The sequence below is a fragment of the Pinus tabuliformis genome, chromosome 1_2 (genome assembly GCF_031772625.1).
Source record: "Pinus tabuliformis cultivar Carrire ecotype Pingquan chromosome 1_2, CPIR1, whole genome shotgun sequence".
NCBI classification, from domain to species: domain Eukaryota; kingdom Viridiplantae; phylum Streptophyta; class Pinopsida; order Pinales; family Pinaceae; genus Pinus; species Pinus tabuliformis.
Genome location: NC_142298.1, coordinates 1,353,999,464 through 1,354,143,642, shown reverse-complemented (window position 1 = coordinate 1,354,143,642; position 144,179 = coordinate 1,353,999,464).

Genomic DNA, 144,179 nt, shown 5'->3' with positions numbered 1-144,179 from the left:
GTTCCCTAGGATCCCTTTTAGTTTTGTGATCTTTGTTGGAAACAAGTCTCGATATTCATGGAGCAATTCGACGAATTTTTCTACTGTAGCATTGTCCCAATAGTCACCGAGCGTTGCATACTTCAGTTCTTCTTCGGTTCCTATATTGACTTGTTTTTTCAATGGTGCCATCATATCATGATCTTCGATTTCAGGTCCGCTGACCTTGCGGCTTCCCTCTGATTCCGGAATATTGACGTTTTTTAGATCATCCTCATCATCTTATACCTTGACATTATAGCATGCAAGGGCCTAGCTTAGCTACCATGACTAGTCGGGCTGCGTAGGTTCCTCTGGTTCTATTGGCATCTTGAAAATGGTGGCCTTTACCAGCTAGAGTGCTTCATTACAGGATCCATCCATTGATCTTAAAAGAGGAATGTTGCTAAGAACCCTTCGCACAAGATATCCCACTCGCTTGTGTTGTGCCAAAGATCTACTTCAATATACCAATTTCTGGGAATGACATCTAGGGTGTGATAAAATAAGTGTACCCATTCTAGCTGAGGTTCCTCTCCATAGTCTTTGGTCCATCTGGTAAGGTGCATGCATGGGTCATCACATCCATCGTATTTCTCTATTATGCGTACTTCTGGCTTCCCAAATCTGATCTTCATTATATGCCTGCAGGCACACCAATATTTGAACATTCCTTCATGTGTGCCCCACCATCTCACAAGCGTCTCGCACAGTGCCCATTTCATCGCGTCAAACTGTTGGTGCTCCAGTACTGCAATTTCAAATTTGGTCAGAAATTCATATACCATCGTCAACCCATTATACTTTGGCAATTCGTGATCCTTGGCCCTTACATAGTACAGTGATTTCATCACCATGTTGCAATGTAGCGTGATTATTCTATTCAACTGATTGCACCACCGCTTGTCTTCCTCATCTGAATCATCAACATCGGATTCTCCATCCCCTCATGATATTCTAGTATCCTCCAATGTCTTGACCCATCCTTGCCCCTGGGTAGTCATTCTGTAACTACAATCTTCGTCGTCATCGCTGTGCACTGGTTTGAGGTAGCACGGTCCTTTAGCCGGATCTAGCAAAATAATGACATGGAGCACCTTTGCTTCAAATATCATTGTCCTCTTCTTTAGATTAATAACCCCATTCATGTCGGTGGTCCAATCTATTCCTAATAGCACAAGATAGGACGTATTTTCATCCATGAGTTCAATAACTTCAAAATCTGTGCAGGTACTGGCGCCATCAAGGTCTACCATCACCCCTTGCAGCCTTCCCATGGGCAACACTTTCTATTGATTTTCCATCCACAATTAGATAGGGGACCATTGTAGTGTAGGCTTACCCATGCGCTCCCATGTCTGTTTTGGCAATACGTTGGCATTTGATCCCAGATCCAAAATGACTTGCTCCATCTCATAATCGCTGATATATGCTATTAACCGCATTTCCCTTTTGGTCCGCGATGCATGTCTTCCCAACTTTCGAATGACACGAGGCTCATTCCACATTGTGCACCTATTTATCAACTCCTGTAAGCCTTTAACCACCCTATTGTCGCGAAGAAATTTCATACATGTCTCTAAAGAGGTAGTTATCATCGAGTGATCCTTATCCATCTCGGGATAATCCCTATTACCTAGGGTAGAGATCTCTGCGAAGCTCCCCTGAGCTTCTCGATACGTCCCCTTATCGCCTCCTGGGTTCTGTCCATCCACTCCTGTGGTCGTGCCACTCCTCAGCACCATGTTGACCTTGGGATCTTCCTCGCGATTTTCGGACCTCATCATCTACACATTCTAGGTCATTGTTGGTTGCGCTACCCTCTTTTCCCAAATCTGTGCTATCAACGAAGGACAGTCTATCATTTCATGATTGAATTTCTCACAATAGCTACACGAAATTCTAGTTGGGTTGGTACAATCTCACGCATAATGTCATGGTCATCCACAGTTGTAATAGATTAACTGCATGTGACCCCTTCCTGGTCCCATTCCGCCCCGTCCTTGATCGTGCCCTTGGAACCCACCGCGCGCAATCGTCGCAGCTGGATCCTGACTTCGCGCCTCCGTTTGCATTCTATAGGCCAATGACTGATCCATCAGCATTTGATAGCTACAACAATCCCTTTCTTCATGGCCCACTAATCAACAAAAGTTGCAAAAGAGCTACTGGGGGGTCTGGTTGTATTTTGGTAATAGATGACAGTTATCAGTGTTGTGCTTTCCTCCCACCTGACAAATTGTGCACTAGAGCGGGGTGGTTGTGCTCAACCCGACCTGTGCCTCTGGTCGCAATGGTGTTGGTCCCCCTGTTACCACAAACTTCACTGAGACCGGACAGTGATCTTTATCGTGTCCCTAGCTCTTACACCTTACACACCATACTTCTTCCTGGACCTCTGAGGGCAGTGTCTGTTCTTGTTTTAACTTCTGCATTTCAAATCATAAATTTTGGACCTATGCTTGAATTTGTTGAACTCCCAACCCTGGGTATGGTAGCGGGGTTTCATGCAGCCACATTGCTGCCTATAGCACTTCATCTTGGGTTGAGATCTTTTATTGTAACAAGGCTAACTTTAGATATGGTGTTAATGATGCAATGAACCAAGCGCAGTGCTGCTCATCTGTCAGTGTCATGTTGGCCTCGTGGATAGCGGTTTTCAACCTTTGATCCAAATCCCATGGAGTTTCACCCGGCATCATTACAATCTCTTTGAATCCTACGACTGACTGTTTTCCTGACTTCGGCCGACTAAATTCCTTTTTTAATTCGGTTTGGATTTCCGTTACCCCTGCTGTTGGGTTACTGCTTGAATACTTCATGTACCATGTCAGCGCTCGGTCCTATAGTGCGATGACTAAGGTAGCTTTCCTGATATTATCATCCGCGATTTTCTGCACATTCCATACTAATGTTAGCATGAACCAAAATTTCTCCAGGTCTTCGCCTCCTGCTCCCTTGAATACCAGCAACTGAATCGCGCTTGCCATAGTTACCCTTGAACTATTACCATCCCTGATTCATTCAATCCTTCGACACTTTTCTCTCTGCGTTCCATAGTAGACACCCGTTAGGCAGATCCCGGTCCTGGAAATGGAGTTGGCTTATATGGGCCCGACCCAGGTTCAGAAGAATTATTTAGCCAAGCAAATCGCACAGCTACCAGCCCTTTCAGAAATAACCCACAAAGCGCAGACTGAGGTCTCACCTGAGGTAGTAGGGGAGGATGTTGGAACCAGGTTTCTGCACCCTTGGGATGTCTAGATGTGGTTCAAGAGGTTTGTGTGTCATCCTGTAGCCTCATGCTGCACTATATCCGTGCAGATCCAGATAATCTTAGCTTTTTCTTACCGTGCTGATTATAGATCTAATTTATTTGAATAAGTATTATAACCCAGATCTACTTAGAGAGGTCTTTAAGCAAACATATATTACTTTCATTTATTTCACATATTAAGATTAAACCCGATTCTCAAGTACTCAATAAGCATATGTGCACAGATCAAAACAATTTCAGTAACAATAAAAACAGAGTTACAGTAGTTCAGGATTAACACAGAATTCAGAAGAAAATTATCTTTATTTCCACTTGTCACTCTTACATCCAGATCTGCCCCGCGCACTCAGCTATAGGGGTCCTCGCACACAGCTGCGAACTCTTCCAGGTCTCTGCACACACAGCTACAGAGCCTCTATCCTCTACCCAAACCCCTGACTTGGACTTACAGATGCTTTTAAATTGCCCTTCTCAAACACCCATTACATATCCAATCTCCCAAATCATCCCAAAAACTTAGCTACTCTACCTCATAGAAACTTGCTCTATTTATACCTTTCCATGGACCGCGATCCATAAGCGGGCCAACTCAACTTACATTTCTTTACATTATTTTTGGGCAGACTACCCTTTTGACTTTGACTTATTATACATCGTGCTCCACATACTTCAAAGTTTTTACAATAGTTTAATCCTAATTTATAGGCTTTATGTCCCAAAACCGTTACGCGGGACCCCTGCTACCCAACACTCACTTCTTTTGTTTAAGCTTTTGCTTGATTTTGACAATGTATATGTACGTCGTGCTAAGCAAAGAGATGGTCAGGAACACCATCTCATTTTAGATGTACTTGTGTAGGAAGTTGTGATACTTGAGTACCAAATGCTTCTCAGAATCCTTAATACCCAACTTCATTCGAAGGGTATGAAATACATTGGCAAACTCTGACACATCTTAGTCCCTCCCCTGCCGCAATGTGGTCCACTTTATGTATTTATCCTCATATCTCTTGATAGGGTAGTACTCCTCCTTTATGGCATCCCAGAACAAATTATAAGTGGGTGCAGCTAAAAAGAGTGAGGGTGTACTTTCATCCTTTTGCTCACAGTAGGTTTCCCACCAGTCCTTGATGTGGGGTGTGGCTTTGAGAAGAGAAAAAATAATCTTTTCCCAGCTGGAAAAATCATGAACATAAAAATATCCTTCTAGTATATTTACCCACTTATCTACGGTGTCTGCATCTATTTGGCCCTCAAATATGGGAATGTCAAAGTTTACTTGTATCTTAAAAGGAGTGGCAACACCAAAGTGGCTGCTAGATGTGGATGCGCCACTGGTGGGCAACTGTTGAAGGATTTGGGCAAAGTTATCCATCATCACATTCCTTTGTTTCTCAAGGACCTCCTCGAGTAGTGTTTTGATAGGATCTCCTACTACCTCATATTTCTTTTCTTCCTCCATGGGAGGTCGTTGGGATTTGCGAGGCTGGTCTTGTAAAGGTTCGACAAGTTGAAGCCCTAAATCCTTATATCCCGACCTCGTTGGGGAAATGCAAATAAAAACAGAGAAAGAGTAGATCACTCTGATACCACTGATCTGAATTTAAATAGGAACGTAAAAAATTACAGATATAACCATAAATACAGATACGCAGCAAAAATAACACTTCATTTAATTAATATCAAATACTAAAATATTCTTACAAACATAATGGAAATAAGACTAGCTTGGGCGATGATAGCTTGTCTCTGAGAAGAGATGTGGTGGATACATGCCTCTTAACTATGTTACAATGAGGCTTAAAGACTTATTTATTATTGAGAAACGATGGAAAACCGTAAACATCCACAACCCTAACCCTAGGAGATGAAGCACCAAACTATGGGCCCTATTTGGGTAAATTGGTACATCAACTTCTCGATGTTACGATCTCCGTTTGATGCGCATAATACTTTGTTAGAAATATCTATTTGAGGAATACAACTTTCGAGTGCCTAACATCAGTCTTCAACCCATGTTGGCCCCCATTTTGTATGAATTTACGGGGTAAGTTCCTCAAATAGAACACCAAAGGACATCACTCACAAACAGATCATAGATCAATACACCAGTATTCTTGACGTGGTTAAAACCCTCAAAGAGGAAAAGAGTCCATGGCCTGAGACAATGCGGCCACTTCAGGAAATTTATTAATGCAAAAGAAAGAAAATTTACATAACCTTCTCTCATGAACGGTCACCTTACAAATGACCCTCCATGCTCTTTAAATGGAGATCATGGACCAATCAGGTGTTAAGCCACAAATCAAGTTTCAGTAATACCGAGGAGAGAATGAAACTTCAGATCACTTCATGTTCTAAATCTATTGTGACCGTCAGATCACTTCATGTCTAAAAGATATCGTGATTGTCAGATTTTAAGTTACAAAAGTACATAGTAAAGAAACACACTTTACCTAACTCTACACTAGACCAAGTTATACTTAACTATTTCCTATGTGTCAGAACATCCTAACATCCCCCCCTAAGAACAACTTGGGATAGGATTGAAGGATGTACAAATATGACACAATAGGAGAATAAAGGAGGCATTGGGGGCTATCCCCCCTTAGTGAAAATTTCCTCAACTCCAACCATAATTCGAAGTTTAGTAAACTTCACCTCGGTAAGAGCCTTTGTAAAGATGTATACAACTTGATCATCAATTGAACAATATTTCACTTCAAGAACATGGTCATGAATGAGCTTTCCGATGAAGTGCATGTGTAGTTCAATGTGTTTGCTATGTTGATGTTAGACTGGATCTTTTCATAGTTGAATGGCACTTTTATTATCACACCAAAGTGTAGTCAGATGCTGCTGCTGAAATCCAAACTCTGAGAAGATCTGACGAAGCCACAGGGCTTCCTTACTAGCTTCTACGACACCATGATACTTTGCTTCTGCTAAAGAAAGAGAAATGGAACTTTGTTTCTCACAAGCCCATGTAATAAGTCTAGAGCCAAGGGTGAAGACATAACCTGCAGTAGACTTTCGTTGTCAGGGTCACTAGCCCCATTAGAATCAGTGAAACCAACCAACCAATAGAGGAGATTCTTTTGCACTATAATGAATCCCAAAATGAACTATACCCTAAACATAACAAAATATTCTTTTAGCTTCTTTCCAATGAATCTCATGTGGGTTTTGCATAAACCAAGCAATAAGGCCAACAAAAAAGGAAAGGTCAGGACCGGTATGGGTCAGATACAAAAGTTTTCCTACAAGATGGCGATATAAGGTAGCATCAATTTCAGGGGAAGTAAAAGTGATTGAAATTTTGTCTCCAGATTGGAAGGGAGAAGGGGATGGCTTACAATCTTCCATGTGAAAGTGTCGTACATGATCACATGCATACTTGCACTGGGAAAGGGAAATACCTTCCTTGGATTGACTTGAAGACCAAGAAAATAATGCAAGTGTCGTAAGTCTGTCATTTCAAATTGCCTTTTAAGGCTGGGATTCACATGGTTTTAAGGTTGGGATCATTACCAGTAAGGATAAAATCCTCAACATAAAGAACAAGAATGATAAGAGACTTACCCACTTTCTTGGTGTAGATAGTATTGTTAGAATGAAACCTAAAAAATCCAGTATCTAAAAGAAAGCTATCCATTTTGGCATACCAAGCCCGAGGGGCTTGCTTGAGACCATAAAGGGATTTCTTAAGCTGACATACAAGGATGGAGTCTCTTTGTATAAATCTAGGAGGTTGTTCTATATAGATTCTTCATGCAATTCACCATGCAAGAAGGCAGATTTAATATCCATCTAATGGACTTGCCATTTGAAAGACGCAGTAAGGGAAAGAATAAGGCGGATAGAGTTCATTTTGGAAACAAGGGAGAAGGGTTCGGTCCCAATCTGGATGGCCTGAACCTTTTGCAAAGGTGTCAATATCATAATTTGATGAAGCTTGAGCCAGTAAAGGAGAGGCTCTATTGAACTGAGAATGTGTACATCGCTGATCTGTAGGATCACCTGCAAGAGAACTTGCTGCATCCCAAGTAGCACAGACCCATTTTGGAAGCTGAGGGGCTGAAGGAGGATCCTGAGAAGGTGGGGGAGGATTGTCATCCTCGATTTCATCGTCTAAAGAAGAATTATTTTTAGATGTAGAAGGGATAAAGAGAGGTGGAACATCCGTCGAGCTAGGCTCGTAGGCCAACATATTTTCAACAAACTTTACATCTCTTCTAATTATAACATTTTGGATTTAGGTGGAAGAAGTATATATCCTTTGACATCTTAAAAATATCCAAAAAAAATACATTTTTCACTCTTACAATCTAAGGCTTTATGTTTCTCATCTGGAATATGGGCCCATGCTTCACTTCCAAAAACACGAAAGTGACTTACATCTAGTTTAATTGAGCTCCATTCTTCTTCTCGAGTGATATTATTTAAAACCTTAGTAGGAGTGAGATTTACTATGTAATTTACACAGTTAATTTATTCTGCCCAAAAATTAAGACTAAGTCATTCATATTGAAGCATACAATTAGCCATTTCCTTTAAGGTGTGATTCTTCCTTTCAGCTACACCATTTTGTTGTGGAGTATATGGAACAATATGTTGCATTTGAATTCCTTGCTCAATGCAAAAGTTGATGAATTTGTTGTTAACATATTATACACCATTATCAGATCTTAGTTTAATAATTTGATGTCCATATTGTTTCTCAACAAAGGCCTTAAAGGCTAAGAACATGTTAAATACTTCACTCTTGATTTTTAAGAAATATACCCAAGTGCATCTAGAGAAATCATCAATGAAAGTTAAGAAATACTTGTAGCTAGAGAATGAAACAACTGGAAGTGGACCACATAAATCATTATGCACAATTTGTGAAGTGGCTGAGGCATGCCAAGAGGCACATTTTTCAAAAATATCCTGAGGATGTTTTCCGAGTACACATCCAGAACAAACACCATCTCTGCAAGATACCATAGGAAGACCTGTCACCATATTTTCTTTGCATAGATTTTGAAGGGAGCGATAGTTTAAGTGACCAAATTGCTCATGCCAAAGTTTGTTCACTTCATCATTATGAGCAACAAATACCGAGGTAAGAGTTGATGACCCAAAGTTGTTAAACTTATACAACCTTGTAGAATCATCAACAATTCTAGTAGCTAAAATATGTCTAGGATATATTAGGTTCTTAATTACAACATTGTGAGGTAAAAATTCAACATTTTTACCTTCACCTGAAGGTTGTAGGATAAGGTTGAAACACATAATACATCATTAAATTGAACATTGTCTAAATGAATAGTTCCAATCCCTACAACAATAAGAGATCTATCATCACCAACATATATATTTTTGGTGTTACAATCATTTAATGAAGAAAACATGGCTTTTTTTTTCCATGTGATAAGAAGTTTCAGAATCAATGAGCCACTCATGAGAATGAGAAGAAGAAGATACATTTAGTGCATAACCAGACCGAGATGCTTGACAACCACATGCAGAAACTGGTATTCCTGAATATGAAGTTGAAGTTGAAGAGTGCTCCAAGTGGATGTTATGCTTCTTCATTGCTACTTCCAAGGCTTCCATCTTCTTAAAGAATTTGGATTCTAAGTGGCCATCTCGATTACAAAAGTTGCAATGTCTATCAATCTTCTTCCCTTTGTTTTTATTTTCCTTATCATTTTGGCTGAATTGATTTTTCATTTTGAGCTGAAAGTGCTTAGGACTCTTGGTTGGTTTACAACCATTCTGTTTAGGATGCTGCTTCTTAGGATTCTCTGAACTTTGTTGTTGCTAGGCGGCTAAGGCTTTCTTAGAAGAGTTTCCAAGATTAAGAAGACCAATATGTAAGAGTTTTTCTTGTTCTCTTTTTAAAGAATCACAAAAGGAATCAAAAGAGGGGTACTTGTAGTCTTTTCCTTAAGAAATAAATGCTTCTCTAGTAGAATGGAAGGTGGAAACAAACCCAGAGTAAGCTGGTCCCAACTTAGTAAGAACATAATAGATAAGGCTACCATTTTCTTTCTTATCCTTAATAGCCTCCAAGAGAAGTCTAAGGGTTTTGAACTTGGACAAAAAATCTTCAATGGAAGAAAATTTATTGGGGTCCAATGTAAGAAACTCATTTTTGAATTGATGGGCTCTAATTTCATTTTTAATTCCAAAAACTTTATTGAGTTGTTTCATTAATTCGTCAGGGGTATCAAGTTCTACGATATGGAATCTAAGGTATGGAGAAATAGACATCCCTATCAACCCACGTGCTTGATCTTGCCTATTTTCCCATTTGGCTTGCTTATCTTCATCTTTAGGTTTAGATTCTTGGTCTCAGGATATTCTACAAAGACCTTTACTTTTAAGTAAATCCTCCATGTAGGACACCCATTGGAAGGAGTTGGTGCTGTTAAGAATAACTTGGCATGGATTTTCAATTTTAACAGAAACTGAATTTTTAGATACTGAAACTAAGTGTTCCAATGGAAATATCTCAAAACATTAGGCCGATTACAAAAAACGGTTCTGAAAACAGCTTCCAGATGAAGAAGTTAAGGATTTTTGAAGAAAAGTTGTTGAAGATGCCGACAAAGTACGTGAATGTGCGGAAGTGAATAATAATGTTATAATTTAAAAAAAAATCCCCCTTTCCAAACTTAATCTAATTAACTCACTTTTAAAAAAAAATTATGTGACTCACTTTTATAAATAAGTGAAAGTCACATTTACAATGGTACTTTATGAGCTACCCACTAAATTGTAACTTAAATAAAAGATAGAGAGACTTTAGAATTATAAGTGACTCACTTTTTATAATGAGTGAGAACACATTTACATAAAGTAACATTAAAACATAAGTTACATGTGTTTTTTGACAAAGTAACTGAAAAAAAAAAAACTAGACTTGAACCCAAGACCTCTATTCTTATAAAGTAACTTTGGACCAAGTGAGTTAGTTTAAAATGTTAGTAATTTTTAGAAAAGAGGAAAGGTATTTTTTTTTAGTACTAAACCTTTGGAGTGCGTGCTGAATTGAAAAAACCCTTTTTGCCTACAAAAACAAAAAAACCACACAACCCAACACCGACATGCAAAAAAAAGGAAAAAAAACCCAAACCAAACCTTATGGCTTGAAGTTAACTTTCGCCAGAAACTAAATATTTTTCTCAATGTTTCTGATTTTCCAAGATCAAACTAAGGCACGATGGAAAAGAGCATACGCATGAGAAAAATCCTTCCTTTCTATTTCTAGTTTGCCCAGATCACATAGAGTTGCGGGGCAAAGATCATACATAGAAATGAAAGGTATAGATCCAGTAATAAAAAACAGAGAGATAAATAAACCGAAATAATCAGAGAGATAAATAACTAAAATTGAAAATAAATACCCTATACCTCTAGATCTTAAAAATGACGTAGCTAGGGCTAACGTAAACCTTTTCGCATGAAACAAAAGGGGTTCTTCATTGGAACAGATTCTCTTAACACAATAGAGAAATCCTCTTGGCTTGAAAGTGGTAAGAAATAATAGATCTAGGAAACAACAGTCAGATGCAGTTGTACTGGCTTCAAATTTGGATCACTAATGGATGTGGCCCTAAAATAGCTCTGATACGATGTATGAATTTATAGGGTAAGTTCCTCAGATAGAACACCAAAGGACATTGCTCACAAATAGATCACAGATCAATACACCAGTATTCTTGACGTGGTTAAAACCCTGAAGAGGGAAATAGTCCATGGCCCAAGCCAATGCTACCACTTCAGGAAATTTATTAATGTAAAATAAAGAAATTTTACACAAGATTCTCTCATGAACGAACACCTTATAAATGGCTCTCCATGATCTTTAAATTGAGATCATGGACCAATTGGGTGTTAAGCCACAGATCAAGCATTAGTAATATAGAGGAGAGAATGAACTATTGGATCACTTCATGTCTAAAACATATCATGACCATTGGATTGTAAGTTACAAAAGTACATAGTAAAGAAACACATTTTACCTAACTCTACACTAGACCAAGTTATAATTGACTATTTCCTATGTGTCAGAATGTCTTAACACGTTTTTCTAAAAAATGTCATTTAGGGCCTCAAAACAGCTTTGGAAGTTCAAGACCCAAAAAACTACCAAAAATAGTAAATTGTGCTACAAATAAGGAAACTGAAAAACTAAAAGAAACAATGTTGGGAGTTCAAGTGGAATTGTCGGGTGGCCACCAATATACACCTAGATCAACATGACTCCAGATAGACTTCTAACTTGAAATTCCTAAGTTAACTAAGTTAACTTAACTTAGTTTAACTATTACAAGTTGCTATCAGAAAAGAACTACAATTTAATTCTCAATTTAATTCAAGGACAAATTAAATTAGAATTTCTAGATGCTATTTTTAACATTTCTTGTTGCTATTTATAACACTCCCTCTCAACAAGAAAGGAATTCAACTCTGTCCCGATCTTGAACCTTTGGAACGCTTTGCATGCAACACTTCCCTCTATTGTTGTTGCTACAACAACTCTTGATGCATCTTTCACTAAATTCTCTGACTGCTACTAGATTTGCCTCTATCGAATGAAAACTCTGCACCTCTGCTGACTTTGCCTATATGCAATGTTGCCAACTATGCTTTACGCTCTCCAGTATCTAACTGTTTCTAACCTCTATTACTCTGATATATGACTGCATCAACCACCACTGATCCATCCTGCTATTATGTATTGTGGTCTCCCATAGAATGGCATGATCCAAGAGACAAAACCTCTCAATGGACCTTGCCCAACTTTTGCCCTCTTGGGACTATCACTTCACATCGCCCCACCTCTCACCTGGAGGTATAGCTTCATGTACTCCCTTTTTCCACCTGGCTCGAAATTTCCCCCCTACTGGAGGTCTCTACATGAGTGGATACCTCCGCTCAGTCTCCTCTCTGCTTCTCCAATTGTGGCTACTCCACAATTGTCTGGGACAGCTTCTAAGGTTGCTTCTTCTCTGCTTTAGTGGACCACTCTACTCAGTCTCCTCTTTTCTTCTCCAATTGTGGCTGCTCCACAATTGTTTGAGACTATTTTTGAGGCTTCTTGTGGGGTTGCATGTTGAGAGGTAATTGACTCTCCCTCTCAACCACTAAGTCTATAGCCTTTGCCTTGCTCCTCAAGGCTTTGCATGCATCTTGTACCTCAAGAACATACAATTTCTTAACTCGTACACTAATCTATTTCATCTATCTCATGGCCATGTGTCTAAGGAAAACCTTTCCTTTACTAAAAATCACATCATAGCCACAGTCTTCCAATACGCAATGGAGACAAGATTCTTCTTTAGTCCTAGAACATACATCACATATGTGAGTTTGATAGGGGAGTGAGACTCAATCTGAAAGGTAATTGTACCAATACCAGTAGCACTATACCTCCAGTCATCTCCAAACTCTATGTTCTTCTTGAGGTATTTCTCCTCAAAATCACTAAAGAGATCTATGTTCGCATTCATATGGAACAAGGAACCTCTATCAAGATACCACACACCTCCCATTACAGCGTTGGGCATGCATGAAACGAGAGTGAAATAAAGTTTGAATTGTGAAGCTAGAGCTTAATCTATTGCAACTACTACAGGCCCCTTCTTTCTTTTTTCGTCTATGGGAAATTCGTGGCATAGTTTTTGTGCTCATGACAGTGAAAACACTTGACTTTCGACAAGTCCATCTTCTTTCCACCTACCTCACCTTGGGGATTATTTCCCTTGGCTTTCTTTGCCTTACTCACTAAGGAAATGTCCTCTTCCACTTATTTGGATGAGGTCCCATCTCTAGTGTTTTGTCAAAACGTTTCCTGTACCAAATTCAACCACAACTGTTCCTAGTTTGGAAGCTTCTCCCTCCCATTGACAGAGTCCTGATAAATGTTCCAACTTTTGGGAATTCCTAGAAGAGATATGTTCACCATATTTTCTTCAAAAACAGTAATCCCAACACTTCCAAGATCATCGTGACAATGGTTGAACTTGATTAAGTAATTAAGAATTGAGTAGCCCTTCTCCATCTTGATATTTCTAAGTTTGTCCTTTAGTAACAACTTCCTATAGTCACTGCTATTTTGAAACAGTTCTGTTAATTCCTTCCACATTGAGTATGGAGTATCCTTTCCATGGAGACTCGAGACAATGTGATCTTGAACTCCCTCAAGGATAATCCACCTCGCCCTTGTCACACAGTTGCTCCATTCAGCCAAATATTTACCATCCGTTGTTGGAGGCTTAGGAATGTCTTGATCAATGAATTCCTTGAGGCCATTATCTTCCAACACTACTTCCATCCTTTCCTTCCAAGCTATGTAATTCGAGATGTCATCCAAGGCATACTCGAGTATCAAATTGTAGAAAGCCATTTGTCGATCCTGAAGTATGAATTGCAAATTTGAATTTCACCTGTAACCCGAAAATCAAAGTCTCCTCTAGTATATTTTCTTCAGCTCTGAGAGCATCTAGTATTTAGATTCAACATCTCATGTAATCTTCTAAAACACAAGACTCGAATCTACTCTACTCTTAACAGGGGAAACCAATAATGATCGATGAAAACAATAATCAGCAAGAGGAAGAATATCAATCGCACATAACACAATATTTCTCTGGGGAAGCAACTGCTCAGAAACCTGACTATCTATATTACATTAATCAGAAGATCTAAGAAGAAAATACAAAGCTTGTTCTCACTAGAACAATTCCTGTCCAAGTATGATCAACTCTCCACTCACAAGCTAGCTCAAGCCAACAATTAGCCTATTCTACTACTCTCCAAGCTCCTACTTCCTTATGTAATTCCTAGATGAATTAGCCTCTATTTAATGAGGAAATCCTTCTTCCATAACTGCAAAATCCAAACTTAGGTCCTCAACTAATTACATTCACCATCTGTACAACTCAGAAAATTATACAACTGATAGTACATTGTCCCCGCACTGTAGTCTCAACTGGGTCTTCCTCGAAACTGATGTGCATGAGTTATTCTTGAGTGAATCTTCAGTTAGTTGGTGTGGCACTGACAATGCACTAGTGCACCAACCCACTACTAGACCTCTACTAGTTTCGCCAACAGTTATAACTAGTTTAACTGACTATAACATAGTTGAACTGATTTATCTAATTACAACTCAATAAACTCAATTTGGACCCCTAAAGCTTAGGGATCACACTTACATGACTCTATATAGACTTCCAACTAGAAATTCTTAAGTTAACTAAGTCAACTTAACTTAGTTTAACTATTACAAATTGCTATGAGAAAATAATTACAATTTAATTCGAGGAAAAATTAATTAGAATTTCTAGATGTTATTTTTAACATTTCTTGTTTCTATTTTCAACATCAAGTTAGCGCAAAGGCCACCCAATCCTACCATGTCATCCACTACCTCAAAGTTAATTACTTTACATTAAAAAGTGCAATTTTTAAATTAAACATTAATTTATAAATTAAGATATTTTTATTTTTATTAATATTTCATTAATATATGTAAACACTATTATTAATTATTTTCCCAAATTCCAATGGGATAATATTCTTACCATTTTTTCTACTATCCTTTCTATCAACCAACCATGATATTTCCAAAGTGTCGATGGAAAGTTCAAATTTAAAAGTGCCCATGCAATCATCTACCATGGGTGAAATTTATAATTTTACATTTGAAAATTTCATTTATTCTCCACATCAAATATGCATTTATTGTTATTCAACAAAATCTAAAATCTATGTGGTGAAAAAATCATAAATTCTAACAAGATCAACAATAGAGCTAGGAATAAATTGTAGTGAAATTTAGGAGTTGGTTTTTTTTTTTTTTCTTTTTTTCTTTTTTTTTCTATGCTAGAGGAATTTACCATTGGGTGGGTAGGGCTTGTACTTACATTCTTGGAAATATTGAGAGGGGAGTGAATCAATATTTCCTTTCTTTTAAATAATTGGTTATATTATTTTTAAATATTTAGAGCATTAAATCAAACATATGAAACAACATCACATGAAATGATCGGTACATAGTAATTTTGTCTCAACAAAGTGCTTTGCTATGTATGATTTACATACAAATTTAGGAGATAAACTAGAAGGAAGTACAAGACTCCCAAAGGGTTTTACCATCAATGGTGGAAGGAAGCAAATTATATCTGAATGGGTTTGGGATCTCGTACTAGGGAAAATGACGCAACTACATTCTTCTTTGCATCACAAACTGCTTGTTGATGTTGTTCACTTCCGCTACTGTTGCCACTACTACCACTGCTTCCACTGCTGCTACTACTTCCAATACTACCATTATTTCCACTACTGCCCCAAAATTTCCTTTACTACTACTATTTTGTTGACCACCATTCACTCTCACTGCTACTACTGCATCATTTTCAAGAAACAACTTCATAGAGAAGTTGGCACAACACCATTATCATAGAAAATTGTCACATCAAATGTCCCTATCATACCAGGTCACTCTCAACCCTAGCATCACCACACACATCAAAATATTACATCACTGATACATATCTTTTCAATCACTGCATCAAGGTTACAATGTTTGTAGCAACCTTGGTGAAAATCTTAAGTAATGAAAGTTAATAAAGGAAAAATAAGGCCATGGTTAAGGGACACCTATTCTAAGTTGAATGTTGAGCAAAGATATCCTAGTGGGCATCACTGGATGTGTTTTTTGGCTAAGGAAAATTGGCAAAGGCCAACGCAAAGGAATTAAAAGGAAAAAAGGGATTTTGGCACATTTATTTATGAAAATAAAGAAAATTAGGAGAAAAGTAAGGTGAAAGGTCACATGTTGCATGTGAGGAGGAAATTGAAGGAAAATAATAGAAAGTGAAGAAAATAGAGGCCTCACTAATAATAGGGATTTTGAGGATCAGTTGGTGACCTTTTGTCAGTTCAAGTTTGGATCTCTCTCATTATTCTCTCTCTCTCACACTCTTGGTCACTTAGAGTTTTCTTGGAGCACTCTAGCTTTGGATCAAGGAAGGAAACAAAAGAAAATGGAAAGGAAAGGAAAGAAGGATCAAGTAGCTTAAGTAGGAATATTTGCACGTAACCTTTTTCATATGTGATTTCCTAGCTGATTTTTACATGCATGGCTTTGCATGTTGGTGTATGGTTCTCTTGTTGTCGGTGTCATGGTTTTTCCAGGTTATGATAGTGGTTTTCAACCTGGCCTTGTCTTTTTCCAGATGCCATGGTATGTTGGGATGTTTATCTCGGTTTTATGCTTTGGCTTTGCAGATGGATTTTGGAATACAAGGCAGAGATGGTATCAAGTTTCATTACTAAAGGCATAGGAATCCATTGACTATTTTAGTGGGATACACGGTAAAGCCTGAGGGAGAAGACTCGATTTAGGGCCTAGTGATCCGGGTTTGGATTGTGGTAAATCCTAAGAGTCTTGCCTCAATTTAGGGCCAAGTGATTTGGGATTGGTTTATGGTAAAGCCTGAGAGACAAAGAGATGGAAAATTCCTCAAGAATATTGATGGAATTCCAAGTTTGGTTTGGTTGTGATCGAAGCACCGGTTTGGTGTTATCACGGTTTGATGAGGGTGGAGGTGGTATGGATTCCCTTGGTTGTTTTTGTATTCGTTGTTCTACAAGATCCCACATTCATGCTTGAAATATGGCACAGGGGTGACTAGATATAAGAGAGATTTGGTTAAGCCATGTCTATGGTTGGGTGGTAGGTGGAAGTCCCAAACCTAGTCAGATTTTCCTATGATTAATAAAAGCTAAGTTCTCTTACTTTTGCACTGGTTTATAAGTGGATTTAATGGATGTCATATATATGATATTTATATGCTTTTATTCTGGTTATAAGCATGGCTAAATGACTGTTTCATGTCATGGTTATTTCATGTATTTACTTGTAATTATTAAATGGATGGATGCAAGACCTAATTGATGATATAATAGTTAAATGGAGAAGAAGGTGATCCTTAAAGTTATGTTTCATAAGTTATTTCAGTCACTTATGCTCTATCTTATATCCTAGACCTATAGGTTGCGTTGATGCCAAGTGTTTGATAGAATGTCAGTTCCAGTTGGGGATTCTCATGCCTAGTCCTAAGGTTGATTTTTGATTTATCAACATTTTTATCATGTCTTTGATGGATTATGAAGGTTGTAGAAAATTTTGGGCAGAGGCCGGGATCCTGGGTTAGAAAAGTGGCGCAAATCTTGGGGTCGCTAGCATAGGTTAGCTGAGAACAATATTTTGTCATGTTTTGGTTGTCCTAATAAGCTGATTATAGATAGTGCATCATCTTTTAAATGTAAAAAGATGATTGATTTTTGTAATAAATATCAAATTACCTTGGGGCACTCAACTGCATACTATCCATAAGGTAATAGTTTGGTGGAATCCTCGAATAAATCTTTAGTCAAAATTATCAAAAAGTTGCTGGAAACAAACAAGAAAAGTTGGTGCAAGAAATTGGTCAATGCACTATGGGCGGATAGAGTAAGTCAGAAAAAGTCAATAGGCATGTCCCCTTTCGAGATCGTGTATGGTGTGGACACAGTCTTTCCTACATCTCTTGCAGTTCTGGTTGTTAAACTTCTACAGGAAGCTGGTAGTGAGGAAGATCATTTGCAGTGGATGATCAATCAAATGATCCATTTATAGCAGACTAGAGAGGAGGTTTTTCAGAATACCTTCAAGCTGCAAGAGAGAATCAAAAAGATATATGATCGAAAGGCCAACGCAGACAAGTCTCAAATTGAAGACATAGTATTGAAATGGGATGCCCGAAATGAAGACAAAGGGAAACACGACAAGTTTGAGAACTTGTGGAAAGGACATTTCAGAATTGTTGCGTATCGAGGTCAGAATGCTTTCTTGCTAAAAGAAATGGATGGAGAAGATTTTCCAGGTGGGCCGATCAATGGTCGGTTGCTGAAATGGTACCATCTTTTGAAATATCTTTTGTTGTCATATGTATCACTATATATACCGTTTTATTTCCTTCATTGCAAGTGTGTACTGTAATAATTCATTCAGTTTGGGGCCCAAAGTGAAGGCTATAAAACTGCAGGTTTGATTTCAGTTTTGATTTGGATTGTTTGAGTTAAGTTTTCAGTCGATTTCAGTCTTGAAATTGAGTCAGTTTGAGTCGGATTTCAGTCCTGAAATTGAGTCAAGATATTGGTTTTGTTTTGTTGAAGTTATTGAATCCATAGCCCAATGGAAGAAGGCACTGTCTTCTTTCCAGAGGTCTATAGTTCTTGGCACCTCCAAGGAGCCACCATCCCCATTGGAGCCAATGTTAGTGTTAGTATCTTCATCCCTCCATCAATGATCAAATTCTCTTGTTGCATTGCATGTTAGGTGTCTCACTCGATCAGATGCATTCCATTAGGGTCATGGATCATCTAATGGTAGTGGCATATTATAAATTTCCCTCATCTCCTTTACTTATTGGCCCATTTTCATACATCTAGATCACCTGCAGTCATTTTTTGTCTGTAAATCTGCAAAAGTCATTTTTAGGGTTTTAGGTCTCATTAGGTCTAGGGTTTCGTCAATAAGGTCTTGTCAACGCTCAATAATGGTTAGCGGGTGCATGAGGAGGTCAAATAAAGTCTCAACAACAATAATTTCCATTATCACATGCTTAGTGATTGATTTTTCCTCAAAACCATGTTTTGAGGAAAAACAGAGTTTTTTATGTTTCATGTACAAATTTGATGTAATTTCATTTTTTCCATATGTAATAATTTCAGAGGCAGTCCTGGTCACCTTTCCAAGCCCTTGCAACTCCACCACCTGCAAAACAAATAAAAAGTTAAAGCATTCAGTCCATCAAAGGCAAAAATAAAGCAAACTGCCCAAAAACAAAGTTTTAAAAGCAAGTCAAAATCAAACATTAGAGAAGTGGGTTTTCTTGAGTAAAAAATTAAAGCCATTGCAATATAAAGTGTTTTCAATATAAAGAAGGCTCATTTGTGTCCACAAGTGAAGGAGAGCAAGGGTATTTGTGTTTCAAGAGCCAAGAGAGTGATTTTTGTGCCAAAGCAAGGAAAATCGCAGGCACGACACACCTGGGCGTCGGCGTGACACACTCATCCAGCGCGTGCACTGGGCAGAGATTTACAATGTACTTTTATAACGGGCGCAAGGCATTGAGGTAGTGTAGCGCACCTATGTGGTGGCATGGCGCACAGGTTCACAAGGCCTGAATTCACTCACATCTTTCTCCAAAATCAAAAAATCGCTAACTCCTCAATTATCGAAGTAAGTTAACACTCCTTCATGGCCAATGAATGAGTTTGTCTTAGTGTTTATGGTGATTTAATGGGAAAAAAGTGAAACCCTACGTCCTTTCATTGCTTGTTAAAAAACATTGCATATGGTTTACAAACTTGTATTTTTGTTGCTAAATTCCATTCCTATCATTTTCACTCCCTCACTCCCTCACTTCATTTTTTCCCTCCCTTTTCATTCATATTTACCCACTCCCTATTCCCCATATCCCTAAGACTACTTACCCTAATCCCTAATATCATTACACCAAACCCTAATTTCTCTCCTAAACCCTAAATATCATCCCCTAAACCCTTCTATTCCCCAAAAACCTATTAGCTGCATTCCCAAAACCCTCATACACATTCCCTCCACAGTCCCTCATGCATTCATATCTTTGGCAGCAAAAACCTATTGACACCATAAAATCTCTTCATATTCATTTAAGAAAACTCAAACATTGGCAAACATGGAGTCATATTCTTCCTATGACAGAAATGAGGAAACAATCAGTGACTCTTCTAAAGAAATTCATGCACCAAGGAGGCCTCATAAGAGTGGAAAACATAACCGAGAGGAGCCTACTTCACTTGCCGAGCTGTTCGCCTATCCTCTTGCTGTCACATGTTTCCAAAACCAATCTTGTTATCAATTTTGTGAGTTGGTGGAAAGAGTCAAATACCACCACGAGCTAGCTAGACTATTTGTGCTCCATCTTCATGATGGCCAAGTCAATTTAGCAGGTGTGACGTTCACCTTGACACCTGAGACTATTGCTCAAGCAACCGGTATTCGAAATGTATGTGAGTAGTGGAATAAGAGGCAGATAGTAGAAAAAGATCACTATGAGCCTTATATTAAGGTTGGTTTTCAGAGACATGTCAGTAGAGTTTTCCCATTCAAGTACCTACAGGACACATGTGCTCCCTTGATGAAACTCATAATTAAATATTTTAGCTGTGAGGGCATATTTTCTCGTCTGTACACCTATCATATCATATTGTTGATGCACTTTACTAGGGTGAGGATGATGAACCTCCCCTATTTCATTTGCTGGAATATTGAGAAGATGACCACCTTAGTGCAAAGGAAGCCTCCTCATCAACATTATAATAGTATTTATCACTTTGCACTAATCAAAATTGTGGTTTTGCATCAACTTGGTTTACTGAATATCTCATGGGAGTATTTCATTGCACATGAGGTCTTTGCAGGTCCTCAAGTGCCCCCAACAGTTTCTCATGAGGCAGGAGAGCCTTCACATCAACAAGAGGTTCATGAGACACAAACCTCTAGTGTGCCAGTGTTTGTCACATACCAAAAGGGCACTAAGAGATTGTTTGCAGCAGCGAAACGAGTACTATCTCCACCCGGGGTGGAAGGGCTCTCGTTTCCTCCATCAGCAGAGTAGGTATAGGACAAGGGTAAGTAGCCCTTGCATGATGAGGGACCTTCAGGAGGTCAAGAGGTAGATTTCATTCTTATTCAGGATGATGACACTGATTTGGGCTCACAAAGCTCAAAGATCAAAGAGATCATTCGGGAGCAGCAATATGACATTCAACATTTTTCTCTCAATTTGGAAAGAGCGAAGTGGATAATCAATTATCTGGAGCAGAGGAACAAATAGCTAGAGGATCAACAAACCATCATGGAGCTCCAAAACATGAAGGCAAAACGGCAAGCTGCCAAGAGGAGGAAAACCAAGTTGACAACACTTGAACAAGAAATTCAAGCTCATCGTGAATCTTGGCTTGAGAGAAAAAACTTGCACTTGGAGAGGATGCTGGAGAAGGCCAACAATGAGAAAAATATGTTGAGGAACATGGCATACCACTACTTGGCAAGAAACAAGGTGTGCCAAGCGAGAATAAGGATTTTGAAGGCCAAGTTGAAGAAAGCCATGAGGAAGAGAAAAGAGCAAGATAGACTCTAGATCTTGGCTAAGGCTTCCTTAGCCCAATACAACACCTGATGAGGAACACCCAGCCCAAATTTCAAGAAATTTGGGAAACTTTTTGCAAATTTTGAATTTCTGGCATAAAAAATAGGTTTTTCTGCCTAATGCGCCACGCCACTTGGCGCGCGCTTTTACTGGAGACCTCCTTTTGAGTAAAACTCAAAATTTTTGGATTCCTCATGGAAAAATATGAATTCCCTCACATGGCCAAGAAAGTTTGACAGGTTTTGAGCTTCCAAAAGGGTCAAAAACACCTCAAAAATGACCTTTCTACACCTTTTTGGACACATAGGAAGCGGTGTTGGGAGAACTCATTGTTGGAGGGGCAAATGGAGACCAAATTTAGAAATTCCACTTGTTCTAGAATGCAGATAGGTAGATCTTTCCAACAAGCCCACTTGGAGAAAATTTTTTGCACGGGAAGGCCTCAAAAAGTAGCTCCAAAGTAGCACGGCGCATAGGGACAGGAGCGCAGCGCACAGGATGAAATTTGCTCATTTTGGCCAAAAAACTCTGTTTTTCGCCTAGTTTATTCACAGTTTGACTTTTCTCTTTCTAATAGTCAAAATCATGATGTAATTTAATGTGACTTGATGGATTTTGATGTAATTATGCTAAATTTTCACTCATAGAGGTAGATTCATCATGAAAAAGTAGTTTGCAACTGAATGAATAAGTTTCCTAGGTTTTAGAGGCATGTTATTCCACTGCCTACCTTTTAGTTTTTAGTTTAGATCTTGTTGAAATAGCTCCTAAACTCATGAATTCGACCCCTAAATCCTAGCATTAGTTTTTTTTTGCCTATATCTAGTAGTTTTTTAGTCATTTGTAAAGGTTGGACTCGTGTGAATGCTTTGAGCATGATTGTACATTCATTTTCAGTAGTTTGGCAAAGGAATTGACCAGGGTTTGCAACACTTTATGGGATTCTTGTGGCAACTTGATTTGGTATTTTGTTTCCTTCTATAATTGCAAGTTTACATGTGTTTTATGTATGCCATTATCTCTCTCTGTTCAATCTTAACTAAATGAAACAAGGATAAAGGTAGAATTCATTGAGTTGCAGTTCTCTACCTAGGTTTTGTTTAGTTATTTATGTTTTCAGTTGTTTGAAGAGGATCCCTGAGACTTTCATGCCCTCTCCAACTCCTCACCAATCTAAAAGCTCTCCATCTCACTCAATTTGAAGTACTAAACCATTTTCCTACCTTGCCCCATAGAGATCTCTGCAAGACTGTGTCCATTCCCCGGACCCAAATCTGCCTTTCACATTTGAGCCAGAAAACCAACATCAAATTCAATCAAACATCTCTGTACACATACCTAGCCTAAAATCAATCTTTACATCAATCATCTCAAGCTTTATTGGCCATATTTTCCTGAGATTGACAAGGAGAGAGCCCTATCCCGACCTGGTAGGGCTAGCTACCAGGTTAAGCGTGGTTTGATGTTACCCTAGATCCTGCCTTTCTCAGCCTGAGGTAGATTTAGGCAATAACAGGTTATATGTCACTTACATGTTGATTTTATGTCGCTTGAATACATCCTTGTAGGTCAGGTGCATTCTTGGATGTTTTTATTACATATGTCAGTCTTGTATTTTGGTTACAAGTATTGATCACTTATGCTCGACTACATGAATTTATACGTATGTGTAGTTAATTAGGAATTCCTCATGCATGTTGATAGTTGCATGTGGAAATGTGTGAAATGGAGTAATGGTTGTTATCATACATGAGGTCAAAACATGTATTGTTGATATGGCCTTGTATTGATGATTGGACCCTAGCGAGAATGATGTTTATGCATTGATACACTTATTTGATACATGTCTATATGTTGTTATGATTATGTTATACACGTATCACGCTGATTTGATGATCTTGTAGACAAGGTATCCTCCCTGAATTATGCTAAGGTACATTGGTTTATTGTGATTTGGTTTAGTTGACATAGTATTCCTTAGAGGAAAGAGATCAGATGGCTAGCAAGGTGGTAGACTACATAGAATATCCCTATGCATAAGATGGCTAGTGTGGTGTGGGACGTTCTCTTGAATTGGCAGACACATTGAGAATCCTGAAGAAAGAAATAAGGAGTCTCAAAGTAGAAAATGACAAAATCGTGCAGGAACAAGATAAACACGCATATATTAATAAATACTACTTTAAAGTTTGTCACATTTGTAGCGACAGGGACCACTTCAGATCAACCATGGACATGAAGACAGAAGGAATGGGGCATATGGTAGTAGGTCTCCTAGTAGACACATGTTAGATAGATCTGAAACAATCAGATATGGCAGGTTGTTGGACATTCTGAATAGGAGAGGTGATCGACATAGGTATTATTTCGGTTATGGTTCCAATACGCATCATGATCATCATTGTTATCATCCTTATAGGAGGAGTGATAGTGAATACTTTTAAGATGAGTTTAAGAAATTGAATCCACCTAATTTTGATGGAGATATGAAGAAATCACATGATTCAAAGGCATGGTTGTTGGGTATGAAAAAATTCCTCCGATTGCATGATTATTCAGAAAAAATGAAAGAAAAGATAATTGCTTGCAATCTCAAAGGTAAAGAAGATATTTGGTGGGAAGACACAAACAATATTAAAGGTAAACATGAGAAGGATTTGACCTAGCATGCATTTGGAAGGATCCTCAAGAGGAAGTACTTGTCTAAGAGGTACTATGATGACCAAACTAAGTTTTATGAGTTTTAGATGGGTTCTATGACATATGATGAGTATAATAGAAATTTTTTGGAGCTATTAAGATATGTGCCTTACCTCAGGGATGAGAAGGCCAAGGTTGAAAGATTCATCAGTGGATTGCCAGTTGCATAGAGAGACCAAATTCATTTCGATGAGTGTAGATCACTAGAGGAGTCCATTCGAAGGTTGAAACATTGTTATGAGTAGTCGAATCACAAAGTTGAGCCTAAGCATGATGTTGGATCCCGAGGATAGTTTTGGGGCTAAAATCCCATGTTTAAGTCAAGTTTTTGTAATATTATTGTAAAGACTCTGCATTTTGTGGTCACGGAGTGTGAAGGTATTATGTGTCACAAAGGGTAGTCTACCCTTAGTTTTGTAAAGTAAAGTTAGCTGTAAGAGATCTACCCATGGTCCACGGACCATGGGATTGTATGAAAAGAGCTAAGCTCTAAGTAGTTAGAAGCATTGATCATTGGAAGAAGTAAGAGAATCATAGCTTTAGAGAAAGAAATCTAAGACGTGGGTTGTAGTGTAGGTAGAGGCTTTGCTGCTGATTGCGCAGAGGCCTAGGGTAGAAGTCCGCATTTGAGTGCATGGATCCCTGCAGCTGTGTGCATAGGGTGAATAGAGTCTGTAATACTTGGAAGAAATCAATAAAAGGAGTTGTTTGGCAATTTCCATGTATTTGTTATGTTGATGGGTTTGGATATTTTGTGTATGAATTTCCTTTGTTATGCTTCTATGTTGCATGAAAGAATACAGTTACATTAAATAATTAAATGTAATTACCAATATATGATTACACGGTGATAAAATTAAGTTTTCGGAAAAATAAGCTAATCACTTAGGGCAATTAAAGAATATGCATAGTGCATTGCCATAGCAGCATGAAGATACTTGAGTCCCAGGTTAGGGCTGCTTGAAGGTTGATCGTATACTTTCACGAAGGTATTGAAAGCCAGAATAGAGGGTTTGTCTTACAAGCCCTAGAGTGAGATCACCTGCACGAAGGCAGGGATAGAAGAGATCAAATGACATCACAACCATCTTAGGGTGCGGAAACTTGGTTCCAGAATCCCCCCATACTAATTCGGATGAGACTTTGGTCTGCGCTCCACAGGCTGATGCCGAAAGGGTCAGTAGTGTAGGGATTTGTTTGGCTAATTAACACTGAACCTAAGTCAGGCCCCCTCAAACAAAAAAATGGTTCTGTTGCAGGGACTAGAATCTGCATAAGAGATGTCTGATGTTGTATTGCTGGAATCCAACTAAGAAGGAGATTGGAGACTATTTGGATAGAAAGATCCACGAATTCACGGAAAAGAGAACAAAAATCTGCCACTGAGAAAAGCACAGTGGTTGGACCAGTATCTGTATACAGAGATCCACAATATCTTTTTTTGCTCTTTCCCTATTGACATATAAGAATGGATTGCAAAGCTAAAAGATAACCAAGGAAGGTGGAAACTTAACGGTCCTATTGTGTGGACCCTAGAGCTAGTGTGAAGGTTGGAAGCATCGGAGGATACGATCGCGTGTGTTGTCGATCATTGGCTCAATCACGTCATAGGAGGATTTGTGACTGAATTCGCAGTTGACACCTCAATCATCTACAGCGAGGCAGAGTGACACTTTTTCAAAGGGCCGTGATGTAAGCACGTAAAATATTTGAATACTTGGATTAAAATGTTGTTGTGCGAAAAATAGGTTATGCATCTACCTTGATGTTTGGGACTACGCGAAGTAGAAAAACATACAAGAACAAAGGAAAAAAGGGTCCAGAGTATAGCCCCTTGATTTCACCTTCGTGAAGAGAAGAAGAATGGATAGCGAAGGTTTCTCCATGAAGTGCTATTCAGTTAATAAGACAAGGATTCCCATGAATACCACCTCCACCCACACCACGTCTGACTTCACCACCATCACCTTCAGCTTCACCCATACCACCTCCACCTCCACCATGGTTTAGTATGGAAAATACAGTGAATTTGCCTTTGTTTAAAGGCGTGGGAAATGAGGACTCAGACCAATTCTGGTTTGTTGTAAGGGCTGTATGAGAAGCTCAAGGTGTTACAAGTGATCATATAAAGAAGGTGACACTGGTTAGTGCTCTGCAAGATCACCCACTAACCTAGTATATTAAGTACTCTAATGATAACCCGAATGTTGGAGTATCATACATCTAGGCAGCACTAAATAGGGAATTTAACATGCCTAAATTTGAGGCACAGTCGAGTGTGGGACTCAAAGAGATTGCGAGGCAACTAGGTGAGATGCCTTGGGAACTAGATCAGAGGCCGAAATGTACATCCTATGAATCCAACATGAATTTGACAGATGGACAACATCGCGAGTGGTTTGTGGCTTCACTACTACCACACTGAAGGAGTGCACTATCACAGCAGAAGATAACAACTCAGGTAAAGGCCTTGGAGATTTCCATGAGACTACATGAGACTCCGATGCAAGATCCTAATCTAGGAGTTCAATAGATCCATGCACAGCTGAAGAATCTGTTCCTTGAGATGCAACGTCTAAAGCAGGACATGACGGTTTGGCGAGACGTACACAAGGAGGTATGGTGCTTGAAATGCAAGAGTCAGGGTCATGACAAAGACCATTTCCTAGTCTTTTCAAATTACATTGCAAGAGGAGGACCGGTGCCTTTAAGGCTGGAAGCTCAAGCAGGACCTAACACAGGGCCTACATTATGGTGCGCTATCTATCAGGTAGCTAGAAAACATGCCGTGGATAGCTGTCACTTGCTACAGAAGTATGTACAAGCACCATAACAACTGTTCTGCAAATTTTTTAGGTCAGTAGGACATGATGAGCATACTTGCAAGAGCTATGAATTGATGATGGATAGAACTCCCACCTACAGGGTCTAGGTCGAAATGCGGCCCCTTGACTAGAATGCAGGGATGGCGTGGATAGGATTTCAGGGGCGCGGACGAGGCCGAGGTAGAGGAGGACTTAGTAGAGGTCAAGGACAGTTGATTTTCTACAATTGTGGAGGACGAGGATACTATGCCCACAATTGCACTAATCCAACATGTCCGTCATGCAAGTATTGCACGTTGTTGATCATGAAACAAAAGATTGTCCTACGCTGATAGCTAGGATACGTGACAAAGGGGAACTACCACCTCCACCAACTCAGAACCTGCAGATGATGAGATCTGAGCCATGTGAGGAAGATCGAAATGTAAATATAGTGCTCAGGAGTGGAATCACGATAGGAGATGACAAAGGGAAACAACCAGAAGATAGTACATGGGTTCGTAAAGCTCCGACAAAAGAGGATGAGTTCAATTTGGAGCACGCTCATGAAACCTTCATGGAAGCTAAGAAGAGCTTTGCTAAGGCCTCCACCTTAAGAAGCAAGGATAAGCCTAAGCCAGAGATGGACCCCTCTATGCTCACAAATTTCCTGGAAACATGTATGAAGTTACTACGTGACAGTAAGGCTATGAAAGGGCTACAATAACTCATGAATAGATGCATTGTTAACTACGCATGATGAGCCTTGTGTAGTACGAAAGATTGACAAGCATAAAAAAAGGATGGGACAGGAGATGAGACTGACCACACAAATAGGAGAGTATGAAATGGATCGGGTCATTTTGGACCTGGGGTCAGATGCGAATGTCCTACCAAAGTAGAGTTGGGAGCGAATGGGGAGACCTGTGCTGCAATGGTCTCTGATTCAGCTAAGGATGGCAAATCAATAGAAAATCATCCCCATGGGGTGGTTGCAGGGGGTGACTATGAATATTGAGGGAGTGAGCACACTGGCCGATTTTGAAGTAATAGAGATAGTGGATGACAACAATCCCTACCCTGCACTCCTAGGATCTGACTGGGCTACTCATATGAATGGGGTAATCAATATGAAGAAGCGAAATATTAACTTTGAGAAGAAATCAATGCACATAATAATGCCCCTCAATCCTACTGAAGGATCGCACTATACTGAACATGTCCGTTGTTAGAGCCTAGATTTACCTGAGGCTGAAAAGGTAAGATTCTAGGTCCACATCAAACCACGCTCAGCCTCGTAGCTAGCCCTACGAGGACAGGAGAGGGCTCTCTCCAGGTCAATCTCAGCAAAAGATAATCAGATGGGGCTTTAGATGACTGATTTAACAACTAATCTTAGGCTAGGTATGAAGTGCAAGGTTTTGATTTGAGTTTTTGGGGGTTTTTGTTGGAAAAAGGGAAAGGAAAATTTGGGTCCGGGGATGAGGCCAAATTTTTGTAGAGTTCTGGTTGGGGCGAGGTAGGCAGTAGCTTTGATGCTTTAGATTAAATGAATGGATGGAAAATACCACTGAGGAGCTGAAGAGGGCATGAGGGTATCAAGAATCCTCCTCAAATTGAAGAAAACATTGAGAAGCAAACAAAACTACAGGCAAAGCACAACAAACTCATGGATTTTACCATTATCACTTAACTTGTTTAATTCAGAAGTAAAGAGAAGGGAAATGGCATACATAAAACATCAATGAACTTACAATTACATGAAGGAACACACCATCAAAACACAGAGCCACAAGGATCCCAACAAGTGCTGCAAAACCTTGGTCTTTCCTTTGTCAAAATTGCAGAAATGAAATGTACAATAGAGTGCCAAGCAATCCCAAGTATTCCAACCTCTACCAAAATCCAATCCCTACACTATGAAATTCATAAAATATATACATTTTCTCATCCTTGTACTAAGGAATTGAGCTCAACCATTTTCTTCAAAATAGAATTAGTTACATTAAACTTGGGCCAAATTTCTGAAAATAGGTGTTGAAGATGACCTCGTATCTCCTAAACCATAGTACCTGTTACAAAAAAGAAAGCGGTTTTTGTAGATAAGGTCATTATGGATAAAAACCTCTCCCAAATTTGGGAAATTCGTTTCCAATAGCTCGAAATCTATTCCACAAAATCATCTCTAAAACAGAAAATCATTAAAAATTTAAATCTGTGAAATTGAGCTGTAAAGATCTAGTCACATACTCCAATCCATGACACCTATCAATAACCTGAAAGAGGTTTTTTTTATATGGCCATGATTAACAAAAACCTCCTTGGGTTTTGCAAAATTAATTTCCATATATTGTAAAATGGCTCCGCACTAAAATGAGTAAAACAGTAAAAAATATGAAAATTTTGCTTTGTTTTAATGTAGGCTCCAAATATCACTATATATCTCCCACATAGTAGAACCTGTGCATAAAATGAAGGAGGTTTTTACTATTTGGTATGTGATGAAAAAAATTCTCTTTAACTTTTGAAAAATTCCTTACCATTATTTCAGAAACTGATTTTGTACTAAACTTGTCATTGTGTGCAGCAACTGACCTCAAAACATGGGTAACCAAGAATCACTCATTCAGTTCTTCTAATCCAGGAACCGGTTATAGGAGTGTGATATACCATTGGAAATATTTTTCTGAGATTCTTCTGATGGAAACACTTGTGACATGTTTTGTGCTGAACATCATATGCAAAACATCTAACAAAACCAGACATAATAAGAGCTCATGTTGATCCCTGGTGACAGGCTGCGAAGACTGGAACTAACATTCGTGATTATGAGAGTGATGACGAACTAGAATGTGTCTATAACATAACAGCGTAAGACCAATATTGAGTGAATCCCATCGAAGATGGATGGATTACGTGGGATCATGAGAGTTCCTACACTTCGGACTTCGACGAAGAAATAGAACGCTGGTAGAATCGGTTACATGAAGTAACTACACTAAATTGCAGCATGATGACCCGGTCGTTGCATTGTGTGTCGTCAGAGGTAAGAAATCTGCCTATTTATGATGGTATAAATGAAGTAGATATCTTTTTTGATGCCTTTGAAAGGGAGGTACTAGAGAAGCAGTGCTTCCAGGTCTTGGACTAGGCACTGCATTCTACACCTGCAAGATGGTGGGGTATGCACAAGGGAAGCTTTGACAATTAGTGCAAATGTAGGACAATGATGAGAACATGATTTTGGAAGATTAAGATGTGACTGATAGACAAGTACGATGGATATAATGATCCATGTGCACATTTGGGCAAATAGACACAGACTTATGGAGAAAAGCCCAAACCTGAGTGGGTGCACCTATTTTGTCATACCCTGGATGTTATCCCAATGAATTGGTATATAGAAACAAATCTCCTCCATGGGATAGGTGAATGGGATATCCTACGCGAAGGATTCATGATGAAATTTAGTTTTGAGTACAGGTTTGATAATATTGATGAAGCGCTACAAGAGGTGAAAGCAACTATCTTTAGGATACTGCAGGATACTTTAGATCTGATTCAGCCTGAATAGGCTACTTAGTTGAGTCACGCGCTCGAATGTTGTAATATAATTTCTGAAGAAGAGGACGAGGATCTGTGGAAGATTAACATTCCAGAAATAGAAGGCCACTGCGAGGTTAGAGGATAGAAGATTGAGAACCCTGATATAACCACGTCAGTGAAAGCAAAACAAGTGAAAATTCTTATGGAGGCAGAACCCAAATTCATGAAGATTGGAGATTACTAGGATGACGCAATGGTGGATAAGGTCACTCAATTTCTCTACGAATATCGGGACTTATTCCCTACCAAGTTTACGGATTTGAAAGGAATAATCAGAGACCTAGGAGTGATGGAGATCACGTTAAAACCTGACACGAAGCTAGTTAAGCAGAGGCCTTGCCGCCTCAATCCAAAATACAAGGAAAAGGTCTTCTTAGAGCTATACAAGATGATAGTGGCAGGCATCATTGACCCTGTGGAAGAATTTGATTTGGTAAACCCAATGGTGGTGCAAGAGAAGAAGCAGAAGGATGAAATAAGGATATGAATGGATCTTAGAATACTGAATGACGCTTGTGTGAATGATCCTTTCTTGACTCCATTCACAGATGAAGTGTTGGACAGTGTAGGTGTCCAGGAACCATATTCCTTCATTGATGGGTTCTCTGGGTACCACAAAATCAAAATCACGTCGGACGATAGGAGCAAGACAACCTTCGCGACTGAGTGGGGTTGTTTTCAATACATTGTAATGTCGTTTGAATTTAAGAATGTGCCTGCAATCTTTTTTCACGTGGTTGTTGCAGCATTCAAGGAATTTATTCATAAGTTCTTGGAGGTATATTTTGATGATTGGACTGTATTTGGGCTAGTTAAGCACCACGTAGCGAGATTTCGCTTTATGCTGGATGCCTGTCGAAGATACCAGATCACACTGAATCTCAAGAAATGTCTGTTTTTCATTCATTTTGGGAACCTATTAGGGCATGTGGTTTGTAGATAAGGATTGATGGTAGACCCCAGGAATATCACGGTGATACTGAACTTGGAAGTGCCAAGGAGTGTGAAACAGCTACGCGCTACTCTGGGACAAATGGGATATTATAGAAAGTTTATCAAAGGCTATGCCCAGATCACCACGCCGATGGAAAAATTGTTGAAGAAGGATGTCACATTCTACTAGAACATTGACTGTAAGAAAAGCTTGGATACATTGAAAGAAAACATGGTTACCACGCTAATTCTAGTCTTCCCGGACAAGAAGAAAGAGTTTCATGTACATGTCGACGCGTCATATATAGCACTGGGGACAGTACTAACACAGGAGGGTAGAGAAGGATTGGATCATCCTATCGTGTTCACAAGCCGCAGATTATCCAAAGCAGAGAAGAAATATTCTACCACTGAATGCAAGGGGTTAGTTATGGTGTATGCGCTCCAAAAGTACCAACACTACTTGCTAGGAGGCCATTTTAAGATGTATACGAATCACTCCGCGCTGAAGTACCTGGTCAATAAGCTTGTGTTGGGGGGATGAATTTTCAGATGGCTCTTATTGTTCTAAGAGTACGATTTTGACATTGTTGTGAAGCCTGGACAATTGAACGTGGGACCAAAACATCTGTCGCACATCGAAATAAGGGAGGAACCTACTAACTTTGAAGAAGGGTTGCCTGACGCACAGCTATTTGCAGTGAGTATCGTGGATGGTCATTTTGAGGATATAATACACTTCCTATCAACAGGAACTGCACCGAAAGGATATTTTGTCCAGCAAAAGAAGGAATTATTGGTGCGCGTGATAGATTTCTCTGTCATTGTTGGGCATCTATACAAGATGGGGACTGATGAGATATTGCGATGGTATGCAACTAAGTTCAAACGAAGTAGCATCCTTGCAGATGCTCATGGGGGTGCCACAGGAGGAAATTATCTAGGAAAAGCAACTCCGCAGAAGATTCTATGTGCAGGGTTGTGGTGGCCAACCCCTCATCAAGATTCGAAAGCATATTGCAAGGCATGTGATGTATGTCAAAGAACGGGCAAGCCATCGTGGAGGGATAAAATTCCTTTGAATCCACAAATAACGTAGCAACCCTTCAAAAAGTGGGTTATAGATTTTGTAGGACCCATCTAGCCACAAGTTATCATTGCGACAGAGTATTTGACTTGTTGGGCAAAAGCGCAGTAGGTCAAGGATTACATGGGCGCGACGACTGTGAAGTTCCTATTTGAGCATGTACTAACATGATTTGGATGTCCAAGGATCTTTATGAGTGATTGTGGTATGCACTTCCTGAATGAGACGATAAACCCACTAATGGAGGAATTTCAGGTATATCACTAGAAGAGAACACATTATCACCCACAGGCTAATGAGATAGTGGAGGCGTTCAAAAAAATGCTTGAAAATGCGCTGAATAAGGTTTACAATGCTCAATGAAGTGATTGGGACCTACATATACTTGTAGTATTGTGGGTTTATTGAATGACATGCAAGAAGTTGACAAGACAAAACCCTTTTAGGCTTGTCTATGGTGTGAAAGCCGTAATTCCTATGGAATACATCATGCCTAGTGTGCGCATAACGGCGCTCACAAGTATGATGGATCACAAAGCAATGGAAGAGAGGCTCGCATAGCTAGATGAGCTCGAGGAAGAAAGATTTTTGGCTGGATTTCACCAACAGGTCCAAAAGCAATGTGAAAAGGCATGGCATGATCAACACATCAAGATGCACACATTTAAGGTAAATGATCTGGTTTTGTTGTATGATAGTAAGTTTTGATAAATTCCTCAAAAAATTCAAGATGCATTGGTTAGGACCTTATGTTAGTAAAGAGACTACCAATAGAGGAGCGGTACAATTGGTCAAGTTAAATGGAGAAACCTTCCTACGGAAGGTGAATGGAAGTCGCTTGAAGCCATACACCGGTGGTCCAACCATGTGACTAAATGAAAGTAGCACAGTCTTAGCACTCTAGGTAGCTAAAAGGAGGCGCAGGACTATAAAATACACTACCCAAGTTGCGGAGCTGCACGATTGGAAGATGGAGCAAAGCAAGGACATGTCACTGGGTCTGTGACAGTGTGGAGGGAGTTGCGCTACCCAGGGAGAAATCACACAGGTTGGCTGGAAAGTGATCGTTAAAGTCACATATCATGAAAAGATGGCAGAAGTGAGGCCAAATGGAGTGGGCGACCGACATTTAAGACGAAATTTATGGCTTAGATCCTTGAAATCTGGCACCAACCCAGCATTAATGAACTAATTTCGGGGGGAACAGTCGAATTTGAATTCAAATTTCCCTATAAATTACAAGTGGTTGTCCAGTAAGAAATAGTTGGAATTTTATATATTCAGCTATTGAACTCTCAGACGCCTATGGACCCAAAGTTTTTAAAAGCTCTCAAATAGACTCCTACATTTGCAAACTTGCCTGAGACGTCGCGAGTACTGATAGAGAGTGTTATGTCATCACCCCCAGAATTTATCAATACACAACAAGTGGTAGAAGAGCCAGCACAAGAGATGGAGAAATAGGTAGAAGAAGCTACCCCAGAAGTAGCCGAAGTACTGGCGGAGGTCCATAAATCCTCGAGAATGCCGAGACTAAAGCCAAACCCAAACAAGGAGACCATGAAAGATAAAAAGGGATAGCAGCCTACCATCTTGGTGTGTGCATCGCTGAGATGAAACCCAACAAAGTCCACTGCCCAAGAGAAAGGCAAGGCTATAAACCTAGAGGCAGAATAGGAGGACATCGAAGACATCCCCATGGATGATGAGGATGTGGGAGTGGAAATAGAGGACATTGAAGCTCAAGGTGCAGACCCTATTACACGGTTTCCAAAGTATGTCCCTCCATGCAAGCCTAAGTCCAAGGTCCCCAAGGACATTGATGAAAGTAAGACTTCCATTCAAACCCCATTGCTATCAGATGAGATCACTTTTGATAGTTCGTGTTTGGCATGGGTGCCAATTTTGAAGCTCAAAGATTAGGACTTGGTGGGCTATGAGAAGTTCTCGCACCTAATGATTGAACAGTTGATTTTCCGCATCATAGACACAACTATGGGGATGACTGCACTGGAGCCGCGGAAGTGGCTAAGAGGAGTAGAGAAGGCAGGATTACTCAACCTTCTCTGGGTACCGCAATATAACCACACCCCCGTGACAGTTTTACTCATCAAGCAACTACTATGCTTGGTGCATGATGGGTGTCTGTGGCTGGAGGAGTTGATACCCATCATCAATATGTTGATTCACCACATAACACGCCTGCCATATATAGGTGAAAATCTAGCAATGATCTTTGGTGGCAAGGGTGGCGAGCTGGCGCTCACAGAATTAATGAAAGAAAAGTTCAAATTGGTGAAGAAGTCATGTGGGTTTGCAATCTCCAACATCTACGACCCCACTATGAAGGTGGAAATGCAGATCCTTGTAGGGAAGGTGATGCGGAAGTGCCGCATTGATGAGGTGTTAGCTCTTGTCGTTGTGCTCACACAACAATGCGTGGAAGGAGTCTAGTTTAACTAGTCGGACTACCTTTGTGGCGAGTTCCTGGAAAACTACCGCGAGGCACGAGAGAAAATAAAGAAGTTCCACTACATGTGTCTCTTGCTATCGATTGTGCTCATAGAGTGGGAGCTACCCGAAGAAAGCCAATTCCCCTCGGTCATGCCAGACCTTCTTGAAGTAGCGAAGTATGCTTCACTATGGGCAACCAAGGATGCAGAGTGTGTTCGGGATAGAAATATCTTCTGGATCTTGATGGAAATGAACATCAGGATGGCTATCAATCGCAAGCTACGATTTTCACCCACGGTATATGATAACCTGCAGGTCTATGCTAAATTCAAAGCTTATTTCCATTGGATATCAATCAGGGCATGGAAGGACCCTACACAAAAGTGGTAAAAATTGTCATACCTCGCCACAGATGATTCCATTGATGGGTTGCATGATAAATGGCCGTCAGAGTGGCGCACCACCACGGAGTTGGCAGTGGGTGGAAGCAAGTCTGCTGCACAAAAGAAGAAGGATGAGGTCAAGATGAAGATGGCGCAGTTGGTCGAAAAGAGGAAGAAGGAGGCCGCTGAGAAGGTGAAGACAAAACAGATGAGGAAGGAGGCATGAAAACATATAGGTGGCACAGAGTGGGGCTCTGAAAAAGGCACATGATCACCTTCACCTGAAGCTAAAGAAGAGGACACATAGCAGCATGGTGCAAACCCTCAGGAGACGTCTGGCTGCATTAAGAGCCTGAGAGAGTTGGAAAATGGAAGGTCTAGAAAGAAATCAAAAGTGACCAAGACCTCATTGGACCTGATCACACTAATGGATGGAGATTTATATGACATCGGTGACAAAGTCAGAGATGTCACGATAGAGGCCCTATAGAAATTTGAAAAGTAGCAGCAGATCATTCTAGGGGCCATCTAGATTGGACTGCAGGAGTTACAGACACATGCATCACAAGTTGGTATGGTGTCTACCAGCTTGGCTATCGGCACATCAGAGGCTGCTGATATGCTACACACAAAGGCTTCTAGTGCACTAGTGATATCAGATGGAGCACTGACAACATAAAATGTGGCTGACAGACCCACTATTAGCACCTTGAAGGGAGTGGGATTGAACTTGGCAGCGCTCCTATGTGAAGCACTCCACTCCTTGCAGGATGGAGTAATTGCAGAGATGAGGGCCCGTGAGCACCGCGCCCTCCAAGTGATCTGTGAACAAAAAATCAACAATGAGAAGATGGCCCTATAAAGGAATGTTGTTATCGCTACAGAGGCCAAGGTGACCAGCCAGAACAAGAAGATCCTACAAGTCGTGAAGTAGGCATGCAGAATCATCCTAGAATTGGCCATTCCGGAGGAAGAGCCAGTTGAGGTCTGCATCCATAAAGTAGCCACAAGGGTGCACGACACTCAGATGGAGATGGCATGGGTTCAGTTGGAGTTGAACTTGCAGAATACAGAGCTTTAGTTGAGGCCTCAACCTTCAACACCACGAGAGGTAAAGGAACATCAGGTGGCCGCTGTCACAGAAGCAGTCATGGTAGTGGAAAGTGTAGTAGCAGACTGCACCCAGTTGTTTGAACAATCGTTTGAGGTCCTGACCGGCATGTAGGAGGACCCAAACATCCAGAGGCTCAAGATGGAAGCATGTGAACTCCATCAATGCTATGACAAAGTTAAGGGCACAACACGAACCATCGCATTGGCGCAGAGGTTATCGAAGTTGTAGGAAGCCAAGTAGCTGAAGGAACAGGTGGATGTAGTGCTGCACAAGGAATCAATGCTGAAGGCGCGACTACAGCCCTGACTGGACGACGCTTATGTAGTCAATAGAAACATTGAAGGCAAGCTTGCGACTTTGCAAGCCATGCAATAATAGCTTCAGGCTCACAGCACAGGGGCAGTAACTGAGAAGACAATTGAGGATGTGAATCAGGCAGCAGCTCAGTGCATAGCCAAAGTTGCGGTCATCAAGGTTGAGCTGGATAGGCTTCACGCAAAGATATCTACGCCTACTGAGTGACTCGAGGGCGAGTCACAATGTTTGTGTTAGGGGCCTGTTAAGAGTGGGATCCCCCAAGGGTAGTTTTGGGGCTAAAATCCCATGTTTAAGTCAAGCTTTTGTAATATTATTGTAAATACTCTACATTTTGTGGTCACAGAGCATGAAGGTATTATGTGTCACAAAGGGTAGTCCACCCTTAGTTTTTTAAAGTAAAGTCGATTGTAAGAGATCTACCCATGGTCCACAGACCATGGGATTGTATAAAAAGAGCTAAGCTCTAAGCAGTTAGAAGCATCAATCAATGGAAGGAGTAAGAGAGTAGCTTTAGAGCAAGAAATCTAAGTCTTGGGTTGTAGCATAGGTAGAGGCTCAACAGCTGAAGAGGTCTAGGGTAGAGGTTTGCAGCTGAGGACGCAAACCCCTACAACTGTGTGTCCAGGGTGAACAGAGTCTGTAATACTTGGAAGATATCAATAAAAGGAGTTATTTAGCAATTTATGTGTATTTTTTCTGTTGATGGGTTTGGATATTTTGTGTATGAATTTCCTTTGTTATGTTTCTATGTTGTGTGAAAGAATACAGTTACATTGAATAATTAAACGCAATTACGAATATCTGATTACGCGGTGATAAACATAAGTATTCGAAAGAATAAGCTAATCACTTAGGGTAATTAAGGAATTTTCACAGTGCACTGCCATAGCAGCGCGAAGGTACTTGAGTCCTAGGTTAGGGCTACGCGATGGTTGATCGTATACTTTCGTGAAGGTATTGAAAGCCAGAATAGAGGGTTTGTCTTAAAAGCCATAGAGTGAGATAACCTACGTGAAGGTAGTGATAGAAGACATCAAACGACATCACAACCATCTAAGGGTGTGGAAACTTGGTTCCAACATCACCCCATACTGGTTTAGGTGAGACTTTGGTCCGTGCTCCACAGGTTGATGCCGAAAGGGCCAGTAGTGTATGGATTTGTTTAGCTAATTAATGTTGAACCTGGGTCAGGCCCCCTTAAGCCAACACATGACTTGAAAAGAAATGGTAAAGATAAAGTAAAATGGACACCAAAGAGAGGAATACCTCAAGATTCAAGTGAGAAAGAGAATGTAGTTCCTTACAAGAGATTCAATACAGTTGAGAAGGGACATGGAGAGCAGCAAGCTAGAGGTGGTGGTAGGGAACCATTGTAGTGTTGGATATGTGGTAAGGATCATTGGAAGAGGGATTTTCCACAATATCAGAGTGGTGGTAGGCCTCATATCTACAATTCTTAAGAGGCACATACAGTTGGTGATGTTGGTCATAACATTCCTCAAATATATGCAACCGTGGATAATAGGCAGGCAGATCATCAGGAATCAATCATTGAGATGGACAGTAAGCTTTGCGATCAAGTTGCTTCTATTTTGATTGATTCTAGATCTTACTATAGTTATATTAATCCCAACCTGGTGGATAACTGTGGTTTGAGGAAATAAGTGCATGCTGAATCTTGGTTGGTACAATTGGCTACAGGTACAAAGAAGCAAGTTCACCATTAGGTAAGAGCTTGTCCATTTGAACTAAATGGTATACCTACAATAGCACATTTGAATGTTCTACCATTGGGTTTGTATAGTATGATTTTGGGTGTGGATTAGTTATACCTTCATAGAACCAAAGTGGATTTCTTCAACAAGGCCATTGAGTGTGTGAATGATAGTGGGGAAAAGAGGACTTTGCAGGGAAAGAAGAATCCTATATCAGTGAGGATGGTTATCGCTATGTAGGCTAAGCGTAGTTGTAGAAAATGTTTTTTGATGATTGCAGTACACATTTATAGTGACAAGGGTAAGGAGGTTGAGGACACCGATGTGTTGAGTAGGTACCGAGTTTTATAGTAGTTTCAGGATGTATTTCCTGAGGATGTTACAGAGGTTCCACCTCAAAGGGAGGTAGAATTTTCTATTGAGTTGGTGCCAGGGGTAGCCCCAACATCAAAAGAACATTACAGGATGAACACACATGAGTTGGTTGAGTTAAAGTTGCAGCTGAAGGAAATGTTGGACAAGGGGTACATTACGTTGAGTGTATCGCCTTGGGGTGCGCTAGTGTTGTTCATGAAGAAGAAAGATGGTACTCTTACATTATGCATTGATTACAAGAAACTAAACAAGGTAATGATCAAGAACAAGTACCCATTGCCAAGGATTGATGATTTGTTTGATTAGTTGAAGGGACCAACAATGTTCTCTAAGGTCGAATTGAGATCACGATACCTTCAGATGCGCATCAAGGAAGAGGATATATTCAAGACTGCATTTAGGACTAGGTATGGGAATTATGAGTTTGTTGTTATTCCATTCTATTTTACTAATGCTCGAGCTACATTTATGTGTTTGATGAATAGTATGTTGCATCCTTATCTTGACAAGTTTGTTCTTGTATTCATTGATGACATATTGGTATATTCTAAGAATGAGGAAGAACATGCCGAGCATTTAGTAGCAGTGTTGAGATTGCTAAGAGAGAATCAGTTGTATGCTAAAATAATCAAGTGCAGCTTCTTTTAGAATTAGGTACATTATTTGGGGCATGTTCTCTCCAAGGATGACATAACAGTGGATCTAGAGAAGATAAGGGCTATCATGGAGTGGGCAGCGCCTAAGAATGTGTATGAGGTGAGATCATTTACGGTATTGGTAGGTTACTTGAGGAGTTTAATCAGGAACTTCTCATGCATTTCATATCCTATCACATAATTGTGGTGGAAGGGTAAGAATTTCAAATGGATAGAAGAATGCAAGGATAGTTTTGAGTAGCTTAAATAGTTGTTGACACATGCATCAGTGCTAAAGATTGCAGATCTAGAAAAGGAGGTTCTAGTGTATACCAATTCTTGCAAGAGAGGACTTAGAGGAGTTCTAATGTAAGAAGGGTAGATAGTGTGCTATGAGTCACGAAAAATTGAGTGATCATGAGCAGGACTACCTGACGCATGATCTTGAGCTAGCAACAATTATACAATGCAGTGAAGACGTGGAGGCACTATCTTCTTGGTAGGAGGTTTACATTGATGAACGATTACAGTGGGTTGAGGTATTTGTTTGATTTGCTGAATCTAAATGATATTCAAGCTAGATGGTTGGAGGCCATTAGTGAGTTTGACTTCAAGATCATATACATCAAAGGGAAGGAGAATTGGGTTGCAAATTCTCTTAGCAGGAAGATACAAGTAAATCATATAACAACTATGAGCTCTTATGGTACAGAGTTATAGGATAGGATCTTGTAGGCATGAAAATGGGATGACAAATGCATAGAGATTATGAACAGGTTATAGCAGAGCACAAGTATAGGTACAGGTATAGGTGCATGTACATGTACAAGTGATCGGGATGTAGAATATTATCTCAGGATAGATGGTTTGGTTATATTTAGAGACATGATCTATGTGTCGAATTGCAATGAGATCAAGAAGCTTATCTTGAGGGAGTTTCATGCCAAGCCATAATCGAGTCATCTAGGGTATCAGAAGACATTGATAGTGGTAAAGAAGTTCTAAAATTGGCAAAATTTGAAGAAAGAAGTGGTAGAGTTTGTGGCTAGATGTTTAGATTGTCAGCAAGCCAAGGCATATTGTAAGCATCCAACTGGTTTACTATAGCCTATAGTGATTTTGAAATGGAAATGGGAGGTCATTTCCATGGATTTGATTATAGGCCTTCTGAGCACAGTGAGGCAGCATGAATCTATTATGGTCGTGGTTGACAGGTTGAGCAAGGTAGCTCACTTCATTCCAGTGAAGACTACATATTAGCCAATAAGGTAGCATAGGTGTTCATCACAGAGATAATGAGACTAAATGGTGTTCCAAAGAAGATTGTGTCAGAAAGGGATGAAAAGTTCACTTCCAAATTTTGGAATGAGCTATTTGCAGGATTGGGTACAGAGTTGGCCTTCAGTACAACTTCTCACCCACAAATAGATGGACAGACATAGAAGGTCAATAGGATCTTAGAGGATATGTTGAGGATGTACATGATGCACCAACAGAGGAAATGGGAGGAGTATTTTCCATTGGTTGATTTCACATACAACAATGGCTATCAGGAGCCATTGAGGATGAGTCATTTCAAGGCATTGTATGGGTAGAGTTGTAACACTCCCATCAGTTGGAGTGATCTAATGAATAGGGTACTTATTAGACTAGACATGTTGGTAGACATGGAGCAGGAAATGAAAGCTATAAAGAATAATCTAAAGGCAACACATGACAGATAGAAGAGTTATGCAGATTAGCACAGGGCGTTCAAGGAGTTTTATTTTAGGGAGCATGTGTATTTTCTCATCAAGCCCAAGAAAATATCTTTGAGGATTGGTTAACGTGCCAATTTGGCACCACAATATTGTGGGCCTTTCATGATCCTCAAGAGGATTGGACCAGTGGCATATCCAATAGCACTACCTCCAACAGTGAAAGTCCATGATTTTTTCCATATTTCATTTCTTAAGAAGTATATAAAGGATGTTTATCATGTTATTGATTGGTCGATATTGCAGGTGGAGCAAGAAGGAGAGTTCCAACCTGAGCCTTAGTGCATATTGTAGCGAAAACATCTCATGCTCACGAATAGAGCCATAGAGAAAGTTAAAGTGCAGTGGAAGCACTTTGGGCCTGAAAGATACATGGGATATGGCAGATAAGATCCGAGCCTTGTATCCTTCATTATTTTCTAGTTGAGGCAAAGTAGTTTTGGTTTGTGATTGGTATATGTCTTCGTAATGTTTTGGTATATGTATACATATGGATGTAAATACCACCATGAGCTAACTTATAAATATCCAATAAGAGATATGGGTGTCATGTTATTATGGTTGTTATATTTTCATATTGTCATGATGTTTTTATTTTGAGCATGTCTTTCATTTTATATACTGCATCGAGATAAGTTATAATTCTCCATGTGAAGTATGTTTGCTTTTCAACGGTTGTGTTGAGGTCATGGTGTGGTTTAACACCAAGGATCGTGTTCCCCAAGTGGGAGGGTTTTGTAACATCTGTGAAAATTTCATGTAATAAAGGTTAATAAAGGGAAAATGAGACCACGGTTAAGGGACACGTATTCCAAGCTTAATGTTGGGAAAAGATATCCTAGTGGGCATCACTGGATGTGTGTTTTGGCTAAGGAAAATTGGCAAAGGCTAACGCAAAGGCATTAAAAGGAAAAAAGGAATTTTGCCACATTTAATTATGAAAATAAAGGAAATTAGGGCAAAATGAAGGTGAAATGTCACATGTTTCACGTGAGGAGGAAATTGAAGGAAAATAATGGTAAATGAAGAAAATAGAGGCCTCATTAATAAAAAGGCTTCTAAGGATCAGCTAGTAACCTTTTGTCAGTTCACATTTGGATATCTCTCATTATTCTCTCTCTCTCTCTCTCTCTATCACTCTTGGTCACTTAGATTTTTCTTGGAGCACTCTAGCTTTGGATCAAGGAAGGAAAAGAAATCAAAGGGAAATGAAAGGAAAGAAGGATCAAACAACTTCAATAGGAATAATTGTAGGATAACATTTTGCATGTGTGATTTCCTAGCTGGTTTGAACATGCATCTCTTTGCGTGTTGGTGTGTGGTTCTCTTGCTATCGATGGCATGGTTTTGCCAGGTTATGGAAGTGGTTTTTAGCCTAGCCTTACCTTTTTCTGGATGGCATTATATGTTGGGATGTTTATCTCCATTTTGAGATTTGGTTTACTGGATGGATTTAAGAATCTAGGGTGGAGGTGGTCGCAAGTTTGATTCCCAAAGGCCTAGGAATCTCTTAACCAGTTTCGGTGGGATACATGGTAAAGCCTAAGGGATAAGTCTTGGTTTAGGGCTTAGTGATATGGGTTTGGATTATGGTAAATCCTGAGAGACTAGTCTCAGTTTAGGGCCTTGTGATTTGGGATTGGATTGCAGTAAAGCCTGAGAGAGAAGGAAACAGAAAATTCCTCAAGGATAGTGATGGATTCTGGATGGCATTCCAAGTTCAGTTCACTTGTGATTGGAGCACCGATTTTGGTGTTATCATGATTTGGTGAGGGTGGAGGCGATTTAACCCCTGGATTCCCTTGGTTGATTTTGTATTGGTTGTTCTATGAGATCCTACATTCATGCTTGGAATATGGCATGGGGGTGACTGGTTGAAAGAGAGATTTGGTTCAGCTATGTCTATGGTCAGTTGGTACATGGAAGTGTCGAACTTGGTTAGATTTGCCTATGATTAATAAAAGCTAAGTTCTCATAATTTTTCTTTGGTTTATATGTGGATTTGATGGTCTTCATACCTATGATATTTGTATGGTTTCATGCTAGTTATAATGTTGGCTTGTTGGGGCCTATCCCAGGTTCGGAGTTAATGGTCCTTTCAGCAACAGTCCATGGAGTGCGGACTGAGGTCTCACCCAAAGTAGTATGGGGGGAAGCGGGAACCAAGTTTCCGCACCCTTGAGATGTCTGAGAGGTTGAACTCGTCCAACAGTTAGTCCCTTCGTGCATGTTGCTTTGTGCACTTCCCAGGCCTTCGCATCCTGATATACCTACCTTCACATAGCCCTAACTAGGGGTTGTGGAGCTTTCGCACTACTGGAGCAGCGTTCTACACTATTCCCCTAAGTCACAACTAAGATCTTACTTGTCTTCCTACGCTTAGTCAATTATCTTCGCGTAAATGGATGTCTTACGTTATATTTATTTATACAACACATTCATAAGAGTTCACGTAGCAAATAAAAAGTACACTTGCAATTTAAACCCAATCATACATTAAAATAGGGAAAGATGCATAGTAATATGGTAAAATTCTCTTTAATAAGTCTTCCAATGTTTACAGACTCAACCTACCCTGTGCACTCAGCAGCAGACTACTAAGCCTCTGCACACTCAGCTACAGAGACTTATCCTACGCTACGACCCAAAGACACACTTTACACTTCGACTCAGTCTCTTGGACTCATCATGATTTTCATTCTATTCCCTTATGTTATTCCCCCTTTCTACACTTAGAGTAGACAACCTTGTGACTCTATTATGACTTCGCGCACCGCGCCCATAATTCGCGGATATTTTACAAAAGACTTGGTCAAAACTTGGGCTTTAAGCCCAAAAACATGCCTTGGGGGGATTCCATGCCCAATAGGCCCCCAACACAAACATCATGACTCACCCTTGAGTCACTCTGTCAGCAGAGATCTTCGCGCGGAGTCCTTCTAACTCTGTCTGAACTGCTGCAAGGTTGGCTGTGCACTGAGTCGCTTCCTGTTGGATCTCATGTACACGTTTTTTTGAGACCGTTGTGTCGGAACTGCTTCCTTGCATCTATTCCTGTGTTCCCTACATCTGTTCCATCTTTCCTTGAATTACTACTGTGATGGTGAAGGCCTCGTTGATCCAAGGCTGAACACGTGCCTTCAGGACTACTTCTTTGTGCCATGCCGCATCCACCTATTCTTTCAGCGCTTTGGCCTGTTTCATTCACTCGATCCTCTGAGTGAGGGCCACCGTCTGTGCAGTTCCTTTCACGTTTTCATACTACTACTGGAGTTCTCGTGCCTCTATCTCTAAGTGCTAGATGTTGGGGTCCTCCTATAGATTTGTGAGGACCTCAAATGACTCCTCCAACATTATGGTGCAGTCTCTCACTACACTGCTGATCTCATCCAGTCGAGCTATAATAGCACTGGCACACTATTCTCTTACTTCCAGAGGGGTGGACGGCTGCGCCTTCAAGCTCCAAATGAACCTTTGTCATTTCCTCTCGCATCTCGCACACCCATGCTACTAGTCTGTGGATGCGTGCCTCTGCTGGTGTGTCTGCTGGGATGGCTAGCTCAGGGACGCTTTGACAAGCTTCGTCCAGTACCTATACCAGCTGCCGATTCTGTGACACCACTTCATCGCGCTACAAGCTTAACTATTCCATGTTGATTTTCTGCTTGCTTAGTACCTGCAACGCGCAGCTCTCCCTAGCCCGCAGTTCTACAGTAATCCCATCCTACAGAATGTATAATGTCTCCCACAGGAGTGCAACCATGTTGATTCTGATACCCTTCAATGTGCTGATCATAGGCCTGTCGGCCTCATTTGTTGTCACTAGTGCCCCTTCTAGCAGCACTATGGTATTTGTCACCCGAACATGCAACATCTGCTCTGCTGTAGTTGTCCCTACTGTGGGGCTTGTGAAAAGGGTACCAGACTGAGGAGTGCGCACCTGCAACTCCTACAGCTGCGCTCTAAGGGCCCCCAACACAATTTGGTTCTCCTGCATAAAATTTTGGAGGGCCTCGGAAGTGACATCATGCACTATCTCACCGATGTCATGTAGATCACCCTTGGTAAGGGTGATCAGGTCAATAGACAACTTCGACGCCTTGACCTATTTGCGTGGCCCTGTCTGCTTGGTCGGGTGTGGTGCTCCAACTGTGTTGACGCGGTTTGTGGGCCCACCCGTCCCTCTTCTTCCTCTACTTCCTATCCATGTGAAGATGACTTTTGGCCCTCGTGCGCCTTCGTGGCTACCTCCTACGTTGCTGCTGTAGCTGTGGCCTTTATCTCTTCATCTACTATTTGTGTAGCATCCTGTGCCTCCTGCACTTCTACTACCGCTGGCTCCTTCCTTCTCTTTTTTTCCAACTGCACCGTGCGCAGTTTGGCCTACTCTTTCTTCCTTTGCGCCGTAGACTTCTCCATTGTCGGGATGTCTAGAGCACGCCACTCCGACGACCATGTCTCTAGTGCATTAAAGATGACATCGTCCTTGGCTACAAAGGGTAGCTCTCTCCATTGCTTAGTTGGGTCCTTGCATGTTCTGATGTATATGTTGTGGAGGTCCACCTTAAACTCTACAAAAATTTACAGGCTGTTGTAAACAATGGGTGATAACCATGACTTATGGTTGATCCCCATTTTGAGGTTCATCTCCATGAACACCCATAATATCTTATTGTCAAGGATCCTGTTTGCATCCTTTGTGGCCTAAAGCGAAGCGTACTTCGTAGCCTCCTACAGATCCCTGTCAATTATGGGGAATTAACTGTCCTTCGGTAATTCCCCTGCCACGAGCACTATGGACAGCAGAAGCCATGCATAGTGGAACGTTTTTCCTTGTTCCTAAGCTTCGCGGCAATTCCCCAGTAATTCCTTGTAGAGGAAGTCAAACCAGTTAAACTGGACCCCCTCCATGCACTATTGAGCAAGTACTACCACTGGCGCAGGTACCTCATCTGCACGACACTTGCGCATAACCTTACCTGCCAAAATTTGGGTCGCCATTCTTACTACTTTATCATTGATGCTGGATATGGTGTAGCCCCTTTTCTTCTTCTCCAGTTTATACTTCTTCTTCATGGCCTTCACGATGGCCAAGTCACTACTTTTAGCCTCTGAGATATCTGCGGGGTCCTCTCCTTTGCATGGAAGCCAGGTGATGTGGTGAATAAAGTGTTCCATGATGGGGATGGGCTCCTCCAGCCACAGAAACCCACCATTCACCAGGTAGAGCAGCTGCTTGATGATGAAAATTGTTATTGGGGCACGGTGGAAATGCGATAACCAAACGAGGTTTGTAACCCTGCCTTTTCCACTTCGCGCAACCATTTTCACAGTTATAATTCAATAACCCCCACCGTGGTGTTCTTCTTAGGCTTCATGAGCTGCGAGGTCTCTAGGTGAGGGAACTTGTGGTCAGAGAGGTCCCAATCTTCAAATTTTAAGTTAGGCACCCGTCCCAGGTGTGTGCCCTCAAAAATGATGTTGTCTGGGAGGAGCAGGGTTTGGAGAGAGCTCTTTCTCTCATCAATATCCTTGGGCACTTTAGCCTTTCCCTTTCATGGGGGGATATCGGTGGGAAACTTTGTTTGAGGGTGTGCAAGCTCAGTTTCCTCCTCCATGCCTTCATCCTTGTCTTCTTCGATGATCAAGTCCTCCAGGTCTTCCTCCTCCTTGTCGGTTTCTATGTTAATGGCTTTCCCCTTCTCCTCCATTGTTAGCCTGGTGTGCAGCGAGTTTCACAGGGACACAAGTATGGGAACCTGTTGAAGCCCTGAAAATCGAGTCGAGAACAAGGGGGATACCCACCCGGTCCGGACCTTGGTTGGCAGCTCCTTATTCGTTTGGTATAGCGGGTCCGACTGGGGATAATGGGACCAGTTTCCCAATCTAAGGGTGTGTGTGTGTGCAGAGTTGGATGATGCTGATCTAAGAGTTCTAATCTAAGCTACTTTAATCTAATTCTATGCTATTGTAATCTAATGAAAACAACACATCTAATCTATGCTAACCCGGGATGTATTTCTTCTATTATGCGATCTAAAGAGATTTCAAATAATAACTGGTAATAAAGATCATTCAGCTATCATAAGAATGGAAATCAATTAAGATGAACCACTTTGCATAAAAAGTTAGGCAGAACAGTTGTAAACAGGATATCGCATAATAAGTTATTCATATATCAAACATAAATAAATGACTCCACCGTACAAAAGTGCCAAATGGTAACTCAAACATTCATGCAATAACATATAAACAACTAAAAACTGTATATCACTTTAAGAATATAAGCAGGAATGGCCAAGAGATAAAATTACCATTTATGACTGGTCCTACTCATAAGCTTCAAGCAACAATGATTTATCTCTACTTGTTCTAATATCTACTAAGAGTACAGAAGTGCAACATCAGTAGCAGATATCAAACGCAAACATTAATAAATCTTGATCCATTCATTCATCAAAACCTCCTCTGAGGGTGCAGAAGTGCATGTTCTGAGGACAAGTTTTTGACAAATTTCTGGACCCTTTTCTAAATGCCTGAGAAGGGTTTAAATATTGCTAACTAAATAACTTAATTACACAAATTTTGGATACGGTTTAAATGACCGCCCTTTATCTAAGCAAACTTATTTCTAAAAATTGAATCTAATTCTTAACTATTTCTGTATTTGCTCCTTAGTGCTGCGAGCATGTAACATTTGTCTGGGAAGAGTCGGCTGGTCATCTTCTCCTTTTGCTTGGGTTATGAAAATAGAAACGGCAAGCGCTGGCACCACTTTTTAGTAAACTAGAAGATATTTATGGGAATCATCTTTTGGCTGTGCGAATTTACTACGTGTATACTTGGTAACAACCCAAATTCCTCTTAAATTGCCTCTGTTTTTGCTATCTCGGTTTCCGGACTCATGGATGACTAAGCAAGTTAGGGACTTTGCTTTCTAAACAATTTTCTTAGTGCCTCCGTTCTTTGATCCGGGCCTTTCTGGTGCGTTTTCCGCCTTTAGCGCTTTTTCCTTTACCAGGCATAAGATTCAAAATTTTGTAAACATGCTGCTTTTGTGAGCTTTTGACCTTGAGTGTCGAATCACCTATCGATATCAGCATTTGTTCAGTAATACTCTGAAATCTGCATTTTTGTTGCATGCGTATCCGTTTATGAGGGCATCTCTTCTCTGTTCTCCGAGCATTGACGCTTTTCCTTTTTCCTTAGATGTTTCCTGCACATTGCTTCATGTTGTTCCCTGTTTTTTATTCCTGCAGTTCACGCAAAGGAAAAGAGTAACGATAATAAATTTTGAAATGAAAGCTTTAAGCTCTACGAATGTATAAAATCATGACACCCACAGTGAACTAACTCTTCAAAAAAAACACAAAACTGTCCTTCATGAATACCTTGGCGTACATTCATTAATTTTCTTTAAGGCGCGCGCCCAATTTTCGGTTTAGGGACAACTTTTCTTGAATGCTGAGCCGAGGAAAATTTGTGATGGGTGATTTCTATGACTCGCAGATCGCAACATCGCAAGATCGCAGATTGCATTTATCGCAAGATCGCAGATATCGCAAGATCGCAGATCGTAGATATCGCAAGATCGCAGATCGCAAGATCGCAAGATCACAGATTGCAAGATCGTAGATCGCATTTTGTTAAGTTATTTGTGTGCTGCTTATGCGACATTGAGATATGCGGTGTCACATATCGGCCATTGGAGATTTCTTAAGATTTTCATTTATGGGCACTTCTTAATGTATGCGATGCAATTAATTTCGCGCCGCTTCTTCGCAGTTTCTTATTGTGCTCATAAAGAAATGTTTCACTCTTCTCCGTGCGATGTATTTTTGAGGAGTATAATACAAAAAAATTTATAAATTTTTTTTGGATTTTTTTACTAAGGGTCCCCACTTCTTTAGTGTTATTGCTAATACTAAAGAAGGAGGGGGGTTGTTGGTGGTCACAACAATGGCGATTCACTTGGAAGAACCAGTTATCTCTGCTTTTTTATTGAATTCTTTAAACTTCCAAAACAAAAAAAAAATTCATAAATCTAAACTTTGTTATGGACAGATAGAGTACATTATGCCTTATTCTATCAATGATATTTTTTTTCAACCTCTTTCTATTCTAATTGTTTGCTTCCTCGGGCTTGTCCTTGTATCTACATCAGCCATACTTGGTCTTGTAAAGATAAAATAAAGTCTTCTCTGTGCGCTAGCTTTAAAATATGCTCGTTTGTCGTAGGTAGAGCCACTGCTGCCAGCAGGCATCCATAGCCTCGATAGGGTTACCTGTGTACCCAGCAATGATCCTTTATCCTGTTTAAGGTTATCTACAACCCTCAAAGAAAAATCCATATTGACACTTTTTCCTTTTTTTTCTTAAAGAAAAATGTCTTGGTTTGGTAGCCAAATTATGACACAGTCATTCACCTAATTTACACTTTTTCTGAACAAGCTGGCTCGTGATGAGACCCCTTTTCTTTTGATTTCAACAATCTTGAGTCCTTGCGCTGTTTTGATGGACAGTGTTTGGCAAAGTCAGCAAAGTTATAATATCTGTGATCATCATAAGTCGGCTCGTGATGAGACCTCTTATTCTTTGAGATATAGTGTTCCTTGGATTGTCCCTCTGAATGCTGCGATTTTCTTTAACATGGAGGATATCATTGTTTTCCTTAAGAAAGCTCTGGACGACAATAATAGAGTTTGAAAACAGCAGTTTTACAGAGAATCTTTATTTTTTTATTGATACCTTTCATTGTGCTGATATAAAACAATTCCTTCGCTAAAGGTTGCTTTCATCAAATTTTTTGAAGTTGAAACTAGTATCATATCTAGGCTAAATTTTTTAACTGTATCTGTCAATAATAAAGATTAGATTTTCAAAAAATTTCTATTTATACAAGCGAAAAGCTCAAAATCTGAAAGAGAATTGGTGTCTTTTCGCGAATACCGATGGTAACCATTAACAACTAGTTTTATTATGAAAAATAAAAGAAAAACAAAACTATTCTACAAAACAGAAGAATAATCTTCTATGGAAAATATATTTTGAGGATTTGACCATTAACAGGGAAAGAATCCCTTCTACCTGCTAGATCCTATAAGACAAATGTTGATGGACCTATGACTTCAACAATCTGAAAAGGACCAAGCCACATCTTTTGAAATTTTGTATGTTTTCCCTTTTCTTCATGAGCCTTATCCCATTTTAAAACTAAATCTCCAATCTGAAAAAAATTTCTGGTCATTATGTTTGAATCAAAAGAGGATTTTATTAGCGTTTGATGATGAGCATGGGTTCTCTTAGATTGTTCTCGTTGCTCTTCTAATTTGATTATTTCCATTTGTCTTAGTTGTATGGAGGAAGTAGGTACTTCATCAATGTATTGTATTAGAGACAAAGAGGGAATGACTAAGTGAGTTGGAAGAACCACTTCTTTCCCATCAAATAAATTAAAGGGGGAAGTGTCGATTGAAGCTTTTTTTGTTATTCTAACTGCCCATAAAGCATTTACCAAAGCTTTATGTCAATTCTTTTGGTTCTGGTCAACTGTTCTTTTAATAATCCTAATTAGGTTTTTATTTGTTGACTCAGCTAACCCATTACCTTGCGAATAGTAATTGGCCGAACATTTTAGTTTGAACCCTCTTTTAAGTGTGAACTCAGTCATTGCATTTCCAGAAAAGTATGATGCATTATCAAACATTAAAGCTGTTGGCAATCCAAACCTAGTGATTATAAATTAATCTATGAATTCGATAATATTTTCAGAATTAGCTGTTTTGAGAGGAACTGCCTCTACCCATTTAGTAAAATAATCTGTTGCCATGAGGATGTATCTATGCTGCTTAGAAGAGTGAGGAACGATCTCACCTATTATGTCCAAGCCCCACTGGCTAAATGGTTGCTCGATGTTTACCGGTTGTAGTGGCAGGGACGACTTCTTTTGTCTTCCAGCAGTAGTTTGGCAGACTTGACATTTCCTCACGTAACTGTGTGAATCTTTGAACAGCGTAGGCCAGTAATATCCTGCACGTAAAATTTTATGTGCAGTAGCATCTCCAGCATAGTGTCCACCTGCTGGTCCATCGTGGAGTTCCTGTAAAACTTTTTCAGCTTCAGTTTTTTCAAGACATCTAAGAAGCACAGAATCATAATTCTTTCTAAAAAGAATATCATTTATGAGATGATATTGTTTAGCTTTCAATCTCAGAGCTCTTTTCTTAGTGTGATCCAGGTGTGATGGAGCATACTCGTTCTTAAGATAATAAATGATATCAGCATACAATGATTCTGCGTCGTTTAGGCTTACCTCTTACATTTGTACCTCTTCGGATGAAATTTCAGAGATTTTCGATGCTCCAGCCAACATTTTGCAGAAGACTTGACCTCTTACAATGTTTGCTGGTTTAATCTCAAGGTCGTATTCCTATAAAGCAGTGATCCAATTTTCTCTTTTCTTGCCCATATCCTTCTGTACTAGGAGATTTCTTACTGTTGGAAACAATACTATGATCTTAGTATGGGTTTTGAGTAAGAAAGGTCTGAAATATTTGACCGCTTTGAAAACAGCATAGGCCTGTTTTTCTACGTCTGAATAATTGAGTTCAGCACCTTGTAAATTTGAGCTAAAAAATGGAATTGGAGCTTCTATTTTTTCTTGATTTTCTTGAGTTAGAATCGCAGTATATGATTTCTTTGAGGCAAATGTGTATAAAACAAAAGATTCTGAAAAATTCGGTGTTGCTAAAGATGGAGCATTAATAATAGCTTGTTTGATTAGGTTGAATGCTTCATGTTCATCTTGACCCCATTTGAAAGTTGAATTCTTTTTAATCATGGTTTGCAAAGGAGACACAATTCGTGAAAAATCTGGGACAAATCTCTTTACAAAATTGATTTGACCAAGGAAAGATTGCATGGCTTTTTTATTATGAGGTAGAGATATTTTAGAGATTTCTTTGATTATGTCAGGATCAATGTGAATACCGGATTTTGACACTATGAATCCTAGAAGTTTTCCTTCACTTAATGCGAAAAAAGATTTCTTTGGGTTAAGTGAAATCCCATACCTTAAACATCGTTGAAAAATTTGTTTTAAATCTTTGAGATGGTCGCTTCTCTTCTTGGAGTACACTGTTATATCATCCAAATAAATCACTACAGATTTATTGACTAAACCCTTAAATGCAATGTCCATGGCTCTTTGAAATGTAGCGCCGGCATTAATCAAACCAAATGGCATCTTCCGATATGCGTATGTGCCCCATTTAGTTCTGAATGTGGTTTTCAACTGATCATTGGGATGTACCAGCACTTGATTATATCCTGAAAATCCATCCAAGAAAGACATCAATTCTGAGCCTGCTACTGCCTGTAATATCTGTTCCATAGGTGGAAGAGGAAAATTGTCTTTTTGACAGGCTTTGTTAAGATTCCGAAAATCGATACAGATTCTAATATCTCCGTTTTTCTTTCTAACGGGTACCATATTAGAGACCCATTAGGAATGTCTGACGAGGAAAATTATTCTGGCTTTTAATAACTTATTTAGCTCAGTTTTTATCTAATTTTCTAAATTGGGGTGGATCTTTCTCAATTTCTGTTGGACAGGTTTTTCGTTGTCAATCATAGGAATAGTATGTTGAATGATAGAAGTGTCATATGTCTTTAGCTCATCGTAATTCCAGGCAAAAACATTTTTATATTGTCTCAAAAGACGAATATACGCTAGTTTTTCTTCAGGGGCTAGGCCTATGCCTATATTAACGTTTTGTGGTTTATCATCAATTCCTAGGTTTAATAATTCGTAGTTTAGAGTTGGACTATAGAGCTTTGAATTGGTAGACCTTTTAAACCGGTTTTTCAAATCGTATAAGTCTTCTAACTTAACCACTGATTTAGGTATAACATTATCAGTGCTATTTTGTTGTATTTGTCGATCATGATGGTCTTCGTCAATTATCTGATTGGAGTAGGATCCTTCAGAAGTGAGGAAATTTACAATATCAGGATCGTCATTGAATACTCTCCAATTTGTAATGTTGTCAGGGATGGACGGTCTAAAGATTAATTCTATTGAGAATCTATTTGGACTAAAGTCTTCAGAGGGAATAAGCCTAGAGGCTACGTTAGCCAAAAGGTTTGCGCTCGCGTTTTGGAGTCTCGGGATTGAAGAAATATTAAATTCTATGAAATGCTCAGTCAGATCTTGTACTAAAGATTGATAGTGCTTTAAATGACCTGATAGGCAATGTATAGTGTTACGTACCTGTTTGACGATAATCTCAGAGTCTCCAAAGACCTGAAGATACTTGACGTTTAACCCAATTGCTTTGTATAGGCCTTGCACCAAGGCCTCATATTCTGCTGTATTGTTTGTGCAATTGAATTCGAGTCTGCACGTAAGCATGGTCTTGTTTCCTTCTGGACTAATCAGAACGCATCCTGCTCCTGCTCCTTCGTTAGATTTAGAGCCATCGAAATATAATTTCCAAAACAAAGATGTATTTACAGGTTCATCTACAAAATTAACACACTTTGAACTATCAGTTTGGGAAAAAATTTCGACTTGGGACAAAACTGAATTTTCTAAGGTGATGTGTGAGCATTGAAATTATCGAGAAAAGAATCTACCGAGTAATTGCCTATGATACTGCTGTTATACGATACCACTTCATTTTCTCCCTCTAATTCCGTTACTATGTACTTCTGGTGTAGCTCTCGTTCAACCTTTATTTGATTCGGTTTACCATTGTAGGGTAACCACATGTGCGACCAATCGGTTGCAAAGTATCCATGGAGTTTCTCGGACTAATCTCTGCTAAGAATTAAGCCATAGAATTCTGGGATATCAGCCACAAGAATGTCAATAACTTGACATACCTTCGGGTTGGATGACAATCTTATGGTTACTTGATTAATTTCACCAACCACTTCGACTTGAGATCGATCAAGCTTAACTATGCACACTGCAGATTTTTGTGGTTGAACATTTAACTTAGCACATATTGAACTGGGTAAAATATTTGATGAAGCACCGGAATCTACCAAACAATTGTGCACATTTTTGTTGAAAATCTCGTAAGTTAGAAGAAATGGGGGAGTGTGAGATCTTGATCTTCCTCCAATCAAGGCGATATCATTTGGATCAATCTTATTGATTGCGTTAGTTGGAGGTCTTCCCATGTTATGGGAAGCTTGAGAGAGTACAGAGGTAGGCAAAGGTACAATAGGCATAGCATGTAATTCTTTCATCATTATCTTCTGTTGATGGTTCAATTTGCTCAATTCATAAAGCGTAATATTAGCCCTAGTCTTTTTCATGTCATCAATAATATTGTACTCCATTTCATCCGACACTATCAGTGTTTTTGATGGAGTTGCTTGATCTGCTCGGACTGGGCTAGATTGAGTCGCTTTAGTAGTTGTTTTCTTTGTTGTGACTTTATCTTTTGTTGTAGGGATTGCGCTTTTCTTCTTAGGGGTAGTTTGGGGAGGATCAAGCTGATTTTTGCTTCGTGTGCTAGCCAGAAATACTTCTTGATCTTCTTCTTGTAGGAGGATGAAATCCCACATTCCTTGTAATTCCACAACTTCTTCGTCATCGGTCTGCCCTTCAGTGGCACTTTATTCTTCTTCCTCTTCCTCAGTTTCAGCATTGGAGATGGCATTGGGTGGTTTTGCATCCATTGAAGGACCTTTTTTAAAAGCTCTGTAGGGCTTTTTTGAAGAAGTTTCTGCTACTTGTTTTTTTATGTCAACCATCTGATTAGACATGGTCTTTAATACTTTCTGCAATACTTCCAAATCGAAAGGGTCTTTTGTTTGTTTCTTCTTGGAGTCTTCCTTGAAGGTGACTTTTTTAGACTTTCGTTCCTCTATCGCGGATCTCTTTTCCAGGGCTATTACACGTTTCTCTAATGCTATCGCATTTGTCATGTTTTCAACTAAGGTTGTTTTATTTGCTCTATCCACGAAGATTGCTATGTTTGATGGTAACACAGTAATATACCATTCACATCGTACTTCTTCACTAGGTCGGGAAGCAGTGGGAATTTTGTTGAGAATTTTATTGAACCGTAAATCAAAATCTTTGATAAGTTCTTTAGCTTGGGCCTTAAGATTGGATAGGTCATTGATTAACATTGCCATTGATCTGTCATCACCAAACTTGATAAGGAATTGATTCTAGAAGATATCCCAACTTGTGATAGACCCAGAGGGTAATGAAAAATACCATGACACGACTATCCCTTGCAGTGTATAGGGAAAAAGCCGAACAACAGCATCTTCGTTAGTAACTCCGTTGAGATTGATAGAAAGCATGAAATTGTTTATGTGTTTTGTTAGCGCTTGAAATTTCACCTCAGGCTGAGAAAGGTAAACCTCAAGGCAACATCAAACCACTTAGCCTCGTAGCTAGCCCTACGGGGCAGGAGAGGGCTCTCTCCGGTCTATCTCGATAAAGATCTTCAATGGGCGAGATAACCAATAGGGTAACACTGATTTTAGGCTAGTAAACTGATCAAAAGGGTTGATTTGGGATTTTTAGGGTTTTTTAGTGGAAAATTGGGGAAATGGCAAATTTAGGTGCGGGGATTGGACACAGTTTTCGCAGGGGGTTCTTTGGGGTGAGGTAGGAAACAGTATTGATGCCTTTAATAGAGATGGATGGATGAGAATGACCGGTGAGGAGTTAAAGAGAGCAAGCAATAACCTTGAATTCCCTTTAAACAGTCGAAAACATTGATATTAAGCAAACTTAAAAGCAGAGCATGACAGTCACGAGTTCTACTTTAACACTCCATTTGCCTAATGTGCAGAAGGAAAAGTAAGGAAATGATTCACATAACACACTTACAAGTACAAAGATAAACACACCATCAATACATGTGACCACAAGAATCCCAAAAAGGACTGCAAAACCCTGGTCTTCCTTTGCCAAAAATTGCCGAGATACAGTGAGTAATACAATAAGAGCTTCTCCCTCAAGAGTCCAACCATGAAAATGAGCAAGAGAGTACATAATATAGATCATCTAACATCTTTCCCTGCCTCTAGGGGTCGAGCTCACTATCCTAGGAGCTGTTTCAACCAATTCTAAACTAAGCACTGAAAACTAGGCAGTCAAAACAACTTGCCTCTATAAACTAGGAAACCAATTCATTCATTTAATTTTCACCTATCTCATGAATGAATCTTCCAGAAGAGATACATAAGTGTAAAAGTGTCATAAATTTACATCATTTACAACAAGAAGGATAAAAATCAACTCCAAAAAGTCAAACACAGTCAAAACTGCGTTTTGCTAAGCTGTAGGCTGAAATCCTGAGCAATTTGCCTGATGGGTCACGCGCCAGATCCTGACGGGTCGCGCGCCTTTGAGAGCACTTTTGGGGCACTTTAAGGTGTCCAAATGAGGCAAGAGTAGGCTTTTTGGAAATTTCTGTGAGTCTACTTTCCAACCCAACTGGAATTTCTGAATTTGGTTATCATTTGCCCCTCCAAAATTGCAATCTCCCAAGACTGCTTTCTGTGTGTCAAAAATGTGGCAGAAAGTCATTTTTTGCTTGTTTTTTGACTTTCAGGAGGCCCAAAACTTCATAAAATCTCTTGGCAATGGGTGAGCATGTGTAACTTTTCATGACAAATCTAGAAATGCTAAGTTTTTTGAAAATAGAGTTGCCAAGTGAAAGGGTCGCACGGGGGGTGAGACCCGTCAAGCGGAAAAACCTGTTTTTTGCCTTAAAAACCAAAAATCACCCAAAATGCTCAAAATTTCTTGGAATTTGTGCTGGGGCTGAGCTATTTAGTGCCATGCTCCTTCAAGGAAGCCTCGGCCAAGATGTGGAGGGGATCGGGCCTTTTTCTCCGTTTTTGTGCTTTGACCAATCGCCTTTGGAGCACCTTCATCTTTGCCTTGCACACGTGCATCTGTGCCCAATAATGATTCTTCATGTTTCTCAGCAATTTCTTATCTTGGTTGGCCTTAGCCAAAAGCCTCTCTAAATGAGCATTGAGCCGGATAAGCATAGCCTCTCGCTCAACTGGCACTAAATCACCGGGTCTTCTTCGATTCAAGTTGCGGTCACTACGAATCCTCCACAACTCATCAAGAGTTTGCTCATCCTCCAACTGCTTGTTGCGCTGTTCTAGATATGAGATTTTCCATTGTGCCCCTTCTAATCTCTTCTGCAATGCATCATTTTCAGCTCTAAGGTGCTGAATGATCTCCTTTGACTCTAGGCTAGGAGAACTGACATCAAGATCAACAAGCTCTATATCTGGAACACCTGATGGCCCCTCATCAATCCTGGGCTGTTTGCCCCTCTCTGATACCTGTGCTGCTGTCGGAGACGAGGCCCCTTCCACCTGGTGTGGAGATAACACTCGTGGTGCTGATGAAGAAGGCGAGACCCCTTCCACCTGGTGTGGAGAAAATACTCGCCTAGCTGTTGCAAATAAGGCCCTGTGGCCTCTCTGATAAGTGACCAATGGAGAAGAGCTGACATGGCTAGTCCCAGGGATATCATGCTGCTGTGATGGTCCTCCCTCCTCGTGAACAACCTCAGGATGTGGTGGTGGTGGTGCTGTGAAAAGCTCACGAGAGATAAACTCCTCCCATGGGATGCCCTGCTGAGCCAACTGATGTATGACCACAAGCTGAATCAAACCATAATGATAGAGGCTCCTATACTGCTGTGCTGGGCTCTTCCTTTGTGAAAATCTGCCCTCATAGGTGAAATAGAGCATGATAAGCCTCATCATGGGGGCATACTCACTCCTCAGAAATCTGAAGGGAAATACACCCGTCAAGTGTCTCATGAATGCAGGTCTAATGAAAGGCTCATACTGAACACTGTCCAACATCTTACGCTTATTCCACACCTCTTCGACATTAGGTATCCCTGTGGCTTGAGCAATCATCTCCGGTGTCAATGTAAAATCCATCCCAGCAAGGTTCACATGTCCATCATGCAAATGCAAAACAAATAAGCGAGCCAACTCCCTGTGATGCTGAATCCGAGAGATCCTCTCGCAAAACTCATAGCAAGACATATAACGGAAGCATGATACTGCCATTGGACAAGCCTGCAAATCAGTCAAAGAGGTGGGCTCCTCTCTCCTATGATGACCACCCTTTCCACCCTTGTGAGGCCCCCTATGTTCCTCAAACTCTGAAGCTGATGCATGGTCATCACTTTGCTCATAATTGGTTTCGGTTTCTGACATTGTTTTAGGAGCAAAGTGGCTGAAATGTACTACTATTTATGCTTTGCAAACTGCTGATTAAAATGTTGTTTCAAGGGGACAAGGAGCACAAGGGAAATGTTAGGGAAGGGATATTTTAAAGGGAAACTTGGAATAATAATGAAACAGGGAGTTTAGGGAAAGGATTATTGCATATACATTATTTTCCAAATTTATTTACAATAATGATATGGGAGGAAGGGCTAGGGTTTAATTTTTCTTTTGATTTCTTGGGAAGAAGGGTAGGGTTTAGGGCTCTTTAACAAATTTGGAAGGGAAATTTACATAAAATGATAAGGAAAATGTAATGGGAGGTGGAAAAAATGAGAACAATGGGATACCTCAAAACAACATAATAAACCCTAGCAATTTTTACAACTTCAAGCCAAAGCATCATAGAGACTTCTACTTGCAAATGGATACCTTTACAAATATAATCATGACCTTCTTGAACTGTAGCAAGCAATAATTTTTTATGATGGAGGGCCTACCTTGCAAAATTTGGCAATTTGTGGTTCCTTGGCAAGTTTGCTGGCGGTTTTGGTAGAGAGAGTGCTGATGGGTCGCGCGCCTCACCTAACAGGTCGCGCGCGTTATAAATTAACACTGACACAGGGCGCCTGACGGGTCGCGCGCCTCCAACGGGTCGTGCGCTTGGTTCAACGGGTCGCGCGCCTTCCCAACTCAGACAATTCGCTCAAACTCTCTTGGAAACAATTGCTCTATCACTTGAATGTACAATGAGGCTTGATGGAGGGAGATTAGGGCTTTTATAGCCTTGTTTGAATTAATTTCATGTCATAACCCACTTTATAATGTTTTTTCATGACACTTTATAAACTTGACTTTTTTGGCTTCCTTTTGTCTTGAAATTGATTGATTTGATGCTTTTCTTTGATAATTTTTGCAGGGATAGCATCTGAGGGATCTTTGCAAGGGAGCTAGGGTTACATGATGTCCTTTGAATCATTTTGAATTTTTACAATTTTTACAAAATTTTGAGAAATGACCTTGGCTTTAAAAACAGGGTTTTTAAATCCAAGGTGAAAATTAACTGTACAAGATGAAATTTTTCGAAGAAACACTTTGAAAATCATCCCTCTGGCTTGCTGGGCACTTATTGACCTTCAGAGACATGACCTTGAAGACAAATTTGACCTCAACCCTAGACCTAAAAATTTTGACCGAAAGACAAAGAAAAGTAACCTTGAACAGTTTAATGACTGAAACAACTTGATCCAGCGGTGCCAAGAGGGGGACAAAGACACCAGCTCCTCCATCATGGTTATGGCATGCCTAACGAAATGAAAAGAATGGCACTGATGAGACACCTATTTATGCAAATGCAAAGAGATTTGATCGCTGATGGAGGGCTACTAGACTGACTCTAACATGTTCTTCTGCTAGCATGCCCGCTTTTGGATTGAATTTGGGCAGCCATTTCTCGGGATGGGTCGGTATTTGACTCAAGGGCACAGGCATTAAGACTGCCCCAGGGTTGTTCCATGGAGACTGGGCCATCGTTGAGCTGCTAGTAGAGAAAAGTGCAGGAGATGATCTCTGTGGCTGGGAAGATGAGGATAATACGATCGTGGATGATTGAAGAGGGGTTGTGGTAGACGGATGGATGATGGTTTGAAATGGAGGTGTGGGTGGTTGACTTCGCAGTGAGGTAGTTGAAATGGGCGATGTAGACGAAAGAGTCTCACTGTCAGACTCTTGTGGTGATTTCCTCGCTCTTTTCCTGGTGGGAAGAGGCAACTCAGTTGGCTGGATGCCAAATTTTTCACTTTTTAACCTGGTTAGGGGATGAGTAGGATTGTGTTGCGAAGTCACACTGCTTTGAGATTTATCAGACCTCTGAGGAGAAATGGAAAATCCGTGAAGTTTGTGAATCAGAGATTTGACTCCAGGAGGTTTAATGGTAGACTAGTCTGAAATATCAGGGTGTGTAGCAGCAATTGATACTTGAGCGACTTCTGATTCTGGATTTAAATATACTGGAGAAGTCGGGGGAGATGATAAGGGTGATTTACTCCCAGAATGGTAATTAGATTTTGATTTAAGTGCCATTCATAGTTCAGGCCCTCCTTCTAGCGCCAAATATGTTGAAGCCCCGAAAATTGGGTCGACAACAAGGGGGATACCCACCCGGTCCAGACCTTGGTTGGCAGCTCCTTATCCGTTTGGTATAGCGGGTCCGACTGGGGATAATGGGACCAGTTTCCCAATCTGAGGGTGTGTGTGTGTGCAGAGTTGGATGATGCTGATCTAAGAGTTCTAATCTAAGATACTTTAATCTAATTCTATGCTATTGTAATCTAATGAAAACAACACATCTAATCTATGCTAACCCAGGATGTATTTCTTCTATTATGCGATCTAAAGAGATTTCAAATAATAACTGGTAATAAAGATCATTCAGCTATCATAAGAATGGAAATCAATTAAGATGAACCACTTTGCATAAAAAGTTAGGCAAAAGAGTTGTGAACAGCATATCGCATAATAAGTTATTCATATATCAAACATAAATAAATGACTCCACCGTACAAAAGTGCCAAATGGTAACTCAAACATTCATGCAATAACATATAAACAACTAAAAACTGTATATCACTTTAAGAATATAAGCAGAAATGGCCAAGAGATAAAAGTACCATTTATGACTAGTCCTACTCATAAGCTTCAAGCAACAATGATTTATCTCTACTTGTTCTGATATCTACTAAGAGTACAGAAGTGCAACATCAGTAGAAGATATCAAACGTAAACATTAATAAATCTTGATCCATTCATTCATCAAAATCTCCTCTGAGGGTGCAGAAGTGCATGTTCTGAGGACAAGTTTTTGACAAATTTCTGGACCCTTCTCTAAATTCCTCAGAAGGGTTTAAATACTGCTAACTAAATAACTTAATTACACAAATTTCGGATACGGTTTAAATGAACGCCCTTTATCTAAGCAAACTTATTTCTAAAAATTGAATCTAATTCTTAACTATTTCTGTATTTGCTCCTTAGTGCTGCGAGCATGTAACATTTGTCTGGGAAGAGTCGGCTGGTCTTCTTCTGCTTTTGCTTGGGTTATGAAAATAGAAACGGCAAGCGCTGGCACCACTTTTTAGTAAACTAGAAGATATTTCTAGGAATCATCTTCTGGTTGTGTGAATTTACTACGTGTATACTTGGTAACAACCCAAATTCCTCTTAAATTGCCTCTGTTTTTGCTATCTCGGTTTCCGGACTCATGGATGACTAAGCAAGTTAGGGACTTTGCTTTCTAAACAATTTTCTTAGCGATGCGCGATTAGTGCTAGGCGCTAATCGCGCATCAAAAACTGCCTCTGTTCTTTGATCTAGACCTTTCTGGTGCGTTTTCCGCCTTTAGCGCTTTTTCCTTTACTAGGCATAAGCTTCGGAATTTTGTAAACATGCTGTTTTTGTGAGCTTTTGACCTTGAGTGTCGAATCGCCTATTGATATCAGCATCTGTTCAGTAATACTCTGAAATCTGCGTTTCTATTGCATGCGGTATCCGTTTATGAGGGCATCTCTTCTCTGTTCTCCGAGCATTGACGCTTTCCCTTTTTCCTTAGATGTTTCCTGCACATTGCTTCATGTTGTTCCCTGTTTTTTATTCCTGCAGTTCACGCAAAGGAAAAGAGTAACGATAATAAATTTTGAAATGAAAGCTTTAAGCTCTACGAATGTATAAAATCATGACACCCACAGTGAACTGACTCTTCAAAAAAAACACAAAACTGTCCTTCATGAATACCTTGGCGTACATTCATTAATTTTCTTTAAGGCGCGCGCCCAATTTTTGGTTTAGGGACAGCTTTTCTTGAATGCTGAGCCGAGGAAAATTTTTGATGGGTGATTTCTACGACTCACAAATCACAGCATCGTAAGATCGCAGATTGGATTTATCGCAAGATCGCAGATATCGCAAGATCGCAGATCGCAGATATCACAAGATCGCAGATCACAAGATCGCAAGATCGCAAGATCACAGATCACATTTTGTTAAGTTATTTGTGTGCTGCTTATGCGACGTTGCGATATGCAGTGTCGCATATCGGCCATCGGAGATTTCTTAAGATTTTCATTTATGGGCGCTTCTTAATGTATGCGATGCGATGAATTTCACACCGCTTCTTCGCAGTTTCTTATTGTGCTCATAAAGAAATGTTTCACTCTTCTCCGTGCGATGTATCTTTGAGGAGTATAATACAAAAATTTTTATAAATTTTTTTTGGATTTTTTTACTAAGGGTCCCCACTTCTTTAGTGTTATTGCTAATACTAAAGAAGGAGGGGGGTTTTTGGTGGTCACAACAGAACCATCGCCTATTTGTCTTTCTTTGTTCTTGGCGTGGACATTGATTTCATTATTTCTAAGATGATCCCATTGCCTTCAAGGGCATCCCTCATTGTCAGGGCCTGCACAGCCTCTTCGGTAATCATCTCTGTGATACCCATAACTTCCTCAGATGCTACCATTGTGTTTGACAAAAAATATATTGCTCAAGTATTTAGGGGCTCAATGAATGCTCAACACAGGTCAAATAGGGCTTTGCTCAGGCTACACGTATACAACTGCTCAATTCGCAAATGACCAAGTGTTGTTTGTTAGGCAACCCTTTGTAATTTATAGCGCCTTTTGAATTTGAATTCGACAATTCCCCCCCAATCCAGATCATTAATGCTCCCTTGGTAGCAGATTTTCCAAACTCTTGCCCATAAAGCGAGTCTTAAATGTGTGCTGCCTACTCCATTTAGTTTCAAGTTGAGCATCCCATCATCAATAGTGACTCTAACAGTTACTTTTGGGCCAACCCGCGTGGCAGTGCAACACCCCTTGCATGGTCATGGACCTTGTGACACTTTTCTTTTGCGTGTAACTCCAACATCATGCAGCTCCCAGGGAGACTAGTTTATAGTCCCGTTCCTCCTTTCAACTACCTAGAATGCTAAGACTCTATTTCCCTTAGCTATTCAGGTGGTCGCGCCACCTATATAGGGTCTCATTCATTCATCCATCACTTTTCCTAGAAAACACCCACCTTTTATTGTTACTGGTGGCATCGTGCAATTTATCATCTACAACACGTCACTATGGTTGATTCACTTAGTAATGTGCGGTCCAAGCTAAGGCATCAGACTGATCAATTCACAGCGATAGTCCTCAAACTTGTCAACGTGATTATGCACACCCTATCTTATCACCCTGGTCTTCTTATCAAGAAAATCTTCCTTTATCTCATCCTCCAACTTCTTGACTTCCACTTCTACCATAGCGCTTTTCTTCCTTAATCGCGCCCTTTCTTTCTCAAGTTCTTGGAGCCTAAAATTTCCTTATTGGATTTCTTCTTCCAAGGTTCCACGAACCATCATATCTATCGGCACTGTTCAGTGCTTCACATACTTTGTTAAAGGCTTCTACGTGGATAACCTTCTGCGCACTTGGTCCGTCCATACTCTGTGGCTCCAAACCAGAGGGGTTATTTGCACCATTGCCTTGCCCACACCTACTTACTAACTGTGTCTCCTAATGCGAAGACTGTGTGCATCCGCGCAGGTTTCGCACCATATGCCTGCATCCATCTAGATAGGTAGGCGCGTGGACTATTTCGTCTGGCACTCTTTTCCATCACTTGTATCTAAGGTTGCCCAAACTGCATGCACATCATCCTTTTGCATTTGTGCTAGTCCTCAAAACTTCTTTGGTGCATACACCACCACCTCGCGGGAATAGTGCGCAGTACCTATTTCAAAGCTTCGAAACTTTTCTGTTCAAACACTTCTCTTTCAAATTTTCTTAGGAAGTCATCCACCTCACTTAATGCATCATACGTAGGCAGGTCCCTCACCTCCGTTGATACACAGCGCAGCGATCTCGTCATCTTGTTACAGTTCGGTGTGGTTACCTCATGTAACCATTTCTGCCATCGTTCTATTTCCTCATCTGAATCTGAAGTGCAGGAGCTTTCATGTTCCCATGAGATTCGCCCATCTATGGTTGGATTCACCCAGTCTTTCTCTCACGTGGTTATCTTGTAGATGTAATCCAAGTCATCGTCGCTGTCATAGTCATGCACTGGCTCCGTGTAGCATGATCCTTATGCAGTGTCCAAAGGTGCAACTACACATAGAGACTTTTTCTCAAAAATCATATTGCGCTTCTTCAGATTTATCATGCCATTCATGTCAGTGGCCCAATCTATTCCTAATAACACGGGGTAGGGATTGCTATCATCAACAATCTCTATCACTTTGAAATTAGCTAGCATGTTTGCTCGTTTGATATCTATTGTGATTCCCAGCAATCTCCCCATAGGTAGGATCTTTTGCTGGTTCACCATTCAGAGTTGGATAGGAGACCACTGCAGTGTAGGCCTTCCCATGCGCTCCCATGTCTACTTTGGTGGGATGTTCACGTTCGATCCTAGATCTAGAATCACTTGGTCCATCACATATTCTCCAATCTGTGTGGGAAACCTCATCTCTCTTCCCAATCGCATTGTGTGCTTTCCGAGCTTTTGAACTACATGTGGTTCTCCTAGCGAGGTCCCAACGCATCTATTTATGAATACTTGTAGCCCCTTTATAGCCTTGTTGTCACGCAGCAGCTTCATCTATGTTTCCAGGAATGTGGTGAGCATCGACGGGTCCATTTCTGACTCCAATTTGTCTTTGCTCCCTGAAGTGGTGGCATCAACAAATCTCTTCTTTGCTTCCATGAAGGTTTCCTTAGCGTGCTCAAAATCAAACTTTGGTTCCTTCGTTGGAGCCTTATGAACCCATGTACTTTCTTCAAGCTACTTGCCTTTGTCATCTCCTGTCATAATTCCACTTCGGAGCACAATATTCACATTAGGGTCCTCCTCACATGGCTTAGACCTTATCATCTACATGTTCTTGGTCGGGGGAGGTTGGAGTGCTCCTTTATCACGCAACCTTGCTATCAGTGTGGGACAATCCTCTATCTTGTGATAAAACAATGTACAATACAAACATGATGGCCACATTGGGTTTGTACAATCACAAGCATAATGTCCTGATCCTCTGCAATTGTAACATATCAGCTGTCCATGACCTCTTCCTAGTTCCCCTCCACCTCGGCCTCGTCTGCACCCCTAAAATCCGCTTCGCATCATCCCTGTGTTCTGATCAAGGGGCCACGTTTCAGCCTGAACTCTGTAGGTAGGATTCTGATCCATCATCAGCTCATAACTTCTACAGGTGTGCTCATCATGTCCCACTAATCTACAGAAATTACAGAACAACTGCTGTGAATTCTTCGTGTACTTCTGCAATAAATGGAAGCTATCTGTAGCATGATTTTCTCTTATATGACAAATCACGCACCATATTATAGGCGCCATGCTCGGTCCTGCTTGTGCCTCCGGTCTTAATGGAATTGGCCCTCCTCCCGCGAGGTGATTTGCAAACACTGGGCAGTGGTACTTGTCATGCCCCTTGTTACACAACAATTTGTCACCATTTGTCACCGTCCCTGTTACCCCTCTCCCACACACTGGAGGACTCATTCCGGGACCTGTGAGAAGTGACATGACCTGAAACCACTTGCATCATATTCCTCTAAGTATGAGCTTCATATGCCCTGAAGACATCTCCTGCAGAATACCCATGAAAACATCTCTTTTTGCATTAGCGCGGGTCCACAGTGTACTGCCCGCGCCAATGGGGGAAATCCTCTAAAGAGGGCGCGCCATTGGCGCTCTGTCTCAGAGTCGCACTCGCACCAACCGAATTGGGTAAAGTTTTTAACAAACAAACTTCTGTAGGTTCTCCTTACCCATTCACCAACTGAATCCATGTTGAGCTAGGATGGTTTTTGCTTCGAATCTCCATAGAAGGGAAGTGGTTTTCCACCTTTCATGGAAGCTTCTTAGTGATAAAGCCAATCCCATGAATATTGTGGTTGATCCTATCTCCTTCCCCTCTATCTATAAAAGCTTGTTCTTTTGCCTTGAGCAAGCTAGTTCCAGCAGAGTGCTAGTGATAGTAAGAGTTCCAGGAGTTCAAGAGATTGAAGTTGCAAGAGCCTTCTTTGCATCCATAAGGCCAAATCCAAGTGAGGAGATTCTTGTCACCAAGGAGAGAGAGGCTTGTTTCCCATCCCAACAAGCTTTGCAAGACTTGTGTAGCTGATTACCCAGCCAAAGGAGGATTTGACGTCATAACTATGGTTGTATTCTTCTTTGTTATTTATCAATAATAGATGACTATCATTATGGTTCCACTCTCATTGTCCTTTGTAATGATTGATGTTGAGTTATATCTTTTCTGACTGATATATAATTTCATCTATTGGATTTTATGCTTGTATTTGTGTTGTTCTTTGCATGTGCAGGTGTCCAGTCACGGAGATCGTGGGGATCATGACCGGCCGAAGCAGAGGAACGAGAGCGACGTCTCTTCTACAAATATTAGCATTGGAATCCAAGTAGGTTCTCATCATCCACCTTTAATTTGCAATTAGGAACTTGCGTGATAGCATTGTTTGATTGTTGCTAGACCCGGTCTGGGCTAGTAGGGATCGCCTCTGTCCGCAGAGGGGATTTACCTCCACAACAATTTGGCAACTCCGCTGGGGATTTAGCTTGTTGTTTGATTAGTAAACTTTAGACGGAGCCTGAAGTACGGCCAGATAGCCTTCGAAACGCTATTTCTTTGCATTAGCGAAGTAGATCAACGCCACTTCAGTGAATCTCCGGGTTGGTTTACGAACTAAACAACTTGGAGTTTGTCTTGTCTCTTTGGTTTCTCTTGTTTTGATTGCTTAGATAGCTTTCTGGGTTGGATGCTCTGTTGTCTCTTGTTGCCTGGTCTGTCTGGATACTGTCGACCAAGCCTTGGACTGCTTGTTTTTATTTTCAAGCTAGCAAACTTGATTGGCGCTCTTTCTTGCATGACAGTCGCGCCAATTGGCGCCACTTGCCAGTGTACGGCCCGCGCCAATCCTCAATTGGCGCAAGTTTTCCACCTGACAGTCGCGCCAGGCCTGTGAACTTTTCCAGTTTTCTTGTTTGTAGCCTTCCAAGCTTGGGTTTTGTGTCTAGCTACACCTTTTTCAATCACTTGAGTGTGTCAGAGTCTTGTTTGACTGGTTTTGAGTTTTGTTTTTGGAAAATTATTAATTTGATTTCCCTTGATCATTACTTGGAGGTTTGTCTCAGTCTTTTCACAATTTTGCATCTTTTTGCTTTTGTTTTTGCAAAAATATTTCCCCCTCATTCGCCAGGGGGGGCTAAATTGTGTATGATTGTTAATCGCCTTTGAGTGTTTTTAGTTTATGATCTTTGGAACTCACACCCGTTTTTCTTGATTTGCACTTGATTGGTTCTTAGATTACATTAGAATCATCGTGTGTTTGAGAATTCTCTTGCATAGATCACACTTGCATAATTAGAATTCTCATTTTCGGGATATGAATGAAAAGTGTGCATAGATTACATTTGCATACTTTGGGTGCTTGCCATTTTCTATCGATTTCACATTTTAGCCCTAGGACATCTAGTGGCTTTGCGTGTCGAGTTTTTGGTTCTTTGATTGTCCAGTCGATTTCTTGGCTACTCTCTTGCACTTGTTCAGTGGTTGTTAAGCTTTTTATCATGTTATTCGAGTGATTCTCTTCTTTTCACTTGGATTCCGCTTGGCTTCATTTTGGGCTTAGATTACATGGCCCATTGAGGTCTTTGAGATCTTCGCTTGGTTTTGAAGGACTGCCTTGGTATTTATGGACTTGATTGTATTTTCATTGAGTGAAATTGGTCTTTTTACTCTTTGTTATTGTTTCTCAAAATTTGTTTAGTGCATTTTGCCATCAAAAAAGAAACAAACAATCTCTTTTTCTTTGCATTATTTAATGGAAATTAAAGCTTTTCGTCGTTATTAGCGATTAGTAACTTTAGAGAAAAGTTTTGTTAATTGCCATTAGCTGCATTAGAGTTATTGTTTATTCTTTATGGTCATTTTGTTTGATTTAAAAGTTCTCAACTCTCTCGTAGTTAGTGTTCATCGAATGAAATGATACTCTTTGGAATATAGCTTGCATTTAGGGAATTGTGAGAGATTACATACGGTAGGACCTGGAAATCGAAACCTAATCAAAGATCAACCGTAAAATGAACTGAATAAACTTAAAAACGCATTGGAACTTAACGCAAAAATCTAGAGGTCTAGGCTAGAGACGTGCTTCGGCGTCGTTAAACCTAGTCACTTTTGTTTTACTTAAGGTTGGGTGATTCCTCCTTCCGTGACGTAACAAGTGGTCTAGCACAGACTTGAGCTCCCACGTACCATCAAGTATATGGGGAGACCCCACTAGGTTATCATCCTTTATCCATAGGAAGCTGTGTCTGCCGCCTTACAAGCCGTAACGCATCGAACACAGCATTCGGGAAGATTGATTGCCGTACGGGAAGTCCTTGGTTTCCATATGACTGCCAAGGTGTATATGCCGTTTTACGGATTTGTTTGGTAAACCTTTTTGCCTAGCTCTCCAGAGTAGTCACTTTTGATCCTTTTCAGACTCCTTAAACGAAAAGGCTCATCTCGAGCACTTGTCACTTCGGGCTCCCTAAACATTCGAAGGAGACTAGAGTCATCTTTTTGTCCTTTTCTCGACTCTTAAAACATGAAAAGGTCAAGTTGTGTCCTTGCGTCTTAAAATTTATTTGACCACGATTAACATTACCTGGTTAGATCTTGTGTGCATTAGCTTGAGTAGGCTTCTTTTCATTCTCGATGACAACTTTTCCGGGGTTCACCAACCCAGGGATCCCCTCTGACGGGAACCCTGGTCATTTCACTCCTTTTGGAAATGTTGGTGCTCCTTATATGGCAACGTTGTCCCTCCCAGGGTTAACTGTTGGGTTGCCGGTTTGGTTGTTCTCAACCTCTTTGGTCCCTGTCATCTCACCATCTGATCAATCAATCCCTCGACCTGAACAACATCATGTTGATTCTAAGGTGGACCTCTCCCCTTCTACGCCTACTTCTACGTCCTCATCTTCTACTTCGCCTGGTGAAAGTCTCGATTCGAGTAACCCGGTGGCTAAGAAGAAGAAGAAGAAGACGAAGAAGAAGAAGGCTCCCAAGGGAGAGGTTAAAAGTGCAGCTCCTACCTCGAGTACACCTAAAGTCGGGCCACCTTCTTCTCCTCCGCGGAAGGTCAAATTTCCTTGTAGATTATGCAAGGGGGACCATCTTCTTCGTGATTGTCTTGGCATCCCCAGGGTCTTAGAAATATGGTCTCGTGATCCGGCCCACCCCTCATCGTCCGCTGAGGCTCACGGCGATGTTCCCCTATCGACTCACAAAGGTAAGGAGAAAGGGAAGATTCGAATCGCCTGTAGACTTTGTGAAGGCAATCATCCCCTTCACCATTGTCCACTCATGGATAAAGCCTCCATTGTCTTGGAAAGTCTTACAACTCCTTCACCCCAACTTCCCGCTGGATATCAACGTCTCTCTGTAGCCGCAGATTGTTCCCCTACTGGCAAAGAGATTGATTCATATTCTTCTCTTGTCCATCCTCCTCTTCCCGAACCTGGTTGTGCCTAGCCTGTTCCAGACCAACCATTGGTCGGAGAGAGTGTCGACTCGAGTCCGCCGCTTGCTCACTCTGTTTCGGAAGAGAATCACGCTCATGTTCTTCTCGCCCCTTCAACTTCTCCTGGGTCCCGAAATGACTCTCCTAACCCAACTGCTCCCGAAGGTTCTCCTTCGGTTCCTTTAGCACATGGGGGCAATCATACAATTCCCCCACCAAGTAGTCTGGTCGCTTCCTTTGATTGGAATCGCCTGATCATCGGTCGCCTTCCATCCCATATGCCTTTCCAGATCACAGTACATGCCTGTGCTAAGGTAGTACCTGGCACTATTTTGGATGAAGGGGCGTCTATCAGTCTTATGCCGTACACTACTTGGCAAGCTTTAGGTTCCCTGCAGCTTGGGCCAGTCACTCAGAATCTGTTGGCCTTCGACAGAGGAGCCTGTCCATCTCTCGGAGTTCTCTCGAAGTTCCCTATTACTTTGGGAGGAAAAACCGTCTATATAGACGTCTTGGTTACCCAAGGTGTTTTAGACTTTAGTCTTCTCCTTGGTCGCGACTATGTTTATGCCATGGGGGCCCTCGTTTCTTCGCTTTTCCATGTGGTTTGCTTTCCGCACGATGGAAGAATTGTGACTATCGATCAAGTGTCATTCGTTAGTCCCCCGATGCCTCCTGCGCCGTTGTCGTCCCCTCCTAGTTTTCATCCACCAGTTGCATCTACCCCACCACAGATCAACTACGTGGCCACCTATCCCATGCCTGGATCCAGTGATGTCGCCATCGTGCATAGTGTCCTGGGGGCATTGGGCCCTGACTTCCAAGATGTTTCCCTTCCACCGGGAGTGGAAATCTTGGAAGCCCCGACTTTATATTCATTATGATGAAGTTTGGGTGGAGCATAGTTCCTTTCCGGTGTCAAGCTCCTTAAAAAATGAAACTAGGTTTGGTCGGAGCATAGTTCCTTTCCTATGTCAAGCTCCTTAAAAAATGAAACTAGGCTTGGTCGGAGCATAGTTCCTTTCCTATTCAAGCTCCTTAAAAAAATGAAACTAGGTTTGGTCGGAGCACAGTTCCTTGTCTTGAGTCAAGCTCGTTAAAAAATTAAACAAAGTGTCCCGAGCATAGTTCTTGATCTTGTGTCAAGCTCGTTAAAAAATGAAACAATTTCCCCTTTCCAATCGCGTCTTTCAATTAAGATATCGTAAAGATTCATTCCATCCACTTTATTGAATGCAATGAAGCTTGGGGGGCATGTACCTCATCCTGTGCCATTGCACTGGGGGCATGCGCATTTCCAACAAGCAGAGTCCTTTCTGGTTCAAGCTTGTGTCCCGAGGATAGTTTTGATCTTGTGGCGACCTCGCTAAAAAATGAAACAAGGTGGTCGAGCATAGTTCCTGATCTTGTGTCAAGCTCGTTAAAAAATGAAATAAGGGTTACGAGGATAGTTTTGATCTTATGTCAACCTCGTTAAAAAATGAAATAAGGGTTGTGAGGATAGTTCTTTTCCTATGTCAACCTCATTAAAAAATGAAACAACTCCTTCTTTCCAAATCAAGTCTTTGATTAAGATCTCGTAAAATCCAAGTCGAGTCTTTCCAAGATCTCGAAAATGAACCTTCATTCCATCCACTTTGTTGAATGCAATGAAGCTTGGGGGGCATGTACCTCGTTTTGCATCATTATGCTGGGGGCATGCAAACTCATAACAAGCATAGTTTCTCGTTTCAAGCTTGTGTAAACATGAAACCGAATCCAAGCAGAGTTCTCCATGGTTCAAGCTTGTGTAAAAATGAACCCATACTCGATTTACATCTTGTGATTGTCATTTATCCATTAAAATTAGATGAGCCTTGGTTGTTTCATTCCATCGACACCATCTCTTTAGCTGATCATACGCTTTCACTTGGTTGTTTATCCTTTCCTAAGGAACCGCAGCGATGAGTGGTTTTTCTAGCCAGCCTCTTGACCATTACATGTTTTGAGTAGTTCCACCATTGTCAGAACCAGTTGCTACCCTTGATACCACTCGTTCCTACAGGACGAGTCTCCTTTTAAGCTCTTTTCTGATTCGTAAAAAATGAAAAGATTTTCGAGTATTTTTCCCTTTTTGACTCGTTAAAGAGAATAAAAATGGAGGTCTGCTTTCAGCTCTTTTCTGACCGTTTAAAGACGAAAAGATTGCCAAGTTATCCCTCTTGACTCGTTAAACGTAAATAAGAGGCGGTCATCTTTAAACTCTTTTCCGACCGTGTAAAAAACAAAAGATTGTTGGGTCTTTGTCGTTTCAAGCTCGTTAATGGTTACGAAATGATGTGATATCAATCGATTTTTTACTTTTTCAGGTCGATGTCACTACATATGAAAAGTACTCCTCGATCGTAATGATCGGGCGGTTCTTTCAAGCAATATTTTATACTTTTTCGGGCTCGAGAGACACAACTTTACGAAAAAGGACCCCCCTGGAGTTTTCTTTTCTGCTGTCTTTTCAGACTCTCTAAACAGGAAAAGACGCTGAGTTCTTCCTTTGTCAGGCTCATTAAAACTTAATGACATCGGATTTCGCCGTAATGACGCCTTACAAGCATATGCTATCCCCGTCAAGCTTGTTAAAAATAACCGGGGTACTCGCCAGAAATGGCGGGGAAATGGACCCATAATTATTTTCGTGTCAACAGTATGTCGCTCTTGAACATGGCACTAGTCTGCATTCGTGTCTGGGTGGGGACATCTCATCTTGTTTTACACTAGCCTCCGTGGGTTTGGGTTATCTTGTTTGACCTCTCATATACTCATTGCCTCGTCACCATGACCTCTGGTCATTTGATGTCAAATACTGCCAAGTACACTGTCGTGCCGTCGATATGTTCAAGAGAAGTTGACCTCTACAGAATTACAACCTTCCTCTGATACCTCACATAATTCTGATTCACCACAACATTCTTCCTCTGTCTCGTGTCAATGATGTGGGAAACACTATGGCCCACCTTTGATCAAGGTCAATTCCTGTCGACTTCAGCTCATTATCCAGGAAGCTGATCTAGAGACTCCCTTTCAGTGCCTTGGAGCCTGCATGCCTCAATGGTAGGTTCTTCGTGTTCGACGAGAGGTTTTCATCATTGGCCTCCGATCGAATGATTCTACGGGTGTTCGATGCCAGCTCACTCATTCACACGCCGTAGATTGTACCTATAGTACCTTGAGGGCCATTGTCATTATTGATGGTACCTCTCGCGTCTGTTAACAGTTTTCACTATTGGCTAGTAATCAAATGATGTTCATGCATGTTTGACTTCAACTCATGTATTCGCATGCTTAAACTTGTACTCTGTTCGGGTCGAGATGGAGCGCAAGACCCTGGATTTTGTTTGTTGGAATCCAGGCTGCGATTTGTGGCTTATTATGATCATTACATGACTCATTCACTGGATGGCTGCGACCATGCCTGAGTCTATTTATCGATCCTCACTGGATGGCTGCGCCCATACCTTGGATCTAGCTTATTATGTACTTTGTTATGGATGGCTGCGCCCATACCACATATATCATGTACTTGAGATATCAGTTGTACTTCTTTTTGCAGGTTCTCCGGTGGCCGTGTTTTCAGTTACGCATGTTCTTGTAAAGCATTTCACCCCTCTCTCTCCCTCGGGCCTCATGCTTTAGGGGGCATCTGTTACACAACAATTTATCACCATTTGTCACTGTCCCTGTTACCCCTCTCCAGCACACTGGAGGACTCATTCCGGGACCTGTAAGAAGTGACATGACCTGAAACCACTTGCATCATATTCCTCTAAGTATGAGCTTCATATGCCCTGAAGACATCTCCTGTAGAATACCCATGAAAACAGCTCTTTTTTCATTAGCACGGGTCCACAGTGTACTGCCCGCTCCAATGGGGGAAATCCTCTAAAGAGGGCGCGCCATTGGCGCTCTATCTCAGAGTCGCACTCGAGCCATCGAATTGGGTAAAGTTTTTAACAAACAAACTTCTAAAGGTTCTCCTTAACCCATTCACCAACTGAATCCATGTTGAGCTAGGATGGTTTTTGCTTCGAATCTCCATAGAAGGGAAGTAGTTTGCCACCTTTCATGGAAGCTTCTTAGTGATAAAGCCAATCCCATGAATATTGTGGTTGATCCTATCTCCTTCCCCTCTATCTATAAAATATTGTTCTTTTGCATTGAGCAAACTAGTTCCAACAGAGTGCTAGTGATAGTAAGAGTTCCAGGAGTTCAAGAGATTGAAGTTGCAAGAGCCTTCTTTGCATCCATAAGGCCAAATCCAAGTGATGAGATTCTTGTCACCAAGGAGAGAGAGGCTTGTTTCCCATCCCAACAAGCTTTGCAAGACTTGTGTAGCTGATTACCCAGCCAAAGGAGGATTTGACGTCATAACTATGGTTGTATTCTTCTTTGTTATTTATCAATAATAGATGACTATCATTATGGTTCCACTCTCATTGTCCTTTGTAATGATTGATGTTGAGTTATATCGTTTTTTACTGATATATAATTTCATCTATTGGATTTTATGCTTGTATTTGTGTTGTTCTTTGCATGTGCAGGTGTCCAGTCACGGAGATCATGGGGATCGTGACTGGCCGAAGCAAAGGAACGAGAGCGACGTCTCTTCTACAAATATTAGTGTTGGAATCCAAGTAGGTTCTCATCATCCACCTTTAATTTGAAATTAGGAACTTGCGTGATAGCATTGTTTGATTGTTGCTAGACCCGGTCTGGGCTAGTAGGGATCGCCTCTGTCCGCAGAGGGGATTTACCTCCACAACAAGCATGTACCTCATCCTGTGCCATTGCACTAGGGGCATGCGCATTTCCAACAAGCATAGTCCTTTTTGGTTCAAGCTTGTGTCCTGAGGATAGTTTTGATCTTGTGGCGACCTCGTTAAAAAACGAAACAAGGTGGTCGAGCATAGTTCCTGATCTTGTGTCAAGCTCGTTAGAAAATGAAACAAGGGTTACGAGGATAGTTTTGATCTTATGTCAACCTCATTAAAAAATGAAATAAGGGTTATGAGGATAGTTCTTTTCCTATGTGAACATCATTAAAAAATGAAACAACTCCTCCTTTCCAAATCGAGTCTTTGATTAAGATCTCGTAAAATCCAAGTCAAGTCTTTCCAAGATCTCGAAAGTGAACCTTCATTCCATCCAATTTGTTGAATGCAATGAAGCTTGGGGGGCATGTACCTCGTTTTGCATCATTATGCTGGGGGCATGCAAACTCATAACAAGCATAGTTTCTCGTTTCAAGCTTGTGTAAACATGAAACCGAATCCAAGCAGAGTTCTCCATGGTTCAAGCTTGTGTAAAAATGAACCCATACCTGATTTATATCTCGTGATTGTCGTTTATCCATTAAATTAGACGAGACTTGGTTGTTTCATTCCATCGACACCATCTCTTTAGCTGATCATACACTTTCACTTGGTTGTTTATCCTTTCCTAAGGAACCGCAGCGATGAGTGGTTTTTTTAGCCAGCCTCTTGACCATTACATGTTTTGAGTAGTTCCACAATTGCTGAAACCAGTTGCTACCCTTGATACCACTCGTTCCTCCAGGACGAGTCTCCATTTAAGCTCTTTTTGACTCGTAAAAAATGAAAATATTGCCGAGTATTTTTCCCTTTTTGACTCGTTAAAGAGAATAAAAATGGAGTTCTGCTTTCAGCTCTTTTCCGACCGTTTAAAGACGAAAAGATTGCTGAGTTATCCCTCTTGAATCGTTAAATGTAAATAAGAGGTGGTCATCTTTAAACTCTTTTCCGACCGTGTAAAAAACAAAAGATTGTCGGGTCTTTTTCGTTTCAGGCTCGTTAATGGTTACGAAACGACGTGATATCGATCGCTTTTTTACCTTTTCAGGTCGATGTCACTACATATGAAAAGTACTCCTCGATCGTAATGATCGAGCGGTTCTTTCGAGCAATATTTTATACTTTTTCGGGCTCGAGAGACACAACTTAACAAAAAAGGACCCCCCTGGAGTTTTCTTTTCTGCTGTCTTTTTAGACTCTCTAAACAGGGAAAGACGCCGAGTTCTTCCTTTGTCAGGCTCGTTAAAACTTAATGACATCGGATTTCGTTGTAATGACGCCTTACAAGCATATGCTATCCCCGTTAAGCTTGTTAAAAATAACCGGGGTACTCGCCAAAAATGGTGGGGAAATGGACCCATAATTATTGTCGTGTCGGCAGTATGTCACTCTTGAACATGGCACTAGTTTGCATTCGTGTCTGGGTGGGGACATCTCATCTTGTTTTACACTAGCCTCCGTGGGTTTGGGTTATCCTGTTTGACCTCTCATCTACTCATTGCCTCGTCACCATGACCTCTGGTCATTTGATGTCAAATACTGCCAAGTCCACTGTCATGCCACCGATATGTTCAAGAGAAGTTGACCTCTGCAGAATTACAACCTTCCTCTGATACCTCACATAATTCTGATTCACCACAACATTCTTCCTCTATCTCATGTCAATGATGTGGGAAACACCATGGCCCACCTTTGATCAAGGTCATTTCCTGTCGACTTCAGCTCATTATCCAGGAAGCTGATCTAGAGACTCCCTTCCAGTGCCTTGGAGCCTGCATGCCTCAATGGCAGGTTCTTCGTGTTCGACGAGAGGTTTTCATCATTGGCCTCCGATCGAATGATTCTACGGGTGTTCGACACCAGCTCACTCATTCGCACGCCGTAGATTGTACCTATAGTACCTTGAGGGCCATTGTCATTATTGATGGTACCTCTCGCGTCTGTTAACAATTTTCACTATTGGCTGGTAATCAGACGATGTTCATGCATGTTCGACTTCAACTCATGTATTCGCATGCTTGAACTTGTACTCTGTTCGGGTCGAGATGGAGCGCAAGACCCTGGATTTTGTTTGTTGGAATCCAGGCTGCGATTTTTGGCTTATTATGATCATTACATGACTCATTCACTCGATGGATGCGACCATGCCTGAGTCTATTTATCGATCCTCACTGGATGGCTGCGCCCATACCTTGGATCTAGCTTATTATGTACTTTGTTATGGATGGCTGCGCCCATATCACATATATCATGTACTTGGATATCAGTTGTACTTCTTTTCGCAGGTTCTCCGGCGGTCGTGTTTTCAGTTACGCATGTTCTTGTAAAGCATTTCACCCCTCTCTCTCCCTCGGGCCTCATGCTTTAGGGGGCATCTGTTACACAACAATTTGTCACCATTTGTCACCGTCCCTGTTACCCCTATCCCGCACACTGGAGGACTCATTCCGGGACCTGTGAGAAGTGACATGACCTGAAACCACTTGCATCATCTTCCTCTAAGTATGAGCTTCATATGCCCTGAAGAAATCTCCTGCAGAATACCCATGAAAACAGCTCTTTTTGCATTAGTGTGGGTCCACAGTGTACTGCCCACGCCAATGGGGGAAGTCCTCTAAAGAGGGCGCGCCATTGGCGCTCTGTCTCAGAGTTGCACTTGCGCCAACCGAATTGGGTAAAGTTTTTAAGAAACAAACTTCCGAAGGTTCTCCTTAACCCATTCACCAACTGAATCGATGTTGAGCTAGGAAGGTTTTTGCTTCGAATCTCCATAGAAGGGAAGTAGTTTGCCACCTTTCATGGAAGCTTCTTAGTGATAAAGCCAATCCCATGAATATTGTGGTTGATCCTATCTCCTTCCCCTCTATCTATAAAAGCTTGTTCTTTTGCCTTGAGCAAACTAGTTCCAGCAAAGTGCTAGTGATAGTAAGAGTTCCAGGAGTTCAAGAGATTGAAGTTGCAAGAGCCTTCTTTGCATCCATAAGGCCAAATCCAAGTGAGGAGATTCTTGTCACCAAGGAGAGAGAGGCTTGTTTCCCATCCCAACAAGCTTTGCAAGACTTGTGTAGCTGATTACCTAGCCAAAGGAGGATTTGACGTCAGAACTATGGTTGTATTCTTCTTTGTTATTTATCAATAATAGATGACTATCATTATGGTTCCACTCTCATTGTCCTTTGTAATGATTGATGTTGAGTTATATCTTTTCTGACTGATATATAATTGCATCTATTGGATTTTATGCTTGTATTTGTGTTGTTCTTTGCATGTGCAGGTGTCCAGTCACGGAGATCATGGGGATCGTGACTGGCCAAAGCAAAGGAACGAGAGCAACGTCTCTTCTACAAATATTAGTGTTGGAATCCAAGTAGGTTCTCATCATCCACCTTTAATTTGCAATTAGGAACTTGCGTGATAGCATTGTTTGATTGTTGCTAGACCCGGTCTGGGCTAGTAGGGAAGCTTGGGGAAATACCAACTTGGAAACATCATCTTGATGATATTCGATTGTCGAACTGATACTAAGCCTGGTACTACACTATGGTGTTCCCATATTATTTGGTGATGTATTTACAAAAGAAAACTCTTTCCTCCATGGCTTCTGGGTATATGGTCCTGGAGCGTTTTTCCAACTCATCTTGAAGGATGCACAACATTCTCCTGATTGTGGCTGGACCATCAATGTATTTCTGCATGTTTTCTATTCTCATCTGCAAGTTGTCATTGGCGGCCTCTCGCATTAACTACTCCATTTACCTATTGACCTCCTATCAAACTTGGATCTTCTCAATGGCTTGGGTGAGGGAACTGATTGAAGGGATCCTATATTCCCTCACCATTACATCCAAACTTTTGAACAACCGTGCATAGGAAGCCTCAATGCTACTAATGATAAGAGGGAGTTGATCATACTTCTAAATTAACATCTAGATTTGCGCTTTGTCTAGCTCTGCCTAAGGCTTCATTATCTTATACAAGTAAAGCGAAGCTCCCTTGTATCTCATTTTCCATTCATGTACATGTGCAATAGTATCGTGTATGCCTTTAAGAGTTTGGGCAATATTCATGCACCACTACTGAAAACCATATAGATGGACAACTACCTTGAGCATGGTGACAAATTAGTCAAACATTTTCACACTGTGGTCTCAAGAGTCGATACTTTAGCAAGTATCACTTTCCTCATCTCTACCATAGCGGATCCTACAAATTTTTCTACCCTCTACCTGGCTTCTTGCAAGTCCTTTGCCATCTGATAATTTTTTTCTAACAAGAACTTGAAATTTGATCTCTTGGCTTTTGCATAAACCTTAGTGGCATCAGCCATGGCAGCTGGATGATTTCTAGCATCTGACACTATCACCCTTTCCTTCATAAATTCAAGTGATATGTGATCATCCAGGAAATGCTTTCTCCGTGCTTGTACAATATTTTTTTGCAACTCATCAAAGGATATATTGTACACATCCATCACTCGATCATAATCAAGGAGGACAACCTCTTCTTTCTCGCTCAATATTGGTTCTAATGCTGGAGGTGGTGGATACTATGGGATGACCTCAGATGAACTCAAAATGAGGTCAATATCTTAGTCCTGCAGCTCCTGTACCAACTCCATGTCCATCTCTTAAACCATTTTCTCAATATGCTGAGCAAGTTCCTAACCCTACAACTTCTCACCCTTCTTGTTCCTCTCTTGGATGTTTTGACTCTTCAACCTATATTGGCACAAAATTTCTATGATCACACCTTTCCCTTCTTCTTTTTCTTGTTTCTAATTCTCTTCCCTCTCTCTCCTTCTTAGCTCCTGCTCTTCCTTCATCTTTTTCTCTGTTTCCTACAACTTCCTTTCTACTTCCTCCAACTTTTTCTTCTCTCTCTTCCTCTATTCTACTCTCTTTATGCATTGCTAACTCTTCTCCTCCATTGGCGAAGCTTCTTTCTCAATGAGAGAATATTCTTTTTACTTGTAGCTTTTCTCAGCCTCTGGGTTCTCAATAATCTTCCTCTTGCCTTTGTTCTACACTGGTTCATTGCTTATTGCTGCTGCTGCTATTGTTTCCTGCAATGCTGCTGGCTGCAGAGAAACTTTCCATTCTATAGCCATATTGGTCAATTCATCGAGCTTGGAGTAGTAACAGTACCTCTAAGGATATTACTCTCCCTAATGAAATGTCCCATTGATTTATGGATAGTACACCTTTGCACAATAGTTATTTCATATATAGTGGGGATCATATCGATTGTAGTCCTTGGTCATAAACTCAAACTTTTCTAAGTCCTTGGCCTCGGCATCCACATCCTTCAAAATCTTGATCTTGTAAAATCCAATCTGCAAAGGAAGGACAGGCCATGGTTCCTTCTTCCGCCTATGTATCTCTGCTGATAACCATGTGGAGATGTGATATGAAACCTCTTGCATGACCAACTTATCTATGAAAACCTTGGTAGAACATGCAGAGGCTTCTCTCCACCAAAAATCCTAATGAAGGTGCCACTGGGTGAGGCATACCAATTTACAATGTCAACTAATGCCTCCATCACTTCTTGGGAAATGCAAGGCGGATCCTTCTCAAATATCAACTTGTAAACTGAGATGATGAAATGGTTATATAGCCTCGCCATGACTCCTCGGTAGCTACCCTAGGAAAGAAACTTGCAATGAATATTCATGACAGTCTCTTATGGTGTCCATGTCCAACCCATGCCATTAAACTAATGTTGGGCATAGATTGCATCAAGTAGGTATGCAGACATATAGAATCTTGCTTGCTCATCCTTGGATGGATTCCAGGCCTTAGTCACATGCACTTTCAGCTAAAGAGCCAACGAATCCATCTAGTTGAATGGCCTTCCATCATTTGCCAACTAGCTCAGCACAACCACCCAATTATGTGGAAAGGTATTTGTGCTCTCTTGACCATACATTTGGAATTCAAAGATGATCAAGATTTGGTAGAACTTTCTGAGTGAGTTAGTCTTGTAAACATAATTGGGTGTTGATTTGAATTTCGATGACTCTTTCACCTAGTGCTTTTTGATGTCTGTTATGTTCACATTGTTGTGGGGGGCATAGAAAAGTGCATCTTGTAACACCCTCCTCCAACATCTACCCAAGTAACCATGCCAACCAGGTAAACATGCGATGAGAGGGTACTATGATTGGACTTGACATCCTTTGTGACCTTAAGGAAGTGGAATCAATGGAACACATCTACCAACCTATCCACATCAGCAACAAAACCCTCAGGATGCATGTCAGCCACTCAGACATCCTGTCCCTGGGTTCCATTGATGTTCTAGACATATTAAGCCTCAGTCGCTCTCATACTATAGGCATGAGAGCATCTAGAAACCTAAGGTCACTCTCACAGGCTTGCCTTCCAGTGTCTAGAGACCTAATTCGCTAGTGTTATGCCAGTGGCCCTAGGATTTGAGCCACATTTTTAGGCCCAGAGCCCATGCCACTGGACAGAATGGAATGATAGCTTAAGATCAGTCAAAGAAAAGGGAAACAATGATACAAAAGAAATAAGTTAAATAATACCTTAATATTATCCCTACTATCGACATGTAACCTACAGGTGTAAGTAATAGAATTAAGTGTAGGGATCTCATACTTATCTTAGAATCATTATGAACCATTATTCCTCATGCCATTTGTTGCATTACCATCTATTAGGCCATAGATACATTATCCATTCATTTACAAGAAAAAACGTGCTGAGATCCATACATAGCTGCTGTCATAAAACACACATATAACCATCATAATAACAACATAAATACTCATGAAAGTACAACCATATAGACCACATATAATCCATCAAAATGCTCATAGAAATACAAGGAGAAATAACCTTTCATTAATGATGAAAAAACTAAACCCGGGATGGGACTTCCATGTTCCACCCAACCATAGAATGACTGAACCAAATATCTCTTCAGCCATTCACCCCCGTGCCATATTCCAAGAATGAATGTGGGACTCAAACCAAAAGAACCAACTAGGGCATATCGAGGCTAAACCACCTCACCCTCATTAATAGAAACCAGGCTTTACCGTAATCCATCCCAGATCACTAGGCCAACATAATGAAGACATCACAATAGGATTTATCCTGATCTCCACTGGAACACTAGGCCAAACAAGCATGGATGCCACCAAATTTCTCCAAATACACCATGAGGAATTTTCCTTTCTCCTAGTCTCTTAGACTTTACTGCAATCCAAACTTGGATCACTAAGCCCTAAACTGAGACCCACTCTCTAAGATTTACCGCATATCCCAAACCTTAGATTACTAGGCCCAATGGAGAGAAAAACACTTCTTGACTTTACTGTATATCCTTCCATTCATCGGCAAGGATTCCTAGGCCCACCGCGGCAACACAATCCTAGCTTTACCGCAACTCAAAGTCTAACTCAGGGATCACTGGGCCAGTGTCTTTACTGTGATCCACAGTCTAGTTTAGGGACCACTAGGTCATGTGATTTATCATTCAGAGATCCACCCCACTCAGCTTCGAATCCATCCGACAATCTAGCTCAATCAAAACATGAGAACCCCATCACACCATGGCTATCTGGAAATGGTAAGGCTAGGTTGAAAAGACTGTTACACTTGGAAAAAACCATGCCACAACAACAAAATAACCACATGCAATACCATGCATGCATATACATGCAAGTCGACACTTGCAATGAAGCCTACTATATCTGCTTGATCCTGCCTTTCCCTGCTTGATCTTTGCTTCCTCTTGCCTTCTTTGCCTTTCTTGCTCCAATGCCAAAATGCTCTAGGAAAGCTCTAAGTGTAAAATAGTGAGAGAGAGAGAGAATAATGAGGGAGCTCCAAAACTCAACTAACAAAAGGTTACAAACTAATCTTCAAAAGCCTTTTTATTAATGAGTCCTTAATTTTCTTTATTTTCCATTATTTTCCTTCAATTTCCTCCTCACATGCAACATGTGGCCTTTCACCTCCCTTTTCTCCTAGTTTCCATTATTTCATAAATAAATGTTCCAAAAATTCCATTTTCCCTTTCCAAAGCCTTAGCCATTTCCTTTTCCAATTTACTTAGCCATAATAAACCAAATGAACACCCCCTAGGATGTCTTTACCAACATTTATCTTGGAATAAGTGTCCCATCAACTATGGTTATTATTTTTTCCTTTATTAACTTTTATTACATGGAATTTTCACCAGGGCTATTACATAATTGTTGTAGTGGCTACAACCACCCTCCAAAGTTTTGACTTAGCCTTGTTTTGGAGCCTCCCTTCCAACCTTCACAACAAATTGCCTCGCTTTATCAAGTTCACAAGCTTCAGTGTCTTTCTTGCACAAAGGTAGCCTATCGGTCACAACCTGATCCATTCCCCTCATAGGCTGTTCACCCATACTTGGTCCAACTGTAGGTTGAGGAGATTCCCCTTGAAAATTGTGCATTTTTGGAGGGAAACCAGCCTTCCCTCCAGAAATTGCGCAATCCTGTCTAGCAAACTACTAGGCTCCACGATTATGCAATCCTACCTACCAACACTCACAGCGAGATTTGTGCGAATTTCCCCAGCAAGGCTACTCAACCTAGAATTTGCACAAATCTGGGTAGCAGTCAATTGCTCTACCTAGAAATTGAACAAATATCCTGGGTAGTCAGCGCAGCTCCCATCCAGAAATGCGCATTTCCTTCAAGCAGTCTAACAGCCTCTTGCATGTGCAGCTTAGTTGACCTGTTCCCTCTAGGACCGAGAAAAATAGACTTGCATGCATGGTATATTTCTCCCAAGGGAGCATGCAAAGGCATCCGTTGTTTTAGGTATCTATGTTTAGCAGTTGGATCTTACATGCAAGGAGCCATTATAAAAACTTCCCACCAAGTGTTGCTCCCCCTAGATTTGTGGTATGTGCATGATAACCTCGATTTTATCAAAAATCATCAACCAAATGCTACAGAGCTCATTCCTCACATCGATCTTGTAGGTTTGACATCCCACATCACATCTAGGAGTAGTCCGCACATTCAGCTTAGCTGTTTTGGGGTAAGCCCACTTCCCATGCCTTGTGCTGCATTTCTGTCGCTTTTTTTGTTTTCACTTGTGGAAGTATTGTTTTCTTGTTTTCTTTGAGCACTTTCTGTTGTTTACATGTATAATAGCTTATCCTAGTTTTGTTTCAGTTTTCGTTGCTATCTCACTATTATCACATGCATGAAACTGTTTTACACGAACGCTTGCCCAACTGGAGAACTGCCTCACCCACATGCATGTTGATCTTTTTGTTGAATCTTTCATCCATGTTTTGCATGCATTGTCAATCACTTCTACTATCACTTAGTGTCGCCATGCATTTACTATATTAGCTGCTTTCAGTTGCCTGTCGGCAAGTCGGGCCAACCTTGGCCTGAGCTCTGCCTTTACCAAGGCTGCATTGCACTATCAGGGAAAGGAAGGTTCACCATCCTCTTAAGATTTTCACATTCCTTCCCACCACTGGCCTCCAGGACTATTTTGTGCATTTCTGGAGGACACTGCCTACTTGGCCCAAGAAATTTCACAAATCTGTCCCTGGGTTAGCAGTCCTTCCCAGCTAGAATTATGTATTATGCAATCCCAATAGTCAGAAGCTAGACTAGACTGTGCATTGCACAGTTCCAGCAGTTAGTCAGTCTCCCAATAGCCCATACTGTGCCTTATGTAGTCTTGGCAGTTGGTCTCCCAACCTCCTGGCCAAAATTGCGCAACCTTCATGATCATTCATCGAGGCATGTTGCAAGTTAGTTATCATGTTGATTTTTCTTTTCGACTGACAGATTTCTTGCCATGAGTGTTTCCATGTCTCTAGGCATCATAGGTGTTCATCTCCCTCTCAGTAGTCTAGGTACAATGGTTTCCAAGAGAGCAAGGATGAATATTCGTTTAGAGCACACTTGGGGATTGTTATAGACAATTTTGTGCCTTACAGCAACAAGCATGAATTGTCAATAATCCAAGGGATCCAAAGTTCCCTAAACATGATGTTCCTACCCCTAGAGGAACAAGGTCAGCAAACCAACAGCTCTCAGATCAGTTCTCCACCTGAAAACACTCAAAAACAAGCAATCCTGAAATCAAAGCAGGTGCTCCACTAGGCTTCTGCGCTGAAACACAACTGCTCCATGGTGTACTTGCGTTGCAAAGCAGGTAGAACAAAGCCCACCTGCGTTGGGCAAGTTTGGACATGTGGCACAGTGAGTCATGGCTTTGGAATCTTCCAAAAATGACACTTGGATCAGGTATTTCGCCTTGTGATGAGTCAGAGGCTTTGTTTCTCCAAGTGGAAGCAAGGTTCACCAAGTGGACTCAAGAACTGAAGATCAACTAAAGATTAACTGAAGAGAGAGAGGACACAAGGCAGCTACACATCAGTTGCAAGCTGACTCATCCTTTCTCAATTCATCTATATATTGAGCTCTCTCCTATGAGCTCAGGAGGCTGGAATTTGGTGCAAAGTAATGATATGCTGTTGGTTTCATTCTTGAGTTATTGGGTGATTGTTTGAGAGAGGTGAAGAAGAGCAATTCTTTCTGCTAGGAGGTGTTGCTGGGTTGGAGCCTGCAATGGTTGTAATACTCTCAGAACCTTTATTTCTTCATTAATAAAAGCTATTGAGGTTCTTCTATGTGCTTTTGTTCAATTATATATTGTAATGATTGCATGTTTGGTTTACACTAATCCATGAACCAGTTATGATTGCATGCCCCTTGTAGTTTCCTTCTTTGTTATTGTGCAGGATCTCATTGCAGCTTGGTGAGCAGAACAACAAAGAGCTAGGAGCAAGCGGCCAAAGAGGAGAGTTTGGATTCGACATTAAGCGCAAGGCAACGGTTAGTGCTTCCTCCATTCTCTTTTGCTTTCATAAAGAAGTAAACTTTCATTAGTTTGTTTTACAGTTGTTGCTAAGGAACTGTCACCCTTAGAGTGGGTTAGGGTCATCCGAGTCAGATACTTTTCCCTACAACAAACTGGCGACTCCACTGGGGATCGTATCCGTTTGATTGTGTTTTTAGTATTTTGCTATTCATTTCCTGAACAAAAGAGTACCAAATCGAAAAGCTTTTGACTATATCAAAAGCGAAGTAGAGGGCAGCTACTCTTGCTCATTTTCTGAGCAAATTCATGATTTGAAGAGCTGATCTACAAGGATCCTTGTAAGCTCTTAGTGATAGCTTTGCACCTTCCTAATCATCCCTTTGAGTGTGCTTGACTGATTGCTTCTGATTTGAGCAAAAACCGTGCATTTTTGAGAAAATTATGACCCGGAAACTGTGAAAACGCAATTCTCGTTTTCCAAAGCAGGTAGTACACAGGCTGCCTGCTTTGCAACGCAGGTCCCGAAAGGGCTACCTACGCTGAGAGCCAGTTTGGCTGTGCAGAGCCTGCGTTGGCCCAAATTTGCTTAGTGCATTTGGGGTTTCCTCCTTTCTCTTGCCTGTTTTCACTTAGTTTTGCTGCTAGGTGTCAGTCTTGTGCCTGTTTTGAAACCAATATTACTTGCCATCATTCCGCCTCTGTTATATAACGAAATTGTACTTGTTCTTTGTATTTCTTACTCATTTACAATTTCCCATAACGAAAAGTAAACTAGTCATGCTTTTGGCCTCTTAGATCTGAACCTGTGTTAGGCATTTTGCTGGTCTAAAGAGTTAGCTTGTTTGCTGTCCATAGCTGATTAGTCATTTTACTTTCGTTAGTATGGTTTGATTTCATGTATTTCCAGTGATTAAGCAAGTGAATCTTAAGGTGTCTTTTGATTTTGGACAAACTTGTTTACTTTCGCTTTAAATCGAAATCAAAGTTATATAACCACTTTCTTTTTGTATCCATCCACATTAAGAAAGGGAAAAGAAAATACATGCATTGTGCATTTTGCATTTGACTGTGTGCTTGACGATTTAGGAAAAATTTGCATTTTAGTGTGTGCTCTATGATCTGTGTGAAAAGATTTGCCTTTCTTTTCCCTCAGTAGTTAAGGTTTTCAAAGTTGAAAGATTGAAAAGTTTGCTTCTCATCTTAGACTGCATTCAGGAATTTGTTATATACATCTCGTGGTGATCCTTAAAGGCAAACTGATAAGCAAGATCAACATTAAAATAAATCCAATTTACATAACAACGCTTTGTAACATAACGCAAACATCTAGAGGTCTAGGTAGAGACGTGTTCCGGCGTCGTTAAACGTAGTGACTGTCGATCTCTACGAAGGTGGGTGATTCCTCCTGAGAGTCGGTGGCACTAATACAGACTTGTGCTCCCACGTACCGTCGCGTATATATTGGGAGACCCCTATAGGCAATTATCCTTTATCCATAGGAAGCCGTGTCGACCGCCCTACTGATCGCGATGCAGTGAACACAGCATTCACGAAGATCAACCACCCGTACCGTAAAACGTATTCTGTGGTTTCGCGAAAAGTTTGGCACACCCTCTGCCTAGAACTCCAGAGCAGTTTCTTTTGGCCTTTTTCAAACTCTATAATTGAAAAAGCCCGACCGAGCATTTGTCACTTCAGGCTCGTTAAAACATCGAAGGCGACTAGAGTCATCTTTAGTTTTTTCTCGACTCTTAAAACATGAAAAAGCAAGTTTGTGTCTAAAAGCATCGTCAATAAAATTTATTTTAAGCGGAACATAATCACCTGTTATTCCCACGTTGATCTTTCAGTTGAAAAGTATGGAGCCCACCAACCAAGGAAGCAACCTTGGCGGAAATCCAAATCCCTTCTTCTCTTGGGGAGATGTTGGTGCGCCTCATATGGCAACATTGTCGCTTCCAGGATTGACAATTGGCCTACCTGTATGGCTCTTTTCAACTAATGTAGTCCAGATCGCCACTAATCCTGAGCAGTCGAATCAACAGTCAGAACAGTCTAGAGCTACCCACCAGCCTTCCACTTCTTACAATTCTTCCTCTGATCCTTCATCTTCACAAGGTAGAGCCGGCAAAAGTCAGCCTCCCATGGAGAAGAAGGAAAAGAAGAAGAGAGAAAAGAAGCAGAAGGGGCCTATGGCGAAGGCGACTGGGGGCAAGCAAAAGACAGCTGACAAAAACCCACACACTGCACCGACTGGGCCTAAATCGCCATGTGTCATTTGCAAAGGGGCCCACTTCCATCGTGATTGTCCTTGTATTCCCCGAATACTAAGGGACTGGTCCCCAAGGTTGCATGATCCGGTAGCATCAACCTCTGGTTGTCATGTTGATTGCAGTCCGTCAACTAGCGAGAGTGAAGGACGAAGAGGGAGACCAAGATCACCCTGTGTATTGTGTGAAGGTGAGCACGCCATCCACAAATGTCCATTCTTAGATGAGGCAAAGAGAGTTTTGGAAGATCGTCCGGTTTCACCATTACAACTTCCTCCTGGATATCAAAAGCTCGCGCCTAATCCCTCGATAGTTGAAAATCCGGCTGACCCGCCCAAATGGTCAGCTGAAGTGTCGGTCATTGAGAGTGAACCTGCTGAATCCAGACCAGACGAAAGTCTAAAGGTCGAAACGGCAGTTGACCCAGTTCTTCCTTCAGAGGTTTCATCGTCCAATGACTCCGTCATTGAAGACCCATCTTCAAATGACACCCTCACTGAAGAGGATAAGGATGACACCGTCCATATTCTTTTCATCAACACAGACTCTGATGAGCATCAGGGCAATGCGCCCATTCCTTTATCGCAGGAAGGAACATCGTCAGGGTCGTATCCGGCCGTATATTCGGTCCCACCACCAAGCAACCTAGTTGTATCCTTTGATTGGAATCAACTAGGCAGACCCCGGTTACCAGCCAGCATCCCATTCAGAATCATAGTCCAAATCTACAGAATGGTGATGGCTGGAACTATCATTGATGAAGGGGCATCTGTGAGTATCCTTTCCTCTGTTGCTTGGAAAGCACTGGGTTGCCCGGCGCTTTTACCTGAGATGAGAAATCTATCAGGTTTTGATAAAGGAACCAGTCATCCGTTAGGGATTCTCCCCAATGTTCCAGTTACATTGAAAGAGAAGACAGTTCGCATGAACATCATGGTCGTCCAGGGACCCTTGGCATATAACTTACTCCTTGGACGAGACTATATATATTGCATGGAGGCGATAGTGTCCTCGCTCTTTAGAGTCATGTGTTTTCCGCACGAAGGAAGAATGGTCCAGCTAGTAGACCAACTTTCATTTCCAGGATCACGCATTGCAAATAGTCAAATACCATCCCTTAACGGTTTATTCGCTCAAGGAATGCCACCGCCTCCAGTTCTACTTCCCGATGAATGCGAGTAATTCGGAAAGAAAGAACTGGGACCCAGGGGGCATGCACCCTGGCCTGCCTCGGGCAGAGAAAACCTTAGGTATAAAGTTAATTTCCGCAGAAGGATGGACTAGTCCGTACCCCGTCCGGCAGTGGAAGAGAGGGTTGTTCTAGGGTAAAATTCTTTTGTCAAAGTTATGTCGAAGCGAAGCAATCGCTCCCTTTGTCTAAAGAAGTGGGCTCTCCTAAGGAGGGGATCTATTTGTGGCAGCAAGTAGCCACCATCTTTGAATGTCAAGCCTCACCCAATAAAACAAGCTGTTTTGAAGGATAAGTAGGGGCAGTCTTCAAAGAAAGAGATGAAATTGCTGCAACAAGTAGTCACCATCCTTAGCAACCTAATGATAGACATCGCCGAAAAGAGAGTTTAGTTTGTGGCAACAAACAAAACCATTTTTCGGATAATAAGTAAGAGATGGCAGAATCTCGAAATTATACTTTATACCTGGGGGCATGCAAACCTTTTGGAGTGCAAGCACGGGACGACTATTTATTTTTTAAATTTTTAGGTCCTCCCTCTAAACCTGTAGGTCTAACCCGTTAAACTCGTAGGATTAGCCGTTTCCAGCTTGCATAAAGAAAGGATGAAGGGCAAAAGTTAAAACCTGCCAAATTGGAGTAATTAGTGAGGTATCGCTCCTTAAATAAGATTACCTCACCTAAAGCATTCCTTGTATTAAGACTGGTATTTCGAGCAGTTTTAGCAATGTTCATGCTCGTTAAAAAATAAACGCCAGAATTGAGCAGTTTTTGTGCAAAGTTCATGCTCGTTAAAAAATAAACATAATTTATGAGCAATCTTTCCCTAGCAGCTCAAGCTCATGCATAAAAAAGGAACCGGTAAACAACCTCGAGAAATGTAACCTTTGAAAGCCATATTAAAAGCCCTTGGTCGTGTTTATATGCCATCACCTCCATCCGTTCATTTGGCCAATCGTTCACCTCCATATGTTTGTTTACCCATTTTGAGGAACAGCTGCGAAGAGTGATTTCACTTAGCCATCCTTGTGACACTGCCGTGATTGGAGATTTCCAACCTGTACCTGGAATCTGCTGCTATCCCTGTTCATCACTCGTTCCTCAAAAGACGAGTCTTCTTTGAGCTCTTTTCACTGACTCGTAAAATATGAAAAGTTTGCCGATTTTTGGCCTTCCAGCTCATTAAAGCGACCGGAAAGCTATCCCTCCTCTAGATTTTAATCTTTTTGGACCTGAGGGATTATTGCACAAAAAGATTGAGCGCTTGTTTTGTTCGGCTCGTTAAAGCAACCGAAAATTCATCCCTTCTGTATTGTTTTAAACTTTTTCGGACTTAAGGGATTAGATGACGAAAAAGGAATTTTGGAGTTAACTTTTCGTACCTTTTCAGATTCTCTAAAAATGAAAAGGACCGAGTTTTCCTTGTCGTTAGACTCGTTAAAATGATTAAATAGCGACAAACTTGTCTTTAGACGAGAACGAGTTTCCCTATCGCTAGGCTCGTTAAAACATAGCGATGGGCTTGCCCGAAGGGCAGGTTATAGAACAAGCATATGTTATCCTCCTCAAGCTTGACAAAAATAAAGAGGTACTAGTCAGCAATGACTGGGGAAAAATTGGGAGAACCTCACAGCATTAATGGTAGCAAGTCGCTCTTGAACATGACACTTTGTCCTCCGTAGCACTTCGGGTTGGGTTGTTTCATTCACCGGTCGCAGAATCATGGTCCTCGCCACACCATCCACAATTGGGGTAATGCTACCAATCCATCACATCAGTGTCGTTATATGTTCAAGAGATGTGGTTCTGTAAAGAGTCAACCGTATTCCACCCACTGCCATACATTATCCTTCATCCACTTCATGACCGCCACCCTGAATCATACATCACAGTTTGTTTTCACCTCATCATAATCATTAGCTCCGTTCCTTGTCACTGATGTGGGATTCATTAAGGCCCTCCTTTGACGGATCGCTCCTTGTCGACATCAGCTCATTATCCAAGGAGTTGATTTAGGAACACCCCCCTCAGTACTTTGAAGCTTGCATGCCTCAATGGCAAGTTTCTCACTTCCGGCGACAGGTATACATCAATGACCTTCGACCAGAAGATTTTGCATGGTGGTCGACACCAAGTCCTTTATTCCCACCATGTAGATTGTACTGCCGTACCTTGAGGGTCATCATCCTTATCGGTGATTCCTCTCGCGCTTGTTAACGGTTTACATCATTGACCGGTAATCAAGCGATGTCTTTCCATGTTCGACTTCAAGAAATTCTCACATGGATCGACTTGTACATCGAGTGAAGATCGGAAGAGTTTGAAGACCCCGGATCTAGTTTCATCCATCCGGGCTGCGATATATATTCAGGACATAAAGACATTTGATATGTACATCATTACAACAGATGATCATCCTTCTCAAAGGATGATAATTTCGGCAGAGAAATATCAGTCTACATCAGACGATCGTCTGTTCTATGTACCAAAATGTATTTATAAAGCTGAGCATGGGAATGCCCGCCTCAGCTATATCATGAAAAATGTATGAAAAATAATGTATTGTATTGTATCTTATTACAGGACACTTCTCAGCAGATTGAATGAACTTCGGATCCTCTCAATAAAGCATTTCACCCGATAAACGACCTCATACTTTAGGGGGCATCTGTTATAGACAATTTTGTGCCTTACAGCAACAAGCATGAATTGTCAATAATCCAAGGGATCCAAAGTTCCCTAAACATGATGTTCCTACCCCTAGAGGAACAAGGTCAGCAAACCAACAGCTCTCAGATCAGTTCTCCACCTGAAAACACTCAAAAACAAGCAATCCTGAAATCAAAGCAGGTGCTCCACTAGGCTTCTGCGCTGAAACACAACTGCTCCATGGTGTACCTGCGTTGCAAAGCAGGTAGAACAAAGCCCACCTGCGTTGGGCGAGTTTGGACATGTGGCACAGTGAGTCATGGCTTTGGAATCTTCCAAAAATGACACTTGGATCAGGTATTTCGCCTTGTGATGAGTCAGAGGCTTTGTTTCTCCAAGTGGAAGCAAGGCTCACCAAGTGGACTCAAGAACTGAAGATCAACTAAAGATTAACTGAAGAGAGAGAGGACACAAGGCAGCTACACATCAGTTGCAAGCTGACTCATCCTTTCTCAATTCATCTATATATTGAGCTCTCTCCTATGAGCTCAGGAGGCTGGAATTTGGTGCAAAGTAATGATATGCTGTTGGTTTCATTCTTGAGTTATTGGGTGATTGTTTGAGAGAGGTGAAGAAGAGCAATTCTTTCTGCTGGGAGGTGTTGCTGGGTTGGAGCCTGCAATCGTTGTAATACTCTCAGAACCTTTATTTCTTCATTAATAAAAGCTATTGAGGTTCTTCTATGTGCTTTTGTTCAATTATATATTGTAATGATTGCATGTTTGGTTTACACTAATCCATGAACCAGTTATGATTGCATGCCCCTTGTAGTTTCCTTCTTTGTTATTGTGCAGGATCTCATTGCAGCTGGGTGAGCAGAACAACAAAGAGCTAGGAGCAAGCGACCAAAGAGGAGAGTTTGGATTCGACATTAAGCGCAAGGCAACGGTTAGTGCTTCCTCCATTCTCTTTTGCTTTCATAAAGAAGTAAACTTTCATTAGTTTGTTTTACAGTTGTTGCTAAGGAACTGTCACCCTTAGAGTGGGTTAGGGTCATCCGATTCAGATACTTTTCCCTACAACAGGGATGCAACCGATCAAGTGTCTATGAACTTACCTACCCACGAAGACATCAATTTGTTCGTAGACAAGGACATCAATATATGATAGCAAAAACATCACAATGAGAAGCATCATGAACAACAACTAAAGACAACATACCAAATGCAACGAATGCAAGAGGAGGGTTGTTGACAACACGGAGGTGGAACAAGGTTGTAAGCTCAAGTAGAGACATTGATGATGAAATCAACTTTGGAGACTCTGGCTATAAGGTGACAGTGCAATATGAAGATCATGTGAAGACAGAGAATGGAACAAAGAAGGTGTTGCATGTGTTGAAGCAAAAACTCAAGGAAGAATATGAAGCCGCATAGATAGACGAATGAGTTGTAGTATGATCATGAACAACAGTGGGTGCATCTTGCACTCACGGATGAAACTGTGCCTGTAAAAGTTAAATATCCATCCCAACAATGAACACGAAGCAAACATGGTGAGAAGTGTTGGTGATCACATACAAGGGATTCAACAGCATGCATGTCATTATGTGCATGCATGCAATCCAACCCATTCAACACACTCACCAAGGCGAAGACAAGAAGAAATTCCAACTGGAGTTGAACATGTACTTCGGCAAGTTGATGCACATGACCACCATCACACACTTGAAGATCAGCACAGACACTATGCATTAGTTTGTTGCTGGTTCAACCAAACCCAAGAAGACCATGCGCATGTTAGCAGATAAGTTGGATGAAGGGGTCAAACCAAAGCATCGGTTGCAACGGAGGCAAGAGTTCGCTTCAGTAAGATGTCACCAGGAGGTGCATACACACCATCACGAATGACCAAGCTTGGCATCATCTCACCAGATTCATCATCACAAGCATGTCAAAGAGTTGGTCTCACCACAATGGACTGAGTGTCAGTGATGTCTTGCAAGTCTTTCTCAAGCTATGTTGTCTCACATGAGTACATGTGCATTGTAATGTTGAGTCCTGTCAAGTGTAAGTCAAGTGTCAACAGTTGGACGTAATAGACATAGAGTAGGTGTAGAGTCATGGTGGTAGTTGAACTATCACAAAGGGGAATGTCAAGGGTCACCCCACCCTTTGCTATAAATAGTCCCTCATAACTCATTGTATGGGCTTTTGATCAGCCAAGCTTCTACTAAGATTACCTTGAAGAAGGCTTGGATAGTATTGTAACGTGCCTTGGCTTCTTGCTATAGGGATTAATGCATGGGTGTTTGGTGATGTGGAAACCTTCAAGGTCTTCTCGCGATCCTTGGTAGACAGTCAAATTAGCTATAGCTGTCATAATGATACATGCATATCTATGTTTAACAAATGAATATCAAAGAGAGAAGGAATTCTTACCTTGAATCTTAGTGTGGTGTTGCTAGAGAGTGCAATGCTACTAGGTGGAAGATCCCTGAGCTGGCTCTAGATCAAAACCCGCACATAGCAAAGACAAGTGTAATATCACAGCATAAAACCTTGATAAACAATGAATGAACATATAAAGATATCTAGTTGCATATATCTAAGCCACTCATGCTAATGATATTGAATAAACATACAAACAAGTTATACTATCAGCATCTCAGAGTGGACAACACAATTGCAGTTCTATATTGATGTAGAAAGAGTGATTACAACCATCAAATGCATCATCCTTCCCTTACCCCTCCATCTCCTCTCTCTCTCTTCCTTGTTAACCTCTTCTGATTCCTTAGTTTGAGACTCCACTCGATAATCAAATAGGTAATCCTTTCAAATTTTTCAACCTTATTCACAATGGCCCTAGACTTGCATATATAGCATGTGAGCATAGGGTTGCCAAGTCCTTCATAAGTTCCATTAGGCAAAAGTAGTGATGTTTACATGCCTTTGTGCTCCTTCCCATTTGCATACTCCATTAGGAATTAGTAATTCCCCCGAACAGGTCGAGTTCTAATGTTTCCCTGCCTTTATGAGCTAACATAGGAGAGAATCTAGGGATATTTTATCAGTCAACTCATTCCTTTGACCCATAGAAACTCATTAGGGTTCACTAATTCTCTTCCCAAGGTAACAAACAAAGTTACTTTGGGCACTAACACACCCTTAGCCTTGCTAGGAAGCTTTATAATGCAGGTTTCTAGTGTTTAGACAACGTTAGCTTGACAACTCAGCCTATGATAATGGTCAGTCCTTCAGTCATCATGTCTTTCTCCTCTGAGATGACGAGGAGGCCATTTTCCTTTATAACAGATGCCCCCTAAAGTGTGAGATTAGAGGCTGTGACGATGGCCGAAATGATTTATATTTAATTGTCCTTTTCTTTGGAAAAAATAGAGAGAGGATTGGAACTTCGGGCGGTATGAGGAACCTGATACAACACATATATAAAAAACAACTAAAATCATGTACTGAGTCATGTATTTCCACACTCAGTAGATATGTCAGAGTGATTTTCGTAGAAAAGGGATATGACGATGCTGGCTGCCGATAAGCACAATGCGGGACCTGTGTCATAATAGGATCATTCTGATGAGCTGTCTTGAAAAAACAATAAACGCAACTTGGGAGAGGAAACAAGGTTGAGTCATGCAAGCCTCTACCCAAGGTCTTGATTTCCGCTTCACCGCAATAGCATAGATCGATACATGTGAATATAGGCATTGACGTCGAACATGCATGAAATCGTCTGATTACTAGTGAATAATGGAGACCATTAACAGATGCGAGGATGTCCACCAATAATGGTGATGGTCTCCAAGATGCATAGTATAGTCTAGTGAGTGTGAATAATGTTTTTGTCATCGAACACTCATAGAATCATTTAACCAGGAGCCAAGAATGAAAACCCTTGATAAAACACAAGGTGACCTGCAACTGATTTTTGCAAGTATTGAGGCACTGAAGTGTTTATGGGTCTTATTCCTATATAGAGTGTTGAAGTTGATAGGAAGAGACCTGTCGAAAGGTAGATAATAAGGTGTCCTACATCAGTCGACACGAAACAGGACAGGAATGATTGTTTCTTGAGGAATATTTTGAGCATTGGGTCAAAGTGACAGAGGGCATGATGGTCGGATATGCTTGATGGTTTGATGGAGGAAACATAAGATAAAGGTTTTACCTTCAACAATAGAAGGCAGGACAATGGTTTAAACCATGCATCACTAGACTCATGAACACCAAAGAGTGTTAGGATACAAAGATTCAAGAACGCTGGGTTAAATAGGCTAAACTCATAGGATGGTAAGATTCATATTGAGAGGCCATAATAAGGAAGGTTTATCTGAGGGAGTGCCATGTTCAAGGGAGTGCCTGCTGCCAAAAAAATCTTTTATAATACGGAACATAACACAATTGTATTGTCCACTTTCCCCATCTAATTAGTTTAGTGAGTCCAGACGGGTAAACTCATCAATCTTTTCATGTTTTAAGACTTTGAAAAGGACCGTAAAAAGAGCGACTCTATGCCTTACCTTATTAGTTTAATGAGTCGAGATAGGCAAACTTGTCGATCTTTTCATGTTTTAAGAGTCTGAAAAGGATCATGAAAAGAGTGACTCTATTCTTCATCTGTGTAATTTAATGAGTCCAGATGAGACAACGTGGTGGTCTTTTCATATTTCGAGAGTTTGAAAAGATCGTAAAGAATGACTCCAAGGTAGTCCCTTTGTCATAGTTTTTAACCACGTCCGACAAAGGTTTAATAGTATGCCTAGAACGATTCATTTTCCATAAGTTAATCTACTGAGTCCGGATAAAGAGACACCTCTACTCAATAGACGTTTGCCTCATTTTGTTACGAGTACGAGGAGACGGAGTAAACTCGATATTCATCGTGAAATTTTAATGAGTCACGCGATGACAAACTCAATAGACCTTCATCGCATTTTAATGAGCAAATGAAGAAAACTCGAGGTATCTTTTTTAGTTTTGTGAGTGAGGAAAAAGAGGTAAAAGAACTTCTCATTCCTTCTTTGTAGATTTAATGAGCCCGAAGAAGGGAAAAAATCATGCATTTTTCGATTTAAGAGCAAGAAATAGTCCTGAAAAATAAAGCGCTCATATCGTCATCGTAAATGTTTAATGAGCCCAATGACGAAAACTAGCAGTTTTTCCAATTTAACAAGTGAGAAAAGTTCCTAAAAATAATTCTCAGAGATTCTTCATAAGTTTTTAATGGGCCTGGAGAAGGAACTCGAGGTTTTTTTGATTTTATGAGTGAGAAAAACGTCCCAAAAAAGAATGGTAAGTCGATACTTTTTAGTTTAATGAGCTAGAAAAATAGGGAAAAAGAGTTTCTTGGACCATTGTCGTAAGTGTTTAATGAGTCCGACGATGAAAAACGCAGGGATTTTTCAATTTAAGAGTGAGAAAACATCCCATAAAAAAACATGCTCATATCTTCTTTGTATTACTTTAACGAGCCCAAAGAAGTAGACTCTAGGTTTTTGGGATTAATGACCAAGAAAAATACCATAAAAAGAATGCTCGATCTTCTTCGTGGTAATTTAACGAGACAGAAGAAGGAGACTTGAGGATTTTTCAAATTAACGAGCAAGAAAAATACCATAAAAAGAATGCTCAATTTTTCTTGATCTCATGCTTGACAATAGAAGGGTATGTGCCATGCATTTCTCCATAATACCAAGAAAAAACATCATAGATGTCCTTAAAAGGGTAGGTGAAGCTCGCAATTTCCTCAAGATTGCAATTGGCTCCAATCTGTATATTTTCCAAGATGCCTATCTTGACTGAAATATCGATGAGTAGTGTCTTGGAAAGATTGTCCATGTTCCCTTCCAAATCCAAAGTTTGGATAGTCATATAAGGAGAGGGAATGATTCTAGGTGCATCATAAGACAGGATTTGAATGGGCATCATGTTCGAATAAAATATTAAGACACGATGGTGAGAGTCCTCCCAAGGTCACTCTTTATAACACATGATCTCTCAAATAGCGTCGTCTAAAGGTAGGACTTGATTGAGGAGATCTTAAGAAGGAGCATTTATGGGAGGGAGGTGGTACTGTTGGTCGTGACCAAAGTGATCGGAGATTCAGATGCAGATTGAATGGCTTGGTAAGCCAATTCAGCTGGTGACAACGAAATTTATTCTCCATAAGTGTCAATGCCTGAAGGGGCCTGGAGGATCGAAGGATCGGTTGGTTCATGAGGAATGGATGAAACCTTAGAGACCGTCTGTGGAACCACAGGTAGCAGGAGAGGAAAACAACCCATCAAGGAAGAGCTCTTCAATAGACTTGTACTGATACTGACGTAAGAGTCAGGTACAGCACACACTAAGGGTATAGAGCCACTGGGTAATGGGGAATAATCAGGGGTGCAAAAGGACAGCTGGTCCACTTTGACTATATTTCTATCCAATGGAAAGAGGATGATGCGAAAGATAGTAGACACAATGCAAGTCATGGAATATGTCCAACTGTGACCCAACAATAGATTATAGTTGATATTTCTATCTATGACTTCAATGTCCACCGTTACCATTTTCCCATTCAAGGTGATCGGGTAGCTAGCTAGGTAACCTTTTGGGATGAAAGTGTGGCAGTCGAAAGATTTAGGGGAATTTTATGGTGGGGATAGGGTTGGAGAACCCAAAGCACGCCAACATGAAGCTGACATGACACAGGTTGAAGCACCTTCGTTAATGACAGTTCTATGTATTCCTCGCCCTTTCAAAAATATTTGCACCTTAAATGCAAGCTGATGTGAAAGGGGAGGTTTACATTTGTCCATGTCGAAAATTGCAAGCATGGAATCCTATAGGTTGATACCACCAATTTCTAAAGGAAGAGCTTTCCTTTGTGCTGGACAAGTTTGTAATACTTCGAGCACTAACATAACAGATGACGCTTGTTCCAAATCTTCTACAATATTGTAGTTTTGGGCAGCACGTGCAGATGTATTGTGCATTGTGTGACGAAATGCCCCTTTTGGGGGGTGAATCACAAGATTAGCAATGAGCCTTTCGATATGAAGATCATTAGGTGGCAGTGGGTTTTGACTCAAGGAGGCCTCCTCAAAATTAGCGACTAGAGCTCCATAAGATTTTTCTCTGGTTTATAGAGCTACCATTTCATAGGTGTAAATGGTAGATGGTCCTTCACTAGCTGAAGGATGATGCAAACCGCTGTTTCTCCCTCGCGAGGGTTGGGGTTGGTTTGAAACAAGGTGTTGATGTTGCTGAGTGGTGAAAGGATTATTTAGGACTGCAAGGTCCTACCAGTGTCCTTCTTAGTGATGAAATTCATGCATTCTTGAAGACAAGGAAAACAATATGTCATGTGGTCTTCCGCACATATTTTGCAAGGGAACTAGGTGGGTTTATCCTTTCCATCGTTAGAAGGTGCAATATCCTTCTGCTTTGGGTTGTATTGCTTTGTTGACTTCTCTTTAGGAGCGGTCTTTTTCTTCTTCTTCTTGTTCTTACCACTAAGTTTTTGTGTAGACTGCACAAAGTTTATCACAGTGGTACTAAGAGCAGTCGATTTGGTAGAGGGGTTAACTAAAAATTAGGCAATGTGACTGTTGAGTTGTTTTACAACAGCCCCGGTGGTTGCACCGATAATCCCATCGGTATGCACTCCGGGTTGCTGAGTAGTGGGAGCATTGGAGTTACGAGGGGCATTGGGAATGACATCATATAAAGTGCCAGACTATGAATATATCAAATCTAAGTGTTGGGCACAATGAATAGATTGGTCTTCTGTGATCACTGTGGAGTGATAAAAAGCTGTCTTTTGAACTCCTAATTACCTTCACATTAATTATCAACCCAGGGACGACTTTTTATTTCAAGAGTGTACTCAGTCTTAGGCGGCTATTTACTTAAGAGTAATGCTTAGTAGTACAGAGTTTAGAAAATACAAGAGTAAACAGATGCTAAACTATGACTAAATTACTTCAAAAGGATAAAATCACACAAGACAGCTTATCAGTCAAGGGTGCGGAAACGATAACCCATCCCTCTAGAAACTGATGGAAAGGAAATTAGAGCATGTACCATAGGTCTGGGAGCTAGGCAGCGACTACTGAGGCTCACTACAGCCTTAGACCTTCTCTCACACCAAAGCAGCAAATGCAAGTAAATGGAATGGCAGAAAGTAAAATGGAACAACAAATAGGAAATGGAACAGCAAGTCTGAAATGGAACAACAGTAAATGGAACAGCAATCAAATGAACTAAGTCTCGCGAGTCAGAACCAAACTTGCTCTATTGAACCAAACTCACACTCTGCAATAAAATAACAATCTTCTCTCTTAAGGAATGTACTTTATGGAACAACACTCATTGATGAATTATGGAACAACAAGAATCAATCATATATACACACAACACGCTAATATAGTAATCTGACGATTAAGGAGAATATGACTATGTTTCCAAATAGAATAACATTACTTTTGGATTCCAATAATCGGGATTTAAAATGAATCCAATAACAGTAATATTCAGTACGAACACTCTGTAACAGAAATAGCTGGTTTAGACTAATAACATGCAATCAACTCTGAAAAGATTCAATCATACAATGCAGAGTCACTACATGAATTTCCAGAAAGAACCATTAATGAATTAATCGTAGCAGAGCATGGAATAGCACATGAAAATCATATCATATTACCGAGCAATAAAGATAAGCAAACCACGCATAAAACAAAAGAATATAATATATAGTAGTAGCAGCAGCGTACTCCACCAGAGGCTGGGCCCTTAGCCGCCAGCGGATGCTGCTGGGTTACTTCAGAAGGAAAAGAATGAACAGCAACTCCAAATCATGTATTAATCAACCAATTGTGGAATCATTACAACAGAAAAAGCTTGGGAATTACAGCATGCAACAATCCCTATCCTATCATGAATAATCCACCATCATTCTTCATCATTTTTCATCCCCCAAAAATCATCCTGAAGTCCTCTCCATCTCTGATCTCTGTTTTGATTTAAATAGAGAGATCAGAGAGAAGTTACAATAAAGATAAGTACAACATGATTTATTTTACAAAATTGGATTGATTCTAACCAATTGATCAACAAGAAAATATATTTCCTTTCATCTCTCAACAAAAAGCAAGACGAATTTGGCTTTGCAGCTGAGATTTGGAGGACGGCCGCAACAACAAATCTGAAAAAATCGTGCTCAAAGAACCCTGTGTTTCTCTCAGTACAAGCCGAATTTGGGCAAACCGTTCTAGAACAAAGTTAAATGGGTCCGTTCTGGACAAAACCCATGTTCCGGATTTTCCAGATTCTTCTCCATTTGCTCAGAATCTCAACCGCAAAACTGTCACTCCTTATTCCAGCGCATTTCTGAGTTAGCGCTTTTAAAAATCAAATCTTCAATCTAAAAATTATCTTGGAGGCTAAAAATCGTAAATAATGTTATAACCAACTTATTAAAACTATCATTGATAAAATAATTCATAATCATGAATTTATTAGAAATAAAGGAGAATAGATAATATTCATTCATAAGAGCATAAATCATTTATAAAATGGATTTAAATGATAAATTATAACAAATGATATGATGAAGAATAGTGGAAATGGGTGGGATAAGTGTTCAAAAGTGATAATAATAATGACATATTAACGACCCAACAATCACACCACCTAAGGCGACATCCTTAGCGATTTGGGGGAGTAGAGACTTATGGAACCAATCCGCTAATAGATAGTGTGTGATGGGAGCTTTAACTAACCTCTACCTACGTCTCCATTCATGTATATTATCAGAGATGTGGGTGGCGATTCATAGCGGATGGGTAGCTGGAAGTGCTTTAAGAATTTCATCGCTAAAGTGCCAAAGGTATTGATCAACGCATGTGGTAACTCAATGTACCACTTGGCTGCATTGCTAGTAAGGATGTGCAAAAAGATCCACGGCTGGATACTATCATCCACCATGGAGTTAAAAACACACCATATATGATAGGTGGTGATGTGTGTACTCATATCCTTCCCTTGTTTCCCTTCAAACTTCGGGATGTCTGTTAGGATTTTATGCGGGATTAGCAAGAAACTAAGTTGTTATCGAGCAGTAAAAAGGGTCTTTTTCACCTCTATTTACCTGACATTAACTTGTCAATCTAGGAACGATTTGTTATCTCAAAGAGTGTACTCAGTTTGAGGTGGTCATTTGTCAGAGTAATGCTAGTAGTATAGTGCTCTAAATACAAGAGTAAAAGGATGCTTGAAATGAGATCTACTTACAAAAAAGAACCTTAAGACTCAAATCATGCACTCAGAAAACTATAGCAATTTATCAGTCAAGGGTACAGTAACGATAACTCATCTCTCTGTAAACTGATGTAATTAAAGATAATCAAAGAAAAGATCATCAACCTGGGAACTAGACAAAAAATGTCAATGTTCGCTACAGTCTTAGATTGTTCCACACACCAAAGTAATGATAACACAAATAATAGGAAATGGAACAGTAACTAGGAAATGGAACGACAATTAGGAAATGGAACAGCAACTTGTTCTTATAAATAAGATTGAACAACAAACCTCAATCTAAGGAAATAAATGTAGCAATCGTATCGTATAGAAATTAGATAGCAATCTCTACTCTGAGGATAAATCGAACAACAAACAGAAATATAATGGCAACTACTTGGCAATGAAATATAGAACAACAAACAGAGTTAAATGTATAATGTACAATGAACTAAAATAAATAACACATGTAGTATGCTTAATATTTAGAGAAACAATAATCTAACTTCGATACAACAGGTATCAATCTTAGTTATAAAGAATAATGATTGTAATTCGTAATCGAATAGCAACGTCAATTGAACAACAATCATGATTAAGTGTGAACCATAGATGAATACAGTAATACCAACTTATGAATGTTATAACACGGTTACTCTATAATTGAACAGTAATAGCATTCTGTAAGGAACAACAATGTTATATCAATGATTAAAGGAATAGCAATGTGTTACCAATTCAGAATGAGTAATACAACTTTCATGTCACAGAGAAAAACATTACTCAATTGAACATAAATCAAATATAACAGAACCGTGATGTAAAATAACAAAACACATCAGATTACCGAACAAAGCTGATAATGAAAACAACACATGAATTAGAGATAATGGTATAGGAGCAAGTGTTCCACCAGGGCCAGGTCCTTAACCTCCAGGGACACACCGCTTGAGATTAATCCAGAATCAGAGATGAACCGACAACCAGATTTATATTAAAACATCAAAGCAGAGTTATAGTGGATCACTTCTCAACGAGAGTTGATGATCAAAGTTTCAAATACAAAGGAGAATTACATAAATACATCAACAAGTCATCCCCCTGGGCTAGCAGTGCTACCCCTTCTTATAACAGCCGAGCATAGATATCAATGATGCAAAAATAGTTAATATAGCAATCCCTCAGGATCAAAGGATCCTAAGGGATTTTCCAGACTGTTAATTTCCAGTTATCTATTTGTTCTCTTGCACTGATTCGATATCTCCTTCTCCCTTTCTTGGCTGATATGCTCCAATTTGGATCGTCTTGTTTGCATGTGGTTTCCTGCTAGAGGGACAACAGTTAACTTTGCCCTGTCTTTTCCTTTGGGATGGTAATCTTTTGTTTTTTCCTCTTCTTGCATAAGAAAATGGTAATTATTAGTAGTTTTGTGTTGCATATAAATCCATTAGATTTTTTCATCATTTCTTATTATCTTCCTAGTTCATGATGCAAAGAGGTTATGAGTTTTAAAGCAAAGATGACAAAATAAATGATAATTTTTTAGTACTCCACACACCCCCCTACTTACCCTTTCTCATGCCCTCATGAAAACATTATAGTTAACATGTAAGGCAGTGAGAGAGTAGGCTGGAGACGAAATCTCATGTGGTGGTCTACGACCATGATGCCTAGCTAGGTGTTCGAAAAGATGGCCTATCTGACCCTCAGGAATCTCATATAGGGCTTGGTATCCAAGTGCAGGGTGCCAAATAATTGGACTCCTAAACCTATATCCTAACCAAGATGGCCCTGCCCTCAAGATAAGATTACCATAGAGGCTCAAGCAATCAGTGGCTAACTTAAAGTTCTCATAATTAAACAGTTCCCTGAGTTGGATATTCAAATTAGAGGTTTGATATCGAAATTTAGTAGCTGCAATGGCAAGGTCCTTGATGGTAAAGAAGTATTCTATCCCTTACCAATTCATTGCTATATGAATGGGTCCTAATGCTTCAATTATGCCCAGAGTCCTCATGAGGTTCCTATGTTTATTCCACAACTATAATCGATCTCTAGGCTCAGCTCCTACCCATAAGTCTAATCCATTTTCATATCTTTGGAAGGCATTATAGGCTTTAAGCCATTTGATTTGATTAACTCCAAACGAAATAAATGCCTGCAGTTGGATGTCCCCAACGAAAGGGCCAGGGTTCTGCTCTGTCTCTTGATCTAGCACAAGGTTATGCAGATAGAATTCACACAATAATCTTTGGACCTTTATTCCATAGTGCTTACAACAATTTATGAAATCATCAATAATATTAATTTGTATAGGGGCTCTTGCTTTGACAGCCTTAATTTTCAATTGCAAATATCGTTCCATTAAAAACAAGGAATAATTCTTAGCAGGGGCTCTACATGTTAGGACGTCAATGTACAAAGAGCATAAGGTATCCATCTGTCTGATACCTACATCTAATCTATGAGTTACCTTAGTGACTCTTTCTCCTTCCTTTCACCATCCTTCAAAAGCCTGGCTTTCAGATAAATTGACATTCCTTAGCTGTTGTTGTAGTTCTTCATACTTCTCTCGAGGAACTGTTCGTTCTGTAAGTTTTCTACTGCTTGTTGAGCTTGCATCAAACCCTCTTCTAGGGTTATTTTCGTCAAATCATTGTTCCACATGGTAGTGGTAAGTGGAATATTCACTTGAATCTTCTTATTGCATCACCTCGTGTTTATGGTTCGCATTTCTTCAGAGGGCTGTGCCTCTGTCTGAACTTCCTTGTCATAGGTCGATATATCATCTGTTTGCACTTCAACGTGAGTAACAGATGAATTCTGTTCCTTTTGGTTTTGAATGGCAGTCTGGACTTGAGTCCTCCTAACCTTTTTCTTGAGGGGTCTCGCCGGGGTGGTTGCATGTCTTACCCCTGAGTTCTTTTTTTCTCTCTTTCCCATTTTCAAAACCTTGATTTTTTGTCAAATTCGTGCTATCACATTCAACAGTCTTTGTTGTTCTTTTCGTAATCTTTTAATTTCTTCTATTTTCTTAGAAGGAACATTTGTCTATTTACTCGGGCCTGGACTGTCATCTTGGCAAATTTGATGGTTTTCTTCTTGGGGTGCCCCTTCATTATTCTGACGGATTTCTCAGGAGAAAAACCCTAGCTGGTTCTGTTATTTCCTGGGTGACTTCTTTTTCCACCCCTTCTTCTCCATGAAATTCCTCTAGTGTAGTCTAGCTAGGAAAATATTGTTTTTCTTTTGTATCTTCATCACTTTTGTCTCCATTTATACTTTCATCATGAACATAATGATTCTCTTCTTCTTCTTCCTCGTCGCACAATTCTTCAAGTGTATTTTTGCCCAGAACAGAATGCTCCTTTGGTTCTTCTTCAATATGGAGGCCTAGGGGGCTAAGAGGTTGGGAATATTCGCCCATATTGGCCAAACTTTGGGCCAATTCGTCCTCTTGCAATGGATTTTGCAATGGGATCTATCCGCATTGCTCTGACTCTTCCTCCGCCTGCCCAGACTGCTCAGTCTCTTCCTCTGTTTCTCCTTCCTTATTTTCTTCCATCTCTTTCTCATTCTCCTCTCCTTCTAATTACGGGGGTTGCTCATCCCCTAAATCATCTATCTCCATTGGTTGGCTAGTATTCCCTCAGGAATTTTCCAGCCTCCCTCTGATCCATGCTAATCTAACTGATTTCCTCCGTTTCAACGGTCTATTTGATGTACTGGTAGCATGTTTTCGTTTTGGGGCTGGTAGAGTCAGTCCCCCATATATCGTGGCAATTAATTATTCCCAACTGCTTTTTTGTTGAGCAAGGATGTGGCTAACTATCAGTCTATCAGCCCATGGTGACTTACTACCGATTCTACGTGTTGTGATTTTTTCATGCTTCGGGCAACATCATGTAGTAAGGAATTTAAAAATGTTGGTAAGTTCATAGAGCATTTCTGTTTTAATATGGCTAAAAGCTTAAGGTGTCGTGGTCTTACCACGTATTTTCACTCTTCACAAGTGATGTAGCTTTGGATGATCTTCGCCAATTCTACCCACGGCTCTCCTAATGCTGCTGGTAGAACTCCCTTTCCTCTTATGGTCAGGTTCTGGCCTTCGAATTGAAATTGTTTTTATGATTTTTCGCAATCTCTCCTTCTTTAGAGTCCACATAGGTCCAGTGGCTGGTAGTCCCAAGACCTCTGCAATTATGTCATCGGTGACTTCTATGTGTCTCCCTCTTACCGTGGAGTGATATTCTTGCAAGTTCTACAAGAATTCTATTGCTACAGTCTCGTTGGATTCTTGTAGTCGATTGAGATAGACTATCCATCCTATCCTCGTTAAGATTTCCCGTGCAACATCAGAAACTGTCAATACCTGTGTTTCTCTCTGAATTGATCTTCCTCCCATGCTCTAGCACACTGTAAAAACGTAGAGACGGCAATGGAACAATAGGCTGTTCAAACTATTAAAAATACAGAGAAAATAATGAAACAGCAAGCTCGTTCAAATCCCAAGTCACTTATTAATTGCTGCAGAGCATAATACGGAAATAGCTTAGGAACAGTAGGTCTTGCAAATTGAAAAATGATATACCTTAAGCCTTGCTATTCCCAAGTAAAAGTTTCTTGAATAATAGTCTAGCACGTATATCAGCAAATTATGAGGTCACCTGCTTCCCTCTTGTAATGTGATAGGCCGTCCTCGGCCGTCAAGTGAGAGAGCGGCGTGCCAAACTACCATGGTACAAAGTCATAAAGGAACAACGTATACCAAAATGCCATGTTTACAAAAGGAACAGATTGTCGAAATCGAGGTGTATAGTAGGATCGCTTAACAAGTAAGAGAATGTTGTGATATGATGCGAGGCTGGGTGGATAGGACAACTAACGTGCACAAAAAGTCTGATGCGGTCATTATCAACTTTTTCCATCATGATTGGTTTGTAATAGATTTTCATGTGTTTAAAGGTTCGGGGAAGTGATATACATAATCTCATTTGACCCATTAGAAGGTATAAGACCAAGAAGGGTGTTGATGATTGCTATTGGTGTATAAGGAATGTGACTTCGATACCATCAACAGAGCTCTGTTGCCCATATGTGTCCATAACCTTGACAAAGTTGTTTGTTTCACCCATGGAACCATGATCCTTTGTGTATGCTTTAGGAAGTGTTGTGCAATGTCAAAATGGAGGTCATTATGCTGGCTTGGTAACCAGTTAAACCATAATGCCATTCACTAGGAAGAAGTGAAAGGTGGGTAGGCCGGCTCGTGATGAGACCTCCTATTCCAAGGACTCTATATTTTTTTGTGATGTGCCTCTTGGATCATATCCCTGGTGTGGTGGCCATAGTGGGAATGCCACTTCACTTTCTTCCTTATGATCATGGTAGGCTGGCTCTTGATGAGACCCCCTATCCTTCATTTGACAACTGATATCATATAAACATTTTTCTCTTTTTTTCTCTTCTATAAAGTACTTTCCTATTTATACACAAAGGTTGGTTCAGCACTCCTTATGAGTAGGAATGGTGGAAGAAGTCTTAACATCTCAATAGAAAAATATACCCTTTGTTCTTTTTCATTAATAATGATGAAAGAAGTTTATGGGAATTCAAAAAAAAGAACCATCATGATAAAGATGACCAATCATATTAGTATTAGTAGAATAATGCTAGCAAAGTGATGAATAATTGTATCCTTTCCTCTTTCCTCCTATCAATTCAAAGCAATTTCTTGTAAAAATAATGATTTTATGTAATTTACTAATTTCAGGGTGTTCTAGTTTTGTATGCATTGCATAAGTGTATATCTGTGCTCCAATAGACTCGAAACATCAGGAACAATAGGTGTCTTTGAATTGGAATGGCAAGGAGAACAAGCATAAGTAAAAGGAATACAAAAATGTTGGGGTTTCAAAGGGGAACAGAGAAAAAACGCAAGCGTTGTTCCTTTGGAAAAGGAACAACAAAAAAATACAAGTGTTGTTACTTCGGGAAAAAGGAACAACAGAAAAACACAAGTGTCATGCCTTTGCAAAAGGAACAACAAAAAATACAAGTGCTATTCCTTCAGGAAAAAGGAACAGCAAAAAAAAACAAGTGTCGTTCCTTTGGAGAAGGAACAACAAAAAAATACAAGTGTTGTTCCTTCAGGAAAAAGGAACAGCAAAAAACGCAAGCGCCGTTCCTTCGGGAAAAAGGAACAACAGAAACCAAAAGTGTTGTTTCTTTGAAAAAGGAAAAACAAAAAATACAAGTGCTGTTCCTTCGGGATAAAGGAACAACAAAAACGCAAGTGCCATTCCTTTGGAAAAGGAACAACAAAAAAATGCAAGTGTTGTTCCTTCAAGAAAAAAGGAACAACAGAAACCAAAAGTGTTATTCCTTTGGAAAATGAACAACAGAAAACACAAGTGTTGTTCATTCGGGAAAAAGGAACAACAGAAAAAAAAAATGCACACAAGTGTTGTTCCTTCAGAAAAGGAACAACAAAAATGACAGTGTCGTTCCTTTGGAAAAAGGAACAACAGAAAAAATGCAAGTGTTGTTCCTTTGGGAAAAGGAACGACAACACGATGGAACTAGTAAGCCTAAAAAAAGGAACAGTAGAATGCAGGGTTCCTTGAAAAAGGAACAACAAAGTGGTGAGAATGCTATTTCTTCCTAAAAGGAATAGAAAAGTGCAAGAATATGTACATAAAATAATTTATGCTAACAAAACAAAAGAATTATGTACAGGATGTAAAAACAGTTGAATCACTTAATGAACCAGAGGTGAGGAAGATTTCTCTTCCTCCTCCAAAATTTGGATGTCGGATTCTTCGCAGAGTTGTTGGTAGAAGGATTCCCGAGTAAGTGGTTTGTGGTATAGTCGAACTTGGTGGCCGTTTTCCTTGAAGGTATGTCTAGATCCGTCAATGGTGATTAGAGTAAGGGTGCCATTATCATGTACCTTTTGGATTTTGTATGGCCCCAGCTAACGAGTCTGAAGATTTCTGGGAAAATCCTGAAACCTGGAATCATATAGGAAAGCCCAATCTCCTTCATGGAAGACTTTCTTTTTAATGAGGGCGTCATGCCATGTAGCTCGCTACAGTTGGATCAATGCAGTGTGTTGAAGAGCAGAGAGTCTAATTTCGTCTAGCTCATTGATCTGTTGTAATCTATTAATCTATGCCTCGTTTAGATCTAGACTGACTTCTTGTGTTGTTCGTAGTGTTTGTATTTCAAATTCTATTGGAAAGATGGGTTCCTTTCCAAATACTAGTTGGTATGGTGAATAGCCGGTAGTGCTTCTCCATGTTGTTCTATAAGCCCACAAGGCTTCTGGTAATCTTGCAGCCCAATCACGTCTATGTGATGCAATGGTTTTTGTTAGGATTGCTTCTATTATTTTATTGTTGCTTTCTACTTGACCATTTTCCTGTGGGTGGTATGGAGTAGTAATTTTATGCTAGATATGATAGTTTTTTAGTGCTGCAGCAATCTTGTTACCAGAAAAATGTGGTCCACCATCTGTAATTATGTCTCTTGGAAGCCCATATCAGACAAATATATGACACAGGAACTGTATGACGGAATCCTCTGTAGCTCTTGGCAATGCCTCTGCTTCAACCCATTTGGTGACATATTCTGTTGCTACCAAAAATATATGTTTTTTGGTTCGAGGATGCGTTAATTGGACCAACAAAATCGAGGGCCCGTCACTCGAATGGTTCAATAACTAGCTGTGGATTCAGTGGCATTTCGTTGGACTGACCAGGGCGTCCTTCTCTTTGGTAACTATCTTAAGCTTTAACGAACTTCTTTGCATCTTTGAAGATCGTGGGCCAATAATACCCTATTTGTAGCACCTTATGTCCAGTTCTGTTAGAGCCTAGATTTGCCTTAGGCTGAAAAGGCAAGGTTCTAGGTCCACATCAAACCACGCTCAGCCTCGTAGCTAGCCCTAAGAGGACAGGAGAGGGCTCTCTCCGGGTCAATCTCAGCGAAAGATGATCTATGGGGCTTGAGATGACTGAAATATAAACTAATTTTAGGCTAGGTATGAAGTACAAGGATTTGTTTGAGTTTTTGGGGGTTTTGTTGGAAAAAAGGGACAGGAAAATTTTGGGTCTAGGGATGAGGCCAGATTTTTGCAGAGTTCTGATTGGGGCAAGGAAGGAAATCATTTTGATGCTTTGAATTGAATGAATGGGTGGATCAGTCTGGTGAGGAGCCAAGGAGGGAAAGAGGGTCTCAAGGGTCCTCCTCAAACAGATGAAAATATGAAGAAATAAACAAAATATCCAGGCAGAGCATAGCAGTCCATGAATTCTAACTTAATCACTCATATGTTTAATTGTAGAAGAAAAGAGAAGGGAAAATGATACACAATAACATCAATGAACTTAAAAATACATAGAGAAACACACAATCAAAACATAGAGCCACATGGATCCCAACAACTGCTGCAAAACCTTGGTCTTTCCTTTGCCAAAATTGCAGAAATGAAATGTACAAGAGAGTGCTAGGCAATCCCAAGTGTCCAACCATAAAAATGACTTAGAAAATACATGATATAGACTGGCCCAACCCATTCCCTTGCCTCTAGGCTTCAAGCTCATCATTCTAGGAGTTGTTTGAACTAATTCTAAACAAGGAACTGAAATCTAGGTAGTCAAACAACTTACCCCTATATGCTAGGAAACTGATTCATTCATTTAATTTTCACTTTTTAGTGAATGAATAATCTAGAACAAGTAAATATGTGCCAAAATTACATCATATTTATCAAGTTACATCAATATAGATCAATAATTACATCAAAAAGTAAAACTGGTCAATACTGGGCGAAATTCTGAGCTGCTGAGTGAAAAACAGGCCAAAATTCTCTATGCACCGTGCCAAAACCTGTATGTGTCACGCCACTTTGGAGCTGATTTGGAGGCACTTCCTGAAGTCCACATTGATCCCAAGTGTGCTTGTTGGAAAGCCCTGCCTGTCTACTTTCCAACCCAAGGTGCCCCTCCAAAATCTTAATCTCCCAAGACTGCTTCCTGTGTGTCAAAATAGGGGCAGTGAGGTCAGTTTTAGGGTGTTTTTGACCCTTTAGGCAACCCATAACTTGATGAAATCCTTAGGTAATCCATGAGAATACATAAATTTTCATGTCAAATCCAAAAATATAAAGTTTTCCTCCTGGAGATCTCCCAATTATAAGCGCACGCCAAGTGGCGCTACGCGTTGGGCAGAAAAACCTGTTTTTAAAGCCAAAAATTTCAAAATTGACAAAATTTTCTCCAAATTCCTTGAAATTTGGGCTGAATGTGCCTCATCAAGTGCCATGGTCAGCCAAAGAAGCTTCGGCCAAGATCTGAAGATGATCATGCTCCTTTTGCCTCTTTTGCTTCTTTGTCACCTTCTTCAATTTTGCTTTCAGATTCCTTATTCGTGCCTTGGAACTCATATGTCACGCCCTTTAATGGAAAACCATGTGTCTTAACATTTCTTTATCTCTATCGGCCTTGTCCAGCAGCCTCTCCAAGTGGATGTTGATTCTTTCGAGCCAAGATTCCCGATCCTCATTAATCTCTTGCTCCAACAAAGTGAGCTCAATCCTCCTCCTTTGTGCAGCTTGGCAATTCTCGCGAATGTTTTGTAACTCCATGATAGCTTGCTGATCTTCAAGTTGTTTGTTCCTTTGCTCCAAGTATTTCATAGTCCACTTAACCCTCTCCAAGTCAAGGGATAAGGCTTTGATCTCTTTTTGTTGCTCCTGGATGATCTCTCTAAGATGCGCACTTTGTGGGCCCATATCTGTATCATCATCATGAATGAGAATAAAGTCAGTCTCTCATTCACCGGAAGGCCCCTCATCCTGCATTGGCCTTTTTCCTTTGTCCTATACCTGTGGTGCTGATGGAGGAAGCGAGGACCCTTCCACCCCAGGCGGAGATAACACTAGCTTTGCTGCTGCAAACAAATGTCTAATGCCCCTCTGATATGTGATGAATACCGGCACACTAATGGTCTCATGGCGCTCATACTGATGAGAAGATCCACCTATCTCATGCCCAACCTCTGAAAGCCCCTATGAAGCTCTAAAAAAATCACGGGAAATGAAATCATCCCATGCGATACCCTGTAAACCAAGCTGATGCACAACAATGATCTTGATGAGCGCATAGTGGTAAATGCTGTTGTACTGCTATTCTGGAGTCTTCTTCTGCACAAGAGTGGTCATCCTCTTGATGTTTTGGCACATGAAATATGGAATGTTCATGAATCTCACTCTTGTGAAATGCATTAATAACCTGATATGGTATGCATAGAGGCGTGAGAAGCGACCTTCACAACTGAAGTATCTGATAATGAGTCTCATCAATGGCGCATAAGATTCCTTTAGAAACTAAAATGGGAATACTCTCCTGAGCTGTCTCAAATAGCTAGGCCTGATGTAAGGTTCATAATATGATCTATCCAGCTGCTGCCTCTTGTTCCACTCTTCCCCTATATCGGTATCCCGGTGGCTTGAGAGATGGTTTCTGGTGTCAAGGTAAAGTTTAATCCAGCAAGAGTAACATGACTATCATGAAAATGTAAAACAAACAACCGAGCTAATTCCTGATGATGCTAGATTTGAGCGATCATCTCACAATACTGAAAGCATGACATTTGCTGAAAGCATGTCATTGCAAGCGGGCAGGCCTGTAATTGAGTTAAGGAAGTAGGCTCTTCTCTGACATGTCTGCCACCTTTTCGAGGCCTTCTCAGCACATTAAGCTCAGTGGATGAGTCACCGCCTTGCTTATATTCTTTCTCATATGATGAATCTGTCTCTGTCATGGTGCTGCAATGTGTATGTTTAACTGGTTTGACAAAGAGAAATAGGTGATGTGTTTTTCAATGCCAATGTGCCACAGGAAAAATGAGGGATTGTGAGGAAGAATATGGGACAGTGGGAAAAGTGGATGATGGATCTTACCAAGTGAAATTTAAAATGTGAAACAGTCACTTTGAGGGATGTGGAAATTTATGGATTTTGAAAGTGATATGGGAAAGGGAGAATGATTGGGAATGATAGGATCTTAGGATATGGAAAATGGGAAGCAGGGATGGGAGGTTAGAGGATAAGGGATTAATTACAATGACAGGGTTATGAAAAGAGAGGGAATTACAAGTGGGAAAATAAACTTGGCACCAAAATTATAATTTGAAAACACCAATTTCTCAACACCAAAGGAGCAACTTTTAATATATAGGGTTTATATTCTCACACTTGAACCTTCTAAACAACACCCCATACAAGTAAAATTCACTAGAAGAGCTCTTGAACTTACTTGGAGCAGAAGAAAATGTGAGTTTTGATGACCGATGGCATGAAACTGGCCTGTAGGCTCTGTGCGCTGCGCCTCCTGGATGCGCCGCGACAATGTAATTTTACACTGTTGAATTTCGCCCGATGCGCTGCCCTTCAAACACAGTCTCGGCTCTTCAAACAAAAATCTCACTCCTCCAAAACTCCAGTTGATATCCTATGACCTCTTGGCACAACAAAATATGTTTCAAGTAATGAACATGGCTCATGGAGTAATGGGTTTGATTAATATTGAGGCCGCAATGAGTTTTTGTGTTGGAGGTTCTGTGCACCGTGCGCAAGCCCAGTGCGCCGCATAGCCAGGATGCGCCGCGCCCTTTGAAAAATACACATTGTATTTCGGCTCTATGTGCCGCACTCTGTGGGTGCGCCGCGACCTATCCCAATGTGTCGCGCACTGTATTCCAACACACAGTCGGCCTACCAAACTTCAACATCAACTTCTCTCTTGGATTTTTGAATGTCTCTTGATGCAAATGGATCAATAACTTGAGAAATATCTTATATAGAGATAGATTAAATTTTTGCTTCTCAATAACCCATTTTGTAATGTTTTTAACTTTGGCACTTTTTGCATTTAATACAACTTCTGTCTTTTCAAATTTCCTTCTGCTTTTTGACTTGAATAATGAATCTTTTGGCAATTTTTACAGGGATAATGGAATGTTTTGACAAAGGAAGACCAGGGTTGCGCCTGGAGATTTTAACAACTGAAAAATTCTAAAAATTACATGGCAATTTATTACAAAAATGAAATGAAAATTTTTCTTCAAAACAAAGTTTCGAAGAAAAGTCATAGTCGAGCCTATGATGATGAAAATATTGAAACTGAAAACTTATTAAGGACCTCCCTCATGAGTCATGCTAGCATTATTGGACACTTTGAAGATACAATTTATGAAACCCTAGACCTAGTGACTGAAATGACTCTGCTAATCAAAAGACTAAAACAGGACTGTAAATGACTTTAAAAGCTTGATTTTGATGGATAGACCTGAGCCAGCAATGATAAGGCATGAGGGGTCATGAATGACAAGACCCTTCTATCAGATTATGGCATTCTCCTCGCGGAATGCAACGGAGTGAATCGAGCGAGACACCTAAAAATGAAATGCAATAAGAGAACTTATCTCTGACGGAGGGATGTAAAGACCGACTCTAAAATTGGCTCCAATGGGGATGGTAGCTCCTTGGAGGTGCCAAGAACAGCAGATCTCTGGGAGAGCTAGACAGTGCCTTCGTCCATTGGGCTATGGAGTCATTATTTCGACAAACAACACAAGACTTTGACTCACTTATTGACTAAAACCTAATTCGAAACGACTCGATGATGAAACTGAAATGACTAAAATACTGACTCGACAAACTGAACTCAAAACTGAAATCTTTCTTCAGAATTATAGCCTTCACTTCGGGCCCCAGACCGAAGAAAAGATCACAGCACACACTTGCAATGATACTGAAATAAAATAGTATTTACAGTGACAATGTAAACAATAGAAATAACTTAGAAATGATATCGCTTGAGCAGCTGACCATTGACCAGCCCTCCTGGAAAATATTCCCCATTCATCTCCTTCAGAAGAAAGGCATTCTGACCCCGATATGCTGCAATTTTGAAGGGACCTTTCCAGAGATTCTCGAACTTACCGTGCTTGCCCTTTTCCTCATTCCTTGCATCCCATTTCAGCACCACAACATCCAACTGAAATTTTTCCGCCTTTGCTTTTCTATCATAAATCTTCTTAATTCTCTCCTGCAACTTGAATGTGTTTTGAAAAACATCTTCCCATGTCTGCTGCAAATGGATCATTTGATTTAGTCTTCTCTGCATTGGGTCATCTTCACTACCAGCCTCTTGAAGAAGTTTGACTATCGAAGCTGCGAGAGAGATAGGAAGCACTATATCAACTCCATAAACTAGCTCAAAGGGGGACATACCAATGGATTTCTTCTGACTCAGTCAATCTGCCCAAAGTGCATGGACGAATTTCTTATGCCAACTCTTCTTTTTTATTTCCAACATCTTTTTAATGATATTGACCAAAGATTTATTGGAAGACTCCATCAATCCATTGCCTTGTGGATGATAGGCGATTGAGTGCCCTAAAGTAATGTGATATTTATGACAAAAATCAACCATCCTTTTTGACTTGAAAGTTGCTGTGTTATCAGTGATTAGCTTATTCAGACAATGAAAACGAGACAAAATATTATTATCAAGGAATGAAATTATTACCACATCTGTAGCTTTCCTAGTGGGAATTGCTTCGATCCACTTCGTGAAATAATCTGTCGCTGTGAGGATCCATCTATGCTGACCTGAAGAAGCAGGATGAATTTCACCAATGAAATCCAACCCCCACTACTGAAAAGGGGCACTCACCTCAATGGGCTTAAGCGGCAAAGGTTGTAATTTATGCTTTCCTTAAAAAACCTGACAGTTATGACAACTCTTGACAGTCTTGAACACATCAGCAAACAATGTCAGCCAATAGTATCCGGCTCTCAGAATTTTATTTGCCATTTTTTTCCAAAAACGATGACCGCCACAATCTCCTTTATGGAAATATTCCATGACTTGCTTCGCTTCTTCTTCTACCAAACAATTCAACAAAATGCCACCGGGATCTTTCCAATAAAGTGCAGAATTCAAAATACAAAACTTAGAAACCTTTAAGTTAAGAGTTCTAGCTTGGTTTCTAGCCATACCAGGTGGTGAGGACAAATTCTGAAGCACATATATAATAGCTGAATACCATGGAGAAAGAACAAAGATTTCAGCTACCTGAATTGACGGACCTTGTTCATCTTCATCGGACATAGCAGCAATCAGATTTATGTCCAAGACATGCAGATTTGATTCAACCATTAACTTTGCCAATCCCTGTCCTTTGACAAGCTTTGTGGGCTTTATCTCTGCATCATACTCCAGCAAAGCCGCAATCCACTTGCCACGTCTTCCTTCTGGATCTGTTTGTACTAAAACATCTTTGACAACAGCATTAGGAACATAAGCCAAAATATGGGAATGAAGAATATATACGCGAAAATCTTTCAATGCTTTTACAAGTGCAAGGGCTTGCTTTTCACTAATGTTGTATTTCAAAGCCGCATCTCTTATGGTTCGGCTAAAGAAAGAAATTGGTCTTTCATGCTCATCTTTTTTCTGCATTAATACAGCTGCCATAGTATGCTTCGAAGCAAATGAAAACAATATAAAATCCTAAGTGTAATCCGGGCTGATTAGAACCAGAGCTGAAGAAAGAGCCAATTTTACTAGATTGAAAGATTTTATAGCCTCTTCGGTCCATTTCACTTGGCTGTCCTTCTTAAGCATGTTTGTAATCTCTCTTAGATGTTCAGCAAGATTAGGCACAAAGCGGCGTAAAAAATTCATCTTACCATTAAAAGATTGAATCTCTTTCTTATTCCGGGGAAGATCAATTTGCTGAATCGCCTCTACACATGCTGGATCAATACGAATGCCATATTTTGAGATGACGTGTCCAAGTAATTTGCCTTCATCCATAGCGAACAAGCTCTTCTTCGGATTCAACGACACACCATATTTTCTGCACTTTTGAAAAATAGTTTTCAAATGATACATGTGTTCTTCATCTGAATTAGAAAACACTATCAGATCATCAAGGTAGACAACTAAGAAGACATCCTTCTCATTTGCAAAAGCCATATCCATTGCCCACTGAAATGTGGCACCTGCGTTCTTCAAACCGAAAGGCATTTTAGCGTAATGAAAAGTCCCCCACGGAGTGGTGAACTCTGTTTTGTCTCGGTCATCTTCATGGACTAAAATTTGGTTATATCCAGAATAACCATCGAGTAGTGACATGCGAGATGCTCCAACTACTTGTTGAAGTATGGGATCCATTTTTGGCAGCGGATAATTATCCTTTAATGAAACTTTGTTGAGATTCCTAAAATCAATGCACAAATGAATCTCACCTGTCTTCTTTCACACGGGCACCAAATTAGAGATCCAATCAGAAAATCGGATAGGGACGATGATTCCTGATTTGTACAACCTGTTTACCTCCTTCTCAATTGATGGCAGCAATTTTGGATTAAGCCTTCTTAACTTCTGTCTGAAATGTTTCTTATTAGGCTTAATAGGAATTGTGTGCTTAATTATATTGGTATCATATGTCTTCAAGTCGGAATAGTCCCAAGCAAACACATCTGCAAAAGATGACAAAAAACTGATATATTTGGCCTTTACCTTTTGTGGCAATGTTTTGGATAGCTTTACCATCTTTGAATGTTTAGTTGTTCCAATATTCACCTCTTCGACTCCCTTCTCTGTTGGCTGCAATGTTGGTTTGCAGGCTACGTCATCATGATCAAAGAGTTCTTCTAAAGGTATCAAACCTTTAGGAATCACATTATCCTTGAGATGCAACACTTCCATTTGATTGATCTGCACATCATCTTTGCCATCATCATGTTCTGCATCAATTGAGGTATCTTTGAACTTACCTTTGTTTTGTAGAAAATCATCAATCTCCTCATCATCTTGAAAAGCTTGCCAATATCTTTGATTGTCCGGGACAGTCGGATGATGTTTCACATGGATTTCAAATTTATTACTTGAGTTCATAGGAATCTTCAAATTACTCGCTGCCTTAGCAAGTGCATCAACAATGCTATTTTGAATATGAGGCACACACGTCAAGGTATAATTTGAAAAAAGTTTCAAAATGTCTAGAACAACATTCCGGTATGCCCGCATCTGAGGATGCTTTGCTTGATATTTTCCTTTAACTTGCTTAATCACCAATTCAGAGTCACCATATACAACAATCCTCTTAGCGTTCTTTTTTCTTAGAATTTTTAGGCCAACAATCAAAGCTTCATACTCAGCTTCATTGTTTGAGCAATCAAAAGCAAGCTTGTAAGAACATACCCACACATTACTAGGCACTTTGTTCGGAGCAGAAAAAGGACTGCGTACCCAAACTACCAATTCTAGCACCATCATTTCCCACTGCTCCATCAAAATCCATGGTCCACAGGCCATCTTCCTCTTCTTCTAAGTGTTGAAACTCTATTTTCTGTATTTTTTCTACTTGCTATCCATTATCCTTTTCTGATCGCTGAATGGTATTGTCCTGTTCTCGACTTTCTTTCTTCAAAACTTCTCTGAAATTCTCTTCTATTTCTGGAATATCATCTGCTACAACTAACTGACTATCAATCTCATTGAAACTATCTGAATACAAAACAAAAGACTCTAAATCTATATGTACATAATTAATCAGATGATTAATTGGTTTCTCCTTGCTTGTAATCATGTATTTCATTTTCTTCTCCCAATAAAGTTTTCTCATTTGTCCAAACACAGAAATCATTGCATAGGAGAAATCAAGTTGCATAGTTCCTTTAATATTTGCTCCCCAAGATCTGGAAAGAAGCATTCCAAATCTAGGAGGTATATTCACCACCACCACATCCATCAACACATTTTTCACCGGAGTCTGATCCAAACTAACCACCAAGTCTTTAATGAGCCCAATACATCTCACACTACTTGAATCAAATGAATAAAGATCATGGTATTTCCTAGTGATGTCCAAACCCAACTTCTCCATGATAGCTTTCGGCATAAGATTGTGGGAGGCACCGGAATCAAACATAGCATTATGAAACACAAACTCATGCACTCTCAAACTGATATAAAAAGGAGGCACATCACTGTCTGGAGACTCACCATTCAATGCTGGTCCAAAAATCAGTTCAGGTTGATCATCTTCCACACTCACCATATCAGACATTAGATCAAAATTCAAAATTTTGGAAACCTGACCTCTATAACTACTGTTCCTCATCAACTCAGTCAAGGGAATGGATACCTTTAATTTAGAAATTTCATTTTCTAAACTAAAAGTAGAAGTCTTTTCTACTTATTTGGCTGGAACATCTTTCTTTTCAGCTTTATCTTTTGACACAATTGGCTGATTCACTCTTTCATTTTCTGGTGGAGATTTTCTAGGCGTAGGATCAACAACTTCTTTTCCTTTATTTGGTACAACAAGTGGCTCATTCTTAGATGCTGGAACTTCCTTTCTTTTCTGGATTGGATTGATGGGGACATTTCTGTTTCTTAGTGAATACTGACACTGCTGGGCAGACAAGGCATGCATATAACCTCTCTGATACTCATTCGACTCCTCTTCAAGAGCTGTGTCATTCACCAAGATAAAATCTACATCTTGTTGTACAGCTAAACTTTCTGCATACTCATCATCTTCAGTGATAAAGGTGGGCATATCATCAGGAGTAAAGAAGTGATTTTCTTCCCCTATTACATAGTCTTCATCATCAGATTCGGGACCAACAAAATTCTGCTGAAGAGGTGTCTTTACTTGTTGTTGTTGTGATGCCGGTTCTTGTGCTCGCTGCTCATGCTGTTTGATCTTGAATTGAGGTTGTTGCTGTCCACGGAAATTAGGATTTCGGATTTGTGTTTCAGGCTTATCAACTGCTAACCTTTCAATCATCTTTTCTACCTTGCAGAGCACCTGATCTGAGGTAGAAGCTTCTTCCTTTATTGAAACTCTCTTCTCGGTTTCCAGTCTAGCTCTCTTGTCATTCAAATTTGCCTCAACACTAACGGCGATTTTCTGCATTTCTTCTAAGGTAGCTGGATCTCTCTCTCTTAATTGATAAGCCATATCCAGATCAAAACCATCCGGGAACTTAAGCAAAGTTGACTTTCTAGTTGGCCTTAAATCATCAGGAATTGCATTATAAACTGCATTAAATCTAATACAATAGTCTTGCACAGACTCACCAGCATTCTGCTTGATCTTGGTATATTCAGAAGTGATTTGAATAGGATCTTTCTTAACTTCCCAGCGATCCAAGAATTGTCTTTGAAGCTCTTCTAAAGTGGGAATAATTCTAGCTGTCAAAGCTCTGAACCATTTTCTCACCTCGCATGTGAAATTCTGCACGAATAATCTCATGATCACATTTTCTGCATCAATCTCATGAAGCTCAACGAAATCCTTCATTTTGTCCACTTTTTAGTGAGACATGGTACCTTGAGGAGTGTCATCAAACAAAGGGATTTTACTCTGATAATCTACGGGCATGTTGCCCAAAACTTGAGGCAGCGTGAGAGGTGCAAACCGAGCAGCCATTGCTCTTGGTGGATTTGCAATCGGCCTTGGAGATGTTGGGGGAGAAGGTGCAGCTGATGTGTGAGGTGTATGAGGAGGTGTATGCGGAGGTGAAGCAATTTTGGATGTAGAAGGAGTAGATGGAGGTGAATTTACAGCAAACTTTTGATCAGAAATAGTAGGTTGTGGGGGAAGGGTGGGAATGAAGGGAGGTTCGGTATGAATTTTTGAGGTGGATGCCGTTATGGAAGATCCAAGGGATGCAGATGCAACTTATAGGAAATTAGCGATATTTGAAGCGTGAATTTCACTTTGGAGATGCTTCAAGATAAAATTCTCAATTGATTTATTGTTTCTTTCAACTTCAAGAGCTGCAGCAAAGTCAGGATTTGGAACTATAAAACAAAGAGCACTTTTGGATTTGGTTTCAAATAATGACAATTCAAACTTTTCATCAAAGTCAAGCTCTTCAAGATACTTAAAAATTGCAGGACATGAACGAGATTTAAAGACGGGAGTCACAGAGCTCTCTTGACGAAGGTGTCTTGGAATCAAATTGGGATTATCGTAGACAAGAGGAGGATTTGGATCTGGATTAGCTCTGGTATATCTCTTTGAAGCCAGCGTGTTATTTTCAAGAAATCAAAGGGACATAAACAACTTGTTCAAATTCTAAACTCATCATCCAAAAGCTTAGAATTCTCAAATGTACTAGGGCAATTTATAAGTCAAGTGTCACGATTACAAGCTCGACTGGAGATTAACTGAAGAAGCGTTTATCTACTTCCGCTAATGCAAAGCAAAAGCATTTCGAAGGCTACCTGGCATAACTTTAGGCCCCGTCTATAGCTTATAAAACAAATGACATCAACAAGTAAACCATTTTCTTCCCCAGTATGGTCGCCACTATGTTAGAGCCTATATTTGCCTCAGGCTGAAAAGGTAAGGTTCTAGGTCCACATCAAACCATGCTCAGCCTCGTAGCTAGCCCTACGAGGACAGGAGAGGGCTCTCTCTGGGTCAATCTTAGCAAAAGATGATCTATGGGGCTTGAGATGACTGAAATATAAACTAATTTTAGGCTAGGTATGAAGTACAAGGATTTGTTTGAGTTTTTGGGGGTTTTGTTGGAAGAAAGGGACAGGGAAATTTTGGGTTCGGGGATGAGGCCAGATTTTTGTAGAGTTCTGATTGGGGCAAGGAAGGCAATCGTTTTGATGCTTTGAATTGAATGAATGGGTGGATCAGACCGGTGAGGAGCCAAGGAGGGCAAGAGGGTCTCAAGAGTCCTCCTCCAACAGATGAAAATATGAAGAATTAAACAAAATATTCAGGCCGAGCAAAGCAGTCCATGAATTCTACCTTAATCACTCATATGTTTAACTGCAGAAGACAAGAGAAGGGAAAATGATACACAATAACATCAATGAACTTATAAATACATAGAGAAACACACCAAGTGTTGCAGCTCAAGGATAATGTGATTCCTAAAGGTTTGATACATTTAGAATAACTCTTTGATCATGATGATGTAGCCCGCAAACCAACATTGCAGCCAATAGAGAAGGGAGTCGAAGAGGTGAATATTGGAACAGCCGAACATCCGAAGATGGTAAAGCTGTCCAAAACGTTGCCACAAAAGGTAAAGGCCAAATATATTAGTTTGTTGTCATCTTTTGCAGATGTGTTTGCTTGGGACTATTCCGACTTGAAGACATATGATACCAATATAATTCAGCACACAATTCCTATTAAGCCTAATCAGAAACCTTTCAGACAGAAGTTAAGAAGGCTTAATCCAAAATTGCTGCCATCAATTGAGAAGGAGGTAAATAGGTTGTACAAATCAGGAATCATCGTCCCCATCCGATTTTCTGATTGGATCTCTAATTTGGTTCCCGTGCGAAAGAAGACAGGTGAGATTCGTTTGTGCATTGATTTTAGGAATCTCAACAAAGTTTCATTGAAGAATAATTATCCACTTCCAAAAATGGATCACATACTTCAGCTAGTAGTTGGAGCATCTCGCATGTCACTACTCGATGGTTATTCTGGATATAACCAAATTTTAGTCCATGAAGATGACTGAGAAAAAACAGTGTTCACCACTCCGTGGGGGACTTTTCATTACGCTAAAATGCCTTTCGGTTTGAAGAACGCAGGTGCCACATTTCAGCGGGCAATGGATATGGCTTTCGCAAATGAGAAGGATGTCTTCTTAGTTGTGTACCTTGATGATCTGACGGTGTTTTATAATTCAGATGAAGAACACATGTATCATTTGAAAACTGTTTTTCAGAAGTGCAAAAAATATGGTGTGTCTTTGAATCTGAAGAAGATCTTGTTTGCTATGGATGAAGGCAAAATACTTGGACACATCATCTCAAAAGATGGCATTCGTATTGATCCAACACATGTAGAGGCAATTCAGAAAATTGATCTTCCCCGGAATAAGAAGGAGATTCAATCTTTTAATGGTAAGATGAATTTTTTACGCTGCTTTGTGCCTAATCTTGCTAAACATCTAAGAGAGATTACGAACATGCTTAAGAAGGACAACCAAGTGAAATGGACCGAAGAGGCTATAAAATCTTTCAATCTAGTAAAATTGGATCTTTCTTCAGCTCTGGTTCTAATCAGCGCAGATTACACTCAAGATTTTATATTGTTTTCATTTGCTTCGGAGTATACTATGGCAGCTGTATTAATGTAGAAAAAGGATGAGCATGAAAGACCAATTGCTTTCTTCAGCCAAACCATAAGAGATGCTGCTTTGAAATACAACATTATTGAAAAGCAAGCCCTTGCACTTGTAAAAGCATTGAAATATTTTCGCGTATATATTCTGCATTCCCATATTTTGGTTTATGTTCCTAATGTTGCTGTCAAAGATGTTTTAGTACAAGCAAATCCAGAAGGAAGATGTGGCAAGTGGATTGCAGCTTTGCTGGAGTATGATGTGGAGATAAAACCCACAAATCTTGTCAAAGGACAGGGATTGGCAAAGTTAATGGCTGAATCAAATCTGCACGTCTTAGACATAAATCTGATTGCTGCTATGTCCGATGGAAATGAGCGAGGTCCGTCAATTCAGGTAGCTGAAATCTTTGTTCTTTCTCCATGGTATTCAGATATTATATATGTTCTTCAGAATTTTTCCTCACCACCTGGTATGGCTGGAAACAAAGCTAGAACTCTTAAGTTAAAGGCTGTTAAGTTTTTTATTTTGAATTCTGCACTTTATTGGAAAGATCTTGGTGGCGTGTTGTTGAATTGTTTGGTAGAAGAAGAAGCGAAGTAGGTCATGGAAGATTTCCATAAAGGAGATTGTGGCGGTCACCTTTTTTGGAAAACAACAGCAAATAAAATTCTGAGAGCTGGATACTATTGGCCGACATTGTTTTTTGATGTGTTCAAGACTGTCAAGAGCTGTCATAACTGTTAGAATTTTGAAGGAAAGCAGAAATTACAACCTTTGCCGCTTATGCCCATTGAGGTGAGTGCCCCTTTTCAGCAGTGGGGGTTGGATTTCATTGGTGAAATTCATCCTGCTTCTTCAGGTCAGCATAGATGGATCCTCACGGCGACAGATTATTTCACGAAGTGGATTAAAGCAATTCCCACTAGGAAAGCTTCAGATGCGGTAATAATTTCATTCCTTGAGAATAATATTTTGTCTCGTTTTGGTTGTCCAAATAAGCTAATCATTGATAACGCAACAGCTTTCAAGTCAAAAAGGATGGTTGAGTTTTGTAATAAATATCACATTACTTTAGGGCACTCGACTGCCTATCATCCATAAGGCAATGGATTAGCAGAGTCTTCCAATAAATCTTTGGTCAATATCATTAAAAGGACTCTAGAAATAAACAAGAAGAGTTGGAATAAGAAATTGGTCCATGCACTTTGGGCAGATCGAGTGAGTCAGAAGAAATCCATTGGTATGTCCCCCTTTGAGCTAGTTTATAGAGTTGATACAATGTTTCCTACCTCTCTCGCAGCTCCAGTAGTCAAACTTCTTCAGGAGGCTGGTAGTGAAGATGATCCAATGTAGAGAAGACTAAATCAAATGATCCATTTGCAGCAAACACAGGAAGATGTTTTTCAAAACACATTCAAGTTGCAGGAGAGAATTAAGAAGATTTATGATAGAAAAGCAAAGGCGGACAAATTTCAGTTGGATGATGTGGTGCTGAAATGGGATGCAAGGAATGAGGAAAAGGGCAAGAACGGTAAGTTCGAGAATCTCTGGAAAGGTCCCTTCAAATTTGCAACATATCAGGGTCAGAATGCGTTTCTTCTAAAGGAGATGAACGGGGAAGATTGTCTAGGAGGGCCGGTCAAAGGTCGGCAGCTCAAGCAGTATCATTTCTGAGTTATTTCTACTATTTACATTGTCACTGTAAATACCATTTTATTTCAGTATCATTGCAAGTGTGTGCTGTGATCTTTTCTTCAGTCTAGGGCCCGAAGTGAAGGCTATAATTCTGAAGAAAGATTTCAGTTTTGAGTTCAGTTTCTCGAGTCAGCTTTTCAGTCATTTCAGTTTCATCATCGAGTCGTTTTGAGTCAGGTTTTAGTCAATAAATGAGTCAAAGTCTTATGTTGTTTGTCGAAATAATGACTTCATAGCCCAATGGACAAAGGCACTATCTAGCTCTCCCAGAGATCTGCCATTCTTGGCACCTCCAAGGAGTTACCATCCCCATTGGAGCCAATGTTAGAGTCGGTCTTTACATCCCTCTGTCAGAGATTAGTTCTCTTATTGCATTTCATTTTTAGGTGTCTCGCTCGATTCACTCCGTTGCATTCCGCTAGGAGCATGCCATAATCTGACGGAAGGGTCTTTTCATTCATTACCCCTCATGCCTTATCGTTGCTGGCTCAGGTCTGTCCATCAAAATCAAGCTTTTAAAGTCATTTACAGTCCTGTTTTAGTCTTTTGATCAGCAGAGTCATTTCAGTCACTAGGTATAGGGTTTCATAAATTGTGTCTTCAAAGTGTCCAATAATGCCAGCATGACTCATGAGGGAGGTCCTTAATAATTTTTCAATTTCAATATTTTCATCATCATAAGCTTGACTATGAATTTTCTTCAAACTCTGTTTTGAAGAAAATTCGTCATTTCATTTTTGTAATAAATTGCCATGTAATTTTTAAAAAAATTTCAGTTGTTGAAATCTCCAGCCGTAGCCCTAGTCTTCCTTTGTCAAAACATGCCATTATCCCTGCAAAAATTGCCGAAAGATTCATTATTCAAGTCAAAAAGCAAAAGGAAATTTGGAAAGACAGAAGTTGTATTAAATGCAAAAAGTTCCAATGTTAAAAACATTACAAAATGGGTTATTAAGAAGCAAAAATTTAATCTATCTCTATATAATATATTTCTCAAGTTATTGATCCATTTGCATCAAGAGACATTCAAAAATCCAAGAGAGAAGTCGATGTTGAAGTTTGATAGGCCGACTATGTGTTGGAATATAGTGCGCGGCGCATTGGGATAGGTCGTGGCGCACCCACAGAGCGCTGCGCATAGAGCCGAAATACACTGTGTATTTTTCAAAGGGAGCGACGCATCCAGGCTATGCGGTGCATTGGGCTTGCACGCAGCGCACAGAACCTCCAACACAAAAACTCATTGCGGCCTCAATAAAAATCAAACCCATTATTCCATGAGCCATGTTCATTGCTTGAAACATATTTTACTGTGCCAAGAGGTCATAGGATATCAACTGGAGGTTTGGAGGAGTGAGATTTTTGTTTGAAGAGCCGAGACTGTGTTTGAAGGGCAGCGCAGTGCATTAGAGGAGGTCACGGCACACATAGGCCACGCAGCACATCGGGTGAAATTCCGCAGTGTAAAATTACACTGTCGCGACGCATCCAGGAGGTGCGGCACACTGGGTTTGTGTGCGGCGCACAGAGCCTACAGGCCAGTTTCATGCCATCGGTCATCAAAACCCACATTTTCTTCTGCTCCAAGTAAGTTAAAGAGCTCTTCTAGTGAATTTTACTTGTGTGGGGTGTTGTTTAGAAGGTTCAAGTGTGAGAATATAAACCCTATATATTAAAAGTTGCTCCTTTGGTGTTGAGAAATTGGTGTTTTCAAATTATAATTTTGGTGCCAAGTTTATTTTCCCACTTGTAATTCCCTCTCTTTTCATAACCCTGTCATTGTAATTAATCCCTTATCCTCTAACCTTCCATCCCTGCTTCCCATTTTCCATATCCTAAGATCCTATCATTCCCAATCATTCTCCCTTTCCCATATCACTTTCAAAATCCCTAAATTCCCACATCCCTCAAAGTGACTATTGCACATTTTAAATTTCACTTGGTAAGCTCCATCATCCACTTTCCCCACTGTCCCATATTCTTCCTCACAATCCCTCATTTTTCCTGTGGCACATTGGCATTGAAAAAAACATCACCTATTTCTCTTTGTCAAACCAATCAAACATACACATTGTAGCACCATGACAGAGACAGATTCATCATCAAGAATATGAGCAAGGAAATGACTCATCCACTGAGCTTAATGTGCCGAGAAGGCCTCGAAAAGGTGGCAGACATGTCAGAGAAGAACCTACTTCCTTAACTCAATTGCAGGCCTGCCCGCTTGCAATGACATGCTTTCAGCAAATGTCATGCTTTCAGTATTGTGAGATGATCACTCAGATCCAGCATCATCGGGAATTAGTTTAGTTGTTTGTTTTACATTTGCATGATAGTCATGTTACTCTTGCTGGAGTAAACTTTACCTTGACACCAGAAACCATCTCTCAGGCCACCGGGATACCGAATATAGGGGAAGAGTGGAACAAGTGGGAGCAGCTGGATAGATCATATTATGAACCTTACATCAGGCCTAGCTATTTGAGACAACTCAGGAGAGTATTCCCATTTCAATTTCTAAAGAAATCTTATGCGCCATTGATGAGACTCATTATCAGATACTTCAGTTGTGAAGGTCGCTTCTCACGCCTCTATGCATACCATATCAGGTTATTGATGCATTTCACAAGAGTGAGATTCATGAACATTCCATATTTCATGTGCCAAAACATCAAGAGGATGACCACTCTTGTGCAGAAGAAGACTCCGGAACAACAGTACAACAACATTTACCACTATGCACTCATCAAGATCATTGTTGTGCATCAGCTTGGTTTACAGGGTATCACATGGGATGATTTCATTTCCCATGATTTTTTCAGAGCTTCACAGGGGCTTTTAGAGGTTGGGCATGAGATAGGTGGACCTTCTCATCAGTATGAGTGCCATGAGACCATTAGTGTGCCGGTATTCATCACATATCAGAGGGGCACTAGACATTTTTTTGCAGCAACAAAGCGAGTGTTATCTCCACCCGGGGTGGAAGGGGCCTTGCTTCCTCCATCAGCACCATAGGTACAGGACAAAGGCAAGAGGCCAATGAGGGATGAGGGGCCTTCAGATGAATGAGAGACCGACTTCATTCTCATTCATGATGATGATACAGATACGGGCCCACAAAGTGCGCATCTTAGAGAGATCATCCAGGAGCAGCAAACAGATATCAAAGCCTTATCCCTTGACTTGGAGAGGGTTAAGTGGACTATGAAATACTTGGAGCAGAGGAACAAACAACTTGAAGATCAGCAATCTATCATGGAGTTACAAAACATTCGCGAGAATCGCCAAGTTGCACAAAGGAGGAGGATTGAGCTCACTTCGTTGGAGCAAGAGATTAATGAGGATTAGGAATCTTGGCTCGAAAGAATCAACATCCACTTGGATAGGCTACTGGACAAGGCTGATAGATATAAAGCATTGTTGAGACACATGGTTTTCCATTACAGGGCACGACATATGAGTTCCAAGGCACGAATAAGGAATCTGAAAGCAAAATTGAAGAAGGCGACAAAGAAGCCAAAGAGGCAAAAGGAGCATGATCGTCTTCAGATCTGGGCCGAAGCTTCTTTGGCTAAGCATGGCACTTAATGAGGCACCTTTAGCCCAAATTTCAAGGAATTTGGAGAAAAGTTTGTCAATTTTGAATTTTTTGGCTTTAAAAACAGGTTTTTCTGCCCAACACGTAGCGCCACTTGGCACGTGCTTATAATTGGGAGATCTCCAAGAGGAAAACTTTATATTTTTGGATTTTTCATCAAAATTTTTGTATGCTCATGGATTACCTAAGGATTTCATCAAGTTCTGGGTTGCCTAAAGGGTCAAAAACACCCTAAAAATGACCTCACTGCCCCTATTTTGACACACAGGAAGCAGTCTTGGGAGATTGAGGTTTTGGAGGGGCAAATGACATCCAAATCTAGAAATTCTACTTGGGTTGGAAAGTATACAGGTAGGGATTTCCAACAAGCACACTTGGGATCAATTTTGACTTCAAGAAGTTCCTCAAAATAAGCTCCAAAGTGGCGTGACGCATACAGATTTTGGCGCGGCGCATAGAGAATTTTGGCCTATTTTTCACTCAGCAACTCATAATTTCACCCATTATTGACCAGTTTTACTTTTTGATGTAATTATCGATCTATCTTGATGTAACTTGATGACTATGATGTAATTTTGGCACATATTTACTTGTTCTAGATGATTCATTCACTAAAAAGTGAAAATTAAATGAATGAATCAGTTTCCTAGCATATATGGGTAAGTTGTTTGACTACCTAGATTTCAGTTCCTTGTTTAGAATTACTTCAAATAGCTCCTAGAATGATGAGCTCGAAACCTATAGGAAATGGAATGGGTTGGGCCAGTCTATATCATGTATTTTCTAAGTCATTTTCAGGGTTGGACACTTAGGATTGCCTAACACTCTATTGTACATTTCATTTCTACAATTTTGGCAAAGGAAAGACCAGGGTTTTGCAGTAGTTGTTGGGATCCATGTGGCTCTATGTTTTGATGGTGTGTTTATCTATGTATTTGTAAGTTCATTGATGTTATTGTGTATCATTTTCCCTTCTCTTGTCTTCTGCAATTAAACATATGAGTGATTAAGGTAGAATTCATGGACTGCTATGCTCTGCGTGGATATTTTGTTTAATTCTTCATATTTTCATCTGTTTGAGGAGGACTCTTGAGACCCTCTTGCCCTCCTTGGCTCCTCACCGGTCTGATCCACCCATTCATTCAATTCAAAGCATAAAAATGATTGCCTTCCTTGCCCCAATCAGAACTCTGCAAAAATCTGGCCTCATCCCCAGACCCAAAATTTGCCTGTCCCTTTTTTCCAACAAAACCCCCAAAAACTCAAACAAATCTGTGTACTTCATACCTAGCCTAAAATTAGTTTATATTTCAGTCATCTCAAGCCCCATAGATCATCTTTCGCTGAGATTGACCTGGAGATAGCCCTCTTCTATCCTCGTAGGGCTAGCTACGAGGCTGAGCATGGTTTGATGTGGACCTAGAACCTTGCCTTTTCAGCCTGAGGCAAATCTAGGCTCTAACAAGTTCTACAATCGGTGAAATGTCTGCCACATGGTCCGTCATGACAAGCTTTCAAAATGTCAAAAATTTCATCTTCACAAACGCATCTCCTGATGTGAATATCTGCCCCTGTATGGAACAGGTAGCCCCCAATCCAAGAAAATCGAGTACTTCGCTGGATAATCTGTTTTTGTTCATTGGGGGTCAGATGTTTTTGTAATTTGTGTACTGTTAAGTAATTTGTAACATCAGCATACCAGAGTGTTTTAACAGTGACAACAAACAAATGCTCATCTGGAAATTGATCTTCAACTGCTGCTGCGTCCATTGGTTTTGGCATCCACGAGAGAAAGTCAGCTACAGGATTTTCTTTACCAGGTCAGTCCTTGATTGTGATATCGAATTCCTGCAATAAAATCATCCATATGGTTATTCTACCATTTGTGATTGGTTTATTTGCTAAGTATTTTATGGCAGAGTGATCTGTATACAAGATAACAGGATATCCAGTAATGTAATGCCTAAACTTATTAACAGCATGTATTACAGCTAAAAATTTCTTTTTGGTAATGGTATAGTTTAATTCAGCAGGAGATAAATTCTTGCTAATATAATAAATTGCATATGGTTTTTTATCTTCTTCCTGCCCAAGGACTGCTCCAATAGCTGTATCTAAAGCATCTGATGAAATTTGAAATGGTAGGTCCCAATTTGGACCTCTAAGGACTCGGGCTGTTGAGACAAGCTTTTTCAGATCCTGGAAAGCATGGTCACATTTTTCTGTCCAAAGAAAGTCAACATTACCTGTCAGTGCATATATAGGTGCAGCAATATGAGAAAAATGTTCTATAAATCTTCTATAATAACCAGAAAATCCAAGAAAACTGCGTACCTCTGTTGGAGTGGTAGGAGTGGGAATTAGCAAAATGATTTGAATTTTGGCCAGGTCTACCTGTATTCCAGTTGCTGAAATATAATGGCCTAGAATAAGTCCTTCTGTCATCATCATATAGCATTTTTCATGGCTCAAACAAAGCCTGGTGGCAATGCAACGCTGCAGCACTTTTTCCGGTGTGTCCAATGTTGGGTCAAAATCATCCCCATATGGTGTAAAATCATCCATGTATACTTTGAGCCCTTCATTTATTAAATTTGAAAAAATGCTGAGGATGGCCCTTTGAGATGTGGTAGGGGCATTGCATAAGCCAAAAGGTAGAACTGTGTAGGAAAATGTTCCCCAAGGACAAGTAAACATAGTTTTGTCTTGGTCTTCAGGGGAATCTGAATCTGATTGTATCCACTGAAGCCATCTAAGAAAGAAAAGAATTTCTTTCCTACCAAAGTTTCTAATACTTGGTCAATAAATGGAAGGGGAAAGTGGTCTTTTTGTGTTGCTTTATTTATCTCTTTATAATCTACACAAATCCTCCACTTTCCATTCTTCTTTGGTACCACAACAAGCGAAGACACCCATTTACTATTAGAGATAGGGTAGATGAAGTTCACATTTAAAAGTTTTTGAAATTCATCATTTACAATGTCTTTTAGATGAGGATTAAGTCTCCTTTGCGGTTGGCAAACAGGTCTCGCATCTTTTTCTATGTAAATGTGGTGTGTATATAACTGGGGATCTATTCCTTTCATGTCAAGATAGTCCCATGCAAATGCTTCTTTATATTTCCTTAGTAGTTGGATGAGCTTCTCTTCTTGTTCGGAAGTTAGGTTGGCATTAACGTTTAAAGTCTTTCCTGGCTCAATTTCTACAATTTTGCTATTTGAGACAGAGGTAGTAGGTATTGTTTGATCGTGTGTATCTTTAAGAGGATATTCTTCTAATTCATTATCAAATGCTACTTCTATCATGTGACATTGTATGTGGGATCTGGATTCAACTTGACTAATAAATTTTTTAATGGAATCATCTTCTGTTTGGTCTTCGAAATCAAGGGCCTCTTCTATGGTTAATGGAGAACTAATATTTTCAGTGAGGTATGATACAGGATGTTTATTAGTTTTTATTATTGTGACGCTTGGTTGTGTCAGAGGGTATAAAGCTAGATTCTTGATATTATCCCCCCTATTTATGGTCATACTGCCTTGTCGGCAACCAATATAAGCATCAGTAGTTGTAAGCCAAGGTCTACATAAAATCAATGGATGTCCATCAAGTTAGCTTTTGGGGTTTATTATCAGAAAATCGGCAGGATACTCCTAGGAGTCAACGGATACCATGACATCATGTAGTGTGCCTTCTGGCGTAACCACAGATCGGTCAGCCAATTCTAATAAAGTGGAGGTTGGTTCTACAGATGTAATGCCCAGTTTTTGGCAGGTGGTAGTTGTTAAGATATTTATTGCAGATCCTAGATCAACTAAGGCATTTGAGAAGGTTTGTCCATTGATTTGTACGGTTACTATTGGATTTCCTAGGTCTTCATATTTAACGGGTGTTTCTTTTCCTGATAATAGTTCGGATAGAGTGCCAACTACTTCGACTTTTGGGTTATTTTTTATTTTCCTCCTTGGTTTATTTATACATAGCTCTTTGATGGTATTTGCATATATTGGGATGTCTTGAATGGCTTGGAGGAGTGGGATTTTTATGTATAGATTTTTTAGTTCTCCTAGAATGTCAAAATTAGGATATTGTATAGGTCGAGATATAATTAATCGTTCTGGGAATGGGGGGGAAGATGTGGTTGCTTGATCATGAATTTGTTGTCTGGTCACATCCTCTTCTTGTGGCAGTTGTTCAACTTGAGCGGTTTTATCTCCCTCTATTTCAATGATGCGCCCAGATCTTAATTGAAGGTCATTACAGTCCCTTAGATCGGTTCCTATTTCTGATGTTTCAATTATTTGAATAGATTGGACCGGTCTGTTATTTGGATTGGGGTTAGGTTGGGTTGGGAGTTGTGGTCTTAAGTTAGACTGGGGATTTTGTTGTAATGCTAGCAGTGTAGGGAGTGGAATGGTTCCTACTGGTTGATTCATCGGTCTTTACTATTTTGTCTGCTAGGCTTGACTCTATGAAGTAGGAGGGCACCACTGTGTTGGATATACGTTTTTTTTCCAATATGGTGGAGTGTAGGGAAAATTTGGCCAATTGGGTTGGCTTTCTTGATTCGGCCATGAAGGAAATGGTTGTTGTAACTAATTCGGGAAGGGAGGTTGATTTTGCCACATTGTATTATATTGTTGAGCATGATATTGTGGAGGCTGAAAAGAAGAAGCTGGGTCTGAAAACATACCTGATTGTCGTGGCTGCCATTGACGACATTGATTGAGTAGATACACCGGATCTGGCTCTTCTTCTGCTTCCTTGTATACGGCTTTCAATACAGGAAGTGAGGGACAACTCTCTGTAGAGTGGTCTTTCGTGAAAATGGCGCAAACTTGGACTACATCTAATGGACACTCCTTGTGACTGTGTTTCTTTCTGCATCTGGGACAGAAGATTGCCAAATTCTGTTCTGCCTCTGCTTGCTTTTTTTAGCCTACATAATATCAAGTTGTGTTGTCAGTGTCCCTAATATATCAGTTTTAAAATTTTCTAATAAATTTCCAATTTCTGCATGAGTTACTCCTTCTGCCGAAATTTTGTTATCTCTTGCAAATCGATCATGTTCTGCAAGTTTTAGCCTTGTGCTGCCTCTCGAGCTCCTAATACATAGATTAATAATGTCAGCAAAATTTTCCTGATAAATATCTCCTTTTCCCATAATATTTAGTGTTTCAATCCATTGTTCCTTCATTCCCCTAATTAATGTTGTTTTTAATAGATTATCAGGTAAGGGTAATGATGCATAAGGAGATCTTTGAAGATTATACTAAAAACGTTCAACATACTCTTCTAATGTTTCATTTGGGCTAGCTACCATTTGAAATATTTCATATTTCAACTCTCTAGACCTACAATAATCCTGATATTTTTTTAGAAAAGTATCTTTCATTTGATCCCAGTTATTTATAACACCACCACCCAATCCCATAAACCATATTAAAGCAGCCCCGTTTAATGTAGAGGGAAATAATTTCAGTTTCTGGGGATTAGTGGTATAGTCATATCCTCTACACAGCACATCAAATTCAAATAAGAATGCATCCAGATCTTTTGATGTAAGTCCATGGAATGTAGGGATATGCTGAAGAGGAATTGCTTTCATAGATGCGTTAGCTGCAGTATCCACAATGGGGTATTGCAGTGTAGAGGTTTGGGTGTTTGGTTGGTTCTGGCCCATTTGGTCAAATATATGCCAATAACCTTCTGGGATATCTAGGAGCATATTCCTGGGTTCTTGAGGGGGAATGGCTTTAACAGGAATGGCCTTAACAACACTTCCTTTATCTGGGATGATGAGAGTGCCTAATGTCTGGGGGGATTCTTGAGTTTCTTTAACTTCTTTATAAATGATTTTTGCAGCACTTCCCTTATCTGGACTACTTAATAGCTGAATTATCCCAAGAGGAGATCTTGGTTCTTCAGTCTCCCCAGTTTCTCCTCTTCCTTCATAGATGTTGCTAAGGTTCCATTCTTGCAATGATTTTGGGCTAGAATTTTCAATTTCTTGAAAATCTTGCTCTTCGGTTTGACTGTGCACCTCAGCAAAAGCTACAGACGGTGATCCCAGGGCCTGAAGGGAACTAGTAGGATATTTAGAAGTAACTTTTCTAGGCCCTACTGAAGGCTGAGATTCTGCTTTCTTAAGGATTTCTTCTATAAAGGTCGATCGGCCAAGGGTCACTGACCCCTTAGCTTTGTCAGGCTTGGGTAGAGGTTTAGTATTCTTTTCGGGTTTTTTCTGCTTAGTCATGCACACAAATCAAATGCTAATTTCTACCCAAAGAAAACAGCAGCAAGTCTGCAGGAAAGCGAGCAAGGGAGAAGGGCTATTACATGCTCCGCACGCAGGTTCTTACCTACCGTTTTTAAAACCTAGTTCTCTCCTAGTAGATTCTTACATCACTCTAGAAAAGAAACAAATGGCTACACTCTTCCCCGGCAATGACGCCAAAATGTCAAGCAGTAAAAAGGGTCTTTTTCACCTCTATTTACCTCACATTAACTTGTCAATCTAGGAACGATTTGTTATCTCAAAAAGTGTACTCAGTTTGAGGTGGTCATTTTTCAGAGTAATGCTAGTAGTATAGTGCTCTAAATACAAGAGTAAATGTATGCTTGAAATAAGATCTACTTACAGAAAAGGACCTTAAGACTCAAATCATGCATTCAAAAAACTATAGCAATTTATCAGTCAAGGGTACAATAACGATAACTCATCCCTCTATAAACTGATGTAATTAAAGATAATCAAAGAAAATATCATCAACCTGGGAACTAGACAACAAATGTCAATGTTCACTACAGTCTTAGATCATTCCACACACCAAAGCAATGATAACACAAATAACAGGAAATGGAACAACAACTAGGAAGTGGAACAACAACTAGTAAATGGAACAACAACTAGTTCTTATAAATAAGATTGAACAACAAACCTCAATCTAAGGAAATAAATGTAGCAATCGTATCCTACAGAAATCAGATAGCAATCTCGACTCTAAGGATAAATTGGACAGCAAACAGAAATAGAACGCCAACTACTCGGCAATGAAATATAGAACAGCAAACAGAGTTAAATATACAATGTACAATGAACTAAAATAAATAACACACGCGGTACACATAATATTAAGAGAAACAGTAATCTGACTTCGATACAACAGGTATCAATCTTAGTTATAAAGAATAACAATTGTAATTCATAATGGAACAACAACATTAATTGAACAACAATCACAGTTAAGTGTGAACCATAGATGAGTATAGTAATACCAACTTATGAATGTTACAACATGGTTACTCTGTAATTGAACAGCAATAGCATTCTGTAAGGAACAACAATGTTATATCAATAATTAAAGGAATAAAAATGCGTTACCAAGTCAGAATGAGTAATACAACTTTCATGTCACAGAGAACAACATTACTCAATTGAACATAAATCAAATATAACAAAACCGTGATGTAAAATAACAAAACACATCAGATTACCGAACAAAGCTGATAATGAAAACCACACATGAATTAGAGATAATTGTACAGGAGCAAGTGTTCCACCAAGGCCAGACCCTTAGCCTCCAGGGACACACCATTTGAGATTACTCCAGAATCAGAGATGAACCGACAACTAGATTTATATTAAAACATCAAAGAAGAGTTACAGTGGATCACTTCTCAATGAGAGTCGATGATCAAAGTTTCAAATACAAAGGAGAATTACACAAAAATAACAACAGGTCATCCCCCTAGGCTAGCAGTGCTGCCCCTTCTTATAACAGCCAAGCAGAGATATCAATGATGCAAAAATAGTTAAGATAGCGATCCCTCGGGATCAAAGGATCCTGAGGGATTCGCCATACTGTTAATTTCTAGTTATCTATTTGTTCTCTTGTGTTGATTCGATATCTCCTTTTCCCTTTCCTGGCTGATACACTCCAATTTGGATCGTCTTGTTTGCATGCGGTTTCCTGCTAGAGGGACAACAACTAACTTTTCCCTGTCTTTTCCTTTGGGATGGTAATCTTTCATTTTTTCCTCTTCCTGCATAAGAAAATGGCAATTATTAGTAGTTTTGTGTTGCATATAAATCCCTTAGATTTTGTCATCATTTCTTATTATCTACCTAGTTCATGATGCAAAGAGGTTATGAGTTTTAAAGTAAAGATGACAAAATAAACGATAAAAAATACCTTTTTTAGTACTCCACAGTTGTGATAGATGGGGTCATTTGTGAGTTTGTACAAATCGTGGATATCAAGCGTTGCCAAGAAAGGCAAGGTGCTTGATGCCCCCGAATTGGACCAAGGCGATGACATATGACTTGAGGATCCTTGTGGTCCTCCCATCATGTACATAGGTTGTGTGGTATAGTAAGTGCCTTGGGGTATAGTATTGTACTGTCAGTTTCCATAGGGGTTGTTAGGCTGGGGGTTGGAAGTTCCCCCAAGATAAGGAGTGCCCCCTTGACACATTTGAAATTGTGAGTAGGGTTCCCCTATGGATTGATTGGGACCTTGTTGAGGGTTCCCGCTCACCACATAACTAACTATAGTTCCTTGAATGACTTAAGGAGGGTTCATGTCAATCAATGACTGACCTTGCAGACCTGAAAATGAAGGGGGAACCGTTACATTCCCAAGCGGTATATGAATATTGGGAACTGTGCCCCCAGGTATTTGAACCTGGGGGGTAGAAATATACAATGGATGCCAACCATAGGGTTGGTTGAAGGGACCCATGCTAACCGTGCTATATTGAGCGTTATAAGGAGTGCTACATGTAGCACTTGTCAAAGGTCCCGGTGATGACACAAAAGGGGTGGAACCAGGAATGTACTCGGTTCCAATCATGGTGGGTGTCACGATAGGGTTTGAACTTGGGAAAAATGGGATAGCGAGGTTTGACATAAGAGGTGTGGTACTAACTATCGACTAGGGAGGTGGTGGTGGACCAAAAGTGTCCATAAAAGCCCACAACCCGTTAGTCATCGATGGGATGGGTTGAAATGTTCCAACGGAAGACAAAACAGGTACAAATGCAATGGGAACCAAGAGTGGTCCCAACGGATTCATGATTGGAGGATTGTATGGAGGAAGAAATCCTTTAGTAAATAAATCCTCTAGTAAGCTTGAATCATGGGATGTCCAAAATTATTTTGTGTTAGATCTCGGAGACTGATTGCCCAAAGTTAGGGAATCCGGTTCACTGGGGCTCGATGGATCCTCCACAATGAGTGGGGAAAATCCTAACAACCATCTAGGTTGACAATGAGGGCTGAATGTAGCCACGGTGGCCGCTAAATTTTATCAGTAAATTTAATAGTGATGTTTATTAAAGTCTTGGTGATAACACTGTGGCACTTAAAAAATAAAAAATAAAAAATAATCAACAATTTGAGGGAAATGACCCTGTCTGATAAGCACCAATCACTGGAGATGAAACCCAGTATCATAATGAATAACAGAGAGAGTTGCCCAAATGTACAGTTATGATTACTCTTGAGCTTCACCCAAACCTCATATTAAGGGGCCAAGTACTCTTGTGAAGAAAAGAACCCTCCCAAAAATCGAAACAGAGTAGGTTCATTTGTGTTAGATACCAGGGTAGCCCACCCGAGTCACCTTGTGTTCATCCCTAAATGTATGGCCACTAAGGATACCTCAAATCATAGACACTAGCAGAGGGGACATACTCGCAGATAGTACGTTGTGTGGGCAGGATACTTGAGTCCCCGACTCAGCTCCGATATCCCCGAAGGGATCCCTGATACATAGAATACCCAAAGGAGATGTAAGCAAAGGCAAGCTACCTTCACTTATAGTCCGATGTTGTCTCATATTTAGCTTCGCTTTTACTGGAGTGGTCCTAGATATTATGAGTGTAGAAGGATTTATCTCTTTAATGACACTAGTTTCAGTATATGATCTTGGGCAGATAAATCACATTGCCTATCTCAAGATCTTAGCCTAAACTAATGTGTGTTTGCTATAAAAAGAGTTGTTGATTGATTTTATTAGGTAGATTTTAAATTTACTTCATTAGAGTCTTCGGTAGGGGTGTTGATGTATGAAGTTATATGGGATTTTGACTCAAATTATGCAAAAATAATGCTTGTTCACTTTTGATGAATAAGCGGCTTCTACAAAGGGAGAGTCATTCATACATCAATATATATACCATGCATCCTATTCAATAAAACACTAGCATAACTGACAAAACTTCAATGCTCACTAACAACTATTGAAACCAAATAATGTAGATCTAACCATCTAAGTAGAAAACAATAAAAAATTTGTATTTTTTCTTTAATGAAAACAAAAACTTTAAGAAGTAAAGTTATTTTCTCAAAAAAAAAAAATTGTTCAAGACACAAATTAGTCAAACAAGTGCAGCTATAGATCCATGATCAATCTACAAGAAGATTTCCCAACCCATGAGGTCACAAAGCTAGCTATTTATCAAGAAATGGCTAGCTAACACTTCATACTAGAGGCCACAGAGAGTTAGTTTCAGCACTAACGCACTGTTTGTGAGGACACAGTGCTTTAAAAGGTATTGTTTACACTAGTAACCAGCGTTAGTGAGGAAAAATACTAAAAAATATATCTTGTGGGGATCAAATCTAGGGCTGAGGAGTGAGAGAAGGGTGTTGCATAGTCCTGAGTGGTTGGAAAGGGAATGAAGAAGTACAACAAGGCCTGGAAGAAAGAGAGATCTAGGAACTTTCTGGGAAAACCAGGAACTAAGTGTAGTCCCGAATGGAGTTGCCAATTCTGTTATAGGGATTAATGCATGGGTGTTTGGTGTTGTAGAAACCCTCAAGGATGTTCCCGGGATCCTTGGCAGATAGTAAAATTAGCTACAGCTGTGACAGAAATACATGCATATCTATGTTTAACAAATTAATATCAAAGCGAGAAGGAATTATTACCTCGATTCTTAGTGTGTTTTTGCTGGAGAGCATAATGTAGCTTGGCGGAAGACCCCTGAGCCAGCTAAAGATCAAAACCTACAGATAGCAAAAACAAGCATAATATCACAACATAACACCTTGATAAACAATGCATGAACATATAAAGATATCTAGTTGCATATATCTAAGCCACTCATGCTAATGATATTGAATAAACACACAAACAAGTCATACTATCAAAATATCGGAGTGGAAAACACAATTGCAATTCTATATTGATGTAGAAAGAGTGATTACAACCATCAGTTGCATCAGCCTTCCCTTACTCCTCCAGCTCCTCTGTCTCTCTCCCTTCTTACCCTCTTTTGATGCCTTAGTTTGAGACTCTACTCGACAGTGAAATAGGCAATCCTTTTAAATGGTTCGACCTTATTCACAATGGCCCTAGCCTTGCATATATAACATGTGAGTATAGGGTTGCCAAGTCCTTCATGAGTTCCATTAGGCAAAAGCAGTGATGTTTCCATGCCTTTGTTCGCTTTCCCATTTTCTTGCTCCATTAGGAATTAGTAATTCCCCCAAACAGGTCGAGTTCTGATGTTTCCCTACTTTTATGAGCTGACAAAGGAGAGAATCTAGGGATATTTTCTCAGTCAACTTGTTCCTTTGTCCCATAGAAACTCATTAAGGTTCACTAACGCTCTTCCCGAGGTAACAAACAGAGTTACTTTTGGCACTAACACACCCTTAGCCTTGCTAGGAAGCTTTATAAAGTAGGTTGGTAGTGTTTAGACAACGTTAGCTTGACAACTGGGCCTGTGAACTTGGTTAGTCCTTCAGTCATCATGTCGTTCTCCTCTAAGCTAATGAGGAGACCATTTTCCTATATAACACTTCTCCACTACATGGAGCTAGTACATATATTTGGAGGAGCAGGCGGATGTGTCTAGAACATTTCACTGATGGTGCTAGCAGGTTTACATGGATGTATTGTATGATTGGAACTTACACTTTATATAATAAGAGCCAACACATTTTCATAAATATCTTGTTATTGTAGTTGGACTGTTCCAGTTGCCTTAATGATATATGTTGTTTAACTTACATATTTGTGTATGAACTGATTCACATGCAATTATATGAATCTTGTTGTTAATGTGTTGTATATGTTGTTAATGTTTTCACCGTTCGTGTCGACTTCTCTGCTAGACACTAGACAAAACTTTCACATGAACCTTATTGTAACAACCGTAGCACTCATCTCAGACTGATCCATGAGTGCTGCACTTGTTATCTTACCTTGTATGATGTGACTGCCGCATCCAAGTGGACTGCTCCTCTGGATAATGTGCATGTCCTTTTGTGTTATGTGTTCCTAGCCGAGTTGGGACTGATCCCTTTCAACCTGGAACTCACCTTCACCTCCTTCTCCCTTCGAAGTGTTAGAACCTCTCATACAAGTTCCTTGACTCACTGCATCAGTGACACCCTTACTACTGACAAAGTTATCTTACTTGCCTCTGTGTGACATCGCGGTCAAGGCATTACCTTATGACCCACTACTTGGACTCCTACACCAAACAGTGTGAGGTCTAATTGGGACTTCTTACTAGGGAGATCCCCTTGACATGTTGGTGGGTCTAGCACCATCAACATTTTTGGTGCTAGAAGGAGGGCCCGATGACAAGTTGTGTCCTCTCATCCAATTTTGAACCTTTGTATATCTTTCATGGAGTCTTGCACTGTTCTTCCCCCAAGGTGTTTTTTGAATCATGAAGATGTCACCATCTTAGGGAAGCTTTTCGATCTCTTGTCCACTCACACATATAATGGTGAAGGTGAAGTGGCCTAGCCTGAGCACTTACATAACTTTCTTTCCATGATTCATGAGGAAGATGAGTTTTCTGACGAACAGGCCAGTTTGCTACTTGCATACACACTTCGCGAATATGCATTTCGTTGGGTGCTCAACCTACTAGCCGACACCATGCACTCATTTTATCACTTTCGTGATCTTATTGAAGACACGTTATCTAATTTTGATCCATACAATCTTGAATGGAAATTGTTATAGCAACGGAGGGCTTCGCATGAATCCATTATTGATTTTTGGTAGCGCTTCCGTGACTTGCAGTTTCAAGCTCCGAGGAGCCAGATGAAATTTTCTTATCTTTGGGTTTGAGTACTGCCTTAAGAAATATGCCTGTCCCAAGAGAAATTTTGAGATCAAGCCTCGCTCAACATTCTTCATTGATGGAGCTGCGCAATCTCATGTGGAAGTGGGCACTGTCTCAACTGATTGTCCACCTTCCTCTTATTCAACAGCTCCACCACTACCTAGTGATCTTGAGGATCATGCTAACACACCTATTCATCATTCACACACTCCCAACATCACTTCACTTAATTTTCGCGCAGATTTGGTTATGATTCCTTCAAGTCCTCATATGCATTCTTTTCTATGACCTCCGTCTTCGCATCCAAGATTTCCTCCAGATGATGTTGTCTTGTGTTTGTCCATTCCAAACTCTTCACTTATTGTGAATGAGGAACAAACCACTAACGGAGTTGGTGTTGCAAAACCAACATGCACTGTCATTCATGAAGAGTATGAGTGGGATATTGAGCATTAACACTCGGTGAAGGATGACTCCCTTCCGTCTGAGCCTCCTTCATTCTTTCCTAAAATCAATGGTGAGCCTTCCATCCATGATTTCACATGTGTGTCTTCATCCATGGATGCACCCATTATTGATATTTCGTAGGACAGGCCATATGTTAACCCACAATCCAATAATGGAGAGGACCAATCATTCATTGGAAATCCACTTGATCTTTCATCTGTTTTTTCCAGAAACACAGAGGGTGAACATTCTTCCTCCTCATCTACCCCTCTGTGTTATTCATCAAACCATGAGGATGCTGACCAACATCCTAGAGTTTTTGATCTTGGTTTTCATGATCTCTTCACCTCATCATCTAATCACGATGTGTTATGAAACCAACTCACAAAAAGATAAAAAGATAGATTAACGCCTTAGAATTAAGCCTCTTCGAGGGGGCAACCTCCTTTACATTACACAAATGAATGATTCCTTGATGATTCAAATGACAAAACCTCCTTTCTATATATAGGAGTCTAAGGAGTCACAATATAACCTAGCTGACCTAACAATAATAATATAAACGCACAAAAATAACAATAGAGGGATTCTATGGGGCACAGTAATAACAATATGGGGACAATAGGGGCACAACAATATTAATAATGGATAAAACTACAATAGTAATGGGGTAATCACTAGTATTATAGGGACCTAACATGACTCTCTCCAAAAAAGTGTTGTCCTCAATGCTTGAGTAGTTCTAGATGCTTCTGTATAAAATTCTCATCCTCCCATGTGGAATCTTCAGTGGAAAAGGTCTTCCACTTGATGATATACCCTGAAATTGATCGATTTCATAGCTGTCGAGTTCTTGTTTCTGTGACTGCTTCCAGTTCCAATATAATTTTTCCTTCCTCATCAAGTTTTGGCAATATTGTTTGAACTGGGAGTTTGTTGCCTATAACCTTCTTTAGACATGAAACATGAAAACTGGGTGCACTCGAGAAGCTGCAGGAAGCTCCAATTTGTATGCCATAGTACCAATCTTTTGCAACACCTTGTACGGACCATAATACTTTGGTGATAATTTATTATCCTTCTTAGCTTGCTTGAGGGACATTTGTTTATATGGTTGTAGCTGTAGGAATACCTAATCACCTACATCAAAACTTCTTTCGTTTGCGATGTTGATCTGCCTGTTGTTTCATTCTATTTTGCACCAACACGAGGTTATCCTTTAAGAGTTGGAGGACTTGTTGTTGATGCTAGATGTGATGTTCCATTGCTTGAACCTTAGAATTTTCTTTTAAATATGATGTGATGGATGGTGGTTGATATCCATAAAGTGCCATAAATGGGGTCATTTTTGTTGCTATATGGAAGGAAGTGTTTTACCACCATTCAGCCAGAGGCAACCATTTCACCCATTGTGTCTGTTTATCAGATGCAGAGCAACGAAGATATCCTTCCAAACATTTGTTTACTATCTCAGTTTTCCCATCAGATTGAGGATGATAAGATGAGCTATGAGCTAACTGAGTACCAAGACAAGAAAATAATTTTGTCCAAAAATTTCCAGTGAAAATGGGATCTCTGTCACTTACAATAATCTTTGGGTTTCCATGTAGCTTTTGAATTGTTTCCATAAATGCAGTAGAAAATGTACTGGTTGTAAATGGATGTGATAATGCACAAAAGTGTGCATACTTGGTAAGTTTTTCAACTACCACCATGATGACACTCTTTCCCTTAGACTTGGGTAAACCTGTGATAAAATCCA